The 128257-nt window shown below is 39.1% G+C and overlaps 4 protein-coding genes and 1 long non-coding RNA gene across 10 annotated transcripts; 4 read left to right on the top strand and 1 right to left on the bottom strand.

Annotated features, from left to right (window-relative positions):
- The first annotated feature begins 6840 nt into the window (after positions 1-6840).
- adcy4.L (adenylate cyclase 4 L homeolog) lies at positions 6841-51461 on the top strand. Of its 4 annotated transcripts, none has more exons than XM_018259882.2 (26): positions 6841-7036; positions 17417-17823; positions 21440-21637; positions 22937-23101; positions 23207-23356; positions 29146-29291; positions 29456-29567; positions 33594-33721; positions 38089-38247; positions 38328-38460; positions 40843-41019; positions 41136-41179; positions 41580-41651; positions 41734-41809; positions 44060-44157; positions 44480-44564; positions 44963-45100; positions 45322-45411; positions 46119-46297; positions 46494-46578; positions 47580-47738; positions 47878-48024; positions 48156-48263; positions 48353-48467; positions 48572-48696; positions 50707-51461. In XM_018259882.2, exons 2-26 carry the CDS (start codon positions 17647-17649, stop codon positions 50857-50859), a joined length of 3219 nt encoding a protein of 1072 aa, XP_018115371.1. In that variant the 5' UTR covers positions 6841-7036; positions 17417-17646; the 3' UTR covers positions 50860-51461. The 4 variants fall into 4 exon arrangements, with proteins under 4 accessions (XP_018115371.1, XP_018115378.1, XP_041421450.1 ...); XM_018259889.2 differs by lacking the exon at positions 6841-7036 and adding an exon at positions 9078-9262; XM_041565516.1 differs by lacking the exon at positions 6841-7036 and adding an exon at positions 9616-9639.
- Positions 51462-57807: 6346 nt separating this feature from the next.
- Positions 57808-68515, top strand: LOC108715050 (ubiquitin carboxyl-terminal hydrolase CYLD). The gene is made up of 16 exons (XM_018259904.2): positions 57808-57968; positions 59191-59272; positions 60446-60940; positions 61127-61412; positions 61735-61800; positions 61940-62217; positions 62650-62818; positions 62953-63094; positions 63259-63381; positions 63529-63620; positions 65487-65550; positions 65655-65787; positions 66858-66966; positions 67412-67530; positions 67625-67832; positions 68026-68515. The coding sequence occupies exons 3-16, from the start codon at positions 60491-60493 to the stop codon at positions 68208-68210; spliced, it is 2424 nt and encodes an 807-aa protein (XP_018115393.1). The 5' UTR covers positions 57808-57968; positions 59191-59272; positions 60446-60490; the 3' UTR covers positions 68211-68515.
- A 2145-nt stretch (positions 68516-70660) lies between these two features.
- LOC108715073 lies at positions 70661-74822 on the bottom strand. 2 transcript variants are annotated; one of them, XR_001935431.2, is made up of 3 exons: positions 73612-74822; positions 72115-72167; positions 70661-71703 (listed from the first exon to the last, which is right to left on the bottom strand). It is a non-coding gene; the product is annotated as an uncharacterized LOC108715073 (long non-coding RNA). The 2 variants fall into 2 exon arrangements; XR_005961722.1 differs by lacking the exon at positions 73612-74822 and having other exon boundaries at positions 72115-73307.
- A 97-nt stretch (positions 74823-74919) lies between these two features.
- Positions 74920-85296, top strand: khnyn.L (KH and NYN domain containing L homeolog). The gene is made up of 7 exons (XM_018259912.2): positions 74920-75692; positions 76539-78091; positions 81922-82052; positions 83497-83593; positions 84319-84426; positions 84528-84635; positions 84720-85296. Exons 1-7 carry the CDS (start codon positions 75450-75452, stop codon positions 85003-85005), a joined length of 2526 nt encoding a protein of 841 aa, XP_018115401.1. The 5' UTR covers positions 74920-75449; the 3' UTR covers positions 85006-85296.
- A 20994-nt stretch (positions 85297-106290) lies between these two features.
- pnp.L (purine nucleoside phosphorylase L homeolog) lies at positions 106291-122132 on the top strand. 2 transcript variants are annotated; one of them, NM_001086340.1, is given in 7 exon segments: positions 106390-106464; positions 116676-116845; positions 117754-117857; positions 118329-118504; positions 120029-120216; positions 121287-121369; positions 121372-122129. In NM_001086340.1, coding segments are annotated over 7 exon segments (750 nt in total). In that variant the 5' UTR covers positions 106390-106447; the 3' UTR covers positions 121384-122129.
- The last annotated feature ends 6125 nt before the right edge of the window (positions 122133-128257 follow it).

Raw genomic sequence — 128257 nt, forward strand, 5'->3', positions numbered from 1 at the left:
GAGTTATTTAGCTTTTTATTCAGCAGCTCTCCAATTTGCAATTTCAGCAATCTGGTTGGTAGAGTCCCAATTATCCTTGCAACCATGCATTGATATGAAAAATAGATTAAAATATGAATAGGAGAGGACCTGAATAATTTGAGTAATAAAATATAGCAATAACAATCATTTTGGAGCCTTACAGAGCAATTGTTTTCAGATGGGGTCAGTGACTGCAAACGGTCAGAAGAAGAAGGCACTTAATTCAAAAACTAAAAATTAAGTCCAGTTGAAAAGTTTCTTAGCATTAGCCATTCTATAACTAACTTAACTTACAGATGAGCCACCCCTTTAAGTGTTACATATAGTCATGGTTTGGGTCTGTAGAGAACTGGCATTGGAGTTTAGGTATGGCCTGGGGGAAGCTGGGAGTTTCCTATAGGGCAGGGATGTCAGGTGGGTTCCCTACTTCATAAAAAGGAGAAGATCTTAAGATTCAGCCTCTTTGAACTCTCCACTTACTAGAGGGGTGCATAGCATTGAAAAGCTGGAGGCAGTAGGCCTCAGTAGGAGAAGAAGACCTGTAAGGTAGGACTATCTAACATGAGGAATAGCTTCTCATATAGCTCACTGCAATAGCTAGATAAATAACAACTAATAAATAAATGAATAAAATAAGAAGAAGCATCACTTTGATGCAACCACTGTTTACAACTACTTCCTATGCCCCTGTCATCAGGCAAATTATTATGTAAAGTAAGTGTAAGATCTGTGAACGTCTGTTACGAAGTTTTTGAAAAGTTTTGAAATGAATGTACCGTATAACGGAAATCTCAACCATCTTGAGATGTGGCGGAGGGTGTGACGGAGTGTGGCATAGAGAAAAGGAGCTAGTATACCAGCCATGTCAACAACTGGTGGCACTATGCTCGCTCACAGTGCAGTTACAGTTTCAGTATGCTAATGTACAATTAACAAGAAAAATAATTGGAGAGAACTGGGAAGCAGGTCTATGAAAACATTGTTATATTAATGTGCAGAAACATATATTTAGGTCAGCCTTTTATCTCCAATCATTTTTCTTGTAAATAACAGCATGGGTTTGGATGTAACTAGCACAGCCCCCAGCATGACCAACAGCTTCCTGGATTTCATTTGACGGTGGAGGACGTCTGTGATGTAAGATACTGTATGTTGGAAAAACCTATTATAGTTCCAACAATAAATCAGCTTTGAAAAATGAGACCCTTGTTTCAAAGTCAAGGGCCTACTTGACTAGGGGTAAACAACCCATATTGCTTATTAGAGGTACATATATGGGGTGGGTTGTAGGTTGGCATATTTTGAAAAGGATCAGCTATAGACAAAATCCCTCTCTACCCTCTTTCCATGGGCGTTTCATAACCTCAGTTACCAGACATTGCTAAACTACAAATAGGGTTGCCAACCTTTTTGGAAAAAAATCCTTACAGTAAAACCTCAATTTTACATACCCTGATTTGAAGTTTTACTGGACTTTTACACCATTTTCTTCCAGTTCCCTGAAACACTTGTACTGTATTTTTATTTTTTCCTATTACAAACACTGGAATAAAGTACTATTGTTACCAATCAGGCTGGAAAAATACCGCCCAGGTGGCAAACCTGCCAGTTAAAGCATGGCACACATGAAAAAACCAGGGATGCCAAATAAGTGGCTATTTGATAGCCCCTATGTGGATTGGCAGAATACAGGAGGCTCCATTCGGCAGTACATCTAGTTTTTAGGCAACCAAAACTTGACTCCAAGCCTGGAATTCAAAAAATAAGCCCCTGCTTTGAGGCCACTGGAATCAAAAGCCATGAGGTTGGTGGGCAACATGTTACTCATGAGCCACTGGTTGGGGATCACTATCTTAGAGACTCCAGCTTTTAGACACAAACCAAAGTTCTGCAAAAATATTGTTTACAAACAATGCAGATATGTACCTATTTGTCGAGTAGAGTACAGCAATACTTGCTTTTCAACTTATTTATTAATGACCTGGAGGTGGGCATTGAAAGTACTGTTTCTATTTTTGCAAATTACACTAAATTGTGCAGAACTAAAGGTTCCATGCAGGATGCTGCCACTTTGCAGAGTGATTTGTCTAAGTTGAGAAACTGGGCAGCAAACTGTAAAATGAAGTTCAATGTCGATAAGTGCAAGGTTATAAGATAAATGGCAGTGTGTTGGGAGTTTCCTTAACTGAGAATGGTCTTGGGGTTTTTGTTGTCTAATTCTGGGCAGTGTCATTCTGTAGCTACTAAAGCAAATAAAGTTCTGTCTTGCATAAAAAGGGCATTAACTCAAGGGATTAAAACATAATTATGCCTCTTTATAGGTCCCTGGTGAAGCCTCATCTGGAGTATGCAGTGCAGTTTTGGACTCCAGGCCTTAAGAGGGATATAAATGAGCTGGAGAGAGTGCAGAGACGTGCAACTAAATTGGTTAGAGGGATGGAAGACTTAAATTATAACGGTAGACTGTCGAGGTTGGGGTTGTTTTCTCTGGAAGGACATGATTACACTTTACAAGTACATTAGAGGACATTATAGACAAATAGCAGGGGACCTTTTTACCCATAAAGTGGATCACCGTACCAGAGGCCACCCCTTTAGACTAGAGGAAAAGAACTTTCATTTGAAGCAACGTAGGGGGTTCTTCACAGTCAGGACAGTGAGGTTGTGGAATGCACTGCCGGGTGATGTTGTGATGGCTGATTCAGTTAATGCCTTTAAGAATGGCTTGGATGATTTCTTGGACAGACATAATATCAAAGGCGATTGTGATACTAAGCTCTATAGTTAGTATAGATATGGGTATATATAATTTATGTGAAGATATGGATGGGGTGTGTGTATGGATGCTGAGTTTTCATTTGGAGGGGTTGAACTTGGTGGACCCAATTTAACTATGTAACTATGGAGTATTTAGTATTTCCCAGTAATTGGGTGTTGCTTGGGCTTTTACAGAAATTTAATCATACTCAGGTTTTTATGCTTTATTTTTCTTTTTGTTCATAGAATGTTATTTGGTATAAATCTGCTTAATATGAACAGAACACAGAGCTATCTATCTATACATATGTGTGTGCGCAAACCAAGGCCTGCTCCTGTAGGCTGGTAAACTATCATCCTGTACATGGTGGTGGCCTACAGAGCATTGATCTCCCAACTAGCCACCCGCAGTGCATCACCATGTTCTTTCTAGGGGCCAGGATAGCCTTTATTAAAACATGCAGGGATGAAATCTACCCTAGGTGATATTTTTATGTATTTATTGTTATTACTGGCAAGTTCAACTACTGCAAAGATTATGCATTGCAGTACTAACTGCTGGCAAGACATAGGTCAGGGCTGTATTTAAAACATAGTGCCAAATCTGGGCATCAGTAAAGGGGAGCTGGGACCTCTTCTGCCAACTACAATCTAAATGCTTCTTGAGAATATCTAATTGGGCCATGTCTAATAGTCCAGGACTTCAGGTAGTTAAAGAGATCGTTTACCATCAAATTATAGCCTCACAGAGCAATACTTTATGGCTGTGGAAGTTAGTGACCCCTAACGACGATGAATTGCTAAGACCTCTTTAAAATGGCCACAAACCTGAATAAGTCACTGCTACTAGTCACCAGTCAGTGTTTAGTAGAGTCTGTTACTGAAATAAAAGAGCCAGCGCCAAAAGGCACGGGGGACAGACAAACAGGCAAATAGTGTAGTATAGTTTTGCAATGTTGCCACCTCTTGTGTAGGGAACAAGCCGTTTGTTTCACCATATAAGTGTGACCCTCCTTTATTATCAACCTTCACCAAAGGGTTAAAAAAGACTCTCCTTAGGAGTTTGTTTGGATGGGTACTCACAAACAGCCAATATCAGTAAGCACGTAAAATCCTGGAGCTCCTCTCCTCGTATAGACTGTAAATCAACATGCAGCAGCAAATAGTGTAAAATAACTTTTTAATATTTATAAAAACAAAGCTTAAAATGCACTCACATGGCAACGATTTAAAAAGAACATATCTATGCACCGTCCACCTGGAGGCTCCCTGTATGCACGAGTTCACACGGATAGTCCCAAGATGATCAGGCTTGGGAGAGCGAATAGAGAATTGTTTACGTTCGTTCCTCGTGTGCGATGGTTGTTTGCGTTCGTTCCTCGTGTGCAATGTTGGGCGCCTACCAGTGACGTCACCTGCCTTACGCGTTTCGTCTTGCGACTTCTTCAGAGGCTTACTTTCGGCTGCGCATGCGTTGAACTTTTATTCCGTCTCTCCTTGCGTCACTTGGCGTTTCCTCCTCCTTCGTCATTCGTTACTATGGAGACGCGTCTCCCAAATTCTTAGGCCTATTGTTGCCATAGGGACGCGTAATTAGAAACGTTTAGACTTCACTATTGAACTTTCTTTTGGAACGTTTAGACTTCACAATTGAACTTTCTTTTGGAACGGATTGAGAATATCAATATACAACTTTTTTTTTGGAGTGCATTTACAAGAAATCCACTAATACACAGTTTGTTTGCTATACTAACAAAAACCACTCCTATCAAAAAGAACTAAATAACCAAAAACCACAAAGTACTAAATTATTGATTATTATTGATAGGAGTGGTTTTTGTTAGTTCTTTTTTTGTTAGTTATTTCAGTAACAGATTTTGCGGACTTGGAGGGATACAAGTGGGAGCCAGCTGGGATTTGTGGACACAATTGAACCTTGGGCCTATTTTTCCGTTTAGGATATTTAGTGTTTAGTAGAGAACAACTTATGAAGCCTAAGCCCTAAACAGTTTTTAAAAATCACAACCACCATATGAGCGATTTGCAAATAATTTTAAAATTAAACTCATTCTGTTCCCTTTCACAAAATGACAGTGTCTCTTTGTCACATGCGGAACATCAGTCCTTGCATCTTAGAGATGAGCAAACTGGGAACAAATTGGCCATGGATTGTACCATTGTGCAAAACCGCACTTTGTAGGCGTCAGTTCATCAATCTTTCCGTGACTAGTAACTGCAGTCAGATAATACATTTTAGACTTAAAAAGCACCGGCAAGGTTTTAGGACACATGCAGAACATTACTTTGCTCCTGTAGATCAGCACATTCAGTTCATAAGCCCCCCCATTTCCTCAATTCCTCCCTTCCCTCTGGATTCAGTGGGTCTAAAATAAATTCACAGCTGAATCATAAACACAAGGTCTGTATCTCTCTTTCCTCTCTACGCTGTGCTGGCACTGGAAAAATGATGCCAATTATTCCACTATTGTTCAGCTGATCCCAAGCCTGGCACACTGATAATAGAATACACAAACACACAGTCTATACCCTCCCTGCTTCTCCCTTCTGATGTTTCTTTAAACAGGAAAGGAACCCCCCTCCACCCTGTAACATACTTTAATCCTAGGAACCCAGGGTCATAGATCAGCTACCACCTTGAGAGGGAGAGTGCAGGATGATGTGGGTGGGACAAAGCTCTCACTCGGGCTTGGCAGGGCTCCCAAAACAAGTGAAATTTCATGGGCTGTAGCTAGAGAACAGAAAAGGAACAGATCTGAATAGGGTAGTTCCCTGCTGCCGGCCCCTCCCTCCTATAATACAATGACAAGCTTAAGGTATTGCACAAAAGCTGCCAGTCACATAAACTGTGCATTCTGAGAGGTCTATGTAAAATTGAGGTTAAACAAGAGCTACTTTATAACAACCTCCGGTATTGAAGGGTTAACTGCCCGTTTGTATCCTCACAGAGAAGTCCTGTGTTTTTCATCCCATATGCACTGTTTCAGCGTTCATTAGCAGAACAAGAGATTCTGGACATTATTCCAGGCCACCGAGAGTGGAGGGCCTTTCATTAGTGGCAATTCCAGCAGTGTCATTAAATGAAAAAAAGGGCAGACACCCAGGGAGAAGGGAATAAAGTAGAAATGAGGGAGGAGGGCTTGTATTCAAGTTGGATCTGTGCAGAACTACACAATGTGGTATGCATTCACTATTTATTTTTCCATAGGCTTTACAATATCAGATTCTAGTGGTAGAGTGAGCAGCACGGCATTCTTTATAGGATCTGTCTCCATTTACCCTGCAAGCCAAAGGCCCCCACTTTCCTCTATGCCACTCAGCAGGAAATGTTTGTGGTTTGAGCTCAGGTTTATTTCTTGGAGCCACATGTTCTCTATACCATTAAAATGTATGTTTTTGTTTCTACACTTTGGCTTGCGCTAGTTTTGTATCGAGGTAGTCCATGAATTCATAAAAAAGATCAGATCCTTAGATTTGTCTGGGTCCTTAAAATGGCACATGTTCTCTAAACACAGGAAATGTATTGTTTTAAATAAAAACCCGACTTGGTCTATTCCAGTTATTCAAAACTATAGGGAAAAAAAAACAATACAAAGCAAAGAACAAAATGTTTGAGATTAATGGCCTGAAAACTTTGTGACGTTGCACACAAAAGGGATGGGTGTAGTGTAAAGTCCTGACTTGGCTTTTGTTGGCACTGGACCTGCAGGGCAACAAGTTTCACCTTACATTATGGCTCAATATTAATCAATTCAGTGCTGTTTGTGTCGGCTTTTGTTAGCACCCCCAAAAGCCTTTTTATACATGCTCCCAATGATTTAAAAACCGCATTAAGAATCTAGGCTTGATTAAGACACACTTTTTCTTTAACAGATGGCAATGGTAACCTTACACCCGCAGTTTCTTCTGGCTTCTCCACAGCTGCTGACCTTTTAAGAAGATTCCAACCAGCTTACAATGGGTTAAAAATAGACACCAGAAAGGCACAAGATTCTGGCTGCTTTTAAGCAGCGACTGGTTTTACCTCATTCCAGAGGCCACTGGCTGTCAGGCTTGGGGTGCATGTGTTAGCCAATTGATGAGTCTGACACCCTCACGTAAAGTCCCAACTCGAAGTTTCTTTTTCCCCTCCTCTCTATTCTTTCTTCCTTCCTGCTCAGGTGAGCTTGTGAGAAAGGTATTTAGAACTGAGAGTACACGGTGGAGCCTGGGTTCTTTCATGGGGCCAAGACATTAGCAGGTAATAACTCTGATCTCTTATAAGGAGGAAATGTAATTGAATATCATACCCGAAAGGGAAGCGCTGACAGCGAAAAAGGAGTAAGACATTTTATTAAAGGGGAGGATAAACATAGTAAGTGGTTTTAGGAATGCAATCAGGGGATGAATGTCTGCTTGTTTGGAAGGAGTTGAAAGAATGACCCCAAATGAAAGAAAGGGGCAACAGGCAAACTGTGGTATGAAGTGGGGGCACAGAGGAAACACTGAGCAAGAGAGATAAGTAGCGAGAGCTGATGTCATTTTCCTTTGGGCTTGTTTCCAAATGAATCTGGTAATTAAAAATCAGAACAGATAAATTGGCTGCCTGTCGTGGCATGCTGCCAGAACTGTATCAGCTTCACGTCTGTAGCCGTCCCTATCTCCTACCTTGCTTTGCTGCTTACTTATGGCATTGTTTTCTAGTTTTCATATGTGATTCTTCTGCAGTTTTAGAGCCTCTCGTCTAGCATCCCTCATGCTGCTTCTCTGCTGCACCTTGTACAGAGAGATATTCCAGAGTGTTGCGATATGTCACTGCATGTCTGTGCTTCTTTTTTAATTTTTTTTTTGCCAGGTGTCAAAATACAGAATGTTAAGTTCAGTGGGGCATTCCACATGAGATTTATTGCAATGTTGCCGTCCGGAGAGTGGCAATATAGTAAGGCATGTATGTTGTTATTATTATAATGAGCAGGAATAGCTGTGTTCCAGAAATCTATAAAACTATGGGAACTAATGTCCTTTTTTTACTCTTAGACACACAGACAGTTATCGGTGTAACAATGCCTTAAAGCTTAGCTCCTTGTTGCTTCCTCTCTTTTAACTGATTTTCTTCCCTTTTTTCTCTTTCTTTTGTCCTCATCCCTATATGGTAGACTGACTACATCAAATTTAAAAAAAAAATTTACTCAACATGCATGTATATTTCATAAGGGAATCCATTTAAAGAGACAATTGGGTCAGCCTACTTTATAGGCTGTGTCACATGACAGCTAGTTATTTTCACAGATTCAATGGTTTTTATTTCCTTTTATGAAGCACAGCTATTCCTATTGGATATAACTAGGACAGAATGTCCACAAATAGCTCCCCTGAACTCTGCTGCTAAAACAAACTGTGACATGTGTGACTTGCCCCATTGAAACTAGTGGTAACAATCTCCTACAGTTTGTAATTCAAAAACTGAAAATGACACGGGCGTGTGATCCATATGTTATCCCTTAGTGGCTACCATTGGATTTTCGTTTGCATGAATGCACCCGTTCGAGATACTGCCAGTGCCACCTTGATACAGAAATCTTTCTGCCCAAGCTCTATTCTAAGCTGTTTAATATCTGTTTCTGGTTTCCTGCTCTGAGATTTCCCTGCTGTTTTTCTTTCTCTTTCCGAGACAGCTAATTAAAATAAAATCATTTGCAACAGCGATGGGCTAATTCCTTCTGAGGCACCTGCAGATCATTGCCCCTGAACAACTCCAGTTTCAATGTTTATTGGTGAGATATCACCCTGCAGAGCATCTCTGATGCTGCCTTCAAAAATCTTGACAACTTGTCTTTGAATCATATAAAAACCTGCAAAGCTCTGGCCATGTTCTTGTTAACTCTTTCTAGCATATTGCAATGTAACTAATAATCCATTGCACTTTTTTTTTCCTGAACAGTATTGATTATCTGCTTTTATAACTCTTGCAGTTTGAGGTGACCAGGTAATTGGTGGGTTCTTTAGATCGGCATGATGAAGTTTTTATAAATGTTACCCGTTTAGAATAGGTCTGGTCATTATGGATGTTCCTTTAATAAGCAGACTTTCCGATGCATGTTTTTTGGGTGGCTGTTCTGAAATCAGCATAGATTTATAATCAGCTGTGCAGCATGGGAATTGTATTGGTTTTAAAGGGACAAGGTGGCAAATCCTGCTAAAAGGACACATCTTTTTGAGGCATTTTTGGTTACAAAGGAGTTAATGTACTTGAGGCGTTAGTATTATTCAGAGTCTATGAACCGCATCACTTGGCAAGAAATCCCCATGCCCATCCCAGCAACACATATGCTGACTAGTTGTTGGCGGACATAATATAATTACTGTTTATGGTAATCTCTCAAATACCCCCGATTCATGCCTTTAGAAAACACTACTGCATTGGCAGGTCACAAAGACTTTCCGCTTTGAGGGGCTGTGGTAATGGAGAACATTTTTTAATAGACGGGTAAGTATTAGTAGAATTTTGGGTGAATTGAGATGATGTCTGGTAAAAAGGAGGGTATGTATTACTGGAAGAGCAAGCAAAGCACAGAAGAAAAGTAAGAGAAAGCATGGAGCAGGGAAAAGGGTAATGCATGTTAGCACTGGACTAGTAATTGCTACAGAGTGCCTGGAATTCTGGTGTCAGCTAACAGGGAAATAGCTTGATTAGACTTCAGGGCAGGATGGAGGTGTGTGTTGTGAGCAGTATGTGAAGTAAACTACAGTAGTAAGTAATCAGGCACTGAGGTGCAGGAGGGGTTAAAGCATATACAGGAAGCCAAAGGGTGGGTCAGACATCAGACAAGAAAAAACAAAGATGGAAAATACTAATAACCTCCGGTAATGAAAACTAATTAGCTCTGGTAACAAAGAGGGGGGTAACGAAAGGGTGGGGGGACAAAAGCAGAGAGAATTCGAGATTTAAGGGGGGCTGCCTGTGCCTGAGACATCCAGAAAATACACAAGCATGATATACAGGAAAGGAAAAGCAGAGCACACCCAGTGTAGTGTGACAGAGAGGGGCTAGTGAGGCAGAAGGAGGGATGAGAGCTGGGAGGGACTGGAAGCTTTGAAATTTCAGTGAGAGACAACCTGGAGGAAAGCTTCGAGGAGAGAGGGTGCAGAAGAAAGGAGAGTGCGGCACTGCAAAGCTTATATAAAAGGTGGAGTGAATGGATCTGTAATCATTTTTATAGTGGGGATCAGAGGGCTCACAGTGAGATGTGATCTAGCAGATTTTGGGAAGTGTGAGTTACAGAAGCAAAACACAGATGTTTGAGTAGAAATAGGGTGTAAGCAAATATGTGTGTGCTCCATTTGTTTGCAGTCCTGGTTTTGGGCTTCGGGGGGGGTGATGGTTACACTTTATGTTGAGAGAAAGAATGCCTTCAAGTCAATATGGGAAAGTGGAGTTTTTAATAATTTGTCTGGTGAAGTGGTATTTGCTGTGACTTAAAACATATTTAAAGTGATCTAAGCTAAAGATAAGCCCTTCGAAGGTTTGATAAGACAAGGTCTGTCTGATGTCTGCTTGTGAAGGCGGCTGTGGATTGGTATTTGTGAATTCTGGGCTGTTGGCAGAATACATTAGATTGGGCTGATGCCCGGCTCCTGAATGAAACCACTTTAGGCTACTGGAATCTGAAATAAGAAATGGAATTTGCAGAATTATAGACTAAGGTGGTTTACACCGATTTTCAAAAACTGAAGCTATCGAGATTTTGAACTGATGCTGAGTTAGCAGAATCTGACTGTAGTCTAAGTTTATGTGAGGCTAGTTATCCGGGTCTAGACTGTTGCTGGTGTTGTGAGGTTTGAGTTGATGAATGGCTTATTTCTAGACTGATATTCAGTCATCAAGGTTTAGACTGATTTTATTCTAGTGGTGTAACTGATAGCTGACTGGATGGCACTAGGGTTGACTTTTGGCTACAGGTTACTTGTAGGAATCTGGACTAGTGAGGTTTGGAATGCTTTTAACTTGCAGGGTCTTTGCTAAGTTCTGTCTTGTGTAGTTAGTGGACCTTGAGCTGCTGTTGGGCAAGTTTGGCTTGCACAGCAGTTGGGGGTGAAGTCTAGCATGATACCTGACTAGCTGGTATTGGGGTGGTGGTAGGTGGGCCTGGCCTAATTTCAGGACAACTAAGTCTAGACTGGTGTCAGTACAGCTGAGTCTGAGCTGTTTCAGTGTGGGGAACTGAGTTTGCCCTTGGCTTGTTTCAAATTTGGTGGTCCAGGCCTATGTCAGGATGGCTGGGCCTGGGCTGATGTTAGGTTAGCTACTATCAGTGTTCCTGGCACATGGGTGGTGGGGTTGCTGGACCAAGGTTGTTTTTTGGCCTAGTCTAGTGAAAGGGTAGCTTAGTCTGTGCTGGTATCAGGTTAACATGGCTTAGCGATAGAACTTTGCCTGGTCTGTTGTCAGGTTAACCTGGCCTGCCCGGGTGTCAGGTTTAGCATGGCCTGCTAGCGGTCAGGTTAGCATGGCCTTCCCTGGTTTTAGGTTAGCATTGTCTGCCCTAGTTTCAGGTTAGCATGGCCTGCCCTGGTTTCAGATTAGCATGGTCTGCCCTGGTTTCAGGTTAGCATGGCCTGCCCTGGTTTTAGGTTAGCATTGCCTGCCCTAGTTTCAGGTTAGCATGGCCTGCCCTGGTTTTAGGTTAGCATTGCCTGCCCTAGTTTCAGGTTAGCATGGTCTGCCCTGGTTTCAGGTTAGCATGGCATGGCCTGGTGTCAGGTTAGCATGGCCTATGCTGACAACAGTCAAGGGCTCACTTCCCTTTTACCAGCTCATGCTAAGCAACTCTTACAACAGTTTCTGCCCAAAAACACCAGTCCAGACAGAGGAAATCTGATAGTAGCAAAACCTATCTATTCTGACATCAGCCCAGGGCCAGTCATCCTTACACAAGCTATGGCCCGGCAAATCTGAAACAAGCCTAGGTAACGTAACCTTGACACTTGACACAAAGTAACCTCACACCAGTCTACCACTACCAAAAATTGGGCCCCACACTGACAGCAGCCCAGGCCCAATTTTGTTAATATTCGGTGGCTATTTAGCATTGCCTGAGACAATGTCATGAGCAGAGTCTATCATTGTGCCTGGTTAGCTGGAAGTGGCCTACTGTTTGGGTAGTAGAATCTGGGATAATTTTAGAATATCTGCGCTCAGACTGACATAAAGGTAGCTCTGGACTGGTGTAAGGCTATAGTCAGGATATTTTGGCCTGAACCTGTGTCAAGGTTGGTAGGCCTGGGCTCATGTAATGGTATATAGACCTATGTAACTGGTTCTCAGCTGGTTTGAATCAGAATTACTTGGCCTGGCTGGCATCCGTGTAGAATATTTGGCATCCGTGTAGAATATTTTTTCTTTTTTTTAATTTAATTACAGAGCCTGGATTGGGATCAGGGTAGCTGGGCCTAAGCTGGGTAGGTGGCCTGGTGTTAGGGTACTAGTTGCTAGACTGGTTTCAGGGAAGCAGAACCTGGACTAGTGCTTTGGAACTTGTGCTAATTTTTCATTAGATAGGTTGAGTTGTTGGGCTGCTGTCAGGATATCAGAGACCTGCACAGGTCTGATTTACAGTCAGCTGTACCTGACCTAAAACTTTTCAACAGGAAATACTGTATATGTGACATAATCAGGGCAGGAATGAGGAGTTAGTTGGATTGCAATGAGTGTCGAAAAGGATGACAATTCTATTCTAGATCCACTCCAACCTACAGGAAAAACAATCTGCTACATACCTGAGCCCACTACCTGCCTGATACCTACACTGCTCAAGCTGTCCCATGTTAGGGTAGCATGGTCTGAACTAATAACAGGCTCATGGGGTTTGTGTGTAAGTGTGCTAGTTTATTAAGATTCAGAGTGTTTTTGGGTAGGAGCATGATAGCTGACATGGATACTGGGATAAAGAACGGTGGCATTGTAATAGGACTTCACTAATTTCAGACTTGTGTTATTGAGATAGACTCCGCTCAAAAAGTTCTGATACTTTTTTTGATACTCTTTGAATTGCATTTAATTTTTATCATTACTCATTACGCAGAGCTTAGAATGGCACACAATTGCTCAATTTATATCAGAAGCCAACTAAACTGCCTGTATGTGTTAGGAGTATGGGAGACATCCATGGTATTTGCAGGAAATCTGGCACAGTTAAAACGTAAAGGGGCTTATTTGCCAACACCAGACAAATTTGCACCAGGGCAGTAAAGGTGGCCATAGACGCACAGATAATATCGGACAAAACGAATTTTCATTCGGTACGTGTATGCTGGGAAAAGACTTGGATAACGGTCGGCTCGTCGGTCAGGCTGGGCGGAAAATTTTGATTGGGTGCCCAAACTCAAACATTGTCCATTGTTAGTGCTGAATTGTCAGATACAGGTACAGATACCTGTATATCTACCTGTATATCTGACAATTCAACTCTACACGTGCATTGAATGAACAATCTTTCTTGGAAAGATCTTTTCCAAGAAAGATCGTAATTGTTACATCTATAGCCACCTTAACCAATAGCAACCACTCAGTCAATACATTTTCTTCAGTTAGCTGAAGGTAGATCAATGAAACCAATATTTGAGTTGGTTGGCATGGGTTAATGGCTTGGGTTAATGCTCTGGAGCAAATTTGCTACACAAATTGTACTGGGAGAACATTGAGTATATAGTGACGTTCTGGGAGCCAGATCGTTTTGTCAAACCCTTCTTAAATGACCAGTTCTTTGGTAATATTTTGGAATGGAATGTCTTTGCAGCAATTTTTAAAAACTGGAACAACTGTTGATTTACGAACATAGGTGCTGAATTGCACAAGTACAGTTTAAAATAGCAACCAATAAATAGGTTTCAATATTTTTTATTGAAAATGTTTTTAAAAATAGAACATACAGTCATAAATATGACATATCTTATTAATAACAGTAAAATGTTTACATCACAAGATAAAAACAGATAAACAGACCAGGTCTGAACTTTAATGTATAAAGAATTGGGTAATAGCTGTAATTATACATTAAAACATTCTTATGAAATATTTGCTTAATCTTAAGGACCAATAACACTACAACTTTATTTTTGTTGTTTTCCTAAGAGGAGCAGAGCCTAATGGAAACTGGGGGACCAAGATCCTCCCTGCTAAGTTTCCAAGCAACCAATAAGTAATTAGCTTTGAACAGTATACTATCAACTATGAAAGCAAATACCTGATTGGTTACTACAGACAACTTCACTTTAGTGCCCATGTTAGTAAATAACCCTTTCTTTGTTTTTGAATCTTCCAAAGTTGGTTGGATTTAATGTAATTCTGTTGCACTAGACCGGGCTTGTTTTCATGCCTGGATTCTGCTCTAAAATGAACATGATTTGTTTGATGTTTTAGCACTGGGATGGTTTCCTAGCAATGTAGAGAGCTAAAATGAAATTATTATGTAGTGATGAAATTGTGGGATTTGTTCAGCAGGTGGTACTGTGCTGACGTATGTTAACACTGGTGAAGGGCTAGTAAAATGTGCACTATATTTGCTGTGTGTAATTGTGTGTGCCCATGTATGTATATGTATAATATTTCATGTATAATCTTCCAGCAGCAGAGAGATACTTTTCTACAAATGGGGGTTAATAATGCAGGAAATGAATAAACCTGGTTCCAATGTGCATTTCCATAAATGATAATATCCTAGGTGCCAGGACCCTTGGAATGCATAAGACTGAGAAACATAATTTGGTCACTTTTTAGCCATTGTTCTAGTAAACAAACTCTTTGGACCACAATAGTACAATAGCTGTTAATTTAGTGTCTGGCTTTCTATTCGTCTAGGATGGTAAAAATGTATGTTTCAGAGACGAGTTGTCTTTAAAATCATAGTCTGGTACTGAAGGAATGGCAGTCTATGAGCTGAACAAAGGCAGGAAACCTCGGAACATCCTGGGCACCATACAGTTATTCAAGGATCTTTCACCACTATTTTAACGAAAAAGCAATGGCTGAACTTAGTTCTCATAAGTAGCTTCCAGTATTAATAAGCTTCCCTTTCCAACTTGCCTTTGTTTTTTGCACTCTGTAACCACAATGGATAACCCATCAAGAGACCAGTTGCTTATTACTTAAATACTGGGGCTTTCCATTTCAGCTCTCTCCTTCTGTTACAGTACTTAGCTCTGTCATTACAGCTGTACATTATTTTCCTCTCTGACTATCAGTGTGAGTCTCAGATCAAAGTTCCCTTCCGTTCTTGTGTTTGCAGTCAACCTGCCTTGCCGTAAAACATAATTATGCTCCCCACCCCCATTCCCCATCTCCCTTATTCACTGCTTTTCCATGATAAAGCTACTAAGAATTTCTTTTGCTAGGAAAAGGAATACTATCTGGATCTATTTGCAATGGGTTTCAGGAGCCTCAGTGTTGAAGATGATTAACTTTTTTCATTAGCAGTGTATGGTAGTGACAAAGGAGGAATCTTTTTTTCTTTTTTTTCTTTTTACTTGTCTCTGTCTTATCATGGTGAGAGCTATCTTACCTGTTACTGAGCACTAGTGAGTTCAAGACAAAGGGCACTATAAGGGCATCTTTCCAAGAGAGAGGAGTGCATGTGTATTTGAAGGAGACTATTGTGAGATTGTCTGAAGAATTACATTGTAAGAGACTGGAAAGAAATTAATGACAAAAATGCTCAGAAAAATAGAGTTTTGTGTAGGTATAATGTAATTGGAAAGAAAATAATGAATGAAGAAGTCGTTGTCCCTGGACAGAGGTGAGTGTCTGCTGGAAGCTAAATGTAACAGACTTAAAATGGGGATGAGAGCAGTTCATATAATTAACAGGTGGAGTGCGTCACTATTGGAGTGGATGAAGCCACTAGAAAAGGCTAATGTAAGGCAGTCATTTTGGTGAGGAGACTACGTAAAAGCAGAGTTGTTTGTGTGTGTGTGTTTAAGAGTGAAGCACAGCACAAGAGCAGCTTGAGTGTGTAAGAGTGAGAGTGGAAATGAATGGATCATTCTGTTTGGAATTCTATTAAACGTAAGCAAAACCAGGAGACACAGTTAATTTATTAAGAATATAACATGAAACAGATAATCATAATTAAATGAATGGGCTCTGCTGATGACGGATATTGGGATGAAGAATTGGATCTTCTAGGTCTACTTTTTGTGATGTTGTCCCGTGATGATCTACAATCATAAAATCATTGTTAGCATTCTGTTTTATTGAAAATATTATTTAAATATATTGATTAATGAGCAAATGTACATTGCTATATTTAACAAACAACTATTTATTATGTAAACTTAATAAATAAATAAACTGTAACAAATAGCTTAATGAAAATAATTAAACAGGAGGGTAATTAAGTCGAGCTGTTTGTTGACAGTGTCTTGAGATCTACCGACCACCAGCTAATGGTCTTCTGGTAGATCCTGATCTACCTTTTGGGCACCCCTGTTCTAGAGTTTCTCAGTATGTGTAGGTTAATGGATATTATTGTAATGTAACAACACAGAGCCATATGCACACTCAAATCATAATGCAATAGTTATATCTATTGGCAAGTTTTTAACACAGTTTGCTTTGCGTTATAATTGGAGTATGTGTCTGCCTCTTAATTATTGTTCTATTTGGATTTGCAGTGTTTGGTACCTCCCTGTGGAAAGGGTGTTGCAGTAATTGTTATAGTTTTGCAGTTCATATACTTAAACAGTAGCAGCAGGTCGTTGTGTGTGTCGAATAGCAACACCAAGTACAGGTATGGGATCCATTATCCAGAAAGCTCCAAATTACAGGAAGGCCATCTCCCATAGACTCCATTTTAATCAAATACTTCTAATTTTTAAAAATTATGTCCTATATCTCTTTAATAATAAAACAGTACCTTGTACTTTATCCCAACTAAGATATAATTAATCCCTATTGGAGGCTGATTAATCCTATTGTGTTTAATTCATGTTTAAATTATTTTTTGTAGGGGGGTTATATAGTACAATCCAAATTTATCTCATAATATTAATAAAAAAGCTCAACCAACCTCCCAGCCCAATTTCAGCTTATTTATTAATAAAATAACTTGAATTAATTTGATCATGAAAAGACTCTATAAAGTGAAGCGAAAATTCAAATCATACATATTTTTCAGGCTCTTTTCCCAAATCACTCGATTTTTCTTGAGTTTTTGCCTGAAAAGCCCAATATGGTCAGATTTTCAGGCTGAACCTAGCGCAGACCACGATAACTTCAATTTGAGATAGGTGCCTCTGTCATTGACTTATTCAGAGCCTTGATAGGTTTGAGATGGCTGATTTTTAGATTCTGGCTTTTTGCAGCATTGGGGTAATAAATCTCGAAAAATTCAAGTATGTTTTTTTCCCAAAAAAATTGAGTCTTTGCCAAAAAAGCTTTATCAGGAATAATTGAGGTTTAGTAAATAACCCCCTAAGTGTATGAATCCAAATTACGGAAAGATCCATTATCTGGATCCTGAGCATTCTGGATAACGGGTCCCATACCTGTAATATGATTTGGTAAATACAATGGAAGTGTAAAATGTCAGCTTTGCATGCTCAGTACTGATATATCCTTTAACACAATTATTTTTCTTCTTTACAGATACTATTCTCACCTGATAATTTTCAATTCAGGAACAGGTATGATGCACGGCCTACCTGGGTCCCCTTCAACACGAGGACCTCTGTGATGGACCCAGCCTTACATTCCATGCTGTTGCCATTTCTTCCTTGTGGCAACAGCTCTTATACCAGCTTCTTACCCAACAACTTCTCACCGCACCTCCTACCGCACCTCCTACCAGACTCAGAAAGCATTGGCTGGAAGTCCAGATGCCAGAGAATAGAAAGACTCAACTAGGGCACTACCGGCAGAGGTGTGAAAAGGAGGGCCCCCTCAATGAGACATCCTATCGCTTGAGCCAGCAGTACCCAGTCATCTTGATCCTGCTGCTCATTGTGCTAGCAGTATGCTGTGCCCTCATCATCATCACATTTGCCACAGGTCGAGTGAGTACAGCTCTTTTGCCTGATTTATAAACATTTCTAACAAGTCCTTTTGTTTCTATATGCTACTTTACCAGCCAGAAGGTGGCCTGGGACTTTCCAGATTTCAATATTCAACCAAACTCTTTCTCTTTTAAGAAACATTTATTTATTGTTGTAAAGACCATAAGCTATTTCTCTTCAGTTGTGAACTGCTGCCTGGATGATAAAGTGGAACTCTAGTAGCAACCATATACGTAGCTGGTGATATTTCAGACTGCAGAGCTGCAGAACAAGATGTTCAATAACCACAAAAAATAGAAATAAAGAACCAACTGCAAATTGCCTTAGAATAAAACTGTCCACAAAAGTTTATTTAAAGGTGAAGCCTCACCTTTTAATAACAGGCACAGTAAGTGCTTTCACCACAGATCCGCCTCCTTGTATTTCCCTACAATTAATAAAAATAACATGCAGCAAGGCTCAATATGAAACCGAATTGTTAATGCTTACAGGGGTTGCTCGTCTTTGAGATAACTTTTAGTATGATGTAGAGCGTAATATTCTGAAACAATTTGGAATTGTTTCTTTTTGTGGATTTTTTTGTTATTATTTCAGGTTTTTGAGTTATTTAGCCTTTTATTTAGCAACTCTTCAATTTGCATTTTAAGCAATCTGGTTGCTAGGGTGCAAATTCCCATAGCAACCACTGCACTGATTTAAATAAGAGACTGGAATATGAATAGAAGAGGGGCTGAATAGAAATATGAGGGATGCCAAGTAACAATAACAATACATTTGTAGCCTTAAAGGGCATTTGCTTTTTAGAAGGGGTCAGCGACACCCATTTGAAAGCTGCAAAGAGTCAGAAGAAAAGGGCAAATAACTATAAGGGCTCTTACACACGAGCGTTCTGACCTGCGCTCCCCTGCGTTCCGTTTTTTGGCGTTCAGCCGCAGGGGAGCGCAGGAATAGACGCATGTCATTATTTCAAATGGGGCTGTACTCACTCAGGCGCGTGTAGGCGCCGAACGCAGGTTCAGACGCAACATGCTGCATTTTTCCTGCGTTCGGCGCCTACACGCGCCTGAGTGAGTACAGCCCCATTTGAAATAATGACTTGCGTCTATTCCTGCGCTCCCCTGCGGCTGAACGCCAAAAGACGGAACGCAGGGGAGCGCAGGTCAGAACGCTCATGTGTAAGAGCCCTAATACTATAAAAAATAAATAATGAAAACCAATTTAAAAGTTGCTTAGAATTGGCCATTCTATAACATACTAAAAGTGACCTTAAAGGTAAACCACCCCCTAGTTCATCACTAGTTAAGGGATGAATTCTGATGCTCACGTTAACTGTGACACGGTGTTAAAGTCAATAGGCTTCCGAATAATGTTGCCGCACAACGCTTTTGAGGCAATTGACTTTTCCGACACCCATCCAAAAATTTTGGACTCTGGTGAATTTTTGCTACAGTTTCACGAATTTATTAGACAACGGCAAAACTTGTAAATTCGCCGTGAATTTGCGCCTGGCAAATTTATTTCCCCATCACTAATTAAGAACTCCACCCATGCAAAGTTTATATGCTTTTTCTATACTTACCAGCAGTCTCCCTCAAGTCACCTTGTTATTTGGTTATATGTATCCAGATACCTGCCTGTCCAACATCTCATTCCAAAACGTAGGGCTTTAATATTAAGTTGGTCTGTCCAGTGCTGTTATAACTATATCTACTTTTTCCAGGATGTTTTAAACTAGATGTTGGAACATTGTTGCTGGTATTGCATTCAGCCCAAATAGAATTTGTGAAGCTGGACACTGGTGTTGTGTAGCCAGGTATAGCTTGCACTTGGCATTCTCATTGACCTCAAAAGACTTGCTCTATGTCCTGTATACTCCCAGTAAAATTCCCAGTTACCCTGCACACATTTCTAAAAGTGACCACATACATTTCTATCTTTTTTTTAATACTAATGTCTGAAATATGTTCTCTGAGTCATTTGTTCAAACTCCTTGTTGTCTGTCCTTCATACTCCCACTCACCCTACAACTGTTGGGTTGGGTTGAGGTCAGAGTTCTGTGCAGGCCAGTTACATTCTTCCATTCCTTTCTCAGCAAACTGACTCTGTACAACCATGGATTTGTGTATGGGGGCATTATCATGCTAACACAGGAAAGGGCTATCCCCAAAAGTAGGAAGCATGGAATTATCAAGAATTCGACTATATGCTGTAGAATTAAGGTTTGCTTTTACCAGAACCAATGAACCTAGAACCAAATAAATCATCCCCAGACCACTATTACATCTACACCAAACCTTACAGATCCAGGGAAATAGTGTTTTCCCATGACTGTATCCCTTTAAACTGCTCTTGTCTGTGTGGCACATAAACATTTCATTTTCTCAGTGTTAACATTGTTTGGGTGCAAATATAGAAATTCTATAGCAACCAAACTTTGCCTGCAGTCTTACAGTAGTCGATCACTATGGGTAATTGCTCATTACTTCAGTTTAGAAAAATGTTCTGGTTTCTTTTGGCAATGTTTATGGTTGCAACATAGTGCTGCATCACCTTCTCTTTAATACAAGAGATCACAGGAACAATCTTACTGCAGGTTAAGACTGCTTCCAGTGGAATCCTGTGCCATGTATTATCCATAAGTGTTCTAGAAAACAGTTGAAGTGAAAACATGAAATGTTACATGGCTAACAAGTAATCTTTGTATATAAATAATGCATTGCTGCCATGCAGCTGTTTCCTAGCCAAACCTGAAGTTTTTCTATTAGGCCTGGTTTTACAATTATGAATGTGTCTGTTTTCCTTTGGAGAAAAAGACTGTACAACACAGTAAGTTGATGTTGATACTCCTAGTGGTGGCATCTTATCACTCTAAATTAGAAGTTTGCCTTTAATTGTTAATATTTTAGTATGTCAACAGTGTTTCTGTAATTAATCTTCTTTTTTTGTAGCCCTTTGTTCTTCCCCTCTCTAGTTTGGAATTTCAGCAGCTATCTGGTTTTTAGGGCCCAATTTCCTCCTAGCAGTCAGGAAGCCGTTTGAATAAGAGACGTGAAAAAGAGCATTTTTTTTTTATGTGCTGCTGGAAGGCATTGATCCTCATTTAAGAACCGGAAAGAGGCAGAAGAGGAAAGGGGCAAATATTTTAAAAACTATTTTTAAAAAAATTATAAAAGTAAGACAAACTGAAAAGTTTCTAGGAGTAGAACATTCTCTAACATGCTAAAAGATAACTTAAAAGTTCGCTATCCCTTTATTAATGAACCCATATAAAATTTGCATAATGCAGAACTAATAGATATTCAGGCTCATGAATATCCATGGATATTTTAACCTGCAATTAGGTACTTCTGTGACCATAATATCATGAACTGATGTAGAATGTTTGACACACCATTGTTTCTATTCTGCAAGTGAAAACACAATTATTATTTAAGTCCTCAAATAATTGTATTTCTCTGCAGGAGGCACTTTGAGTACATGAAATCTAAATTATAATATAAACCTACGGTATATAATGTTATGTTGGCTGGAGATAAGGTTCAGTTTAGAAGACTGTGAGGACATATATAGCCCTGGGAAAAATGTCACACTAACAATTGCTCTTGTTTTTTTCTAGATGTTTTCAGACAATGTTGGTTTCCTGGTGACCATCTTCTGTGCCCTTGGAGTATTCAGTATTCTCTTCATCCCAGTATGCCTAAAAAAAGTGGTGCAGAAATGCATGCAGAGCATGGGTGTCGTCATCTGGGGATGCCTGGTCACCTTGGGTTATGTATTTATCTTCACAAGTGGCCTTGTCAGTGCATGGGACCAGGTGAGTGGAAGAAAGCAAGCAATGTAAAACGGGTGAATTTGAGCTTTTTGTCCCACCAGTGTTTGATCAGTGGGTGAAGGACAAAACAATTAATCACCCACATGCAATTGTGAGCACAGTGTACTTTTCAGTGTTTGGATTTGAATTTATTTCCACAAGCTTTAATTTAAGCCCTGCCATGTTTTACATTTTATGGTCTCGTAACTTGATTTTATAGGTTATATTATATGAGTGACAAAGTACACTTGTTTATTGGGTATTGGATTAAAGTTAGTATTATGTAGCTTGTACACAATCCACCCCACCACCCTCACATAACATTTATACTAGGGATGCACCGAATCCAGTATTCCGTTTTGGATTCAGCCTTTTTCAGCAGGATTCAGAATAGGCCGAATCCTTCTGCTCGTCCGAACCGAATCCTAATTTGCATATGCAAATGAGCGGCGGGAGGCAAAACCCTGACAAAACAAGTAAAAAATGTTTTCCTCTTCCCACCCCTAATTTGCATATGCAATTAGGATTCGGTTCAGTATTCAGCCAAATCTTTTGCAAAGGATTCAGGGGTTCGGCCAAATCCAAAATAGTGGATTCAGTGCATCCCTAATTTATACCGAAAGGAAGGCAGTAGCTGAGAAAAACTTTTGCGGGGGAAGTTGCATTTGGGTACACAAATAAAATCCTATTTGTCATATTTCTTATGCTCAAGTCCCTGTCTAAGTTTATCCTTTGTATTCATTAATTTTGCCTCAATTTATTCCACTCTAAAGATCCTGGCTAAACTATATAATATTATATCTACAGGGGTTGTGCCGTAACAGTTTGTCCATGTTCAGTCATCCATAGCAACCAGTTAGATTTTTCCCTATTCTACTTTCACTAAACCAGTTAAAAGCCTTGGATGCTATGGGTTATTGGGGGGGAAAAAGCAAACATTGCTAATGCTGAATCCCATATGTTAAATATTGATTACATTCAGCCCCTGTTGGGGGATGCTGGGGTTTGTAGTGTAGTAAAACCTGGAGTAACAGATGTTGCAGATTCCTGAACCTATTGAAAGAAGCATAGAAACCAATCATATTTATCTTTCCAATCGCACAGAAATGGAAACAGTTGGGTGATTTGCTGTTTGGCGGTTACAGTAAATATAATAACACCAGAATACCTCCTGGACTAATGTATTATGTCTTCTGGCTTAGAATTAGAAGTTAGTTTGAATAATACCCTCTTGAAAGACAGTTAGAAAGCTATTTATAGGCAGCTTTATGATTATGACATTTCATTTTTCCTTTTTTCCAGATCTACTGGACGCTGTTTGTGATTATCAGCGTGTACACCATGCTCCCTTTGTGCATGAAATTGGCTGTATTTGCCGGACTTAGCTGCTTCGTTGCACATATAATTGTGTTGAGCGTCTATTTGTCTACAGCACGTCAGCTTCCTAGAGGCGATATTGCTCTGCAGGTGAGATCATGAAAGACATCTTCTAATTATTCTTTGTCATCATTGTCCAAAAGTTCCTTCTAAGAGTCTCTAAAAGACATTTTCTTTTGCCATATTTACCAACAGATGATAGCAGATGCAGTTATCTTGCTGTGTGGAAATGTAATAGGGGGTTATCACAAGTGTGTGACAGAGAGTGCCTTAAAGGACACTTACCAGGAGGCTATCAACTTCATTAACTCTCGTCTTAAACTTGTCTCCCAAGAAAGGCAGCAGGTAAGTCTCATGAGTATTAAGTAACTGTCACATATATCTTTTCAATTATTAATTTACAGTTACTTGACCCCTTTCTAAAAAGCAATGTACAGGTATGGGACCTGTTATCCAGAATGCTTGGGACCTGGGGTTTTCTGGGTAAGGGATCTTTTTGTAATATGGATCTCCATACCTTAAATGAGAAGGAAAGGCATTGTACACTTGGGGGTGCCAAATGTTAGGCCCCCCAAGTGATTGTATTGAGTTACCTGAAACCCTGGACCGGTACTCCTATCAGCAGAAAACTGCACCGGCCCGGGGTTATACCAGTGAGCACCATGGAGCGGTCCTCTTCCGTCTTCCTTGGGCCAGTGCAGTTTTCTGCTGATAGAAGCACCGGCCCAGGTTTTCAGGTAAGTCAATACAATCACTTGGGGGTGCCTAACAAGTGCACTAAGCCTTTCCTTCTCCTTTAAGTCTACAAAAAAAATAGTTTAAACATTAAATAAACCCAGTAGGATTGTGTCACCTCAAATGAGGTTTAATTATATCTTCGTTGGGATCAAGTACAAGGTACTGTTTTATTATTACAGAGAAAAAGGAAATCATGTAAACATTAAATAAACCCAATAGGCTGGTTTTTGCTTCCAATAAGGATTAATTATATCTTAGTTTGGATCAAGGACAAGGTACTGTTTTAGTATTACAGAAAAAAAGGTAATCATTTTAAAAAAATCTGGATTATTTGGTTAAAATGGAGTCTATGGGAGGAGTCATCCAGTAATTCGGAGCTTTCTGGATAATGGGATAACAGATCCCATACCTGTACTTTTCATAATCTGATAACAGTAGAACAAGACTGATAGAAAAAGTTTTCATCTTCCACTTATGTTTTCATCCATTAATGATTTATGGAACAATAACAGATTTCGTTCACAAACCATTACTGCAAATGATTTATTATTTCTGAGAACTTGATGCTTAGGCATTCTTTATAGGCATTGGTAGGACATGGAGGATTCCTGTGTTGAGACAAATGAATAAAACCCTATACACGTATAACATCTATTATCCAGAATACTTGGTACCTGGGATGTTCTGGATAAGGGATTTTTTTTTACCATAATTTAAGGCTGCTAAAAATCAATTATCCATTGTTATTTTGGGGGCTTATAACCTAATGGGAATTCTTCTAAGAGATTCTTCTGGGCCATATTAATATATCAAGGACTATTTGGCAGTACACTGTACTTCGCGTCTGCCATAAGGCAATCCCCCACCGATCACCTATTGCTTCTCTTTTAAAGTGTTGATTTTAAGGCTATTGTCCCGCACTGCCGTTATTTGAGACCGGCAGTGAGTCTGTTGTTTTACTATGGTTTTTGGTGTGCTGTGTGGGCTTGGCCCAGTGTTTTTTAGCGTTATATTTATCTTAATCTTAAATTATTAAAGGTGAAGTTTTGTGTAGTTTCTTGATATTGAAGTATACTAGACCTCGCTGGTCAGCCCAAACTGGTTTGCAAGTGGATAAGGGGAGCGGGTGGTCGCTGTATGGTTTTCTTTAAAAAAAAAAAAAAAACACCATTCCCACTGTTTTCTCTCTTTTTTAGTATATCCATTAAATAAACCCAGTACAGGTAGAATTCGTTATCTAGAAACCCGTTATCCAGAAAGCTCCAAATCACAGGATCTCCCATAGAATACATCCAAATAATTCAACATTTTAAAAATGATTTGTACAATATGGATTCATTCATCTTAGTTGGGATCAAGTAGAAGGTACTGTTTTATTTTTACAGAGAAAAAACAAAATCATTTTTAAAAACTAAAATTATTTGCTTAAAGTGGACCTGTCACCCAGACATAAAAATCTGTATAAGTCCTTTTTAAATTAAATATGAAATCCAATTTTTTTTTTTTTATTAAAGCATTCATAGCTGTTGTAAACTCATTTAAAAATATCAGCTGTCAATCAAATATTGCCTACCCCTCCTCTATGCCTAGGCATAGAGACGGGGCAAACAATTACTTTCACTTTCCATTCAGCACTTCCTAGATGTCACCGTTCTCCCTACATACCCCCGGCTCTCTTAACGATTTAATTGTGTAACCAGTGCATGGGGATGGACATTGGGTCCCTGTCCCCTGGTGCACAAACAAGATTCTGAGATAATACAAGGCTTGCCTTAATAACAGTGTCCACAAAATGGTTCCTTCCTGGTTGCTATAATTATGAGTTCCCAGACTGATGGAAACAATATTCAAATAATTTATACAGTGTAATTAAAGTTCATTTTGCTTGACTAACATGATAAAATAGGATTTGGAATAATTTTGTTTGGGTGATGGGTCCCCTTTAAAATGGACCCTACTGTATGTGATATGACCTTCCTGTAATTTGGGGCTTTTTAGGTAAAGGGTTTCTGGATAAGGGATCCTATACTTGTATAGAAGACATTTCTATGCACATAACTTATTCTTTACTCTCTCTAATTTTAATGGGTACAAGTTCTACATTACCTGAATAATGACGTTTTGTAACCTGAAAGTGCATATTTTGTGGTTAATATTTTGTGTGCTGCTAATAAAAGGATTCAAACAAAAATGAGCAATTAAGGAGTGACCCTGCCATGCCAATATAAAGCTATTATACAGTAATTGCAGCCAGTTGAATGCGCTTACTTTAATGAGTCCTTTTAACTCCCTAAGTGGAAATACCACTTTAATGTTTTACTATGATGTAGGCTGTGGTATTCTTAGATACTTTGCAATTTTTTTTGTTTATAACTGGCCCTATGATTTTTTTTCTGGTGTGGCCTATAAACAAATTGCTTACTGGTTAGGGCTAAATAAGAAAGTAATCTGGGGGAACATATATGATGCTGGTTTGAATTAGGGATGCACTGAATCCACTATTTTGGATTCGGCCGAACCCCCGAATCCTTCCTGAAAGATTCGGCTGAATACCGAACTGAATATGAATCCTAATTTGCATATGGGAAGGGGAAACCATTTTTTACTGCCTTGTTTTGTGTAAAAAAAAAAAAAAAAAAAGTCACGCAATTTCCCTCCCCACCACTAATTTGCATAGGCAAATTAGGATTCGGTTCGGCCAGGCAGAAGGATTCAGCCGAATCCTGCTGAAAAAGGCAGAATCCCGAACCGAATCCTGGATTTGGTGTAGCCCTAGTTTGAATCTCATCCAGTTCTAGACTTACTATGCTTCTGTTACATAGACCTATTAATTTCTGTCATAGATGTTTAGATCAAGCAAATCTATAGTTACTAATAATACTAGTAGTTACTAAAACTAATACTAATAAGATACTATCAAATACCAAATCTAATGGTTACCGGAAAGAAATTATTGTGCACATAGTCTTCCCATTTCATAGCTACAAAGTTGACGATAAATTGAAACCTTAAAGGAGAACTAAACCCCAAACTAATGAAAACCTCTACCCCCCATAGTCCCCCCTCCCTGACCCCCCCGCACAGGTTTTAATACCTGTAAATGCCCCTAAGTCTTTAATTACCCCTCGATGCAGAGACAGCGCAGTGGAGCTCATGGGCGACGTCTTCACCGATTTGGTAATCTTCAGGTCCCTTAGGCAATTTCGGTAGCTGTCAGCGCATGCGCTGTTGTTCAGGACCAGCAAATTGCTACAACTGTGCATGCGCTGATATGCCACTTACTTACTGAAAACTCCCGAAACGCTGAAGATGTCACCCCTGAGCTCCGCTGTACTAACTCTGCATTGAGGGGTAATAAAAGACTATGGGGCATTTACAGGTATTAATACCTGTGCGGGGGGGACAGGGAGGGGGGGACTATGGAGAGTAGGTTCTCGTTTAAAGGAACAGTTCAGTGTGAAACTAAAAACTGTGTAAATAGATGGGCTGTGCAAAATAAAAAATGTTTCTAATATAGTTAGTTAGCCAAAAATGTAATGTATAAAGTCTGGAGTGAACAGATGTCTAATAAAACAGTCAGAATCCAACTTCCTGTTTTTCAGCTCTATAACTCTGAGTTAGTCAGCGACTTGAAGGGGGGCCACATGGTACATTTCTGTTCAGTGAGTTTGTAATTGATCCTCAGCATTCAGCTCATATTTAGAAGCAACAGATATGACCCATGTGGCCTCCCCTCAAGTCTCTGATTGGTTACTGCCGGGTAACCAGGGTAACCAGTCAGTGTAAGCCAAGAGAGCTGAAAAGCAGGAAGTAGTTTCTGACTGACTTTTTATACATCAAATCACTCCAGCCTTTATACATTACATTTTTGGCTAACTAACTATATTAGAAACATTTTTTATTTTGCACAGCCTGTCTATTTACCCAGTTTTTATTTTTACACTGAACAATTCCTTTAAGGCTTTCCCACATTTATAGCTCAGATATGTAAGATTGAAAAGAATGTGAATATTTACTAGGGAAAAGTGGACTAACTGGTTTGAAATATGAAAAATAACTCCACCTGGTAAAATAATAATCTTTGTTGACTGGTCCTGTATGAATTCCCTACCACTTCAATTGAACTGAAGAAGCCACTCTAATGAGTGGTGAAATGTTTTCAAGAAACTCTTAACTGTCCAGTTACCTTTGACTTAAGTCTACTAGATACTGTATATCATGACCTGGATAAATGAGAATCTTCGTAGACTCCTGTATGAAAATCTTGCAGTGTGCTATGATTATTCCATACATACATTAAGGGAGTTATTTATCAAGGTCCGAATTTATCTCAATATCGGCTGCTACAAACTCCGATCTAACCCGCTTGGGTTTTTAACTCTTATTTATTATTACATTTTCCTGAAAATTACCTTTGTGGGAAAAGCTCAGATTTTCAAGATTTTTTTCCTGAATTTCCCCCTAAAACTCCAAATTTTTCGGAGTTTTCATTTGAAAGCTCCGAAAACATTGTGAAAATTGCCCGAAACCCCCGACACAACCAAAAATCAATGGGACTGTTCCCATTGACTTTTATGCAACCTCGACAGGTTTGAGATGCCGTGTTTTTATATTCGGGCTTTTTAGCCCTCGGGGTTTAATAAATTCTGAAAAATTTGTGAATTTTTTTTAAGCCTATTATAACACAAAAAATCTCAAATTTTTCGGATTTTGGGGAGTTTCGGGTATTCGGAGCTTAGTAAATAATCCCCTAAGTGTAAAATGTTTTACAGTCAAAAAAAGGGTATATTTATTGTGCTGTATAAAGAAGTAGAACAGTTAGAATACATTATATATTGCCAATTTTACTCCTTGCTTTACTGTGTAGAATTATGTGTAATAAATATAAAGCTGGGGTAAAAAATTTTCACCAGAATTGTTCATCCAACAAACTTGACCATTGACTTGGAAATTTCTGGAGTTCATAAAATGATACATCTTATTTTGTTTTAAAGATGTAGGATCTAGTGATGGGCAAATAAATTTGCCAGGCATGGGATTCTCGGCAAATATTGGCGGTTAACCTCCAGCGAATAGATTTGCGAAACTGTGGTGAAATTATTTGATACCCATTGACTTTAATGTGTTTCACAAATTTTTCCCTGTTTTGCAAATTTTTCGGTAAATTCACAGATTTTTCAGCAAAGCGAAATGCCATAGATTCGTCCATTACAGATCAGCTAATTTGCTTTCCTGCTTTAGGGTCAGTGATAATAGCCACCAAAACATTAAAAAAACCTGAGAACACCATCCCTCTTAAATATAAATGTAAATGAGCAGAACTTTATTTTATGTATCATCTTGATGAAATGGGCCTACGTTTAGGTGAGTCTGATACTATGTATGTTGTATCATAGGAGCGCTTGCTACTCTCCATTCTTCCTGCATATATTGCAACTGAAATGAAGGCTGAGATCATAGAGAGACTGAAAGAGAAGCGGCCTCAGCCAGAAAATACCAACAATTTCCATAACCTGTATATCAAGAGACACAAGGATGTAAGGTGAGAGACATTCCCCAAATTACCAGCTAATGAATGAGCCATAGTTTTTAAGTGCATGGTAACATATTGTATGTACTTTATTTGTGATGCAACTATGATGTATAATGAATATATGGTTAGCTATTGTTTGCTTGTGTTTATAAATTCCTATTGTTGGTTTGCAGCATTCTGTATGCAGATATTGTGGGCTTTACGCTACTCTCCAGTGAGTGCTCTCCCAAGGAGTTGGTTCTCATGTTAAATGAGCTCTTCGGAAAGTTTGACCAAATCGCAAAAGTAAGAGATTGCAATAGGATTTGTTATGTAGGGCACACATATTGTATTGTGTAGAAAAGTGTATTCTTACCTTTTTCACATGGACTTAAAGCGGTTGTTCACCTTTAAATGAACCTTTAGTATGAATGTAGAGAGTGATATTCTGAGACAATTTGCAATTGGTTTTCATGTTTTATTATTTGTGGTTTTCAAGTTATTTAGCTTTTTATTCAAAAGCTCTCTCCAGTTTGCAATTTCAGGATCCAAGTTACCTGAATTTGAGTCTAGAATATAAATAGGAGAGGGCCTGAATAGTAATATAAGTAATAAAAAGTAACAATAACATTACTTTTGTAGCCTTACAGAAAATTTGTTTTTAGATGGGATCAGTGACACCCCCCCATTTGAAAGCTGGAAAGAATCAGAAGAGGGCAAATAATTCAAAAGCTTTGAAAAAAAAATAAAAAAATGAGGGCCACTTGAAAAGTTGCTGAGAGTTGGCCATGCTTTAACATGTTAAAGGTGAACCACCCCTTAGATTGACCCTGCCAATTTGTTTTCTTTGAATAAAGCATTGTACCTGTTTGTTTATCTCCCAAATGGAAAATAACTCGATAAGAGTGCAACTATCTATTGGTTGGCAAAGCTGTGTTGCCACGGCTTTTATATTTCCATTCTTCTGCTTATGCCACACCTATGTGGTACAGTGAGATAGCTGGCTAAAAATAATCATTATATCTTATAAGACCACAGGGCTGTCATCAGGAAATGACAATCTGATCTACTTTAGGGGCCTAGCAATCATTAGGCTGTTTTCTTTAACAAGCCTTCTGACTCACACGAAGGCAAAGCAATAGCTATCACATAAAGGGCCCCACTGACACTGACAATGGGGTCCTTCATCGGACATCGGCCTCATAATTAAATTAGACCAAGATCACCCATGCAACGGGGTGGTAAAGAAACTTGAGCCTTCTGATAAAGGGTCATTGATCCGAATCTGTGTCATGTGAGACAACCTCAGTTTATAATTAGAATCAAAGCTATGAAGCAAGACTGGACTCATTTTTTTTATCAAAGGAAATCGTAACAGTCATATGAGTACCAAGAAATACACATCCCTATGTAAACAAAAAACAAATGAAATAATTTTTTTGAGTAACATTAACAATGCGAGAAAAGCGTGGAGATTGGAGCTTCCACGTGTAAAGAGAAATTAAGTTGCCTGCAGGTTAGATTAAACTAAGAGTACTAAACACAAGAAAAATGAAGTGTGGAAAGACAGGGATATGACAGTGGGTCCCCCCTACCTTCCGCCTTCTTGCCAACCAGTTCAGACAGGCCCCTCCTGGGCCAACACAGTTAGACAGAAGAAGTCACGCAAAAACGCATAAAGAACGCCAAGGACAGGTTATTTAAAGCCTTCTGAGGCACACGGACAGTACCTATGCCCCTGAAGAAGCTGTTTTAGACATCGAAACGCGTAGGGCAGCATAGGTGGATGGTGGGGGTCTAGTTCCCATCTGTTCCCCACATAGAGAGGTAGAATTATATACAGGGGAGCGTGGGTGGCAAGAGGAATTGGGTACTTACCTGGTAACAGTATTAATTCTTTATCCTAGTGATACTTTATGGATCACTAGACATTCTAGTCTTTGAGTCTGTTAACCCCCCACCTACCACCTATGGCGTTATCGTTTTTAATTGGTGTTTTTTAAGGCCACAGTCCTGCACTGCATATACTCTTGAATTGCAGTGAGTTTGTTTGCACACTTTTTTAATTGTGGTTTGTTGTGTGGGCATGGCCCAGTGGGTATTCTTGTTTGCATTTTTAATTCGAAGTATTAAAGGTTAAGTTTTATGAGTGACTTCTTCAGTCTAACTGTGTTGGCCCAGGAGGGGCCCGCCTGAACTGGTTGGCAAGAAGGTGGAAGGTAGGGGGGACCCACTGTCACATCCCTGTCTTTCCACACTTAATTTTTCTTGTGTTTAGTAACATAAACAATGCCCCAACTAAATGGCACTACTGGCAGTATTTACATTAGATTGCACATTTTGGAAACAGTGTTCCTATTACTAGTGTTTGCAAAATAAATGTTTTTTCTGCCACAATAAATTTTTTATTGGTCTATAAATAGAACACATACACATTTCATCCACTCTGTTAAAGCTTTAAGATCACCCAAAATAGGAAAATCAGTGGCACTGCTTGAAAACAATAATTAAATACATGTTTGTACAGCTCGTTGGCTATATTTTACATGTGGAGTTTTATTAGGGCTCTTCAGTCTGATTCATTTCTATCTGTGTACAAAGGAGGGTTAAATCTGTAGCCAAGCCCAAATTGAGAAATTCTTTGTCAGTTAATAGAGCACACAGACAGCGGGAACAAACGAGCTTACATTTCAATTATCTTTTTATTCTATTGTTGGGCCACAAGGTTGCACAGTTCATATACGTTATGCTTCCTGCAAAGAAATATATACTCATCATGACAGTGTAATAATAACTTTTAATAGTAAGTCTGTGAGCAAAATAGAGCAGCCACAGGCAAACGAGTAAAGCAAGGAGTGACACATGTTTCGAAACCAATAATAATGCCTATATTTAGCAGCGTCTTACAACAGAGCCCGTAGTTTCCCACTAACCTACAACTGGACACCCACATCCAGGGCGCCATCAGAAATCACGGGACCCCGTCCCAAGTTTTTGGGCCACAGTAAAAAGGCCACTCCCCCACACACACTTTATAAAAAGCCATTGCTGTTCAGGACCCTATTATAAGTTTAGAAAAAAACATTGGCAAACTGGGTCCCACATAAAAGTTTTTAAAAGAACATCTTTCTTTTCGTGGCTTTGGGTCCTTCTTCAGCTTCAGGGCTTCAACTTTGGGTCTTTTCGTGGCTTCGGGTCTTTTCGTAGCTTCGGGTCTTTGGTGATTTAGGTCTTTTTGCGGATTTGGCTCTGTTCACGGCTTTGGGTCTTTGGGACTTTGGCTCTTTGGAACTTTGGATCTTCAGCTCTTCGGATCGCCGATGTCAAGTGGGGGCCGGCTAATTTGAAAAGGACACAGCCGGACCCCCCTTTAGGCCCCAGCCCGGTACAAATGTGCCCCCATGATGACGGCTCTGCTCACATCCCTAAATGGCTCACAATCTCCCGGGATCCTACCACAAAACATCGCTCCTTGTTGGGGCCACAGACATCTCTTGCTAACTAGCCTGCCCTTCACCTCTTAAGTGAGCTGGTACCAATCTCCTAACTCACCTAGTCCTTGCCATTTCTTTCCTTCTATTGTGTACACATGGGCTTTTGTATCAGACCTCCTGTTTTCAGCATAAACCTCCAGGGCTTGAGCATGCTCAGTTTGCTCCTCTCCCCCTTCCTCCTCCCCTTCCTGCTGCAATCTGAGCTCAGAGCTATGAGTGAGCAGGGAGAGACTCGGGTAGGAAGTGATGTCACAGCAAGCTAATATGGCAGCTGCTATCCTAAACAAACGGAGACAGTGTCTAGAGCAGAAGCACAAAAAGACAAGGAAATAGCACAAACAGTCTGTGAAAGATGGGACCGGACATAGCATAGGCGACAGAGCAGGTACCACCCACAGCTTTGCGCCCTAGGCAGGCGCCTACTCTGCCCACCCCTAGTTCCGGCCCTGATGGAAAAGCATTATAAAGAAAAAAAATGGTGTTCTAGATTGCACTGTTGTGGCTAATCTATTGGCAATAAACTGCCTTGGTAGCTTTCCTTCTACTTTAAAGGTTGGTGCCACCTGCTGGCTGAATTAAATATTGCCTAACCGGGTACTGTATTGGTTGCCTAAAACCTGTGTTACTTAGAGCCAGCACAAATGTTTCTCTATTTACTAAAGTATTAATAGTCTAATGATGCAGATGTTATTTTAACCATCCTGGTAACAGCCCTTGGTCCACCCTTGAATTATTTTTCCTTTGATTATAATTTAAAATAAATATTTCTATTTTATCACCATTTTTATCCCGATTGCAAACATCATACTTGTTCTCCTGCTTGTTTCCCTGTGTCTAGGATAATGACTGTATGCGCATTAAGATTCTAGGAGACTGTTACTACTGTGTGTCAGGCCTGCCTGAGTTCTTGCCAAACCATGCCAAAAACTGTGTTCAGATGGGATTAGACATGTGCCAAGCTATACGGTGAGAAGTTATATCATACTCATGTTATGCAGTACATAATAATGTAACTTACTGTATGTGCAGTACTTTTCCTGCAAGTACTCTTGATTTTTGAGACATGATAGAGTAATTTGTACAGTGATGCAATGAACCAAATCAGTAATTTGACTGGAGTGCCGTGTAGTATTCATGTTTGAAATATTATACCAGACCTGTCTCCAAGCAGCCCAGTCAATGTACTCAGGACTCAGAATGTTTATTTTATTTATTCAGTCCAAAACTGTGTTACTTTTGTTTGGATAGATTCAACTAATCCTCACAAATAAAATCAATGTGACAGTCTAACACAGCTAGCTGGCTGTCTTAAAGGAATTCTGTTATGATTTTTATGTTGTAGTTTTTATTTCTAAATTACATTGTTTACACTGCAAATAATTCACTCTACCATATAAGATATTATTCCTGAAGCAACAAGTATATATTTTAGCTGTAATATTGGTGTGTAGGCAGCCATCTCAACTGGGACAATATGTCTAGCCCCATGTCAGATTTCAAAATTAAAAAATCTGTTTGCTCTTTTGAAAAACAAATTTCAGTACAGAATTCTGCTGGAGCAACTCTATTTAACTGATGTACTTTGATTCTGTTTTCCCAAAACAGAATCCCTTTAATGCATAAATACAAATGCTGCCAGTCACTGAGTAGATAGAGCCTGTAATGTCTTCCAGTTACTCTTGCATATTGTTGGCATATGATCATAAAAAGGTTATTTAAATCACTACTGAGCTCCACTGAGATGTTGCATTTGTTATCCAAAAGGCTTTCCTTGCACATTTCCTTGGCAAAACTACTGAACTGTGAACTGTTTATTCATATTATCGAATTATTATCCACCTTGTCATGAAACTGCATACAACTAGATGAATTAATGTACAGTATATATCCTCAAGTGATCTACTCATATAAAGATTTGCAAATGTGCCTAACATGATTACCAGAATTGTATTTGCAATGTTTGTCTGTATCATAATGAATGCACTTATACTTAGCTGCACTGCTGTGACACTCTAGAAGCCAGTTCATAGGCATAGATTCAACATAAATGTAAATTGAAAAAAAAAGGGATGATCTGCACATCATCTTTATCTGCAAATAGTACAGACAACATATCGGATATTAAAACCAAGAATTTTTATTTTCTGAAAAACTGATGCTCATTTTTTTAATTTGATGCCAGCAACACGTTTCAAAAAGGTTGGGACAGGGGCATGTTTTCCCCCTTGCCTCACCTCACCTCTTCTTTTGACAACACTCTGTAACCATTGAGGAGACCAATTGCTGTAGTTTTGACAGTGAAATATTGTCCCAGTCTTGCCTGATATAGGATTTCAACTGCTCAACAGTCAGGGTCTCCTTTGTCATATTTTTTCTTTTATAATGCTCCAAATGTTTGGGTGACCAGTCTGGACTCAGGTCTGGATTTCTTGCTGTGGCGCTCCGAGGCCACTGGGTCCTAGTGCCGGCACCTGCGATCGCACCTCCCCCACCCACGCACGCGAGCATGCACATGCGCTGGAGCACTGAGGATGATGAGTACAGGAGTATGCATCCCCAGTGCTCCCTTGGATTGCGGCTGGGTGGCATGCCGCCCCTAAAATCGTGCCACGATAGGCCCGGGCCTTTCTGACCTCGCCACAAATCCGGGCCTGTCTGGACTGCAGGCCAGCCAATTTAGTACCTGGACTTTTTTTTTCTACATGCTGTTATAAGACATACAGAATTAGGTTTGGCATTGTATTGCTGAAATAAACATGTCCTTCTCTAAAAAAAGGATGCCACATGGATGGCAGCATATCTTGCTCCAAAACCTATATATATTGTTTGTCAGTAATGTTGCCTTCCTAGATCTGCAAGCTAACCATGCCATATGCATTAAAGCACCCTATATTAAATCCTGTGCTAATAACAAGCAAAGTGGTCCTTCTCCTCTTTAGCCCAGAGGATGTGGCATCCATAATTTCCAAAAACAATCTTCAAATATTGATAAGAGACCACAAGAGAGTTTTCCCTTCCCCCTCAGCCTATCTGAAGCTTGAGCTTTGGGCCCAGAGAAGGTGGAAGTCTTCCTGGATAATGTTTATATATATCTTCTATGCTATTGTGGATGTAGTGGCCAATTATGTTTACAGTCAATGTTTTTTGGAAGTATTCCTGAACTCATGCAGTGATTTCCACTATAGAATTATGTCCCTAGTGTACACAGTTCAGTGTAAAAATAAAAACTGGATAAAAAGATATGCCGTGCAAAAAAAAACACGTTTGTAATATAGTTAGCCAAAAATATAATCCATAATCCATGACTGGATGTGTAATATAGTAGTCAGAACACTACTTCCTGCTTTAAATCTCGCTAACTCTTAGTGATTGACTTTAAGGGTGGTCACATGAGACATAACTGCCGTGAGTTGTGAGTTTGCTATTGATCAGATTCAAAAGCAAACTATTATGATCCATTTGCCCCCCCCCCCCCCCGATTGGATGCTGGGTTTTCATTTGGAGGGGTTGAACTTGATGGACTTTGTCTTTTTTCAACCCAATTTAACTATGTAACTATGGATACAGTGCTACGCAATATGTTGGCGCTATATAAATACTTGTTAATAATAACTGCAAAGGAGGAAGCTTGGTTAGATATCTGTCACTACAGCCTTTATACATTACATTTTTGATTAACTAACTATATTGGGTAAAAGGAGCAGTCAGCACGACTTCTTACACCTTTTTTTTCCTTTTTAAGTTGTAGTGCAGGTTCCCCAGTGGCCACTTATCACCGGTCAATATTGAAGAAATTGTAATTGAACAGCACCACTCAATCTTTGTAAGATAAAAATGCCTTTATTGCAGACTTCTGGGCATCACAGTGACGTTTCAGGCCTCAATGGCCTTTTATCAAGCTAAACTGACAATCCAAACATAGCCTTTTAAACCCTTGTGAGACATCTAGTGGCCAATTAGTATCTAATAACAATCATGTGTTACATCTTATCATATATGTCAAACAGTGTAACCATTTACAAAAGCGAGTGTAACAGTTTCCACAAAGTATCCATCTGAAGTGAAGCCAATATTATAGGTGAATCAAATTCAAAATGATGCAGTTCTGTAAAAAGATTTAAAATAAAAACAATATAAAATCTTTTAAAAATGAATTTATCTAAAAATTGGTTTAAGGTCATATTCTTTATTTAGGCCAAATGGAAAGCCCATCTATTTATCCAGGTTTTTATTTACACTGAACAATTCCTTTAAAGTAAAATATTAAGATTAAATATAGAGTTTAAATGATCTGCAAATCATTCCATTCTCTTTTTATTTACATTTTACAGAGTCCCAAGGGGTTGTATTTCTAATATATGTATGAATTTGAACATGTCTATGAATAGTGACTGTGATGCAAGAAAAGAAGCTTGCAGCTTGATATGCAATACAGCTCAGTGCTGCCATCTGTAGTTATATTGCAAAAGTGTTACTTGCATGGGGTTTGCGTGCCGAATACTGACATACAATGAACTATTTATAGAGCTTTTGTCCAGGCAGTTGGCACTAAATGGGGCTAATGTAGCTCTTTGATCTTTGCAGTAACTTCTTTAGCATGACTCTGCAGAAGATTTTCTTGTCTTTGTATCTCACAAAAAAATGCTCTGTATGATTCAGTATTCCACATGATGCTTTTAGGTGCCATTAAAGGATAAGTAAACCTTTAAAATAAGTAAATGTAAAATTGATGAGGGTGCTATATACTAAGCACTTTTGTAATATACATTCATTATTTATTTATTTATTTTTTATTCCAAGATATTAAGGGATACATGTACTGTTAATATGAATGAATTTTGTTACAAGAGTGCCACCTGCTGGTCAGTTTGCTTGCTGGTCTGACCACCAAGTAGTCAAGAAAGTTGTCATGAGAAAGAAAGAGGCTGCTCTGATGTTCTTATGCGTAGTAAAGATGTGAGAAAGGTTTCTACTTTTTATCCTAAACAGAAGAACATCAGAGCAGCCTCTTTCTTTCTCCTGACAATTTCCTTGACCACTTGGTGGTCAGACTGGTGGGAAACTGACCAGCAGGTGGCACTGTTGTAACACAATTCATTCATATTGTACAGTACAGGTATCCCTTAATATCTTGGGATAAAAACCAAATAAATAATGATTGTAAAATACAAAAGTGCTTAGAATAGCACAATGATCAATTTTGCATTCACTTATTTTTAAGGTTTACTTATCCTTTAACTGTAGACAATGAAGGATACAAAAACATTTTTTTTAAAAAACTTTTGTATGTAGGCCCCAATCTGTGTTGACATTACTGTTTTTTCTCTGTCCAGCAAGCTGCGAAAAGCCACCGGTGTCGATATCAACATGCGCGTTGGTGTCCACTCTGGAAATGTGCTTTGTGGGGTGATTGGTCTGCAGAAGTGGCAGTATGATGTGTGGTCACACGATGTAACACTAGCTAATCACATGGAGGCTGGAGGAGTACCAGGGTAAGAAAGCAAAAGATCTGAACCTCTCTTTGATCTCTGTATAAGAGGCATGTTCATTAATCTCCCCCTTCATCTTGTAGGAGAGTGCACATCACAGGAGCCACTTTGTCCCATTTAGAAAATGAATATGAGGTGGAAGAAGCAACGCTGGCACAGCGGGACCCTTATCTGAAAGAGAATAACGTAAAGACCTATCTAGTTATTGACCCCAGGGTAAGTGATGTGACAAGAGCAACTACAAATACAGCAAACAGAGAACATATTAATGCACCAATATTCAAACTGGACTTCTAGTTCATAATGATCAAGATGTGAATAGTCAGTTCAGGTTGGTTACTTTGAACCTACCACTGAATATGGGCAGCATGGTGAAGTGTTTAGTATTGCTGCCTTACAGGGCTGGGGGCATGGGTTTGATTCCAATCAGGGATCTATTAGCATGGGGTTTATGTGCTGTCTATAATATTTGCATTTCCCCCCGGGTACTTTGGTTTAGTCTCACACTTCCAAACCATACAGGTAGGTTAACTGGCTCTTGATAAATACAGTATGTGATAGAGATTTAAACAGTTTTCATTTTATACCTATATTTGGATAAAAAAATGATGTATAAAGAGAATAGGTGACCTAATTTAGATGGGATATTCGCTATAATGAACTGTATCATCCTTTTGCAAAAAGAGAAATTGCTTTGCTTGTACATACAAATGTATCCAGGGGTATTTCCCATGCTTGTCACCATTTTGTGCATGCATATGATCAGACTTTTCCAAGGGATTGCACATGATGGTATTGTTGTCATCTTGGCTACACGAGACACTGATGTGCTCTGATTAAGCAGTTCAGGTAGGTAAGATCAGCACCATTATTATGAGTGACTTTGCTGTAGTCTCTAGCCAAAAGTAGCACATGTGAAGAAGAAGTCCTGGGTCATAAAGTGAATTAACGGAGATGCTGCACAGTTGGACTTGACCTGTGTGCATAAATGTGGATGTGGGTAATGCACTAAAGCATTATGCAAAGTATATTCACAATCACACATGATCATTATCTGCCTGCCTCTGTCTCTCTTTATTGTATGTATGTGTAAATATAGTGATTAATAATACAAATTCTAAATCAAGCCCTTCTGGCTAAATATTTCACAGTAAGTAACTAATACGATTTGCAGAATTTTTCATGTCTTATATAGGGACAATGACACTTGCCCTCCATCAAGCAATGCAAGGACAAGGACCCTGTATTACTGTTTAAACATCTACATGGCCTAATGCCCCCCTAGGAGGCTTGCGCAGAAAATAGGTTAATAACTCAGGCCCTTGGGGCAATCGGCCCCTGCTAAGTAGAACCGGGCTGCAATTTTCTTTTTAATAAGTACCTGTCACCCAGAAATAAAAAGCTGTAAAATAAAAGTTATTTTCAAATAAGGCATGAAACCCATATTCAAAAATCCATACCCATCATAAACCCATTTAAAAAGCTCAATTGTCAATCATATATTGCCGCCCCTCCTTTATGCCAGAGGCACTTCTTTAATGTTACTGCATGCCTCACATTCCCCTTCTCATCTCAACGTCTAATTGGTTAACCAGGTGCCACCATTCTGGTACATAAACAAGATTTTGGCATGATGAAAAGCTTGCCTTAATAAAAATGTCCACAAAATGGCACCCGCCTGCTTCATGTGATTTTGAATTCCAAGACTAAAAGAAACAATATTTAAATAACTTATAAAGTGCAACTGAAGTTTATTTAGCTTGACTAACATGATAAAATATCTAGAAATAGAAAAATGTATTTCTTTGGGTGACAGGTCCCCAAAAAATCATCTTAATAGATCACTTCCCTGACCTTTGCATGATACAGCTATATAGACATATAAGTTACCCCTACATTTTTACATGTAAGTAAGCTGCAGATAGATAGGTTGACAATGCTTTCAATATAATACACCTAAACAATGAACAACCAGTATAATATAAATATAAATTTGTAACAAATTTATGGTCCTGTATTTTAAGGCAATTTAAAAGAGGACTGAACAAAAAGCTATTAAAAACACGAGGGCTCTTTTGTAAACCCGTACTCAGCATGGACCTCAAACAAAAATATGCCTAGTGTCCCCCTAGTTAGCTGAAGACATAAAATTGTAAAATTACATTTACCCTCAACCGTTTTTATTTCTTTTTTTCCTTTTTATATAGTTTGAACAACTGCTTGTTCATTTATTCAGTGCAGCCAGTAGGTGGCACCTTCACAAGTCTGTCTAGATGTTTTCATACACTCGTTTTTATACACTCATTAAATTATCACAAAAATATACAGAGAAAGATATTCATATTTTGTGTTTAGGAATGAATGACAGCACTGTAAAATGTGTACAAGTAAGAATCTGGATAACTTAGTCACCCCTTTCTATTCTGACTTTCAAGCCTGGGTGTTGTATAACAATTAATTGAATTATTTAAAAAAAAATGGAAGCTATAATAATCCTGTATACATAATAAAAATAATTGTAAGGTGAAGTACTCCTTTATGTTGTTTGAAGTGGCTCATGGTGGAATGCCTTCTTGTAGTAACTCTGTTCATTCACAGGCAGGTGATGGTGAGGCAGAGGATATACTGCCATCAAAATCTGCTGAAATTCCTAAGATGAGGGCATCAGTTCGTATGACTCGGTATCTGGAATCATGGGGGGCTGAAAAGCCCTTTGCTCACCTCAGTCACCGCGACAGCCTTGTGCCTGAACCACACAGCATCTCGCGAAGTATGGTGAGAGAGATAATGGTGCTTCATGCTGATGTTATGATTAGGCTGTAAAACCTATACAATTATACTACAACATTTGCAAATATATATATTTATATATGTTTTCTTTTATTCTACAGGATCTTCCAATGTCCCCAATATCACAAACCTGGAGCCAAGAAAAGTAGGGACGGGAATCCTACTCCTTATTCCTACTGACCTGTGCTTCATTCTTGTACCTGTGATACTACTGTTTTCTCTTAAAAGGATCTGATGTTTTTTCCTGCTTCGTCCTCTGTCCTTTGACTCCCTTTTATCTGTGATGTCTCCAAAAAAAATCGCTTGAGAGCAAACCATGAGTACAGTCGCCCTTTCGACATGTGTCTTTTTATTTTGTGTATGACTGACTGTGTTGTCATTTGTTGTCACAACACCATGCATGTTCCTATCTACTGTAAATGCGCACAAGTCCAATGCTCTTGCATCTCCTGTCTTCATCCACTTTCATTTAATCTAACTGCACATTCCCATTCTTTTTAGCCCATTTTCTCTCTCTCTCACACAGTAACTCTTTGTACCATTAGGTCTCGCTCTACAAGAGACACTAACGAAACATTGAATGACAACATTTTTCACATCATGGAAGAGCCAAAGAGGTATAAAGAGGTGCCCTATTTTTATTTCACAGTGTAGAATGAAATATTTTATCATTTCATTCATCATTTTCTCATGTATCAGTGACAGGCAGTGGAAGAGATCAGAGGATTTTAACCGTATAACTCTGTACTTCAATGAAAAAGCAGCAGAGAAAGAGGTTTGTTCCCTTTTCATAGACTATTAAAGGATATACATTGCTATTTTTGTATTTCAGCCATTGTGTAATTTGAGAAAATATACATACTGTGTCATAGAAACAGGGATGTTTTTGGTTGGGAAAAACACCTTTGTTCTGCTTGTTGGGTCAGGGAAAAGCAATACGCAGCAGATTTACATTTATAATGGAAAAAGTCTTGCAAGTGGTCAAAGCAGCACACATTTGCTAAACATCTAGTTAGCTTCTCATGTTTGTCACATGAACATTCATTTCCGCTAGACTCTCAAAGACTTGTCTAGCTGACCAGATGGCACGCTTACAATTTATGTAAAGTGTGCCCTTACTACATAAAGGAGGGTTTGGGCTGTAGGTGGTAGATGGAAGAATCTAGCAACAATTTGAGTATTTGTATTACTCAGAAAGGAGTATGACAATATAGAAGTGATTTTTAAAAATGGCACCTGTACAGGTTCTGTAACTAGTGAAAACACACAAGTCCAATTCCCTTGTAATTGATCGCCCTCATCCAATTTAATTTAATATAGCTGCTCCTCACTGTTAGTGAAAGGGCTGTCCATGATACGTAGGGGCACATTTACTTAGCTTGAGTGAAGGAATAGAATTAAAAAACTTCGAATTTCGAAGTATTTTTTTGGCTACTTCGACCATCGAATTGGCTACTTTGACCTTCGACTACGACTTCGAAATGAACAATTCGAACTAAAAATCGTTCGACTATTCAACCATTCGATAGTCGAAGTACTGTCTCTTTAAAAAAAACTTCGACCCCCTACTTCGCCAAAACCTACCGAGGTGCAATGTTAGCCTATGGGGAAGGTCCCCATAGGCTTTCTTAGCTTTTTTTGGTCGTAGAAAAATCGTTCGATCGATGGATTGAAATCCTTCAAATCGTTCGATTCGAAGGATTTAATCGTTCCATCGAACTAATTGCGGTAAATCCTTCGACTTTGATATTCCAAGTCGAAGGATTTACCTTCGGCAGTCGAATATCGAGGGTTAATTATTCCTCGATATTCGACCCTATGTAAATCTGATCCTAACTATGGGTATATAACTCCATTGCTTATTTCATTATACAGAAAGTGTGCCATGCTGACACTGAGGTTTCATACACACTAGTCTTTGTAATAAGGAGCCAACATATGCCATCATTATAGTGTGGTTAATACATGTGGCATAGTACCAATGCTCCCTGTTAAATGGACTAGCCAATAGCAGCTGAAGGAAGCAGTTTTAAAAAGAGATCATTCCTGTGAGTACTTATATGCCTCTTGTTGGTCAGCTATACTGAAGAGCAAACATTGTGATGGTTTATATACTTGTCTATCATACAAAAACAAAATTAAAGGGTATTCACAGAAAAACATCGCTCCATGTCACTTGGATGAAATGTATACATGTTGTATGTATATCATTTGTATTTTTAACCTTACAGGCTGTAGCAATGTGTTACTGCTTACATAAATATTTGAAATAAATGTTTAAAAAATAGCTAACTAAGAATATGGCTATAAAATCTGTATGTTATATAAATATATACTGTACTTCCTGTACCAGGCCGGAGGTTCTGTAGTCCTATAACAGTAATGATTCATACCTTCAAAATTATCTGCAGAGACTCATATCGTCTGATCTAAGGAGACTGGTATGAGAGGCATGGAGATGAGCAGAGATTATTCTTATGGTTTAAAACCCTGAGTTATAAGTGCAGAGTTAAAAAAAGAATAGTTCTTTAAGTGGAGTGGGAAAGTAGCAAGATTTGCAGGGTTATGACATACCTTCCAATGCTTTAATTTTCCATGGGACAGCCTAAATCATGGACCACAAAATGGGAGTAGCATTCTGAGAAATGCTCTGCCCTGGCTCCTCCTGAAAGCTATGGGCCCAGACAACCTCCTGGGTTGGCTTTATTGCCATTAGCAATTTCATTTGAATTGGGGTGTGTTGTAATTATCCTGTTTTTAATGCAATTTGCATATAAATTAAGTGTCTGAAAAGTTTTAATTTTGCAACTATTAATACAGTAAATCAGCTCCTCAGAACTATCACATTTATTTACAGGAATTTATCTTCAGTCTAGAACACTGGCATATCATAGTATAATAGCAGGTTTTCAAATTAGAAAAAGCTACAGGTCTAATCCATTAAGAAAGAATTACAGGTATTTTGTATATACTAGAAAGAACAACTGAGAATCACTGAAGAATATTCTCTGATTTTCCTCCACAGTATCGCCTCTCAGATCTACCTTCGTTTAAGTATTACACTGCTTGCTGTTTCTTCGTCTTCACCTGTAACTTCATTGTTCAGATTCTGGTGTCTCACAAGTAAGTGAATTTTAAGCGTGTCCTAAGAAACAAAGTACACATTTAAAGGGCACCTGTTGGGTAAAAATAGTATCCCCAACCAAAGGTGCGGGCTAATAGAGCCAGAATCCCGGTTGGGGATAACAGTAGTTTTTTTTAAATAAAAATTTAGAACTGTTCAACAGGAATATTCAAGTCTGCCTAAAAAATAGAACTACAGTATGGTCTTTATTTGTTTATCCACTGATAAAAGTGATTGTGAGTGGCATAAGTAGAGACAAACAGTTATTCTTATTAATAATATCATATTGGAAACATAACCATGTTAAATTTTGTCCTGCAGAAATGCAGCCTTTGGAATCTCGTACGGCATTTCGTACTTCTTCTTCTTGTTACTTCTCTTTACATGTTTTGCCGGACATCTGGCCGTGAGTATCAACATGTTTCTTCAGTAGACATTCATTAATTTCATGCTGATTAATGGAAGAGATTAAGTAGTTACATATGAATATGAATGCCAAACTGGAGAACTTGCCCATTAAATCACTCGTTTGGTTTTCCATATTGGGAAAGATTGTGTTCATCTCGCTTACTGAAAACTAAATTACAGGGGGACACTAAGTTGAGAGATCAGCCGAATTCTGCAAACTATGTCACTACTGTTATTGACCAATAGCCATACTGAAGTATTACTGATCTAATCATAGTCTTTTCAAATGTATTTAGATCATGAAACACATTATATCACTGATCACAATGTAGTGATTTGGTAAATTTTCACTTTTTGTTCACTGCTTATCTATTTTCACATCTGCTACTTTTACAGAGATGTATCCTTAAGGGTCCCCAGCTTCTACATTGGCTGCCATCACTTTCCATTGCTATGTCAAGTAGGCCTTGGATCAGGGTACCACTAGGGATCTTCACTATACTCACTGTGCTGGTTATGGCAGTCTTCAATTTGGTAAGTTTCAATTTTGCACCCTCTATAACTTGCTTCTCAATACTTCGCAATATGTTTCCTGTATTTCTACATTACTGTATTTGCTATGAAATGGTGATTGTAAATAAGATATTATATGTGTGTTGTTAATTGCCTTCCTTTTCTTCTCTATACATTTTCTTATGGTTTTTCTTGGTAACTTTGATAGGAATGCTATAACCTAATTTTATTTGTTTATTCAGTTTTTCCTACCAGATAATAACTGTCCACAGAACTCTTGGAATTCTTCCCTGTCACCAGTTCCAGAACCTCAGATGCTCTATAGCCTCCCAGTGAGTTGATAATTTAAAGGAGAACTAAATCCTAAAAATGAATATGGCTAAAAATGCTATATTTTATATACTGAGATTCTCAAGTTTCAGCTTCTCAATAGCAGCAATGATCCAGGACTTCAAACTTGTCACAGGGGGTCATCATCTTGGAAAGTGTCTGCGACACTCAAATACACATTGTGGGCTCTGAGCAGCTGTTGAGAAGCTAAGCTTAGGGGTCGTCACAAATTATCAAGCAGAAAATGAGGTTTGTCTGTAAAATAAGCTGATGCTACAGGGCTGATTATAAAATTCTGATGCTAATTGCACTGTTTTCTGTGCTGCCATGTAGTAACTATCTGTATTAATTACTAAGCCTTAAAATGTGACATTTATAGTCTATGTGTACTGTATATTGTGAGTGTGTTCCTAAGCGCAGTAAGTGACAGCAGCACAGAGCATCTTTGGAGACACAGATCTTTACTGCTAAAGGGCTGTGTTTGCCTTGGGTGGTACAGAAGCCAAAACATAATGTACAACATTTCTAGCCTACTTCTTTAGTTAAGCTTTAGTTATCCTTTAAGAAATGCATTTTAACTTATGATAAGCGAATACAAAATGATATTGCACATTACATTTAGTAGAACATAACCACCAGAGCATTTTCTTTTTGCAATTACCTCCATTGTTTTCAATGTGAACATATATTTTTTTGTCCTGTTTTTCAGTATTATATGTATTGCTGCATTCTGGGACTACTCGCCTGCTCTGCCTTTCTGCTTATGAACTTTGAAGCCAAGTTGATTCTGCTAAGCATTGCTTTGGTGATATACAATGTCATATTCTTGCAAACACACAGCTGGCTGTCTGACTGTTACGTTAATTGGCTGTACTTGAACCACAGCAGGTACAGAAAGACTATTATTTCATGTATTAGGTCTCAAGGAGCTTCTGCCCTTTCAGATCCTTTGAAGGACCATCTAACCTGCCCATAACATCTGCATTAGTGATACAAAGAATTTTCCAATTCTGTCCCAATAACCTAGTAATAAATATAATATATATAACTGACTGTTTACTATTTGTTTTCATTTTCTTGCTAGGCCTGGAATCTTGAAGGAGCCAAAGCTCATGGGAAGCATATCCTTGTTCATATTCTTCTTCGCCCTTTTAGCATTATCTAGACAGGTACTTTGCGTTTACATTTACCTGTAGTTTTAATTTTGTCTTGATACTTAAAAGTATTTTATTCTGCCCATAACCACTTTAAAAAGATTTTGTAGACCAGTTTTGAAATAACCTAGATCACAACTGAAAGTTGTTTGTATCTTCTCCCTGTGCTTTTATGAATCTCCTCAGAGGGAATTCTGATTCTCTACTACACTCCAAATAAGTACAAGAAACTACATTAAAAAATTGACCAGTGTGTAGGGCAGGGACTAAAGTGAACAATTTATAATCTTTGTAAAGTTCTGCAGAATATGCTGACACTATGACATCATGGCGGGGTGGGTGCAGGTATATGAATAGGAGCGCATGGCGGGTTAGGGTCAGGTGCAGGTTCTCTGGGGCTGGATTAGGGTCCGGTGTGAGAATTTTTCTCGACCTGCACATCACTAGTGTGTGCCCATGCCTAGACTGACAGTCTGTGGGTTCTGGCAAATGCAAGAAGGGCTGCTATAAGATGACATAGACAGTCACTATTTATTGGGTCTCCAATATACTTTAATTAAAAAATGTATACTGTTTTTACAAGGAACCTGACTGTATGCAGTGAAATTCTCCCTTCATTTACTGCTGTGGATAGGAATTGTCAGATGGTCCCTAACTGCTGAGCAGGGAAACAATCATACTTATGAACAGCAGGGCAAGCCCCCGCCTTCCCAGCCATGCAGAACTCAAGCAGCTTAGTTTATGACGATCCCTAAGCAGCCCAGACCACACTGAGCATGTGCACAGTCTTAGTCTTGCAAAGATGTTTAACTAAGTTTCAAGATGGTGACCCCCCTGTAGCCAACTTTGAAAGCATAAATTATTTGTTTGATTAGGCTTGTGGTGCAGTAAGTTCATGTTTATATTTAGTCTACAAAATACAGCATTTCTAGCCTTATCCTATTTTAGACTTTACATGCCCTGTAAATCCAATGCATAACCTAATGGATTATTCTTACAAACTTTTTTTTTTGTAGAATGAATATTATTGCCGTCTAGACTTCCTGTGGAAAAGGAAATTTAAGTTGGAGCGTGAGCAGATCGAAACCATGGAGAACCTGAACAGAGTTTTACTTGAGAATGTTTTGCCAGCAGATGTAGCCCAGCAGTTTATTGGACAGAACCGTAGAAATGAGGTAAACAAACCTGGAAATGCTGTGCCTCCTCTAACACCACTTGATTCCAGATAAATGGTTAGCGGCAGGCTATTTTTATTATTGTTTATTAATCTCATTAGTCAAGTAAAAGCAGCTGACAAGCCTGGTTTCTATACAGGACCTGTATTACCAGTCATATGACTGTGTCTGCGTCTTGTTTGCCTCCATCCCTGACTTTAAGGAATTTTACACAGAGTGTGATGAGAATCACGAAGGCTTGGAATGTCTAAGGCTGCTCAATGAGATAATAGCGGACTTTGATGAGGTGAGCAAAGAGATTGTACTATTTGTGCATAATGGTTTCAGTTTTGCCTATAGTAAAATGGAAGACAACTTTTTATGACTTAAATTAAACCTAGAGAATTTCAAAATATGATGTCTCTGTTTTTTTACTAGCTGCTCTCAAAGCCAAAATTTAGTAGTGTGGAAAAAATTAAGACCATTGGTAGTGCGTATATGGCAGCAACTGGACTTAACGCTACATCAGGGCAAGAGAACCCACAGGTAATATATAATATTAAGGATCTTTACAATTATTTGAGGGCACCAGATTATTTGTAAACCCTATTTCTCCACTTGTGTCCAATTCTAAGGATGGAGACAGGAATTACAACCACATTGGTATCATGGTGGAGTTTGCCATTGCTTTAATTGGAAAGCTGGATCTAATCAATAAGCACTCTTTTAATAACTTCAAACTAAGAGTTGGTAAGTTAGCCTAAACCTCCTTTTCCCTAGCCAAAGATTTCCCTTGTATGTGCAAACCATGTTTCAAACTTCATTCCCATGTTTTTTCTTTCTTTTCCCCTAAGGCATTAACCACGGTCCTGTAGTGGCTGGAGTTATAGGAGCCCAAAAGCCACAGTATGATATATGGGGTAACACAGTAAATGTAGCCAGTCGTATGGACAGCACTGGTGTGTTGGGTAAAATACAGGTAACAACTCCTAACAAATCTTATAAATTTTTCTGTATGATAACAATATACAGGTATGGGCCTGTTATCCAGAATGCTTGTGACCTGGTGTTTTCATGAAAAGTGATCTTTCAGTAATTTGGACCTCCATAACTGCTAAAAATCATTTAAACATTTAAAGGGGACTGTCACCCTAAAAATAAACTTCACTTACACTATGTATACATTATTTCAGCTTGTTTCTTTTAATCTTGGAATACACAATCACATCAAGCAGGCATTGGGCATTGCTATTAAGGAAAGCTTTGCATTGTCCCAAAATCTTGTTTATGCACCACAATGGGGCCCCTGATGCCCATGCACTGGCTAAACAATTAGATGGAGAGGAGGAACGGGGAATGTGGGAGTGTAATGCACAATGGAAAGTGAATGTAGGTATGGATGTTTTAATAAAAACTGAATTTGGGCTTCATACTTAGTTTTAAAAGGACTTTTACTATACAGCTTTTCTAAGTTTGGGTGACAGTTTTCCTTTAATAAAACCAATGGAATTGTTGTGCTACCAATACTGATTTATGCAGCCTTATTAGGTTACATACAAGGATCTTTAAGTATATTACAGAGAAAAATCATTTTAAAAATGATTTGCTTAAATATATTCTATGGAAGATGGCCTTCCTGTAGATTGGAGCTTTCTGGATAATGGGTTTCCAGATAAGGGATCCCTAACTACTTATATAGTAGACCCCACAGTCAATGGAGCCTGGGTGATAGGGGGGCCTAGACCACTGTGGCTGCTGCTTTGTAGTCCTCTCTCCACAGCGCCTCTCATACCTTTAAAATAGAGGCAAGTGGTGAGGGCCCAGGAGGTGCAGAACCAGGCCACAAAGGCCTGGGCCTAAGGTGGCAAATTGCTGAGGGCAGCATGCCACCCTCTAGCTGCATCTGACCACCTGGCCCCCAGTTCGCCAGGTGAGCGGTGGGACTGTGCTAGGCATGTGTGAGCAGGTTGGGGGCAGGAAGGTGTACAAACAGGTAGGGGATGGGGTGTGTGCATGCAGGTTGGGAACAGGCAGGTTGTGGCAGAGAGGTGTGCAAACTGATAGGAGACAGGTATGTGAGCATGGGGTCGGGAACAGGGGGGACAAGCAGGTTTTGAAAAGTCGGGGCAGGTAGATGTGCAAACTGGTAGGGTTGCCACCTGGCTGGTATTTTACCGGCCTGGGTCTCAAAAATGTTGCTTGATGCCAATGTTATTTATAGGGAAAAACCATAAAAATATAGGAAGGCCTGTATTTTTTTTCCAGAAAAGGTGGCAACCCTACTGATAGGGAACGGGGATTTGTGCGAGTGGATCAGGAACATGTGGGGTAACAGGCAGGTTGTGGCAGGAAGGTGTGCAAACTGGTAGGGGACAGGGTGGGGGGGGGAGAGCGGCCTAGGGGCACACTTTTTTAAATCTGGCCTTGTGTGGTGCATGCAGGCCAGGAGGGAGGGTCTTTTCGCAGAGGGCCTCCTCGGTAGATTATTTTGCAGGGGGGCCCAGCGCAGCCAGGTTACGCCACTAAATACACACCATTCTGTATAGTTAGATGTATAATGACAGCAGAGCCAAATGATTATTTACAGAAGTGTGCTCTACAAGCATAGACCACATACTAACACACAGATGAATATATTTCCTTTTCAACATTTTGTAATACAGGATTTTCCAGTTTAGCAAAATGCAAACCTATCGGCACCTGCACAGCAGCTCTAGTTGGCACACCTCACCCCCAAAATAACACTTTTCTCTCTACTAGATTCCACCACAGATAAAGCCCACATAAACAAATATAGCACAGAGGGGAATGTGTCCGTTACCATAAGATTTTTTTTTTTTTAACTAGACAGCACTTGTTATTTCAGTCAGCTAACAAAATGAAAGTGGGGCATTATTTTTTTTATGAACCTCCACCAAATAAAGAAAGCAAATAAAAATCAATCATTTCTTGTTTGTTCATGTCTAATACCCATTTACTTCTTGTTCAGGTAACAGAAGAGACCACCAATGTCCTAGAAAAGCTGGGATATAAATGTGAACGACGAGGAGTTATCAAGGTTAAGGGGAAAGGACAGCTCTGCACCTATTTTGTATCTACTGATATGGCACGTTCAAGTTCCCAGGGAAATGTTTTAAACTAGGTCTCTGAAAATCAGTTTCGTTATACCCTTTTTATAGAAGCAATGTGCCAAAATTTCCACACCGGCTATATGAACCATAACCCTTGGTGGATCCATTTCAGTAGCTGCATTGCCAGAATATTCAAGAGCCTTGTAGGTTCCAACATGCCAAGGCTTTTAGAGGAAGAAACCCAATGGAACTGATTTGTGCCAGGTTTGTCATAGGACAAAGAAAAAAGCTGGAGTGTACTAACTGCATACACACTAAGCCTTTTATAAAGGTTTCACTTCCAGTAGGCAGAGGTATCACAGAGTTAGAAAGTACAGTATTGAAAAAACAAAAGCAATAAATCGTTGACCTGTCTGTACTGTGGCTGTGGAAGCATTGATGAATTGAGAGACATGGAAACTGTAATTGAATGGATAAAAATATCTCACTGCAACAGAAAGAGGAACTGAATGAGCCGGGACTCTCCCATGTGTCATTTACAGGAAATGGATGTGGTGCATATAACATAGAGCCCATTTGTGAACAGTGCTACAATATTGTAATATATATTTATGTATACATGCCAATTTCACACCCTTGTATTTATTCATCACAATAAATTCTTGTTACTAAAGTTTTGGTTTTACAGTTTCTGAAATATTCAGGTAGCCATACACAACAAGTTTTAATTTTTGCATTTTAATTTTAACAAAATAAAAAGAGAAAGAAAGAAGCAAACAAAAGGAGAATAGGTTGCCAGTGGAGCCAGTAAAATGAGTGTCCAACAACATCATACTTTAGAATCAGAGAGGGTATCTTCCATTTCCAGCCACGGGCCCCATGTTGCCTCATATTTTTTAGGACAACCTCAGACTATAGAAGTCCATTTTTGGCAGGGGAGAGTATTGTTCACCAGAAAAGTTGAGGGGAGCTGAGGACGTGGAGAAGTATGCCCTTTTTAGCATAATATAGAAGCTGAAGGTAGCAGAGTTTTTGTGGGCCAATCCTAGAAGTCATACCAATGGGGACTCTGCATGGGACATTCAAAGTAATCCAAGATATAGTGCAGAACTTTGCCCCAAAACCGTTGAATGAGTGGGCAGTTCCAAAATACATGTAGATAAGAGCCAACCTCCTGATACACTTTACAAATTGGTCTGAATTCATTGGCAAAAACAAAAAAGGGGGGTTGTGGGTGCACACCTGAGGCCAATTTCAAACTATCTAAAGCCCTGTCTAAGTAATTCAAGTAAATATGCAAGTGTATGTAATTTTTAAAACAGGGTTTTTTGTTACAAAATTCTGATCATAAAATTGATAAGCCCCCTCCTTTTTTGTATCTTTTTGGGTATAACTTTGCGAGTCTGTATGGAGTAAGGTAAGCTCTATTCAAAAACTTTACTTGTATGTAGCTGTCTGGCAGATTTGGCTATATTTATGTATAAAATTAACTACTAACCCCAGCGCAAACCATCATGCATTTTCTACAATCCAACTCCAATAATCTCCTTGTTACAAATAATTGTGAAACATCATTAGAAGGAAGAATATGATTGAAACGAAACCACATGCAGGCAACTTCATTTTTGTAAAATTAAGGGGTGGAATTCATAAGCTATTAAAGGGATGCTCAATATGAACTAGTTGTAAAGGTGACAAAACAGAGCTCAGTCAGGGTCATAGAAGATAAATTCATAATTGAATGATTACACTTGGTACTTTGTAAAGGAGCAGATCCATTTAATTCAGATACCTTAGGGTCAAATTGTAGGGTCAAATTGTGATGCCCTGGGTTCTGGGCCCCCCCTACCCAGCCGCTCCCTTTCCCACCCCACCCCCCGTCTCAACCTCACCCTACGATTTCCAAGGATTCCAAGGATACCTTTTTAATCCTAATAAAGCTCTCCCCCCAACATACAGTGCACAGGCCTCCATTGACCATCTCACTGCAGCTCTTGTAAGTTCCTTCTAACCTAAACCTGTACCCTCCAATTTCCCTACCTGGTGCACACTTGTCTAGTTCTCTACCCCAAAATACACTTCTCTTCAGTGTGCTTTCCCATAATGACGAAGACAGTGAATTAATGGACCATATTATTGCCTAAAGACTTTAATAGTGTTGTGCTTTGTGGGTTCTGAAAGTTAATTATAAATATCCCTTTATGAAGATAGAGAGTTACTTGCAAAGCTGATTAGTACAATGCAAATCAGTTCATCATACAGTGGATGTATATGATATGTACATGAATCTTTAAACAATTCTGACAATATCAAGTGAGTGTGTCAGAAAATATAACACTTGTTTACTTTTGACAGAAATTAGACCAATAAGATGATTTACCCATGATTTACAGGCATCAATAAGATAGAAATGTACTCCTCCATGATGGGCTGGAATTGTGTTACTTTGGATATAAAATTAGCAATATGAAGAAAAGTGTCTTAGATCTTGCAAAGTTGTGCAGCAAAACCCAGACCCATAACAGGAAAGAGCAAGAGACATGCTATTGATTCGTGTCTGTTCGTGACTGCAGCATATAGATACATACTGCATTTAGCTGTTAGAGAGCCATAATAAAGGTTCAAACTATATATGCAATAGAAGAGTATAGATAATGGGGAACTATCAAGATAAAGAAGATTTAATGTTAGCTTGCCTCAATAAGCACCTTCCATTGATACTGCTATCAGATTCTGTTTACACTGTTGCATTAGACTTTATTAAAACGTGTTTGAGGAAATGCAGTATAAAGGCACCCTAGCTATTGTAGTGGCTTCTTTACATTAGGTCTCCCAGCTGAAGGCTGTCTACATAGAGGCAGTAGGACCTGGTGAGTGACCCCAGCCTGTACAATAGCTTCAAAGATATATTTAAATAATCTAGCTCAAGAATATAATAGTTGACCAACACATAGACAAAGTACTAGGCCACTGTTCTAGCAGATTTACCATGCAAATTGTAATTTTAGAAAATTATAGAAAACCTTTCCTACTCTTGACTGTATTCATTTAAAATGCTGTAGGTCATGTATCTTAATTAAAACGATTGTAAACAAAAATGCATGATGAATTTGCTTATAATAACAGATAGAGATTAGGGAGTATCTGTGAAAGGTTCCAGAAGATGGTGTGCAGGGTCAAGTAAATAAATCACATAATCAAGAAGAGAAAAAGAGAACTGACCCATATGTCTGCACCCTCCCATCCATTACATCAATTAACTCAAAGGAGGATTCATTATTAAAACGTAACTTTTAATAAATTGTTAACATTTAAAACCACCTGTCCAGTACATATCAATCCTATTAAAACGAAGGTAAAGGCAGGAGAACGGACCAACAGAAGGCAGTGGGTTGGTCTAGTGCATATACAGTATAGTTAATGTACAATCAAAATAAAAATTAAACAAGTGTGCTATATAGCAAATAGTAACTTAATACAATAATGAGTTACCAGTCCGGTGTAGTCACTCATACAGCCACATTGTAGGCATCAACCCTTTCACCCCCATAGAGTACCCTCCCATTCGGTGGCCTTTCATAAAGCCTGCGAGCGGTGGGTGAAACATGAGTCAGGTGCAACTTTTAGCTTTGCTAGCACTTAGTGCATCCCATAGAAAAAGTTTCACATTCACTAATTGTGACTGTGGCTGGAATTGAGCGCTGTCTGCATTAGACATCTCTTGATTCAAGAAAGGCCTGCTGGTGGAGGCATGAAGGTTCTTGCACTTGTGCCCTGGAGTTTTCTAAATTACCCCTAACGATTTATGAAATTTATCCTAATTCTTCACAATATACTTAGAAGCTGGGAATATATCCAGTCATAATTTTAAGCCCATGGGGTGGGTTGTGGGATTGTTGTACGCTGTGTTTTTTGACACAGTGTCATATTACACCAAATTACTAAGAGCTTCTTCTTGTTTTATTGTCAAAAAACACAGCGCCATATTACACCAAATTACTAAGAGCTTCTTCTTGTTTTATTGAATGGAAAATTCCTCTAAGTGCCAGGAGATAAACAGTAGTACAGGTAGCTATGAAACAGAAGATTACTAGGCGGACAAAAAGTAGGCAGCACATGTTCAATCAGGCAGAGGCTAAAAACATGGAATGCATAAATAAATATACAAGCCGGTAAGATTCACAATATTACTAAATACCATTAAGCATATTTACTTAAAGGTTAATGTTAAAATTTGGAGTATCATTTGCTACAAGGAGAGGGAAACAAATGTTGGGGAATCACTGGTTAAAATTCTTTTTGCATTGGCAAATATTTACATCTTTTCACCATGTGAAATTTCACCTGTCAATATTCACCAATTTATCAAGAGCACAAGAATGAATTTTCGGCAAGAGAAATTTTGTCAAATTCAGGCTGGCAAACTGCCATTATAATGACAAAGCAGACACTTTTGCATCTTATTATATATGTAATCTCCCTATGCAAATAAAACCCGATAATTAAATGGAAGCACTATGATCCACAAATGATCTGTTAACACACTTCAACCATGCGACTCTTAAGGTCCCCATACACAAGAAAATATAAGCTTCTGACAAATTAAGTTGTTAGTTTATTGGCCAGTGTTTGGGGTCCTCAGACAGGCTTCCCGGATCGATATCTGGCACCCGTATTCTCCTCGTTGTGATCTGATCGTTAGGCCCACGATCCGATCAGCCCAATATTGCCCACCTCAAGGTGGGCATATTGGGGAGACCTCACCAACAAGCTGGTTTCTATATATATATATATTATATATATATATATATATATATATATATATATATATATATATATATATATATATATATATATATATATATATATGGCCAGCTTTAATCTCTGTGATGGGCCCTAGCAGACTTAGTGGAGGAAGGGTGTTGCAGAACTTCAAACCCCAGGGTGTTTAAATCAATTGGGCACAAGTGGTTCTTAAAATAAACAGTAACAACACACAGTACAACCTCCAGGAGGATACTACACAGAGGCAATATTTAGTGTTCATTCACATACACAGCCATCAGGGGTCACTTACTAACAGTGGATTTAGTCAACTTGGAAGTGTCAAATTCCCGATATCATGCACATGACGTGAAACCTAGGTGAGCAACAATAGTCCCTAAATCTGTACACTTGAATCTCAACCCTATGCGCAGTACACCCTGGACCTGAACCTACCCACCTGGAGTGAGCTATTACAGAATTATCCTCACTAGCTTCTCCTACTGGGCCTATCTCTGCCAAGGCCCTAAAATGCACCTACCTTCTCTTATATAGAACAGAAAAGTGGCATCTCCGGGACACTTTAACCCAGAATAAGGAAACAGCTCCCCCCCAACAGTGATTTAGCTGGCCAAATCTTTAGGGTACTACACTAATATCCTACGTATATTATTTCTTTATGGCGTTCATTCTCCACATTTTCCAACAATTTTTAGTAATTATGAGATGTTGATGTTAAAATACGCCGGGCGAGTTGAGGTAAACTTTGGCAGAGTCAGGGGAGGAGAAAATTATGGGCATGAATAACTTACTGAAAGTAAAGTTACATTCTACTTCCCATTCTTATGAGCAAAATCAAAACATATCGGAAAAGCCTCTGTATAATCAGCTGCTCAATTTCAGATTTCACTGTGTACAGTGCAAGAAAATCAATAAATAATCAATGAAATAAACATATGTCAAGAGTAGCAATTGTGAATTACAAGAAAAATTCCTCTTTGTTTTTGCCAAGTGTATAGGCTTTAAAGGGCAGCATGTGACTCCTTTTTGTGGTACAGTAAATTTCCCTGTGATGCCACTTTAGGACTTATGAGTCATAATTTGTGACTAGTCTTTAGAGCTTCTGCTTTTGACGTGTGAAGAGGAGTTTGCTGTACCTTCGGAAAACGGAAGTGGCTGTTCACATTACTGAGTATAAATAGTGATTTGCGAAACTGCAGCAAAAATTCGCCAGTGTCAAAAAATTTTGAGAGAGCATCGAAAAAGGTGCTCGCATCAAATCCGTTGCGTATCAACATTGTTCGGACGCCCGTTGACTTTAATTCTGGCTTCAAAATTGACGTAAGCATCAGAATTGGCGCAGTCGTCAAAATTCGAGTTTCGCAAATTTTTCTGTTTTGCGAATTTCCCTTAAAATTTGAAAAAACGGGACAAATTCTAATCCCTCACCACCAGTTTTTATATAATAGGTACCCTTTAGCAAATAACCAGCTTTAATCAGGAGGTGTGCAGAAGTGATGGGTGAATTTATTTGTGAGGCGCAAATTCGCGGCGAATTCCCGCGATTTGCCACCGGCAAATACATTTGCGAAAATTCACCAGTGAAAATTCACCTGGCGTCAAAAAACAATCCAATCCATTTTTTTGGATGCCGGCGCAATTTTGACAAAAACGGACGCCGGCGTCCAAAAAAAACTGACGCCAGCGCCGTTTCGCGAATTTTTCGCAGTTTTGAAATTCACAAATTTTTCGGAAAAGCAAAACGCCCCAAATTCGCCCAAAACTAGTGTGCAGCATTGTTTCAGCAGTCAGAGCAGGGAGTGCAACGAATGTAAACACAAAACAGATTCTGCTTTTAATAGCAATTGTATTTTCAAATAACTCTAAAACCAATGTAAATGTTTAATTAACGTATATTGGAAAGCTGCTTAAAGTCAGTTTTATAAGGCAAAAACTGTTTTTGGGTGTAGATCCCCTTTAAATAAAATAAGCGAATAGTCCATGGATATCCAAACTGCAACAGTGAAGGTGAATCTGAAGTTTGACAGGTCAAGCTGAACAACAGCTTAGGAATTCTGCATGGGAAAGCCCTATTAGTGGTGCATGTGCACTGTGTCCATTCCACTGGGACATTTATCTAAATTGCTTTCTGCTCCCCTCTGGGCTTTTCCCTAACCCAGCTCACGCTCAGCCATTGGTTCATTCAGCCCCCAGCCTGCCTCTCATTGGCTGTTTTATCAACCTTCTCCTGCCACAATAACTTCCTGGTTGTACTTTCCCAGCCATGAGTCAAGGGAGAGAGAGAAAATGCTGGTTTGTTCTGTAGCTTTAGTTCCATTGGCACAACACTCAGGGAGAGGAAGCCACTGTGGTATCTTTTGGTAGAAACACATAGAACACAGCTCAGTCAGAGAAGGTGAGTTGTTTTGGCTTTGTCAGTCCTTGCATGTGATTAAAGAAGGCACAGACGTTCATAAACTAGGGTGTTTTGTAGTCACACGGTACTCCAGAGAGTGTTGTACTACAGCTCTTACCTGTCGTCGTCGTCGTCAACCTGGGGCTTCTGAGAGCTTTAGTTCAACATTAACTGTATCGCACTGGTGTTATAATCTATAGCTTTTATATACACATGTATCCAGAAGCAGGAAGCACGTTAGGTCAGAAGGAGGGGCTGGGGGCCAGAGCTACATGCAGAACTAGAACTTATACAGACAATACAGTCTTTCTCTTGCATTATTCTACTCCGCCATTGCTGCTGAAAATTCTAATTTCAGCCCTGTCCCTACTCAAGTATGCAACTAATCAGTAACCCCTTCTCTGCTGTGTGCTCCACGCAGGGAAGGAAGCGATACTGCATAGAAAGTTACTATTCTGGCAGCTAAATGTTTCCTTATAGAATGCCCACTGCCCATTTTAATCTATGCTATGTCAGCAGTAACCCCTACCCTGCCTGAGGGCTGCAACGCCTGAACTTTGTTTTTAAGTCTTAGCTGTCAGCTTTCTCCAGGTGCACTGCAATTTTTTTAATGTCAATTCATCGCAAATAATTTGATCCAGAAATTGACCCAGGAATTTGATCCAGGAAATTACAACCCGTGGCTATGTCCTAATAAACAGGAACTATAATGCTTCTTGTAGTATAGCCTGGTAAAAACCTTCACTTTAAAGACTATGACAGTCAGGTGTATCTGATTTTAACCTGCACCAATGCTTATCTGACATAACCAATTTAATTAAAACAATCCAATGTACTTGTTTACACCATGTGATCCAAGACAGTTTTGAGTCTCCGATGGGTTAGATTATAGAATAGGACCCAGGACTTTTTATGTGAGTGTGGATGTTTTATTGCAGGAATATAACCTGCAGTATCCCATGGCATACAATCAGGATGCTTCTGATGGGAAAGACCATCTACAAAAATGATTAATCCAATGTTCTATTGTATAGAAATATCTATGCTGCCCTGCTGTGTGTAAATAAAGGCAATTTTTACTCAATCCTGGAGTGCTGCCCATCTCTTCTCTGGTTCTATTGTATAGAAATATCTTCTTTTTTTTAAAATCTAAATAAATATATTAAAAGTTGGAACAGCCACATTTACCATACCTGACTTCAACCTTTTGTGTCGTTTTCAGGAGAAAATACAACCATGATCCCAGAGCCAATGGTACAAGTATTTTCCTGATGCAACTTGAACAAGTGTCTGTCCTACACTTGGTTAGTATTTTCATACATTTATTTATTGATTTCTGAAACAGTTACTGTTACAAAAATTAAATGTATAAATATTATAGTTGGGCTTGGATTTAATATGGGTAGATGTTATGATACAGGTATGGGACTTGTTATCCAGAGTTCTTGGGACCAGCGGTTTCCCAGATAAGGGATCTTTCTGTAATTTGGATCTCCATACCTTAAGGCTACTAAAAAAATAATTTAACCATTAATTTAACCCAAAAGGATGATTTGGCCTCAATATGGATAAATTATCTTAGGGCTCTTACAGACGAACGTTTTTAGCTGCGCTCCCCTGCATTCCAGTTTCATGTATTCAGCCGCAGGGGATCGCAGGAGTAGACACACTGAATTATTTTCAATGTGGCTGTACTCACACAGACGCATGTAAGTGTCGAACGCAGGTTGGGACGCATCATGTTGCATTTTTCCTGCGTTCAGCGATAACATGCGTCTGTGTGAGTACAGCCACATTGAAGGTTCGTCCACTCCTGCAGCTGAACGCATGAAACCGGAAACGCTTTTCTGTAAGAGCCCTTATCAACTACAAATTACTGTTATATTAACATGTTTTTTTTAAATATGTGATTAAAATGGGGTCTATGGGAGATGGCCTTCCATAATTCAGAGCTTTCTGGATAACGGGTTTCAAGATAATGGACCCTATACTTGTACATCTTTGCTAAGTGCATTCCTTTATTTGCACTGGATTCACAAAGTATCTTAATTCTTTAAGTATACTGCAAACCGTTACTGAACTGGATTAACCCCCTCCAAGCTACATTTTGTGGGCTTGATTATGTTAGAACATGATTCAAGCTTCATCTTTTTTGGCCTATTGATTTTTATTGTGCATGCAGTAGTGTAGTAATATTGGATATACATCCACTAAAGAGATTTTTTAGAAAGCAAACTATTCTCAAGTGATACTTGGGTGGACATGCTGAAATATTTACAGTGTACACTCATAAGAATTTGCAATTCATTTGCTTTTTTATAATTATTGAAATAATTCTTTTTAGAATTGGGTAGACTGTGCAGATTATCTGGAAAAAAAATATTTCCAATAAAGAATAGATGTAGGTTAATGTTTCAATGGAAGACTTTTAATTATGCTTACGTTATGATAGTAACACCTCTCTTTCTTTTCATCAGGTTCTTTTTCTATTTACTTGGATTTAGAGGCCCACTGGCAGCAATATGTCATCTCCTGCTTACTTTATAGCTATCGATGATTTTCCGGTACTCCCAAAATTACCTGACAGGGTGTATGAGAAAATAGAAAAGGGAACCATACTTATCAAAGCTGACACCCCACCATCTACGCTTGTAAGAGCAGATCCATCTCTTTCCCCACCTCCACTTTGGGTAAAAGTGCAGGAAACCCAGAGGATAGTGAGTGTTGACAGACAGTTTGTGGCAGATCTGCGAAGCAAAGTTGCAATGTTGCTACTGGCTGTGACTGACACAGAAGAGCGTTTTGCATTTTACAAGGATAGGCGTAGATTGCAGGAGGTAACAGAACTGAAGGAGGGAGACCATGTTAGGGTGCAGGTTACCTCATCCAGTGGGCGCAGAGAGAGAGGCGTGCTTCGTTACAAAGGACCTGTTTGTCAGAAGCAAGGACTTCTATTTGGGGTTCAGCTTGTGGTAAGTAATGTGATATTATAATTAGTTTTTTTTTTATTTATTGTCTGATAAAGACTTGGATTTTGCATAAACATCTAAAGAAACCTGTCATTCACTTCTAATATATTTTTTATAAGAAAAAGCTTTGGATTCCAAGTACAAATCATGTGATAGAAAAAGATTACTATCCCTTGTATCTCTCTCTAGGGCTCTGCTGTGGGAAAAGGATTTACAGATGGCTCGTTTCATGGCCAAACATTTTTCCACTGTGAGGAAAATTGTGGTGTCTTTGTACCGGGAAGCCGTCTGGATTGGGATTACAATGAAACCCAGACACGCAGAGGCGGTAGACTTGAGGAGACGTCATCAGGGAGACGGGAAGAACCCATGAAAGGGCCAAGAAACATCCTAGAGCAGCGCCAAAAGACGGTTAACTTCCTTTCTCGAGGCATCAGGCAGCAAAGTCCACAGCGAGCTGCAGAGAAAGGAACGGGTAACACACTTTTACTATTTTAATGGGCTTAAATGTAAATTCAAGGATTTGTATAGGGGTATTCGGTGTTCCGAGTTTGTTGTGCCCAGGAAGTAATTATAGATTACACCTATGCTGCTATCCTGCAGTACTAATCCACATAAAGGCTTAACATGACCCTGCACTACTTCTCCTCTGATCTATAAAAACCAATGGTATCTTCTATATAATTAGTCATTTTTATGTTTTATGAAATATTACTTCATGTTTAACAATATATTTTCTGATAGGATTCTAGAATGCTGACAATGTTGTATATGATCTTTTAATTTAATTTCATTAGACCATCTGCCAACAACAGAAGAGAGGAATATCAAAACACGGGTACCAGAAGAACATTCACTACCAGGTAGAGGAATTAAACACATGTAATAAGGCAAGGGTTGAAGCCAACCATGAAGTAACCATCACTCAAGTGTGGCTTGTTCAATCATAATTTACTAAAACTACTGGGTGATCATATATTTAATTTAAATGTTTTAACACAGCAAATGAAGAGGCACCGCAGCCCCTGACTACTTCCTTGGAGGGACTGCAAATTAATGCCAATTTCCATTCTGCAACTGAAGATAGTCTTCAGCTCCCTAGTCTGTACTGTCCCCCAAAAAATGGAATCCCATCAAGCCTCCTGCCTGAGACGGAGCGTAAAAAAGTGGAGTTAGAGCTCAATTCAATGGTTGAAGTCAAAGACCCCCCTATCTATGGGGTGATCCGCTGGATTGGGCAGATTCCAGATTCCTCTGAACCTATAGCTGGTCTTGAAATGGTAATGTCAGCTTTAAAGCTTTAAATTACTTTAAAATACCCCTTACAGTTTCCAACAAAAGTCTATCAACAACAATTACTGTCTGCTAATAAGCAATAGGCAATCTTTCAATTACAACATCTTACCAAATATATAATTATATAAAGCAGAATTAGTTGTCTCTATAAAGTATTTTCCTTTTGTACAGAGAGCATCAAGTACAAAATTATGATGTAGTAAAAGGCAAGTTCCAATAACTAGAGAACCTTGGTCAGTTTAAAGCCTACAACAATACAATGGCAAGCAGTAACTACAAACAGAAACATTAAGCATGCATAATTAGGTAAATAATAGATTTGAGTTACATTCCAGTATAAGTGTGTGGCTTTCCTCTCTGTATAAAAATGCTGGTATTGCTTTAACTTAAAGGTTCGCTGTTTTTTGTGTTCCCAGGAGGTAGAAATGCCATCTGCTGGAACAGATGGATTATACAGGGGAAATCGGTATTTTCATTGTGGCCCTAATAAAGCACTATTTGTCAAACTGAAAAACTGTCGTCCAGATTCCCGATTCTATTCCATCTACGGACCAACTAATCAGATTCAGAGATGTAATTCCATTGGTAAGCATCTATATTGCTAAAGACACAGTTTATGGCCAATCCTGAAAGCAAACATAAAGCGGAAACCCGTTAATAAACTAATGTGATGAAAATAGGTAGAAGAACAGTGTTTCACCGCATCTTCCTTTATTTAGCGTTCAAGGATTATACCAGCAAATGCATTGAGGAGAACACACCTCCTGCGATGGGTAGTGAAGCCACTGAACGTTTGATTGGATGGAAAAAAGGAATTCAGGGTCACTGCAACTCTTGCTACTTAGATGCAACACTTTTTTGGTAATAAAAATAAAAAATCACATGGAGTCAAAGAATTTATTATATCCATGCCAAAGGCTTGCCATTTTATCATAGCCTTAAATTCTTGGCTTCAAATAATAAAACTTGTGTTCCACCAGTTCCAAAAAATGTGATTGTCTCACAACCTGAATGTTAATTCTTAGCATGTTCGCCTGCTCATCTGTGTTGGATACAATGCTCTTGCGTCCGCCAGACAAGAATGACAGTGATTCCTACACTGAGACTCGGGATTTGCTACGCACTGAAATAGTGAATCCTCTGCGAAAGTAAGTGCACCTGCATGGGAAATGTTTTAAGCAATGACTGTTTGCTCTGCTAGATTCCATCTGACATTGAAGTCAGCTATATTGGAACTTCTGTTTGCTTTTCCTTTTTTTAAGCTTTAGAATCTTTTCTTCATTTGTTCCTTATAGAAATGGCTATGTATGTGCCACAAAGGTAATGGCCTTGAGAAAGATTCTAGAAGCAGCAGGAAAGAGTACAGGATTTACCAGTGAAGAGAAAGGTATGAGAATAATGTAATATAACTTTTCTATATATTGTGATTGCTATTGTGCTTGATATTCCCTAACCCTTTACATTTTAAGCTTTTGTGAGCATGGCCCTCTCAAACTGTTTTTATTCTATAACCCTTGTTGTTAGATTATTGAAAAGGACTGCGTAACTTGTTAGCACTATATAAATGAATGATGATGGCACCATTTACTAACAAATATATAACATATAAAAATAGTTTTGCATTTCCATTTCATGAACCAACAGCAACAATAAAAACTTTGCACACTATGGCGGAAATTCACTAAAGGGCGAATTTTCACCTGGGAAGGCTCCACCACACTTCGCTCCACTTCGTCAGACGTTAATTTGCAGCGAATATGCTAATTCATCAAAATGCAAAGTAATGTCTCGGCAGACTAACGATGGTGAAGTTTCACCAGCGAAAATTCGTCAGCGAGAGCATTTCATAGCAAACTTTCGCTAATGTTCATTTCTGCCTAGTGAAACTTCGTTAACACACTGACGCTTAGGTCAATTTGAGTAGGGCAGGTACATAAAGGTCATGTATACTGTATATCTTTATTAGTGATGTTGGGGAAATTGCTTGAAGTGGCCACTTATTAAAAATGTGCAAGGAAGTTAAATAAAGGCAGAGATCCTCTATTGTCCTACACACAAGCCTATCATAAAACAAATGTGGTATGACCCTCAAATGGTTAAAAAAAAAATATTAAAAAATATATTTAACATTTAAGTGAATTTGTGTAGTAATGATCGTTTTGCCTGAGTTAGAATTTGCCTGTCGAAAGGGAGCGAAACTTCGTTAGCGTTTGGCTACTTTGCTAGCGAATTGTCCTCTACGCCTGTTTGAAAATGTCCCTGCAGATTCTATTTCTTGTATTGTGTTTTCACCCTTTATTGAATTTGCCCCTTAGAAAGAGCTGGGGTTGGTGGTAGTGGGGATCTGCAGTGGGGAAAGAAAAGAGATTACACTGTGTCAGCCCCACTATTTAGAAAGCTTTGTTTTAAACACAAGTTGGTACTTTAAAAGTCAGTATATCCCCTTGTTTCACATCAATAAATAGGGCTTGTGCTGACATACTTTTTGCCTATTGTTTTATTGATGACAAAAACTATGGGTTTGGTTATTTACTGAGCTAAACAGGGCAAACAGGGAGACTGAAGCTACTCCATGTTTGGTCCTTGCAGGGTAGATAATTAGATTATCAAAATACAACCACCTCACTTCCCTTTCACTATGAGTATTTTATAAGGAGTCCATTATGCACAAGGATAATCAGTGCACTGCTACTGTCTACGACCAAGAAAAAAAACTTTTTGTGATTAAAACAATATTTATTCAACTTACGTTGAACAAGAAGTATACTGCTCCTTTATGAAGGCCACAAAACATTCTGAAACATCTGCATTCAGTGCTTTCAATGCTTCCTATTGATTAAATGGGGAGTGATACACCAACAGTAGCATTGTTTAACTAATCTAAAATCACAATGTCATAGTAGTCAGCAATGATGTGAGGCTTCTCATATGACCTGCACGTCATTGCTAAATTGAAAGACTGGCAGAGTAATGCACATCCTTAACAATAAAGGCCCTAAACAAGCTTTTGTGTCCGCAAAGCAACAGAAATAGGTTAGTGGGTATTTTTAGCATTTTTTTTTATGAAAAACATACAGATTGTGCATGGCCATAAACTATATGTACATTTCCTTTTTTTTTTTTTTTAATCATATTTTGTTGTTATTAAACAGCCATATGAAACAACTGTAGTTCTGTACACAGAAACTAACTTGTTGGTATTGTCCTACTGACCTTAGATCTCATTGTCATATTGGGTCGTTTTGTTTTCTAGATCCAGAGGAATTTTTAAACCAGTTGTTCCAGGTTCTTAGAGTAGAGCCTCTTTTTTACATCAGGTAAAATTTTGTGCCTCTCTTTGCCTTTGCCTACCACACTTATCTCAACTATATGATTCTTTATTATGAATAAATATGCTTTCTTTCATATCATCCTAATCTAGGAAATGCGAGAAGAAGCCACAGGGATGTATTTTCTACCAAATCTTCATGGAGAAAAGGCAGTCAGTGGATATTCCCAGTGTTCAGCAGCTCTTGGAGGGGTCCATGGTCACTGGTGACCTTAAGTTCACAGAAGTAAGGCACAATGGAGAAGGTTTTTTTTTTTTTTACAAAAAAGAAAGTTGGACATTTTTGACACATATAATTAACAGGAAATCTTTAACATTTTTAAAGCAAAGTATGCTATAACTGGTAAAAGAGCAATTAAGCCCTTGCATTAATGGCCACTGAATGAGATGTTTCTCTTGAAATGTCTTGATGGCTAATTTGTACTGGACCATGGGTCAAACTGCTATATTGGGAGGGAATTATCCTTTTTCTTCTGCTCAGGGGTGCAAAAGGTTGGGGATCGCTGGTATAGATGATAGAGGTGTACTGGATTTAAATTAAGCAGCCTGTTGGGGATATACCAAACTGGGTTAATGGCAATGGCACCCGTAGTGATTCCAGTACTTTTCGAGTGCCAAAATTCCTCTGCGATTCTGTGAATGATATTAATTTTAAGGTCAATGAGGGAGAACCTCCTTTTAGACAGGGAGGTAACAGGAAGTGGAAACTTAAACAAAGAGAAGTGGCTGTATAAACAACACTTTATTCCATTTTTGTCTTGATATTGATTTGTCTAATCTTTCAGCTGTCCTAGTGTCTGCATAATGTACAGTATAAATGGTGTGTGTCTCTCTTTTCTGTATCTGCATTCCAATGAAGATTTGGAAGGGAACTTTACTTGCAAGGTGATTCATTTATATATTGTTCCAGGTATATGCTTTTATGCCTGCCCATTAATTCAAGCAGTACTATCACTTTGTGTAACTATTACTATAAATATGAGGTAGTTTCTAGAGACTGGTGTGTCCCATGGTGAGCTGTGGATTTTGTGCCCGTTAATGTCTATTTTAATGTGCCAAGTTGATGTGTTTTTGCTTTGATATTTGAATTGTGGGCAATGCTGGAAAAAGGCTTATTTATGGACATGAAACTCCACATGTCATGGTTCATATATGTAACATGTCACATTTGTCAATACAGGTATGCATATTACAAGTTGTTACTTGTTTGTGGTGATGGTGTATGTTTTGAAGTAGCTGTAATTGACCTAAAGGCTCTTTAAGTGTGGCCTACACTCATTTATTTTTTTCTTTTAGGCTCCTTCCTGCCTCATACTCCAAATGCCCAGGAATGGAAAGAATTTTAAAATGTTCCCCACCATTATACCTACCCTGGAATTGGACATAACAGACCTTCTGGAGGACAGTAAGTGCTTAGGGTACCCCATAGATTTAGTTAAAAATAACCAGGTATTGATAATTTATATAACAATGGGAATATACAGTAATAACATTTTGCCTACGAAGTGCAATAGAAAATGCAGATTCAGTTAACACTGTGTTCATGATACTTGCCTGGTAATTCCATTGTACAAATTAACCTTTTATTTCTCCCATTGAATTTGAGATTTCAAGTACAACATTTTGATGTCATTTAAAGAGAACAAGACTGGTTTCTGATAGAAAATTAAATAGGTTAAAAGTAAAATCTATGATTGTTACAGAATCAGTGTTTTACCATATGAACTGTTGCAGGGTACCAATCTTATTGTAATGTTCTGCATATTTATGATGTTATGTGCAGAGTTGAACAGCAAACTGTGTTCTAGTCTACATTCCACCTAGTATTTCAATAGTGTGTCTCTTTGCAGCTCCACGGCAATGCTCTATCTGTCAGTCATTGGCAGTGGTAGAATGTCAGAAGTGTTATGAAGATGCTGGAATTAGCCCTGGACATATCAAACAGTTCTGTGAAATCTGCAACAAACAGGTAAATTAATTTGATTTGCCCAGAAAAAAAATAGTTTTTGTCACTACACAACTGGAAATGGTCCTGATCACATATGATACTTTCTTCTGGCTAGGTTCACCTTCACCGACAACGCAGTGGCCACCGCCCACGAGGGTTAAGTGTGCCTAGAGATCTAAATGAGCAGGCTGTACTTCAACGACAGTGTATGCAGCTGTATGCTGTTCTTTGTATAGAAACTAGCCACTATGTGGCTTTTATTAGGCATAGTTTCCATCACTCTACTCAGTGGGCATTCTTTGACAGCATGGCTGACCGCGAGGGTGAGAAAACCCCCCCCCCCCATATGTTTAATGTCACTGATCTGTCTCCAAACCTGTGTCTATTTTTACACTAACTTTTTTTCCATTTTTTTAGTTTTCAATTAATTTTTCTTCTCTTTCATATACTTCTCCTGCTCTTCATTGCTGCCTGTCCCATGTTTCTATTCTAACTATTCTTTATTTGGATCATTAGGGGGAGAGAATGGATTTAACATACCGCGGGTTACACCCTGTCCAGAGCTTGCTGAGTACCTAAAAATGACTCCCGAAGAGCTTCAGCAGGAAGACCCAAAGACTATGCCAACATATGCCCGTCGGCTGTTATGTGATGCTTACATGTGTCTGTACTACAGCCCAGATCTGAGCCTTTACAAATAGAACACAGTGGGCCAAACAAATAATTTCAGTGCCTTTTCAGTTCTCTGTAGTGTTTATCATTTGGACACTGTAATGGCTTCTCTTTTAATGCCTTCATTTTTATTGGTTATTCGAGTAACACTAGAGAGATCTAGATGATTAGTTGCTATTGTTTTCTTGATTAAAAACTATTGTAACATACTTTGCAAACTGTAAAATGCCAATTTTCTCTGTTTGTCTACAGCTATGTATAATCGTTAGTAAATTGTTCACTCAGGACAAAACACTGTACAGTATATGTAATAAATATTTGTATTTTTTGGGAAGAAACTATGCATCTTGTGTCTGTGGTTTCCACATATTTAGAAATGTTGTATATTCTCAGCTTGTGCAGCTCAAGAGTATTATTCCCTAGTACAGGTATGGGGTTGGTTATCCAGAAAGCTTAGAATTACAGGAAGGCCATCTCCCATGGACTCCATTTTAAGCAAATCAGATTTTTAAAATTGATTTCCCTTTTCTCTGCAGTAATAGAACAGTATATTGTATTTGGAGGCAAATTTGGAGGTCATTGGCTTATAACTGGTGCTGTTTGGCCAGTATGGCAGGGCTGAGCAATAGGTGGCTTTCAAGGTTATGTTGGAATGCAACTACCAGCGAAGTACCCTCCAATTTCCTTACCGTAATGTGCACAAAAATCCTCATTGCTTTTCATTACAAAATTTCCTATGCACACGCACACTGACTCCAACATATTCAGCTGTTTTTATCTGAGAAATATGAATATCCCATCAGATTATTGCAAATTATTTGTACAGATTCTCAGGGGTTTTTCTCAGCCAAACAAATGTTCGAGTGCAGTGACATGCAGTTAGATATTCCATTTGCTAATTTAAGCAATGACTTTGCAACACCACAGAAATCACTGACTGCTTCCACAATTTTCCCTTCTCGTGCAATAAACTGACACATGATATCTGCATCTTAGTTATTATCAAATACAAATTACTGGTTTATTATTAAAGAGAAAAAGGAAATAGTTAAAATAAATTAGAATAAAGCTATGTGAGATGGCCCTCCCAAGATTTTTGGATGTTGAGATTCCAGATAAGAGATGATATTTCCCCTTTAAAAGCACCAAATGTTTCATAAGATGCTCTGTTTCTATGAATCCCTGTTATTTTATGCACAACATGCCATAATGCAGTGCTGTCCAACTTCTGTGCTACCGAGGGCCAAAAATGTACTGGCCTATGTGCTCCTTATGCCTCATCCTCCCCTGTGGATAATACAACAACCCCCCAACACATGATTAAACACTTAGGGGCCCTTAACAACAATTTCCAAATGCTAACAGACCCCAAGAACAAACCCCTAACAAACCCCTAACAGGCTTACATTCCCCAGGTAGCATAGGGCAAGCAGAGAATGACACACACAAGCAGCACTGGGCAAGTGGAGAATGGCACACACAAGCAGCACTGGGCAAGCAGAGAATGGCACACCACAGCAGCACTGGGCAAGCAGAGAATGGCACACACAAGCAGCACTGGGCAAGTAGAGAATGGCACACCCAAGCAGCACTGGGCAAGCAGAGAATGGCACACCCAAGCAGCACTGGGCAAGCAGAGAATGGCACACCCAAGCAGCACTGGGCAAGCAGAGAATGGCACACCCAAGCAGCACTGGGCAAGCAGAGAATGGCACACCCAAGCAGCACTGGGCAAGCAGAGAATGGCACACACAAGCAGCACTGGGCAAGTGGAGAATGGCACACACAAGCAGCACTGGGCAAGCAGAGAATGGCACACCACAGCAGCACTGGGCAAGCAGAGAATGGCACACACAAGCAGCACTGGGCAAGTAGAGAATGGCACACCCAAGCAGCACTGGGCAAGCAGAGAATGGCACACCCAAGCAGCACTGGGCAAGCAGAGAATGGCACACCCAAGCAGCACTGGGCAAGCAGAGAATGGCACACCCAAGCAGCACTGGGCAAGCAGAGAATGGCACACACAAGCAGAACTGGGCAAGCAGAGATTGGCACACACAGGGAGGGAAGACAGAACAGAGCAGGAGACAGGAATCAGGACCAGTCTAAGATGTACTACATACAGTGACACAGTGCTGGTGCCTCATTACCATTTTGAATAAAGTGTGAACAGGTGAATAATGTGGGCAGTTTTAGTCTGGGTCTCAGAAGTGAACAGTACAGGGCTTTAGGATATAAACAATAGAGTTGTTCCAAGTGTGAACAATACAGGGGATTAGTCTGAATTTGAGGTTTAAACAATGCAGGGGCCAGTTAATCTCTGTAGTGATACCATTTATATACCACAAAATTACATATGGTAAGAAGACACAGCATGTGGGGGGCCACAGAAGAGGGTTGCGGGCCGCCAGTTGGACAGCACTGCCATAATGTATAATGTATTGTTGTATAACTGGATTTGGACAAACACCAGGATAGCTAGTAGTAGTATATGCATTTAGAATAAGTAAAGCATTGTAAATACAAGAACATACATTTCAATTCTTTTTATGCAATTTAGTCATTTTCATCAGTCCAGCATCAGAAATTAGCTTTGATTGGACCAGTACAATTAAAACACGAAATTCAAAATCACTGCAAAGGAACAGCTCAAGTCTATAAGTCAGAAACCAGAGTACGGGATCCATAGTCCACAAAGCTCCAAATTATGGAAAGGCCATCTCCCATAGACTCCATTTTAAACAAATAATGACATTTTTTGAAAATGATTTCCTTTTTCATTACCTTGTACCAGACCCCAAAGAAGGTATAATCAATCGTTACTCGAGGCAAAATAATCTTATTGGGTTTTTTAATGTTTTTTAGCAGACTTAAAGAATGAAGATCCAAACGGCAAAAAGATTCCCCAGGTCTGGAGCATTCTGCATAACAGGTCCCATACTTGTATAAACAAATTCTGACCAACAAATGTAGTAAAAGCAAGTTGCTTTACAACAAAGCAATGGAAGCAGATAAAATAGAGGAAAAGAAAGGGGAAGAAAATGTGTCTTATAGTGAAGTTACAATATTTCTAAGATGGTCCATCACAGCAGATTAAACATACCTGGCAAGTATTCTCTATGCGGACCCAAAAAAAGATGCAATAGTACTGCAGCATTTACATTTCTGTGGCTAACGGGGAATGAACACTTCAGCAAATTGGAGTCTTGGTTCACATTGGTACACATGACCAATGAGAGGGAGAACTAAATTAGGATTTCAGAATATTAGGAATGAAATTACTAATTTACAACTCATAGTGCTAGGAATCTATGTCTCTATAGACTGAGAGCTCAGAAAAAGAATGACTACACGCAGTGTTGGGTGGAGTGTCTGTAGAGACCTGGGCTTTTCTGTTTTTTACAAGCTTAATAATAGTGATTGTTGATACATTTAAATGTGGAGGCGAATTCAAACAGCTAGAGCTGCAGAGAACCAATTCATTAATTGTGGGGCTGACAAGAGATGTTGGATAGGTCACACCTATAAAAACAAAAAAATAGACAACTATAAACATTTCAGAACTGTGCAACCAAATTTAATTAAGTCAATGGATAATTTAAAGGGCCACTCAATTATTCTAGTGAAATTCTGCTTTCTACATGGGAATAACTGCTAGTATGTTGCTAGTATAAGGCCTCCTTTTTACTTGCAATTAGATCCTGCCACTGTACTGAATCTGTCCCCATGCTCACATGTACCTTTAAAAAATGGTTTTTTTTGTCAATATATCCTACAATGATCAAAACCTGCATTTTAATGGTAAGAAATGGTAAATAATTAAACCCCAAAACATTCAATACTATTCTTATATTTGTTCATATTCTGCAGAGAGCTTCAGAGATCCCCTCCCTGAAACCATGAGAATCAATGCGGTATATTAGGAACACATACCTTATATTCTGCTTATTACTCCATCAGTGTTGGACTGGGTTAGCTGGGGCCCACTGAAAAACCAAAGGAAAGAGCCACCAGATTTACTAAGAACAGCAATACTTTACCAGAGGTTCACTAAATAGCATTCTGGGCTGCTGATCATAATAAGATCTTGATGAATAACTTGTGCCCTGATTCATTTCAGCCAATTATTATCCTCCTGCAGATAAAATACATGTCACTACTCACTGTTATAGCCCCCTCCCTCTGCTCCCATTAGTAGGATTCTTCCAAACCTTTATAGATTGACCCCACTCCCAGTGGTGTCTACAAGCATCTAGGAACTACCAGAAAAGGAATGGGAATCTACTGACATGAAATTCATGATACAATCTTCCCTTTTTTCCTGATGAACTCCATGTCAGTATTAACTCGGAGGTAGCAAGCTACTCTTTCCATAATGGTAGGGCAATAGTTTCTTATGCATAAAAAGCAGCAGATGTGTGGGGCTGCAAGGATCCTTTTGATGGGAGCAGAGGGGAGGAGCTATCCCGGTGACTAATGACACTGAGTTTGTCCAGGAAAGGAAAATTGTTGTATCAATATACAGTATATAACCCTTGTATTGCATGGTGTTACTATCCCTAAAAGTGATAGAGCATCGTTTCCTAGTGCTGAAAAATGTCACTTTGATATTTGTGCCTTGCACTTAAATTAGAAGGAAAGTAAAGATTTGGCATCCCAAGTTCCATTTAGAGATGACCACATAGCGCTATCCTACTGCAGAAGGAGAAAGATATCGCTAAACTGCACCCTGTCGGCAACTGACAGTTCAAGTAGCTGTTAATTGTATAAATATGCTGCTTGATTTCAGTAGTTCAGTCCAATGTTCCAGTACCAGATGCTAAGGATTGTTTGATGTTACTGGTATAACTATCCACCCAACAACCTCTTCCCCTGCCTAGCCTCAAATTATTTGATATACATAAAGATCGTAATATACCCCCCCCCCGAGTATATCAGGTGCAGCATTCTTTGAGGACAACTTTTGGAGTGGCCAAAACACCATAATAAGTTCTAGTCTTTGGCAGAGGTGTAAAACTACAGAGGAACAGACCTTGCAGGGGGGCCTATAGTGTAGAGCAGGGATCCCCAACCTTTTGAACCCGTGAGTAACATTCAGGAGTAAAAGGAGTTGTGGAGCAACACAAGCTTAAAAAATGTTCTGCCATATAAGTGCTGTGATTGGACATTTGGTAGCCTATATGTGGATTGTCAATTTACATTGAGGCTCTTTGGCAGTGCACCTGATTTTTATGCAACCAAAACTTGCCTCCAAGCCTGGAATTAAAAAGTAAGCACCTGCTTTGAGGCCCCTATGGAGCAACATCCAAGGGGTTGGAGAGCAACTTGTTGCTCACGAGCTACTGGTTGGGGATCACTGGTGTAGAGGGTACAGTATGGTCCTAATTAATTAACAATTTCAAAATATCTTGGTCGAATAGGTGAACTTACCAGTGTTTTGGGCCCTTAGTTGGATTTGTTGTTGGGTTACAGTAACATCTAGTTATGTCACTGGTCTTTGGCTCAGGGCTTTCCATGATTTAAGGCCCAAAATAACACAAAATTAAAGAAAATTGGGAATGGGTACGATTTTGCACCCCACCCTGCATAATAGCTGTTGGTCTTTGTGCTCAAAAACAAACAAAATAAACGAGAGAAGCCGAGGCACAGCACAGTGCTAGTGGCACAAAAGTGCTAATACTTGGCATTATTTCAGCCTGCATCTCCACCTTTCTTTGATAGCCGATGCACCCCTATTCCATACAGCATTGGCCTGTATGCAAACACACATGGCAGACAGGCCAACACCATGCCTGTCTGTGCAGGTACAAGGAGTGATAGGAGCGCATTTGCTTTTCCAGGGTCTGACTAGGCCGGCTGGAAACAGGGGAAAAACCTGGTGGTCCCTGCTGACCCAGACCTGCTCCCTGACCAGAAACCCTGGGTGTTCCCCAACCCAACTACCTACATGGCCTTGATCACGGGCTCAAAAGGAATTAGGTCTGTGAGGAGGAGGCTGCAGCTTTGGCAGGGGGGGTAGGTCGGAGGGGATTGCGGCTTTGGCAGGGGGTGGGTGGTAGGTCAGAGGGGATTGTGGCTAGGGAGGAAGTTGTGGCTAAGGAGGGAGGCCCCGGGCTTTGATGCTGGGCTTTTCGCAGAAGAATCCTATCATCAGCCCTAATGAAATAGTGACACCCTTGATTATAGACAATTATATCTCAGCTATTATTGCTCAGTTATTTCTGTTACTATAGCAGATTACTATTAGCCTAAGCCATTGCCCTTATCCCCACAGTTTTCCTACTGAGAAATAACGCTGGGTTCTGCAGCAGCTGCAAAAGTTCTCTGTTCACATTAAAATCCATCTGAAATGTGACTTTTAGGTGAGCCCATTGCTGAGAATGTGATCAGCAGTCCCAATCTCTTTGCTTTGCCTCGGCAATAACACTGCAGTCACATTCCTGTTGTTTCCCACATGAATACATTATAAGCCAACCCCTATTTCATAAAGCAGAGAAGGATTTGCATGGCTTCGGAGTTTCCTGATATTGATGAGCCCGAAGTAAAATATTTGAGAAATCCGGTTCCGCTTGCAGATCCATTAAGCTTCATCAGACTTTCGCCTGAAAAAAGACCGTTCCACGATGAAAGGGAGGTAAGAAAAGTTCAGCTTCACTTCCCCCTCTCTGAGCTCACCGAGTGGAATTCCCCACTGTCTGACACACAGGAACTTCCAATCAGTCATGAGAACGGAGGGGAGGGTTCTTGTGATTCTGCACACAGAAGGGAGAACTGGGTGATCTGGGTCGGAGACAAACTGTGTTTGTACATTGCATTCGGATTGCATTTGTGGCTGCTGTGTTCTGAGTGCCCACCTTGTTTATAAATGTCACTGCCAGTACCAGCAGGGCTACACAGGGCGCCAGGGTAGGGTGACGAGCTAGAAACGAAAGCAAGAGGCAGCTATAGAGAGAAGCAGGGGGAGAGAGGCACGCACGCAGTGGGGTGGAAATAGGAAAGATTAGGGACGGTATATGCCCAGGTAAAAGGTAGGTTGGAAGAATAGGGGTGTGGTCAAGAGGAGTGACAGAATGAGGAAGCTGCCCATAGAATGTCAAGGAACTGAGAAATAGAAACAAATTGCACAGCCGGAAAGGAAAAGCAGGGTTGCACCAAGAGAGACTGGGGAAGAAAGCTGTCCTTGTGGAGCAATTGTATATTCTTATGAAGAGACTTATGTGTCATCATTCAAAAATTATTGAACTAAGGGATTTTGTGTACAAATTAAAATGTTCATGGAAAGGGGAGATCACGATGCAGGGCAGGATGACTTCAAAGTGGATGAGTTTACTGTTCCCCAAGAATCCGAAAAAGAATTACGGGATCAACAGCCTCACGTGAAGAGGATATTTGGAGTCACGCTTAAAATCATAGGGGTTCTAGATCAACCGCAATTGGGTCATTGCCCTATGGGACATCTGCAGATGTGGCTCGAGATGAGAGGGGATAGACGGCGTATTGGAAAGGCCAAGGTAAGGCTAAAGTCAAGGTCCAGACTGGCAATTTGCAGATCCTAATAAATGCCAGAGGGGCTGCTGTAAGATGCCATTGTCACTTTTTATTGGCAATGTCAGGGGCTGTTTGGGCCTCTGTGTAGTTGAAATGCCAGAGTCAATTTTGCTTTCTAGATCTGGTCAAGGGGCTTTGTTCAAATATGGCAAAACTGAGATAATGCATGCAGAGGGTTTATTAATGGGGCACAACTGTGTTTTCTATACAGTTGTATGGACTGAATATACCCTCGTCTGGTAGTAAATCACTATAGATCAACTAGTATTTAGGCAGATAAAAAAACAAAAACTAAAAGGTTGAACTTGATGGACGTGTGTCTTTTTTCAACCTTACGTACTATGTTACTATACCCTACTCATTATACATAATAAAGATAAACATTTAATCTACACTTCTTTTTGACTTTATTTCTTGGGAAGCTGTATGTAACTTCCTGGAGCCATTAGTTGATGTGTGACATTCACTGGGTAACTAGTCCACAATACTTATTGGCACTAATCTTAAGGTTGCCCTGATCCACATGCCCCCTTTTTTGTACCCATGCACCTAGCTCTTGCAGCATATAAAACTGTATACTTTGCATAAATCAAGGCTTATATACCTTTTCCTGCTCCATGTTGGTGCAACAATTGACTACAGTGTAACAGGTAGTCCAAATGTTTCTTACCAGTTTATATGCAGAAACAGAAAGTATAACAACCATTAACTAGCTCTGACATAAGATGTTGACTGAAGTAGCCTAAACCGAGAGAAATAAAACTAAGCATGGGACTTACAAAAACATGTTTGTTTTCTGTTTTGCTTAGGACTATATTAAAGGACTATGCACACCGGAGATAAAAGAGGACTTTGACTACCCACGAGAGATGCATTGCATTTTTGTTGGAGCCAAAGGCCTCTTCCTTGATTGCCTGATCAGAGCTACATCAGCATTTGTAAAACCTTTAGCACCTGGCAGAATCAGGATATCTGGCCTAGCAGAAGGAGCAGTGATGGCCCAAAGCTGGCTTTGTGCTTCTGTAGAGAAATGTAAATCAAACACTAAGTCTAATGTACATGAGGTCCAAATCAAAAGACATTTTAAGGACCTGGTAGAGGATCCTACAGATAAACATGCACTGGACCTTCTTATTCTTCCAACATCTGTCAAAGAGGAGTTACTATCCTTAGTAGGCAAGCATGTCGATTCAACAGCAAAAATGGAATCACAAGACCAGCAAAGAATGAATGAAAATACCAATGATATAACAACATTCAATCATCAGTTCTGGCCTACAGAAGTCCAAAACACTCAAAAATATGAAAAAATTACGAGTTCTAAAGTAGATGTTAGGAATAAATCAAAGGCAGGTAATGTAATTTTACACCACAGAGCTTCTGAGCCACGTCATCTTGCTACTTACAATAAATGGGACTGCGATAGCCAAGAACCACCATTCCCCAGATTGGATACATACGAGAGGACCATAATACAATCAACTGGGATTGATGTGCCCCAGTACCAACACATGGGTGAAAGAGAGTTGCTATTCCACGATGATGACGAAGAGTTTCAGCAGATATCTGGACTGCTAGACACTATTATGGGTAGGGAAAATGGAGACCAAAAACACTTTTCTCTGGGTACTCAAAAAGAATTTAATATGCTCTTGGATTTTTTTAAGACCATGGGTTACCAGGAGGCTGTAGTTCTTAAGGTATTATCTGAAAATGGAATTCAAGAACCTTCTCAGATACTGGACAAGGTTAAGCTGGAACAGTCTAACACCAGTCAACGAACAGAACAACAAAATGAAAATGTTCCTCACAAAGGACTCTCGCATACTGCATCCAGCCAGAATGATGAAGATGATGATGATTATGTTTTGGAAGTTGTTAAATCAGCTGCCAGAAACTGTGGCTATTGTCCTACTGAAATTGTAGATATCGGGAATGGATCTATGGCAGGACTGCTTAGAAAACTTAATGAGAAGAACATTTTGGAAGATGATATGGTCTTTTCTAATTGCCAAAGTCAGGATGATACTGAAGGTGGTCAATTGTTTCCTGATGAACTCAGAGTAGAACAAGTGGCTGAGCTCAATGCAGCTGAAGTTAATCCGCCACAAATGTTAAAACATAACAAGCACTGCAACCGCCCTGTTGAGGATCTCAATCCTGGGGTGGCCCAACTAGAGGTTGGATTGTTGGAGAAAGGCCAGGGTCCAGTTGATGAGAAAGACCCTCGTGTCCCTGTGGTGACAGGAGTACAAAGGTTTAATGAAGCGATGCAAACTCCATTTCAACTTAACCTCAGAAATGAAAAAGGAAGGGAAGAGCTGAGATATATCATAATAGATGGCAGTAATGTAGCTATGATGTGAGTAATGAAGATGCTTAAACCTTGCATACGGTTATATGCTGCACAATCTCATGATACCTAGAGGAAGGTCTTCATACATTTTTATATGCAATACTGTAGGGCTATGTCTGTTGCATATATGTTAAGGCGACCTTAACTTACCTTATGGGCTCCACTCACACAGTCTTTCTCAAGTTCTGGAAGTGGTGAATGTGCAGTAGGTTGCTTTAGTGAGCTTCAACTAATGCGCCCTTTAAGGGAATGGTTTTACATCAGATGAGGTATTAGGTTGTGCTCAGAAAAGGCAGATATTCCCATAAAGTGATTAGTTATTGTGACAAAGCAATCAACTGGGTGACAACTGTTGTGCAGATCAGAGATTTTAAAGGAAAACTATACCCCCCAAACAATATAGGTCTCTATAAAAAGATATTGCATAAAACAACTCATATGTAAAACCCAGCTTCATGTAAATAAACCATTTTCATAATAATATACTTTTCTAGTAGTATGTGCCATTGGGTAATCATAAATAGAAAATTGCCATTTTAAAAAATAAGGGCCGCCCCCTGGGATCGTAGGATTCACTGTACTCACAAACATACCAACAAAGCATACATGTTAGGTCACATGAGCCAATTAACAGACAGAGTTGTGTATTTTGCTTCCACACTTCTTCCTGTTACAGTTAGAGTTGTAGTATTTCTGGCCAGGTGATCTCTGAGGCAGCACACAGACCATCACGAAATGGTGGCCCAAGGCAAGAGATGTAAAAGGGCAATATTTACTTAAATATATATATACCAGTTTGGTAAGATTCTTTAATATGCCACTTAATATGATATGAACTATCTGTTGCTTAAGTATTAATTTTGGGGGTATAGTTTTCCTTTAAGGTAGATGTGTTATAATCTCCTACCAACTATTCAGGAGGGGTGTGGTCTGATGTCAGTAGGGCATGGCCAGCTAGACAAGAAATACATAGGATACATTATAGCAGGGTCAAGTCCCTATGTAGTAGAACCATACTAACTGCAGGAAAAATTATGGGTGTACTTGCCTGTTCTGAGCACCTACTTTTATAGTCTAAATTACTTTAACAGTATTAACAGATTTATTTAAAATACCTCTAAATATTTTGTCTGCATTTAAAGGGGTGGTTCACCTTTAAGTTAACTTTTAGTATGTTATAGAATGACCAGCTCTAAGTTTCAGTTAATATTCATTATTTCTTTTTTTTTTCTAGTTTTTGAATTATTTGCCATCTTTTTCTGACGCTTTCCAGCTTTCAAATGGGGGTCACTGACCCCCCATATAAAAAAAACAAATACTCTGTAAGGCTATAAATGTATTGGTAATTCTACATTTTATTACTCCTCTTTCTATTCAAGCCCTCTCCTGATCATATTCAGTCTCTTATTCAAACTGGAGAGCTGCTGAATAAAAAGCTAAATAACTAAAAAAAACACAAATAATAAAAAATGAAAACCAATTGCAAATTGTCTGAGTATATAACTCTCTACATCATAGAAATAGTTAACTCAAAGGTGAACAACCCCTTTAAATACAAGGTACAGATAGTTAAGCAACCAAAATGCTCCTTTGATGAACTCATTTTAGAGATGAGGAACTTCCAGGGAGTAAAACTGTAAATTAACAAAGGCATGTAGTGAGATATGATCAGAGTATGTGTCGCAGAGTGAAACTCATCGGAAATGTTTTTTTTGTTTCACTACATTTATTCTTCTCTCGCTATAATATCCTACTTTATCACCAGAAACCGACACCTTCAGTGACTCACATTGTATATTCTAGCCCAAAGACAGATATACGTATACAGTACATGAGTGAATGGCTACTACCTATAATTAGCAACCAGCCAGGCCTAAATAAAAATAGGCAGGGCTAGGGTAGTCCTGTACTTTACATGCTATGCTATGTGAAATTGGGTGTTACTATGAAAGCACCTGACTTACTTGCACTATAGTTTCAATTGCGTGACTCAATGCAGTTATATACAGTACTCATTATCATAATACTTAAAACTGCAGTAGATTGTGTCCACTTAGCATGTTGTCTGTCTAAGCTTATGCAACTATGTTTAATGTCCATGAAATCGTCAGTTCAGGGACTGGTTAAAGGACATGGAAACGGTGACCTGGAGTCACTGGGAGGTGCCAATTACACCTTACCCCAAGCAGGATCTAATTTAAAAGGTGAAGCTCCCCAAAGGAGTTTTCTGCATGTCATCCCCTGTGCCTATTCAGACTTGGCACATATGTAGTACAGAATGATTTGGAAAAGTTCTGTACTGTGATGCATCAAGTCTGAAAGTCTGACTAACCTGTGGTGGATTTCTGGGAAACTGGCAGTTGTCAGCCTTTCAGAAAACTACCCCAGAGTGCCAGCCTGGAGTAAGAAGTAAGCATTTACATTCACCAGCCTAGCAATTTGCCACCTCCAAGTGACTCAGACTTGCCTTATTTTTGACCACACTTTTTTGCTTATGCCTGACTACTGCTATTTTTTTTATTTTGTGTGCTTGGCATCCTGTTTCAGCAGCAACAGGACTGCAAATTAGGTGAATATGCATTTCATCTGTGTAGACTGTTTCTCCGTTGTGGATCCACTCAGAGCAGGTGACTTGTTATTAGAGAACTAGGGGTTATGTGGAAACCCCCCTTTTATAGAAGATTCTCTTGTTGGACTTTCCTTATTTTATATCCTGTTTCCTTAAAGAAAAAACATTACCACACCTGATCTCTGTGGTCGAAATATTGTTTTGAAATTATTGATCAGTGTTGGCCCAAATAAATTAGGCTGCTTTGCCTATACATTTACAGATGCATAAACAACCTCGGGATTCTTTTACGCAGCAGACACTGAACAAATTGTAAACCACTTTGGTGCAACAAACCTAATCATAATCCAACCTGTTAAAAGGTTATCTAAACCCCAAAAAATGTATTGATGTAAATTTACGGTGGTTTCTGAGATATTAGGAGCTTTAGATAGTTTTAAAGGGGAAGGAAAGTTTATATCACTGGAGGGGTACCAAACGTTAGGCACTCCTCCCCCGGTGATTATACTCACTTACCTGATACTCTCTTAGCAGAAAACTGCACCACCTGGGGTACTTCTGAATGAGCACCACGGAGTAATGGCCCTGGGTTGATGCTTGCGCAGTAAAATGAAAGAGCCATCCTTTTTATTCCATTTAAACATTCACCCTACTGCGCATACGCACCTGCGTGAAGAAGGAAGAAGAAGGGTACGACTGCTTTGTATTGCTTGCTGAAAAGTACCCCAAGTCACTGCAGTATACTACTAACAATCACTGCGCTAGGGGTGCAATTTGGATAACCTACTAGGAAATCATGTAAACGTTTAATAAACCCAACAGACTGGTTTTGCTTCCAATGTGGATTAATTATATCTTAGTTTGGATCCAGTACAAGGTACTGTTTTATTATTACTGAGAAAAAAGAAATCATTTTTAAAAATGTGTATTATTTGAATAAAATGGAGCCTTTCTGGATAACGGGTTTCCGGATATCCAGTACCATACTAATAATAAATTGGCCGCAAAAGATTTTTCATACAGGTTTGAGCACATGTGAGCTGATTAATTCCATTTTATTTAGCCTGTTAGTACCCATGAGTATTTTGTTCTATTCCATTGCATTTCTTTGTGTGTTCTGCGCTTATTCAAAATACAGTAAAATAGAGAAATTCATATTGACCTAACTATGCATTTCATTAGACCCATATCCAGAAGCCCACATATAAGGGCCATACCAGCGGGCTATAAAGGATTAACTATCAAACCCTCTTTTATTTCCACTCAGACATGGACTTCACCGTTTTTTCTCTTGTCGCGGGATTGCACTCGCTGTGCAGTATTTCTGGGACCGAGGACATCGGGGCATCACAGTCTTTGTTCCTCAGTGGCGAATGAAAAAAGACAGTAAAGTCAAAGGTAATATTTAGTGCCTCTATAACTTGTTTTGTAAATGAGAGAAATGTGTTATATTAAAGACGTAGCCCAAAATGTAGCATTTGTAAGATTGTTTATTCACATTAGCCTAAATGGTTATTCACCACAACAGTACAGATAAGGGATCTATTATCCAGAAATGTATATAAATGTAGTTACCATTTAAATCAATAATTTATTTTTTACTAATTTGTGTAGTAGCCTCAACTGCATATGAAAGTGATCCCACACTTTTTTTTTTTAAGAACCAAAGGATCAATCTTTCGTGGGTGGGGGTGGAATTAAACCTACCATCAGGGTAACCAAGTGAATTAGCAAAGTTTTTAACCAGAGAAAAGACACAGACACATCCTAGCAGTGACATCTAGGAAGTGCTGAATGGAAAGTGAAAGTAATTGATTGCCCCGCCTCTATGCCTAGGCATAGAGGAGGGGCAGGCAATATTTGATTGACAGCTGAGATTTTTAAATGAGTTACAACAGCTATGAATGCTTCAACAACAAAAAAGAATTTGGATTTCATGTTTATTTTGAAAAGGACTTTTATTACACAGCTTTTTATGTCTGGGTGACAGGTCCACTTTAATACCTCCAAAATGAGGCCTAAAATGTACAGTATATACAGTCATATGAAAAACTTTGGGAACCCCTCTTAATTCTTTGTAGTTTTTTTTATTATATATATATATATATATATATATATATATATATATATATATATATATATATATATATATATATATATATATAAAGTTGTAAAGACAAAGCCATTCTTAATGTAAACCGGAACTGAAAACTCTGTTTTAAAAATGGCGGGAAACCAGTGAAAAAAACAAAGAAGTGACGTTTATACCGAAAGGAATACTTCCATGTGATACATACATACAAAGTGAAACATACATACAGTGTAAAAAAAAACGAATTGTGCTGAACACTAGAGTAAGTGACCAAGCACTATTGAAAAATCACATCAAACATCAAATACTAGTCGTAGAAGGAAATACAAGAAGTGGAAAAAAAGAGAGAGAAAAAAAGAAGGGGGGAAAAAGGGGGGAAAACCACAGCTTTGCTATATATATATAGATATATATATAAAATAGGAATGGGCCGAGCACTCCCAAGCAGAGAATAAATACTAGCCCAGGTGCTATCTTGTGCCAATTATACAGAAATTCATGCAAAATGTACATGCACACCGGGACTTAACCGGGACTTAAAAAATCTTTTTAAAAAACTTCATTTTTATTAGGACATATTTAAAAAAAGAACAGGGCCTTTATCAAGATTGTTTAAGTCTCAGTGTGCATCTACATTTTGCATGAATATATATATATATATATACACACACACACACACACTACAATTGTATCTTTTTTAGGATTTTATCTATATTTATATTTTTTAACTTAAGATTTATCTTTAAACAGAACAGCATTTCCTAACAGAGTTAAACGATCTTGGACTTCTCTCTTTCACTCCATCAAGAACAATAGAAGGCAAAAGAGTAACATCCTATGATGACAGGTAAAGCCCAAAGCATTCTTGCAGGTTTCTATAAAAGCTTTGGTGTATAAGTTGCGCCTTTTAGAAGGGTGTGTCATATCTACTAAACTGAATATTATATACTTACTGCGTGCCATTATTTTTAGGTGTCATCCTTACATAGTATGCTACCATATCAAAGAACGTAATGGGAAACTATAGCCTTGAATATTGAAGGGGTGTATAAAACAAAACAGCCCATATTTAAAACATAAATAGAGCTTTTTAATGAAAAAAATAATAATTTTCTAATATGTGGAATATCCTCCTTTTTAGGTATTGAAGTCCACTGACGTATATGAGTCACTGGGGTAGATCTATCAAAAAGTGAAGTTAGAGATCGCCACAGTCCTCTAGAATGAAATTCCTCCACTCTCCATTCATTACTATGGGATTTTGAAAGGCGTATTTATCAAAGGATGAACTTTCACCCATTAATAAATACTCTTTTAAAAATCCCCATCTCTAACTTCACTTTTACATATACCCCAATGTGTTTGTGACATGTATCCAAGCTAGGTTACATCAGCCTGTGAATGTTAGGAGGCATATTTTTACAATTACAACCTGTATTTCTTTAATGATATGTATATGGGCATTTGAAAGGGCCACTTAAGTCATACATCACTTGGTGGTGAATCAATCACATCTACCAATAATGTTTAAGATGTAAACTCATGCTGTGAAAAAATATTTTATCAATACAGGTTTATGCTGCAGTTAGCAGAGAAGAAAGATGGTGTCATTGTCACAAATGATAATCTACGAGATATAGCTGCTGAATCTCAGGCCTGGAAAGCTATTATAAAGGATAGGTAAATATATATATATATATAATTTTGTAAAACTTTTTTTCTCACAGTTATTTTCTTAATTTATATTTTTTTATGATCCGATCTTTTTTCATTCATTACAGACTTCTACAATTCACCTTTGTTGGAGATATTTTTATGGTACCAGATGATCCCCTAGGACGTAATGGACCACCACTGAACCAGTTCCTCAGTAAAAACTCACGTCCCAGGTAAGAACATAACTCCAAATCTGTACAGAAAAAAAAGGTTTTGAGCCTTAAGATTTCTTCTGACGAAAATTCCATGTTATGTAGGACCAAGTCAAAAGGACATTCGTTTGCTGGTCGAAGAGGAACCCACACAGCACCTAAGAAATCATCTCAGACAGAGGTTTTAAACTTTCGAGATCTTAAGGCAGGTGCAGTGCGAGAAAAGCAAAAGGCGGACGTCCGCTCATTAAATGAGACACAAAAACTCAGACGTGAACTACTAAATATTTTCCCAGCCCAGGATTCAATGGTGGATTATATTCTTCATAGAGAACCATATCTGTCTGACCTTAACAAACTTTCTGAACTCATAATTACACTTGAGTGTTGAAAATTACTTGAGTCATCATAAACAGGAGCCAGCATTTATGAAAAATGCTTTGGAACAAACATTTTAAAAATATAAGCGTTTTTATTCACTACACCTGCTCTACTACCCAAATAGTTCAGATCTTTTGTGTACAAAATATGGAAAGTCCCACCAGTGTACAGAACATATTAGTTTATTTAATGTTTGATATAAAATATGTATATATTTATGTAGTTTTATTTTTTTTAATAAAAAAAAAATGTGTTGCAAAAAAAAGTGATATCACAGTAAAACATGACATAGTCCATGTAACCCACTAGCTTGATTCTGTCTTTAAAGGCTAAGTAATATCAAAGAACTGCAAGTAAGACAAGGTCAGTAATCATTAAGCAGTCTTGGACTAAAAGAGGCAGGTCGCTAAGTATACAGAGGCACACAACTAATATATCATCATGTCACAAGCCAGTAGGGTCCTCAGACGTTTTTGACAATCAGAATAATACATTTTAGTTACATGCAAAGACCAACTGGCAGCCAATTTTGTGTTGAGTAATTTAAAGGGCATGTAAAGGCAAAAAAATAAAATCCCATTTTTACTTTCTTTAATGAAAAAGAAAACTATCTCCAATATACTTTAATTAAAAAATGTGTACAGTTTGACCATGCAGTGAAATTCACCCTTTGTTTTACTTGCTCTGACAGCTGCAGTTAGGAAACCCTGCTGTGCAGGGAAACGATCATACTTTCAAACAGCAGGTGGGAGCACCCCCACCTTACTTCCCAGAACTCAAGCAGCTTTGTTTCCCTGTACAACTGCGTAGATTTGTATCCACAGACCCAGTGCAGTCTGTATATTTTGATTATTAATCAGTCTTGCTGTATCGGCTTCTGGCAGATATTATTTGACCTGTGCTGTTTTGATTATTTATGACGATCCCTAAGCTTAACCTCCCAACTGAAGCCCAGACCACACTGAGCATGGGTGTAGTCTTGGGATTGCAAAGATGTTTAACAAAGTTACAAGATGACAGCCCCCTGCGCCAACTTTAAAAGCATAAATCATTTGTTTAATTGGGCTTTTGGTGCATTAAGTTCATGTTTATACTTAGTATACAAAATACAGCATTTCTAACATTATTCTATTTTAGACTTTAGTTGCCCTTTAACTAGCAAAAAAATCTCCCAATCCATAGGGTTATGAGGAAATTATTTCAGTTGCTGAGTTACATCAGGGTTGTCAAATCAGTATTTAACGCAGGACAATAAGGTCACCAAACACACAGGGAATATTCTCCTACCAGTATTCTTCAGCAGGGGTGGAAACCCCTGATCATGGCTATTCAGCCTGTCATTTACACCACATGGGCCATGATACCAACCGTTAGGGTAAGATAGATGTAATAGAAGCTCTGGGGTATGTTTGCCACCAGAATGTGTGCTGCTCTTTAGTATGCTCTTTGCTTACTTGTGAAGTGACGTATCAAAAAACCTGACGAGAGATTGCAATACAATTACTGCTATAGTTCGATACCAGTGCTCACATCTGTACAGCGGGCCACTGACCCTGGCTTAGGTAAGCACCTCTCGTGTGAAACCTCAGATGCCTAGTTGGATAAAAGTTGCAGTATATAACTGCTCCAGCCAACTGCAACTTAGATATGTTGTGTGAATAGGCTCCAGGTAACCTAAAAATAGTTTTACTTTTTAATGGGATTCAAACCTATAAATATAAAACAATATACAATATGCTGAATATTTACAGGTTGACCATATCTAGGATCTGATGATGATGTCAGTAGAGTCAGTAGAAAAAGGGAATGGATTTTGATTTACACTGGGAATTTCAATGTCCATCAGCTGTGCACCTTTAACACCTAGATCCTAATGGGGATCTGGGTACAATAGGCAAAAGACAGAGGGAGAAATACAAAGCAAAGGTTCGGACAAACATGGAAAATAAAATTTACATTTTATCCTTACTGATACAATCCATTAAAAAGCAGCACACACACATGGACACATTTATTCTATTGTTAGGTTCATAGGAAGTGCATAGTACTTTATCTCAAAAGGTCAGCAAGGGCAGAGTTGAGGTCTGGATATAAAAAGGTGAATCCACTCTGCAGTTTTTTTTTTTGTGGGGCAACTCTCTGTCCTTCAAGTAACATTTGGGGCTCTATCCTCTCCAAGCAAAGCCTTAACAGCTAAGGCTGGTACAGGTAGGAATGCTGGATGCCTCAACAGCCTGCTAAGAGCCTTTGTAAAGTCACTATTGGTGACTTTGGTAGAGGAGGGTGACACTGCATTTAGGATATCCTCATTAAATCTCCCTTGCTCAATGCATTGACACAGTAGTCGGCATAAGTATTCAATGTGAATCCAAGGAAATGGCTGATTTCCAGATCCAATTGGGCCCCCCAGACACAAGTGAAATGGCCAAAGCATGGAAGACAGGGCACCCCCATCTCTTCCTAATACAACGCCTAGAAGAAGAATCAGAAACATTATGTTCCAGCTCTACTATGGGGTAATGTGTACTGTTTCAGTTTTTCAACCATAAAAATGGCCAGCCTTAAATATAAGTGTAGTTTTTACCTGTGATTACCACTACAATGTTAGAAAATTAAGGGCTCTAGTGTTGAGCATGTAATCAACATTATTGGCAGTGAAAACACCAGCTACTTGCAGTGGAGTGCCAGTGCAGGGCGACCCACTGCACTTCCCATTTACTCATCAATGGTAAATGATGCAGTTTAGAAGCTATTTCATGGGACCAAACCACTCCAGAGACCATTGTTCTAAAAGGGATGTCTGCCCAAAAGTCTTAGATGAAATAAAGGGACCATATTAAGTATTTTACCAGTACAATTATCTGACAAAAGAGTATCTGTAAAATAATATATAATATAATTATAAGTATATCTGATGCATCTAGGGTTGCCACCTTTTCTGGAAAAAAATTCCGGCCTTCCTATATATTTATCTTTTTTCCCTATTAATAACATTGAGATAAACCATAATTTTTACCAGCCAGGCCAGTAAAAATGATGGTTTATCTCAATGTTATTAATAGGGAAAAAAGATAAATATATAGGAAGGCCGGTATTTTTAACAGAAAAGGTGGCAACCCTAGATGCATCCCTCACCCCATCCAATTCCAGACAGATGTAAGTAAGACCTCTTCAGCTAAGATCCCCAAAAATGTAGCACTTAGCTACTATATATTAAGTATCTGTAGATTCCTAGCTGAAGGTCATTAACCCATTAAAAATGCTATTGTCTTCAATATTTGCACACAAAAAGCAAACGGTAATACATGAAAACACTGCTTTCTTTTTGGTATGAAAAAAACTCACCTGAACCGCACCAGCTGTGTACTGGGTTTGCTATTTGAGGGGAACAGTTCAGCTACTTGCTCCCAATCTCTCACTAGGCAGCAGAGGAAATCTGCATTCCCCCCAGGACTCTCTTCACAGTACTGATGTGTTTGACTTGGTGGGTAATAACCTACAGCAAAAGGATGAAAACATAAAAAAGAGCAGTGTAAAGCTGAACCTCCAATATACAGGAGGAATACTGTAACAGAAATGAAAATAACTAAAAGAACATATCAGTATATTGCCCTCGACTTACCCACTCCAGTAACTAAAATCCAGGATTGTAGGGGGTTTGGAGATTTGCTGATGGGGTTGTGTGGGTTGTCTCAATTCTACTGGATATAACCTCCTGCTTAAAATTTCTCTGTCCACCTGAGAACAGCAATGGCCATATAAAGGCACATTTATTCTTACAAGCCTCATTTGTATGTAACATATTTTAAAGGAGGAAACTATAATGCTTAAGAAATAGGAAGCATCCATGGGCAACAGTGCTTCTATGAATCGGAAGCACACCTGTCAAAGCATAATTCAAGCAATGTGTTTTTAGTTAGACTGGGTTGCACAACCACCAATCTCATACAAAAGTCTTGTGACAGGCAGGTTTTTCCTTTAACTCATGCCTTTAGTCGCTGTTTCAATGACATAAACCTTCACAAAAGGTTAAACTTTGCTCATGCTTTCCTGAGCATATTTGCGAAATACTGAGTTTTCCTAAAATAAATAACTATTTAAATAGTGTTGTTTTTTTCTAAATGTGAGTACAAGAGCAGCAATACACAGTCCAGAGTTTAATTTACTGTGCAAGAGGCGTTTGTCATTATAGGAAGGCTAAGATGAACTCATGCAGCTGCATAGTTAAGTTAGGTTAAAAAAAGTCCAAGTTCAACCCCTCCAAATAAACCTAGTGGACCTCCATACACTCACATACTATATATAACAAAATCTATACTAACTGTAGATTTTAGTATCACAATAGCCTATGATATTATGCTTGTCCAAAGAAAATATGTAAGCCCCTCTTAAAGGCATTAATAGAATCTGCCATTACAACCTCTCTGTCCTCACTGCGAAGAATCACCTGCTTCAAATGAAGTTCTGTTTCTATAGACTAAAGGGGTGGCCTCTGGTGCGTTGATGGTGTGTCCCCAGCGATCTGTCTATAATGCCCTCTAATAAACTTATAAAGAATAATCATGTCCCCTAGAAGCGTCTTTTTTCCCCAGAGAAAACAACCCCAACCTTGAAAGTCTACCCTCTTAATTTAAATCTTCCATCCCTCTTACCAATTTAGTTGCATGTCTCTGCACTCTCTTCAGCTCATTTATATCCCTCTCAAAACCGCACTGCATACTCCAGATGAGGCCTTACCAGGGACCTATAAGGGTCAGGGTCAAACACTTAGATTAGGGAGATTAGTTGCCCAGGGACAAATCTCCTCTTCTTCGGGGAAACTAATCTCCCACTGGCTAGAATGTAAATCGCAAATGGGATGGCACTCGGAGCGCTTTGTTTTCCAAAATCGCCCTGAAGTTTCTTTGTGAGGAGTGCCATCCCCGCCGGGAATTCTAGTAGACGGGAGGCATTTCTGGGAGATTAGTCGCCCTGAAGAAGAGGAGATTTGTCACCGAGCGACTAATCTTTCCGAATCTGAGCATGTGCCCTGACCCTTAAAGAGACATAATTATGCTTTCATCCCTTGAGTTAATGCCCTTTTAATTCATGGGAAAAGTCAACATAGATTAAACAGACTGGGTGAAATGAAGACAAAGGCAAATGATAAAGGGAGAAATTTACATTGACACAAGCAACTGGTGAGAGATTAAAGTGGACCCGTCACCCTGACATAAAAATCTATATAATAAAAGTCCGTCTTAAATTAAATATGAAATCCAATTTCTTTTTTTTATTAAAGCATTCATAGCTGTTGTAAACTCATTTAAAAATATCAGCTGTCAATCAAGTATTGCCTGCCCGGCCTCTATGCCTAGGCATAGAGGCGGGGCAAGCAATTACTTTCACTTTCCATTCAGCACTTCCTAGATGTCACCGCTCTCCCTACATTCCCCCAGCTCTCTTAACGATTTAATTGTGTAACCAGGGCATGGGGATAGACATTGGGTCCCTGTCCCCTGGTGCACAAACAAGATTCTGAGATGATACAAGGCTTGCCTTAATAACAGTGTCCACAAAATGGCTCCTGACTGCTTGCTATAATTATGAGTTCCCAGACTGATGGAAACAATATTCAAATAATTTATACAGTGTAATTAAAGTTCATTTTGCTTGACTAACATGATGAAATAGGATTTGGATAATTTTTTTTGGGTGACGGGTCCCCTTTAAGATGGTCAGATTTTATTAGAAGTGCAGTGAATTTAATGCAGACAGCTGAAGAGGGGAGCTAGCTCTTATACTGTGCACCTGAATAACACAGGGTCCCGCCACTAACTAATGGCAGATGCATAGCCCATAGGCTTGTATCTGTATGGTGCAGCTTTTAACTACACCAAGAAATTACTCAAAGAAAATATTATCCTAAGCAAGTTGCCAATAAAAAAAATGTCAGTGGTAATTCAGTGTAATTACTGTTGAAACCAGTCTCTTTCCTTTGAGGTTTCTGACTATTGAAACAATGTCACAGAGGCCAGCTGATTATTAAATCAAAGAAACATGCGAGGCATTGTGAAATCAGTGAGTCAGGCTTCTGCTACATTGTTTCAACAGTCGGAACTAGCAGTGAGAAAGAAATTTAATTGCACAGCAACCAGTTACAGATCATTAATTCTTTGTAACTCTTTCATGATAACTTCTGGCCACAATAAAAGGCACAATATACGCGATACTGCTAAGTGAGCCTTATTTAACGACATGTGTTCTTATTTCAAAGGGAGGCAAATCCATTCCAGCAACTCTCTGGGGAGGAAACATGACTAACATTATAATTAGTCGTCACTTTTTATACACGTTTAGTATGACCCATTTTTGATTTCTCATACGTGATCCAAAAGTTTCCCATCCCCGAGCAGATAACGTTTTGTATATACGGTGAATAGAATGACCACTAGCTCGGGCCCCTTTACAAGACCCTGTACATAACACCCTCCCACGTGATCTCACCGATAAGGACCTTTATAAGGCACAAACAGCCACAACACCATAGAGTATGGAGCACCGGCTAGACCAAACCGGAAACGGCAGTCCGAAGTCAGCGATAGAGAAAATAGTATGGAGACTGAGCGTCTAGCGGGTGACCAAAGAGATTTTTCATTCAGCCGCAGCTGATATGGAAATTGCTTTGTACTGGGTTAGAGCGACGCCTACAGGCAACGAGCGTAGCTACGCGCGCTTTAATCTTTATTGCTGTGGCCTGAAATTCTAAAATGTTTTATGAAAGCTTGAAGGTGAATTTTCCTTTTTAAATCACCTTGTAGAAGTAGTTATTTCAGTCTAGATTGCAAAATTTGCTAACTGACACAACCACTAGAATTTAGCCAAATAAACCCTCTACTTCATAAGATGCAAAAAGGAGCACAGCCATGATGCAAAAGGGGAGCCCTCAATTATTAGTTCATCACTCACTACAAACAAATGGAATAGGGCCCCAGCCGCCCCAATAATAAAAAACAGCAGGCAAGCCTCTGATTTGCCATAGTCATGTCCCATTATGTCAGAATACGCCCAAATTTCCGCAGCATATGTACTGTAAATGCTGCCCGATTTCCTACAAGCCCTATCCCCATCAAGCCATGAGGCTCCTGGCTGGAGTACCCCATTACCCGTCTGATGGTTGCCCTCTCTACTGTATACGGTAAATGGAACTTCTCTGTAATTTTTAATAAGCTTATATTTTACTGTAGGGACTACACTATTCCATGTATTCTTTTAAATTCTGTGTTTAATTTTCCAACCCCTGCCTGGTTGCTAGTCACTGAGGCTACATACCAAAATTAGCATCTATAAAAACTCTAAAACCAGCTAGAAACTCATAGCACCACCATTCAAATCAAGTGCAAAACATTTTATCCATGCAAAACTGAGTGTGTATTAACACTATTCTTAAATGTAGTTATATATATTTCACTAGGAGCATATACAGTATATATATATATATATATATATATATATATATATATATATATATATATATATATATATATATATATATTCAGCTGTACCAGAGGGGCTGCTATAAGGTCCCATGGAAAGTCGTATTTAGTGGGCTGGTGGGGGCTGTTTGGGCCTCTATGTACCTGAAATGCCAGGGCCTATTTTAATTCTCAGTCCGGACCTGGGCTGTACTATTGCGAGACAGCGCAATTACGCTCTCCGCACTAGTGTTCTTGACTCCCCTCCCGACAGGTAAGCCGGTGAGGGGGGGCAGCATTGCAAGAGCCTCAGGTGGCTCCTTCTACAGAATTGGTGCTGTATATATATATATATATATATATATATATATATATATATATATATATATATATATATATATATATATATATATATATATATATATATATATAAAATATTTAGCCAATAACTGCACTCACAGGACTTTCTCATAGTGAAAAGAAAAAAGTTTATTTCAATGTTTTGGCCCCTACTCGCAAAATACACTTTTTTGCTTTTCACTATGAAAAAGTCCTGTGAGTGCGGTCATTGGCTAACCATTATGTATGTATTTTGAACCAGCACCCAGGCATATTGATCGTCATGCACCAGATTAGGGACTTGCATGTTTTATATATATATATATATATCTATATATATATATATCTATATATATATATATATTTATTTATTTATTCTGTCCCCCTTGCTGGCTGTTTTTTCATGGTATTCATGGCTCTTGTGTATTTGAAATATAATAAATCAAAAGTGAAGCAGACAACCTCTTGATTTTCTCTGAGGTGGAAGGAAATACGAGAAGGGATCTAGTTTGATTTAAAAAGCTCATCCTCCAATCGTTTGTTGCCTATTTGAACATTGGGCAGTCGCAAAGAATAAACTACCCTTAGATTGTTTGCCAAATGTAAGCACCAATGGCCTCTGTTTTGGTGGATGCCGAAAAATATTTTCTGTTAAATGTTGGCAACAGTGTCAAGGTAAATGGTAACATGCTTGCTCGCCTGGCTGAGCAGTGGGCAACTATGGGTAAAGCAGACTCAGATTGTTGGGGCCCATGAATGTAAAGGGCTAGTGATGCCCTCTAGTCAATAAGCATTACTCATAAAAATATCTGCAAAAAGGTTTTTCTTTCAACAGAGATTTTTTTATATTTAATTTTGAAACTTAACATAAGAGAAGCCATTTTCTTATTTCCCCAGGTGCCTTCAGCCTTGTGACTGCTTTTATCAGATTGGTCTTTATTTAATGCAGGAGTGATGGCAATACCCGCCCCCCTTTCCATCCTAGGAGATGTTATTTTAAAAACAGAGGCATATCTGGACAGCCTACCAACTGAACACTGGGCATGTAACAAAATAACATCTTACAAAATTAAGATGGCCATATATGCCCAGATTTGATCAAGTGGTTTGCCCAGTTTCAACCATACTTCCTGTCCATCTAGGTATATCTGTCAGGTACGGGATTGGTTTCAGAAGACCATCCTGCAATCCTCCCGCCCAGTTTGAAAATGTAATCTGCCAATGCACTATGCTTGCTAGGGCATGGAACCAGCAGGAGAAAGAGTAGAGCAGAACTGCAATACCTTATCAGTCCCTGCCGTTCCAATCATGTGGGCTGTCAACCATGCACATTTATGGCTAATCATGTGGTAATCATCTGATCAGTGTATGGCTAACTTTACTTGGTTATTTGTGCTTGTTATTTGGAAATCGTGTCATTCCTTCAGTTCATTTATTAGTACTGCTGAGTTATAATACCCCCATGGATCATCACAATATCCCAACTGATTGTAACTGTATCTGTTGTTAAAGAATTCTATAAATTTGTAACAAAAATGAAGTTGTGAGATTTTCTTCAAGAGAATTGACCAAAAATGTAATTAAAAGTTTAAACCTTATTAGGACATACAGGTGAAGGCCTGATGTGTTGGGGCACTTACTCATTACATATTTGGTCATTTCTCTTGAAGAAAAACTCACAACCTCTGATTTTTGTTACATGTTTATGAACTGTGAGTATATTTCTTCCTTTTTCACTTAATTGCCCCAAATATTGGACGTTCACTTACAGTGGTGCATTTATGGGCAATTAGCATAAGTTTTGTTATCTTTCTAAATTCTATAAATTTACGTAGAATGATCCCAATGTAATCATGTAGCTCCCACTCTTCCCAACTATAGTCAGGTGATCCCACTGGTGTCTAATAAAAGGGCAGCCAAGTTTGGGAGTTTTACTTTGAAAGCAGCTAGTAAGTTGCAGGTAAAACTAGTCCCTTTGTAAAATGTATAATGAAGCAATAGAATTCTTAATGAATCAGATAAAATTGAGCATAGGACTGGCCAGATATGGGATGACTTTGACGTAGTTGGCCAGCTTAAATATATTGCAATATATGGACAAACAATCCCTGTGTTGTTTAAAGGGTAAGGCATTTTTTAGTAGCAGCATGCACAAAATGTCTCCGTCTTAAATATATTGATAATGGGTTGAGTGCAGAGGACTCTTGTATTTGACTATATGTATTTTGTGGTCACAGCCTCATTGCACCCCCGCCTAATGGTTTTAAAAATTAGTGGTGAGCACAACTTTCCCTTGTTGTTTTCATCATAAAATTTAGACCAAACTAGAATCCACGACTGGACCTTATTCATTATTAAAAAAAAAATCACAATTCAATCGGATCGGGGACAAATACCAAAAAATGTTTCTTCTGTCAAATTTTTGGGGTTTAACATTTCTGGCAAGGAATTAGAAATTTGTCCCGGGAAGGTTAAGGCCATATTGGATTGGGCTAAGCCTCTTTCTTTACGTGCGACACAAAGGTTTTTAGGTTTTGCAAATTATCGTCAATTTATTAAAAACTTTTCTTTGGTGGTGTCTCCAATTACGGATCTAACCAAGAAGGGTGCTGATACAAGTATGTGGCCTCCCGAAGCTATCCAAGCCTTTGAATTTCTGAAAAAAGAATCTGCCGCCATTCTTCGTCACCCTGACAACTTTACCTTTTATTGTAGAGGTTGATGCTTCAGAAGTTGGGGCAGGGGCAGTCCTTTCTCAAAGGCATCCAATAACCAACAAAGTGCATCCATGTGCTTTCTTCTCTAAAAAATTCTCATCTGCTGAAGCCAATTATGACTTTGGTAATAGAGAATTGTTGGCCATTAAATGGGCCTTTGAGGAATGGCGACACCTGTTGGAGGGGGCTAGGCATACCATAACAGTCTATACTGAGCACAAAAACTTGCTTTATATTGAGTCTGCTAAACAGTTGAACCCTAGGCAGGCTAGATGGGCTTTATTTTTTACCCAGTTTGATTTTTCCCTTAAATTCAGGCCTGGTTCCAAAAATGCTGATGCACTCTCTAGGAGTTTTGAGTCAAACATGTCTGAACCTATTGAGTGTGTTCCCATCATTCCCGGAGAGATGATTGTGGCAGTTTTGGGTTCAGATTAGGGATGCACCGAATCCACTATTTTGGATTCTGCCGAACCCCCGAATCCTTCGCAAAAGATTTGGCCGAATACCGAACCGAATCCTAATTTGCATATGCAAATTAGGGGTGGGAAGGGGAAAGCCTTTTTTACTTCCTTGTTTTGTGACAAAAAGCCCTACAATTCCCCTCCCTGTCCCTAATTTGCATATGTAAATTAGGATTTGGATTCGGTTCGGCCAGGCAGAAGGATTTGGCCAAATTCTGCAAAATCCTGGATTCCATGCATCCCTAGTTCAGATCCACACTTTTATCTCCAGCACATACTTCTGTCCCTGTAGATACTCCTCCTGGAAAGTTATTTAGTAACTTTAAGTGAAAAGGTTCTTGGTGAGGCTCACAACTCTAAAATGGCAGGACATCCAGGTATATCTAAGACTTTTTCTTTATTGTCTTGTAATGTGTGGTGGCCTTCCCTTAAACAGGATGTCAAAAGATTTGTTAACTCTTGCCCAATCTGTCAACGGTCAAAGTCCTCCAGAAACCTGTCTCAGTGATTACTAAAACCATTGCCTATTCCTGATAGACCCTGATCCCATCCATCTATGGATTTGAACATAATAATAAAATAATAATAATAATATAATATTGCATCTCATTCTTCCACTGGCCAATCTCCGTTTTTTATTGTTAATGCGTTACATCCGAAGGCTTTTTCTTTTTCTGGTTCCTTATCCTCTGTACCATCTGTCAATTCTTCTGTTAAACAGTTTGCCAAAATCTGGTCTGGGGTTCATGATTCTCTTTCTGCAGCTACGGCTGCTCAAAAGAAAGCAGCGGATAGGTCTCACAGGGAAGCACCTAAGTATCAGGTAGGAGACTCAGTATGGTTGTCCACAAAGAATATTAAGCTTAAGGTTCCTTCACTCAAATTGGGTCACATATTTATTGGACCATATCCTGTTGTGGAAATTATCAATCCTTCCTCTGTTCATCTCAAAATACCTGATAACTAAATTTCTAATTATTTTCATGTTTCCCTGTTAAAACCAGCTACTCAGGTGCGCCAACAGTCCTTTCCTCCCCCAGTGTTGGTAGAAGGTCAGCCTGAATTTGTAGTCCAAGAGCTCCTTGACTCAAACCAAAGTGCCTCAGTTTACACGCAATAAAGGTAGGGATGCACTGAATCCACTATTTTCAATTTGGCCGAACCCTGGAATTCTTTGCGAAAGATTCGGGTGAATACCGAACTGAATCCTAATTTGAATTTGCATATTGCATATGGGAAGGGGAAAACCTTTTTTACTTCCTTGTTTTGTGACAAAAAGCCACGCAATTTCCCTCCCCATCCCTAATTTGCATATGCAAATTAGGATTCGGTTCGGCCGGGCAGAAGGATTTGTACTACCTTTACTATTCTGTAAATATTAGTAAAGTATTTTTGCAGCTGCATTTAGCTCAGCTTGTAGAAAAGTTTATGCTGCCCAGACTTCCTACTTATTCTTCTTCAAATAGCTATTTCCAGTAATTAAAAGGGATGTCTACATACATTTTGCCATATATGGTACCGTAGCATTTTTTGTTTTTTAAGATCAATGCTTCAGAAGAAGCTAATTATGTGGAAGCCATACTTCATAGAACATCTATCATCTCCCCATGCAAAACTCTTAGCTCCATATTTGTAATGCAAAACAATAATAACAAGATAAGTATGATTTACTGTACTGTGCAGGCAAAATTCTATATCTGCACCCCTCACTCATGTTATCTGTAATGCAGGTGAGCATGTGCATTAGAAAGGCGTTGTCAAGGAAAAAATTATCATTAAGGGTAAATGTTTAAAGCTAGAATCACTTTCTGGCTACTTTTCAACATTGCAATAAAATAGTGTAAAATTGTATTAAGGAATATTTCTCAATTCCATCTGCACCTTAAATGTATCCCTTCCCACTCTCCTTGTCAGAGTTCCTGTAACTGTATACAGGAAGAAGACCAAAGGGCAACAAACTGCTTCTTGAAGATGTGCAAGACATAAAGACTAAATGTATTACTAGAGAGAAACACAATGTTTCTGGGCTTTTGCCCTTCAAAAATACTCCTGAGCTCTGATACTTTGGGACTGATTAACTAAAACTCAAGTTAATCATTTTTTTTCCTGAAAACAAATCTGACCAAACTTCTTTCCACAATTTTAACACATTCATTAATAATTTTTCTCTAAAAAAAAACATCATGACAAAATCGAGCATTCATTCGTATCGTACAATTGATGCTCTGAAAACTCATTTTAATTGAGTTTTCACTGTTTTTCAGATTAACGACATAAACCCCAAACTTTTCAGATTATTCCGCGCAGATCATGATGTCAAGAAACAACTTCAGGGACTTCTGCCATTGGCTTCTACATGTCCTTAAAAAGGTTTGAAATGGTGTATTTTCAGATTTTTACCAGAAAAATCTGAAAATGCACCAGAAAAAATCTAGGTTTAATAAATGGGCCCCTATGTGTGTTTGTTGCCCTTGGTTTTCTTTTAATCATTAAATAAACAGCTTAATCTATTAATAATTTTTGGGAAGATAATCTCCACACCAGGAAACAGTTTTTAGCAAGAGTCTATTAAAACAGGTAAGCAGCAATAAAAAAAACTGAATATCATTAGAGTGGGAAAAAATAAGTGTGTAAAACTACTAACTGTAATACTACCCACATTTTATTTGATTAACAAGTCAAATAAGTGAGGAGCTTTGCCAATGGAAAATATCATCAATATGTTGATTGAAAGTATCTATATATCCTTAGGCCTGCAGGTTGCATGCCACTGATCTAGGCCATGACAGAAAAATTGCATTAGACAAATAGGGCACATGGGGCATAACTACAGAGGAAGCAGACCCTGTGGCTGCAGGGGACCCAGGAGGTAAAGGGGCTCCATGAGGCCCTATAATTCATATACAATTTCAATAAATATTGGTAAAACGGGTCAACTTCTCGACATTTTGGGGGCCTGAAAAATAATTTGCTGTGGGGCCCAGTAATATCTAGTTAAGCCACTGTAGGGCACCCATGTGTGAATGGTAATTTTGTGATCACAGAACACAATCTGCTTGCAAGTAAAGTAAAGGAGCTGCATTGTTGAAATGTGCTCCAGGCTATTTGCTCTGCAAAGCAATTTCCTGCATTAATTGCCTCCTACTTGACAACTCAGCAAGACTCTGCTCTATTGTTATGTGAAAAAGAATACAGCACCACCTCAACTAATTAAATACAGGCATCTTACCTTACACTAAGAAAGGAAATCCTATTCCTACTCCAACACCCCCTTTGTTTACACTACTGCCTTTGTGGTGGAGTGTGCTAAAGAATTCAGGAGAAAGCACCTGTTGTTTTTTTGTAGTGTATCTAGATTCTTCCAATGCCCAAATGTAGAGTATACTTGCTACCAACATAATAGAGACTGAGACCATATGGTTCTAATGTTATTTAAATGAAGCTTACAAAACTGAAGTAAGCTAGCTCGTATGGTATTTCCTTAACATAGAAGAGTTTGGGAATGCCCTCTACATGTATCATTATATTCTATCTTAATACACGTTTTCTCTGCCCCATGGAATTATAATGTCACTTAACAATAATGAAATATACGGTATCTGTACTCGGTGGACAGTGAATAAAGCCCCCATTCTCCCCACAAGGATATGGTGTGGATGGATTATGCATATTTTATTATTGACATGGTATTTACACTGATGACCCCTGTGATACATTTTATACAAACTCAGACTTTTATATATAAGTAGTTATTACTTTGCTGCCAGCTATTGCAAAAGTATCTAAATCAAGGTATTGACAGTTTATGATATGTCATTTTTCTATGTATTTTATATGGCTGTGGGCTATGGCATGTGACTAGAATATATTGTAAATTTAAAAAAGGTACAAAGGATATTTTATGTATTTATGATCAGAGTGTTCCTTGACAGTGGGTCTTTTTTTTAAATGCTAGTTTTATGGTGGCACACTGAACACCGTCACCTGAGTGCAAACGTGCACACAGATAATTGTTACATTGGCATCGATAAACAGATTCTCCTCCTCTGTGTTACTGTATGTTACATCATGCTCACAGCTGTCAGTTTTATTGTCTTTCACATTACACTCACAGAACTGTGTTACGGCTCTCTAAAATAATAAATTCCTTGTAATTTATTAAAAGATCCAGGGTTGTAAAAAAAAAACAGCGGGCCCCAGCCCTTTTGGGCCCTGCCTGCCCAGGCCTGCTCACCAGGGCCAACACACAGGCTGCTTTCCTAGGCTGCTTCCTGACCTCCCCAGGGGGTGTGTGGGCCCTTGATGTTGCAGGCCCGATACCCGCTGGAGCCGTGGGTTTACCTCGCACCCCCATTTGCACTACCGGCTTCCGACTTCCTTTTTATAGGAGTGCGCCTGCACACCCCGTCCCTTTTGTGACATAATTGGCGGAACGGGTCAGGCGCGGATCTATATAAGGAACCCAGAAGTCAGCGCTGGCGGTCGCGGGCTGAGGGATATCGGGTTAGGATCAGGTGCGGGTCGGATTTTACCTGACCCGCACATCGCTAATTTCAGTAACAAACATTGGACTACGGGTTGAGCTGTCAAAATCATGACTGTCCCACAGAAAATGGGACAGTTGGGCGGTATGCAGCATAAATAAAAACAAGCTGCTAATAGAGTTGCTGATTATGATTGCATCACACTGATTGTCCCAGTCACACTGCAGTTGCAGTGGATTTCAATCAACTGAAGAGATTTTATGAAATATGTTTCCTGTTGTAATCTCTGTAATTGCAACTATTACATGTGTCAACATACTTTACTGTAAAAGGGTGAATAGTAGCTAAATTCCAGGTACTGTGGGGCAAAAATGCATACAGTATACCAGCAACTGACACCATGAAACTAAAATGAATGACTAACAATTAATCCCTAAAATAGTTCCATGGTGCAAGTTAAGATCAGTTACAGGCAGTTACAGGATAAAGTCAGTAGGTAGATACATATTATGGAGCACCTCTGCTCCTCCAGGTCATAACAGTGTCACACAGCAAAAGGGCTGACATATTTCCTAATGTCCTTTACTGTCATACGGCTTACAAAATGAATGCCTGCCTCTTTTCTATAATCTCATTTATTGAAATGGTGGCATTTTAGAGACAGTGTTCCATTCATAAGACTCATTAGTAATTTGTGATGCTGTTTAGATTAAAATCTTGAGACACATCATATGACTACCAGGCTTGACTTTAACAAGTTCATCAGAGCTTTAACAGGCTTCATCAGAGTGTGTGTATATTTATATATATATGGTATAGAGAGGATCAGCACTCACATTGTTGTAGATGAAGAAAATAGTATTTATTCAAGTGATGTAAAATCACTTGAATAAATACTGTTTTCTTCATCTACAACAATGTGAGTGCTGATCCTCTCTATACTATTAATGCAACTTTGATTGTGCACCACCTGCTATATATTGATCTGAGTGCTGGTGCTGTGGGATAACATATATATATATATATATATATATATATATATATATATATATATATATATATATATATATATATACAGTCAAATGCTCAGTCCCACACACACCGCAAACTCATTCACCTACTTGTGAATTACAGCTTCCATTCTTACCCTGGCAGATTGTATTTTAAACAAAGTGAAGAGTTGCCAAAAATGATCATAAATTACAGTAATGGTTAACTCTGCTCAAGGCAAGTGTAAAGTACAGGGCTCCCCTATGCTAAAAAAGGCTCAATCAGCATATCGTGCATGGCACAACTGTGGACAAACGCAATAAGTCATTTACTGAAGTGGTTAGGGACATTCTGTTCTGATATTTCTATCCAGAAATACATCTTATCATAAATAAGTCATACATTATCATAAATCAGTCTTCACCACTGCTAAAGTAAACTCTAGTGTCTGTTGATGAGTTACTGCAAATTAGGGAGAACTATTTGTATTACTATTAGAAAGCAACCAATGTGGGACTCCTTTCTGCCTTGTCACATTTCTGCCTGAGCCATCATGGCAATTACCTAAACCATGGGCATGTTGTATTGGTCCCTTTATGCACAGTACAGGTATGGGATCCATTATCCTAAAACCCGTTATCCAGAAAGCTCCGAATTACGGAAAGGCTGTCTCCCATAGACTCCATTTTATCCAAATAATCCACTTTTGCAAAAATTATTTCCTTTTTCTCTGTAATAATAAAACAGCATCTTGTCCTTGATCCAAACTAAGATATAATTAATCCTTATTGGAAGCGAAACCAGCGTATTGGGTTTATTTAATGTTTACATGAGTTTATAGTAAGCTTAAGATTTGAAGAAAGATTACAGAAAGATCCGTTATCAAGGGAACACCAGGTCCCGAGCATTGTGCATAACAGGTCCCATACCTGTAAACTATTTTTTTCTATATTTTCTACTGTTATTACTTTTCTTCAAACATTAACGAAGTTGCATAACTAGCCTTGCACTAAATGGGCAGTAATGAAGAAGAAACTATATGTAAAGCCTACAACAGGCATAGGAAGCCTTTGGAACACTTATGGAAATAAAATCCCAACAAGCTAGCTTTGGGGTTGTGAGTTCTGCTGTAGTCACCATTCCTGTCCCTGCCCTACAATTCAGTGTAGGGCCATGAAAAAAAACTTAAAAGAACTACCGTTAGTGTTGTCTAGTTGGGAATGTTCCATTATAAACTAAAGAGGTTGTGCATGATTATATATCAGAGACTATACTCCCCAATCAATATTCAGTATTGGTTTATACTTCAAAACACTTCTATTGCTATGAAAGCTATTTTACATACTTTTCTGGAAAAATGCCAGCCATCCAATATATTTTTTCTTTTATCCCCTATTAATACCATTGGGATTAAGTATCATTTTACTGGCCAGGCAAGTAAAATAACAGCCAAGTGGCAACCCTAATTGCCCAGTGACCTAAAAATGAAGAGTCACAAAATGTCATTTGGTGACACCCCCGCCCCCACACACACACAAACACACACAAAAAGCATGGATTTGTGACATAAATTTGGTGCATAGGATGGGACATTCATTGTGCAGATATAGACAAGGTAGAGGAAAATAGCCCTAGAACTCTGATTGTTAGGTTGAAGACATAGCAGCTACACAAAAAACAGTTTGACCTGTTGCTTTTATTGGTGTCTGGAAATTTGCCCTCTGAGACATTGACTAATTACGTCAAATCAACGCGACGTGTCTGTACATGAACAAAACAATGTGTCTAAAGTAATATTTTTAGATAGTACAGGTATGGGACCTGTTATCCAGAATACTCGGGACCTGGGGGTTTCCGGATAACAGATCTTTCTGTAATTTGGATCTTCATACCTTAAATCTGCTAGAAAATCATTTAAACATTAAATAAATCCAATAGACTGGTTCTGCTTCCAGTAAGGATTAATTACAGTATATCGTAGTATGGATCAAGTGCAAGCTACTGTTAATCAAGTGCAAGCTACTGTTTTATTATTACAGAGAAAAAGGAAATCATTTTTAAAAATTTGGCTTACTTTATTATAATTGAGTCTATAGGAGACCACCTTTCCGTAATTTGGATCATTCTGGATTATGGGTTTCCTGATAACTGATCCCATACCTGTACACTGCTTATTAAGAAATAATTAACTCTTTCCCATTTTTATAAAAAGTTTAAAATATGAAACATGTAAAAATGAGTTTTCCTGAAGTGACCTGGCTGCCTTTGACATGCCTCCTGACACACCTCCCCGCATACTTTCTGGCTGTTTACTCTACATTATTATGAAGAATGCACTGTATGTTGGACAAGGTTCAAGGACACTGCTACAGTATGAGAGCCTTAATGACTCTTGGCACAGTACTGTTCAAAACGAGACCGTTTATGACTCCTGGCACAGTACTGTTCAAATTGAGACCATTCCCATAGTAACTAGGTAGATGGGTTTTTTTTAGCTTTTGTTCTTTTGTTTTCTGTGTTAAGCCCATTTCAGAATGAATTGTTCTCAGTGTTGCATAGCATGTCTACCTCCTGGCACTCAACAGAAACAATTCTAGTGACTGTCGGAAAAGACCACAGGCTTGGCATTCCTGTGTGCAGTAATAGGCTAAGACAAGGCAATCTTGCTATTGCAAGGTTATAAATGTAGAGGAAGACTGACCCTAAAATGAAGTATAACATGTTGTTTTGGATCTGAACTGCAGGCCAGTTCTCCCTCTCACAAAATAGTATTTATTTGAATGACAGAAATGAGTGCACATAAAGTGATACTGACCATACTTTTTAAAATATTAATGTACATTAAAAGTTATCTATATAATGATGATGTACATCATAATCTGTTATGTCTACTTGTTTATTCCGAAAATAAATAAAAATTTAAGTTACAAAAAAAAAAAGTTATCTATAGGTCATGCTGATTGTTTTTTGCTGAGAGGTTTGTTTTTGTAAGTTATTTGTAGTTTAAATTTCTAAACCTGACTGTTTTGCCAAACTGACTGTCCCTTCTCAGCCTGTCAGTTAAATTCTCTTATGCTAACAGACTCCTGCTGTACAAATATGGCAGCCCCCTCATACAGGAACATGGGACATCAGACAGGTAATGTAAAATCATTGGGCAAATACTTTATGGCAAAGTTATAAGTAGCTTTCAAAGGCAATATTAAGATAGATGTAAAAAACTGTATAATTTCTGGTGTCCGTATCTCTTTAACAGGATATTGCTGGAAATGTTACTGTTAAAAATGACTGTGAAGTTGTATTAGGCGTGTGTTTCATGGGCAACTTTCCTGTGCCAGTGTTTTTCCAGCAACTCCATGAATCACATTCGGCGAATGTCCAACATGACTATATGATTCATTATATACAGTGTCAGAACTGGCCCACCAGGACATTGGGAATAAACCCGGTGAGCCCTTGACGATGGTGGACCCCCATGGGCCCTGGTAAATGGACAAGAGGAGCAGTGCAGCAGTGTAGGGCAAGGGGGGCCAGATATTGTTGTCAGATATGAGGTTTCATATGATAAACTTTCTGTGTGTGTTAAGCAAATGATCTGAACAGATAATTCCATTTCTCAGATATTAGTCATTTCTGATGTGCTGCGAGATTGTTCTCAGTCTGAAGACTTATTTTTAAAACACCAACATTATGAGTTTATGCCAGCATGAGTTTATGCGCAATAGATCTTGCCAGATACATTTAATTGTCTTCAATGAGGAGGTGAGGAGTTGAATGTGACCTATGTAGACTTTGCTAAAGGTTGCTATACACAGGGAGATCCAAACGAGTGGATCTCTCTCCAATATGCCCACATTGAGCTGGACGATATCGGGCTGATCCCTAGGGCCCAACGATCGGATCAGAATGGAGGCGATTCAGTCGGGCAAATCGAAGGACCGCATCAATGAACAGATGCTGCTGCAATCTGACAGAATTTTTTACCCTGCCCAATCGGCATCTGGCGACTTTCGCCTGATATCGATAGCGGACGCCCGTTGGATGCCCCCACACACAGGCCAATAAGGCCACATTTATGGGGGCCTTTAGGCATTTGATACAGTACCACACAGAAAGTTACTAATGAAATCAAGAAATATTGGCCTGGAACATAATACGTGTATTCAGATAGAGAACTGTCTGAAGGATAGATTACAAAGAGTGGTGGAACATTTTCTGATTACACCAGTGTTGTTCATGGAGGACCACAGGCATGTGTCCTTGGCCCTTTAATAATGACCTTGAGGAGAGCATTGGAAATGCTGTCTCTATTTTTGCTGATGATACTAAAATGTGCAAAACGATTTCAGAAAATTAGAGAACTGGAAAGCAAACTTGAAAATGAAATTCTGTGTTGATAAATGTAAAGTTTGGTAGCAAGGTAGGTAGGTAAAGTGAGTTATTCGTCGTGTTATATATATTTAGGGGTTTCCTAAACTGAGAAGGATTTGGGGATATGTGGGTTGTGTATAATAAACTGTGCAACTCTGGACAGTTTCAGTCAGCGGCTACTACAGTAAATAAAAGTAAATAAACTACTGTCCTGCATAAAAACGGCCATAAAAACATGATTAAGACCGATAGTACTACACGAACAAAGGAGAGCAATAGGCATGTTGTGGGTTTGCAGCAGCCAGTGCTCTTTATCAGTTACTGTAGCTGACACTGATTTGGAGTAAGGTGTTCTCCTGCCACGTCTCTTGTCATTACACGATAAGCTGCTCCTTCTCCCCAGCCGACGCTCAATACTCCAGCTCCACAGAGGCATCCCTTGGTCTCGCCCCCAACATCATCTCTACCATGTCGTAGTGACACAGCCAGCCTTTCAGCCAACGGGATACAGGGGCGTGTCGCCATCTGCCAGCGGCCGCATCGATAGTGTAAAGGAGGAAGCATCAAAACGCAGTGCATTTGTCACAGACGAGCTTTTCATTCGTACACTCTGGTCGCTGCCGTTTAACAGCCATGTCTGAGAAGGAAAGGTGAGTGTTTCCCTAGGCCCTAGCCATGTCTCTCTACGTGCCAGCCGACACCCAGCACAAATGGAGCTCAACTCCCTCACTCAGCCTTATTTCCTTCTCTCGCTCTATATTTATTTATTTAATGTGACACCTCATTTTGTACATTTTCTTCTTAGTCACTTGCTTCCTGTGTAGCAGAACCTTTAGTCAGGGAAATACTAGTGAAAATAGTTCACTATGAACAACTCCCTTTTACACACACACACCCATGCATCCACGGCTAAGATTAGCCTGTCAAAATATACAGGCCAGCAGTGCTGACTGTTACACTGGCTATTAGCTACACCTTTCACTGAGTAGTTGGACACTGACTGGATATCTTATAATCAAATAAGGGATGATGCGCCATTTCCATTTGTTGTGTGTGTGTGTGTGTGTAACACATCATTATTTTGTTATTGTATACTAACATCCCCTTAGGCTAGCAGGGTGTAGTGGGAATTGAACTTCAGATAGATGTCTAGAGCAAGCAGGGCAGTTCTATTTCTCCTGTCTGCACCTGCTGCCCAATAATTATGCAATGCCTTTCCAGAGGCTGTTTTCTCATCGACTGTTGCCACACCAGGGAATGGGATTATCCCACAATCCTCCTATGTACATCTGGTAATCTATATCAGTGATCCCCAACCAGCAGCTTGTGAGCAACATGTTGCTCTCCAACCCCTTGGATGTTGCTCTCAGTGTCCTCAAAGCAGGTGCTTATTTTTCAATTCCAGGCTTGGAGGAAAGCTTTAATTACAAAAAAACTAAGTATAGTGCCAAGTAGAGCCTCCTGTAGGCTGCCAGTCCATACATAACCAATTACAGCCCTTATTTGGCACCCCTAGGCATTTTTTCATATGTGTGTTGCTCCCCAACTCTTTCTACATTTGAATGTGGCTCACTAGTAAAAAAACGTTGGGAACCCCTGATCCATATGGTGCTAGTGCTATTATTGACCCAAGAGCAGTCACCCCTTCCAGCCTTGTTGTAATTTGGACATTTAAACCATATGCTGTACTGGATCATACTTTTGTTACACACACACATATCCAGAATGCTTGGGACCTGGGCTTTTCCAGAAAAGGGATCTTTCAGTAATTTAGATCACCATACCTTTAAAGGAGAATTCAACTCGTAACTAAAAAAAAACCCTACCCCCCTGCCCTACCTAGACCCCTCCTCCCCCCAGCCTAGCTGCCCCCTGCTAAAAATAAGTGTAAACCCAATAGGATTGTTTTGTCTCCAGTATGGAGTCATGCATCTTAGTTATCTTCAAGTACAAGGTGCTGTTTTATTATTACAGTGAAAAGGGAATTCATTTAGATTTTTTAAAAAAAAATGAATTATTTGCTTAAAATGGACTCTAAGGGAGATAGGCTCCTTGTAATTCAGAATGGGTTTTCAGATAAGGGATCCCATACCTGAATATCATTTATTTTATGAACCCTGCTCCTAGCTCCAGACAGGAAGAGCTTAGTGGCAGTGATTTATGTGTCAGTCAATTGCTGGTGGGAGGGGTCTGTTAACAGCTACAGTCGAAATTTCAGCTGGAGGTCCCCAGGTTGAATGCAGCTCTCTAGTGCTTTTAAAGTAAATCTCCAACCTAAAAACTATTTTGCATATTGAAAAAATAAGAAAATATAATTCTTAACAACTAACCAATGTACATAGACTTGGTATCTGTATATACATGGTATATCAGCTAGTGAGCTGGTTGGGCAGTACTGTTCTAGAGCTAAGGTAACAATAAACTTGACTAACAGCAGAGGGGCTGCTCTATACAACATAATGGGCTAGATTCAAATCCATGAAAACAGTTTAGCTGACAAAACTAGATTAACAGCTGGGGGGCTGCTTTATACTACATTAGCCCATGAAAACAGCTTATCTCCTAATTCAGTTTTAAAATTTCCTGTAGAGTCCAGTGGAATTTCCACATGAAATTCCAATAACTCCTTTGTAGTTTTAGCTTTGTTCCTCCCCTAAAGGATCTGGCACTGTGGGAAACGTGATTTGGCATAGTGTATGAACAATAACACGCATAATCCAATATCAAATATACCATGCACTATTTTAGTTGTTCTAAAATAGTGAATAGTTGCTGTTTGCTTGTTTTGAAAGTGAACTCATGGACAGAATGAAGCATTCTGTGGCATATCAGTTATGCCGTGGCAAAGGTCCCAAGTGTTATCTACAGTATGCAATAAAATATTTTAGCGTTTTGATAAAATTAAAGATCTACTTTTTCTTCATTGACTGGGGACTGGGAGACAAAAATAAATAGGGTTTAACTGTAATTCAAATATTTTTGCTTGGCAGCACGTACATTAATGGGTGTGGCAGTGGTGACTGGTGCAGACTGTACTGTACATTACATTAGTAATATTAACACTGCGGAGTGTGGGCACATGTCAACCATAGTACCATTATCAAGCAGAAAAAGTTACTACTCCATATACATTGGCATATCTGCCGAACTGACATTGCTAATGAAGGATATTCCCCTACCACAGCCACCCTACTGATAAACTGAAGAAAGCCATGACTTGGGGCAAAACTGACAATATGTCTAGCCCCATGTCAGATTTCAAAATTAAATATAAAAAAATCTGTTTGCTCTTTTGAGAAACGGATTTCAGTGCAGAATTCTGCTGGAGCAGCACTATTAACTGATTCTTTTTTAAAATATTTTTTTTTCCCCATGACAGTATCCCTTTAAGGTCTTCTATGGACAAGAGTTGAATAGATTTTTCCAAGTTTAATGTCACAAAGCTGATTGCTCAGGTACCATGTGACTCACTAAATATTTGGAAAGTCTAGATTTTTGGGGCATAGGGCTGTTTGTTGTTAGCTGGAGCTAAACTGGAGATCACTGTGCTTTATATAATCTGAGTCCAGGACCTCTCTTGTTTCCATAAGAACATTTTTATTTTGACTAGGGTAAAAACTATCTTTATTATTGTTTCACTCTTCCAAAATATGCAAGGCACAGACATAACAGTTCAGGTTTGGGACCTGTTATCCAGAATGCTTGGAACCTGGGATTTTCCAGATAAGGGGGGTCTTTCTGTAATTTTGATTTCCATAACTTAAATCTACTAAAAAATCATTTAAACACTAAGGGGCACATTTACTTAGGGTCGAATATCGAGGGTTAATTAAACCTCGATATTCGACTGTCGAAGTTAAATCCTTCGAATATCGAAGTCGAAGGATTTAGCGCTATTCGTTCAATCGAACGATCAAAGGAATAATCAATTTTAATCCATCGATCGAACGATTTTCCTTCAATCACAAATTTGTTAGAAAGCCTATGGGGACCTTCCCCATAGGCTAACGTTGAGGTTCGGTAGGTTTTAGGTGGTGAAGTAGGGGGTTGAAGTTTTTTATAAAAGAGACAGTACTTTGACTATAGAATGGTCGAATAGTCGAACGAATGGTCGATCGTTCGATTCGAAGTTGAAGTCGTAGTCGAAGGTGGAAGTATTTTTTATTCTATTCCTTCACTCAAGCTAAGTAAATGTGCCCCTAAATAAACCTGTTTTGCTTCCAATTATATCTTATTTGGGACCAAATACAAGGTATTGTTTTGTTATAACAGAGAAAGTGGAAATATGCTTTAAAATGTTGAATTATTTCATTAAATGGTGTTTATGGAAGATGGCCTTTCAGTAATTCAGAGCTTTCTAGATAACAGGTTTCCAGATAACAGATCATATACCTGTAATAACACAGTTTTAATATTACTTAGCAAATGCCTGTAATATCTACCTAAAGATTATGTCCTCTTGCTTTATCCATGTCCCACTTAAAGGCACTGTGCAGAGTGAACATGTTCCATAGCAATCCTACTCAAAACAGATATCTGTATCCAAGTAAACTTCTCATTTAAAGGACAAGGAAAGGTTGAAATTAAGTGTTGTTCATTCTAACTGCATCTATATACAGTTTTCAGAACATTATCTGTTTCTCCTATTGGTGCTTCCCTTCGCTCCGTATGCTGCTCTGATGAAAACCTGCCGGCTGCACTAGGTTGACGTCACCAAATTCTTTACATTCCATCCTCCCGCTGCCCGAGGCAGCATTTTCAGTTCTAACATTACAGCGCAGCCGAATTCCACTTATAGGCGATGCTTTGCTTCCTTGATTGATAACGCACTTTGGAGTCACACGCACAACAGGTTCCCAGTACTCCAGCCCCATGATGAATGGAACTAGGATTAGGACTAGGAAGGCAGATATTAACTATACAAATGCCTATAACAAAGATTACCTTACCGATTCAGCACACTATAAAGTGAACTTTTATTCCTGCAAAGAATATGGAGTAAGCTTTCCTTCTCCTTTAATAATATTCCTGCTTCTTTCTGGTCAAAAGGCGCTGTCACTTTACTAAACTGCCATGTGGATGATAGCCAGGTGCTCTGCACTTTTTTCCCTGCATCTTAGACTGTACTTTTATATAGTCTATAATAATTACTATATTTTTATGGAGAGTATGCAGCCAGCAGTGCCCCCACTCGTAAGGACAGGAAGTTGGTTCTTGCTAGGGCAAAGCTATAAAAAAGTGGAAGTTTTTTTTAATGTTGCCAATTTAGCTTTGTTCTTGCAGAGCAAAGTCTTTTAGGGTAAGTTTAGAAGCACAGGCCAACCACTCTGAAGCATACTGACGGGAAATGCCCATTCACTGAAGTGGTTTTACCACTTCGTTTACTGTAACAGATATAGTGAATAAAGTACCCCCTCTTGTAAAATATAAGGATATTATTAGTTACCGAGGAGTTTCATGACCATATAAAAACACGAGGCCGAAGGCCGAGTGTTTTTATACAGGTCATGGAACTCCGAGGTAACTTCTAATATCCTCATATTTTACAACTGGGGGTACTTTATTTTTTATAATACACAAATTTTAGTGAGTCATGTGACAGAAATTACATCACTACTCACCGTTTATAACTGATGACATCACTACTCACCGTTTATAATGATATAATTTACAGGATATTAATGGCTTTTGTGTATTATATTACAATATTACTGAAATTATTCAGTCTGCTCTGCTTTCACATAAAGCCCACTTTAACCATTCCCTTTGCATTTTGTGCTCACTTTATTCATACTTGTTCCTTCTTTTGCTTACAGGACCTTTTTATGTCCACAGTTTTAGGATTTGGCTGAATATTGAATCTGCCAAACAATTGTTGTCTTCAGTTGTTTAGTGATCAAAAGTAACATGATATTAACGGAGGCAACTGTATAGGGATACAATGGCTCTTAAAGGAGAAGGAAACCTAGTTTGCGGAAAAACCCTCCCCCCCTCCCATGTGTTGCCCACCCTCCCTCCTCCCCCCTGGCCTACCCGTCCCGCTGGGCAAATGCCTCTAACTTGTTACTTACCCTTCTGCGCAGGTCCAGTCCAGGGAGTTCACAGACGACATCTTCTTCCACACGATCTTCTTCCTGTTTTGAACGGCGTATGCCCAGTAGGAGCATTTCGCCGGTACGATCTACTGCGCATGCGCCAAAAGTACTTAATGACTTTTGGCGCATGCGCAGTAGATCTGTACCGGCGAAATGCTTCTACTGCGCATGCGCCAAAACGCTGTACAAAGCAGGAAGAAGATTGCGTGGAAGAAGATGTCGTCTGTGAACTCAATGGACTGGACTTGCGCAGAAAGGTAAGTAACAAGTTAGGGGCATTTGCCCAGCGGGACGGGTAGGCCAGGGGGGAGGAGGGAGGGTGGGCAACACACGGGAGGGGGGGGAGGGTTTTTGCGACACCTAGGTTTCCTTCCCCTTTAAACAGACACGCCATGTACAATTGGCACTCATTGACCAGTGCACTTGGAGTCAGTGAAGAAAGTTAGCCATTTCTGCTCTTTCTAGCACATATTTTCTTTATGGTTTATTTTCCAGTCTTGGTGACTAGCTAACTATTAAGCTAGACGCACAGACTTATCCTAAAGTTGTTATAGTTTGGTGTGTGTGTGTGAAGTACACAAAAGTGATTTTATTGACTATATTCTGTGAGCAGCTCTACCTACAGTACCTGTGAGTAGGGTTGCCACCCAGCCGGTATTTTACCGGCCTAGCCGGTAAAATACCTGCCAGGGCCGGGGCCGGTATTACAAATTTACCGGCAATGTAGCTGCCGGTAAATTTGTAATACGATCAAAAGGAGCCCTCGGCCTGCCCCCAATCCCCTGCAACTTACCTTTGTTTTTTTGCCTCTTCTAGTGTCCGCGGGTCTCCGTCGCGTGGCCCTGCCCCTTTTGACATCATACCCGCCCCTTTTGATGTCACGCCCCGCCCATTTGAGGGCCCACCCCCCAGCAGCCGGTAAAATTTTTTATAAAAGGTGGCAACCCTACCTGTGAGTAATCCATACACTATCAGGATACAACAAATAGGCTGTAGGTGCAAAACTTGCAGGAACACTTTTACTGGAATAACTGAGAGCTACGGCTCTTTGTCAAGTGTAAGTCAATTGCCTTGGGGCTGATCAGACCACAATGGAAGTTTGGACCAATCCCGTTGATCCAAGATTTCCTCTTGTATGCGGTATTAGCAAAGCAGCTTTTGAGTTAGCTGCCACCCAGAGTGCAAGTGTTCCTAATGCCCAACAACACGTGTTACAATGTAACCTTTTCAAGCCAATTAGTAACAGTGAAGTGGAGAATAATAATATATCACAAATTACAAGGGTTGCTTCTTCTTGTAGTATAAGGTTAGATACATTTAGGCCTGTAACCATGTCCCAATGTCCTGCAGTGCATTCCATAGGGAACAAAGTTTGTCAGGGGTTTGCAAACTGTGGACTGGTCTAAGTGGGGGTGGGTGGATACTTAAAGCACTGGCAGAGGGCTTAGCCTAAATGTCAGTGAGGACAGGATTTTGTGAGAATGCCTCTTTGCTCTTCTAGATACAGCTAAAAGCTGAAAGCCATTGCAATTACAGTGAGTTTTTAAAGGGGACCTGTCACCCTAAGAAATAATTCACATTTTTTTATTATCATGTTAGCTGAGTAACATAAACTTTACTTACACTATATGTATTATTTAAATTTTGTTTCCATCAGTCTTATAATTACACTATCACAGCAAGCAGGCATGAGCCAAAAAATTTTTTAAGATACATTTTGTATCACCCCAAAATCATAATGCGAATGCACAGTGCCCTACATAATTATAGAGTCTGACGAGGGAAGGCGCAATGTGAGAAGTGCAGTGACATGTAGGAAGTGCAGAATTGAAAGTGAAAGTAATTGCCTGCCCCACCGCTATGCCTCAGGCTTAGAGGCGGGGCATATAATATTTGATCGACAGCTCAAATATTTAAATACCTTTATAAAAGGTATGGATGTTTTAATGAAATGAATGAATTTGCATTTCATGTTTAATTTTCAAAGGACTTTCATTATGCAGCTTTTTATGTGTAGGTGACATGTCCACTTTAATGGTGAAAATGTATGCGATGCCCTAGATATTAAGGATACTCCGACTGAATCTCCTTGCTACATGGCGGTGGGGGTAACTAACATTTACTAAAAAGCTCTTTTCCAAGGAAAGATCCCATTTCAGTTTTTGAAGGTATACTCAGAAAACAAACTATAGCATTTGCACTGTAATGTGCTCTCTTTTGGTTACTGGTATTTAGCACACCCTTCTCTATCCGCATTTATCAATGACAAGTATTTAAACTTCTGCATTAACCGCCCGCTGTCTGCAAACTGAAGTATGATGAGATACAAATGAGCCCTACCCAACAGGACTACTCGGGAATGTGCTCTTATAATCAGGTGGGGGAAAGATTAGGGCTGGCAGTGTTAAGGTAGCCTTTATTGTAATCACATATATACTATATCTGATATATAACTGTATACCACTTTAAGCTAAGTCTCTTTCTTAAATCATATTCTATAATACTCTAGGTCAGCATGACATGAGTAGAAAGTTCCTATCATGCTTATCATCATTAGTAAACATCCCCTAGTTAATGATATCCCAAATCAAGGATAAAAACCGTTAGACAGAACTAGGTGAACCGCCATTCAATACTTGTTATTTCTAAAACGAAATACTCTTCTCTAATTGGTTATGGTGGGAAACCACCCTAACCCACCTTAAAGATAATCATTAACTAATTCTGTATTTACTCGACCTATAAATAAATGGTCTGTCCACCAATATTGCTCAGTCCCAAAACCTGAGTATTGGAAGTGAGGAATACAGCCAGAGGCAGTTGTTGCTTTAAAATATATTATGTGTACTTCAGTTCTACCATTGCTTTGTGAGGTGGTTGAACTCAGATCTGTTTAGGACCGTGGCAAAATATGCTGAGTGTTAAAACCTTACTCTACACGCACGAACACCTTCCTGGCATGTGAGAGATTATGCTGACACTGCAGAAAAGTCTCTTCTACACCTCTTCCGTATACCATGTATCTGCCATTAAAGGGCACTTCACCTTAAAATTAACTTTGCTGGTCACTTGTTTAAAAGCAATTATTATTATTGGTTGCTTTTGGTTACTGTACCTGGGCAAGCCCTGTACATTTTAATACATATGGGGGTTAGTATTCTAGAGCAAGTGATGCTCTATGGCAGCATGCAATTATCCTTTTTGGTTTCTTTTTGCTCCATTCTGGAATTTAAACTATTATCTGGTGACCTGAAATGTTGTTCACTAAAACTAATTTTTTTCTCATAGTTTACTAGAAACTAACTCCCATGCATGAATTTGGCTAATTTACTAAGAATTAAACTTGAGATTTCAAGCAGAAGCTAGTGTCAAACAACCCAAAATACCCGAAAATCGTGAAGGCAAAAAACATCTTCAATTGGTTAAAGGGACCTCTGCCATTGACTTTTACATGAATTCGACAGGTTTTAACTGGAGTATTTTCAGATTCTGATTTTGGGTCATAAGTCCTTTTTTTCTCTAAAAAAATTTGAGGTTTTTTTTGTGAAAAAAATGGAACCTGTAGAGAAAATAAAACTCGACCGTTAATAAATAGACCCCTTAGTAATAAAAATTATTTAAAAAATCTATTGGTGGGCATCACTAACCCTCAAGAAAGTATATCATAAAAAAAATAAAATGTGTTTAATTGTCAGCGGTGATATAGAAATACTTGCATCTTTTCCATTTTAGTTTAAAATTTGTAAAGCTGGAGAGCATTTCATGTTAGGTCTCTGTCCACTAGAAGCCAAATGTTCAGGCCCAGAAAGTGTATCCCATAGACAGCCATGAAACAGACAACACTTCAATGCAAGAAATCATTGTGTGGCTAAAGAGATTAGGGATGCTCTGAAACTGATGTTGTCACATGCTTGTCACATGTTCCATATAGATGTATTTAGCTGATTACTGGCATAACTGTGACTGTAAGACTAGTTCTGTGCATGTTACTGCTACAAACCTTCATATTAGGCAGTGGCGTAACTATAGAAGCAGGGGGGCCCAGGGAAGCAGAGCATCGGCAGAGAGTGGGCAGGGTCCGGACGGAGAGTGGGCGGGGTCCAGGTGGGAGCTGGACAGAGGCGGGAAGTGGGTGGGGTGGGAGTATGGGGATCAGAGTGCGCTGGGCCCCTCTGAAGATTTTCTGGCAGGTGGACCTGGCACACTCTAGTTACCCCACGGATATAAGGGCAGCAGCACATGGGAAATTCAGTGTATTTTTGCCCACTGTGATTTTAGCAGCCCCAATATGTAGGGCCGAAACCTAGATTTGCCCACATTGCATTCTATGACAGTTGCATGAAAGTACAGCGTTATGTGGGAGTACTGCTTTGACTGTAGCGCTACAGGCAAAATGTCTGAAATTGTGCCACTGGGTGCTGTTGCCTTGGTTACATGAGTGGTGGAACTATTGTGTTTCAGGAGCTAGCCGGGAGACCTACAGTGCTGCACAAGTAGCTTTCATGTAATGCCACCGACAGTGGGCACACCATTTCATGACACTGGGCTCATTTATAAACGCTGGGCAAATTTGCACCTGGGCAGTAACCCATAGCAACCAGCAGTCTATTTTGCCCAACTTAATTCTAGAATGTAAAATTTGTCTGGTTTAAATGTATAAAGGAGGTCCGATTCTGAGCTGTTGCCAATACTCCATTATAAAAACAGTTGTTTTATGTGCTTATTTATGTCATGTTCTGAACCTGGAATGCCTTTATGTCTTGCAGTTGCACATATGAGGAGTATAAACAGACATCAGACTGGCTTCTATCCAAAACAAAACATCGTCCCATTGTGGCCATTGTGTGCGGCTCTGGGCTTGGTGGACTAGGGGAACTTCTTAAAGATCAACAGGCTTTCAATTACTGCGACATACCCAACTTCCCCAAGAGCACAGGTATGAAACTGATATGTAGATGGCTGATGTATAGAATGTACTGTGCCCAGTGAGTTTCTAGTACTATCTGACAAAATGGTATTTCTAACACCTGCCAAAATAGACTTGTAAGCTATGGAGCTGTTGTACATTCTGAGGTCTTACCGGTGGAGTGTTACAACTATCCATGCATAGTGCAGTGCATACCTTTGTGTGCAGGCAGTAGGCAGAATATTCAGGATACCACTGCTCTGTGGTGGGATTTTAACAATATGGTGCTACTAAAAGGTAATAAACGGGATTCTGGTTTCAATATTGTGGAAACAATGTAAAAAGATATCCTAGATTAATGTTTGCAGGCACCTGTAACCCTAATTGTAATTACAGTACAGGTATGGGATCCGTTATCTGGAAACCCGTAATCCAGAAAGCTCAGAATTACAGAAAGGCCATCTCCCATAGATTTAATCCAAATAACCCACATTTTTAAAAATGATTTCTTTTTTCTCTGCAATAATAAAACAGTATCTTGTACTTGATCCAAACTAAGATATAATTAATCCTTATTGGAAGCAATACCAGCTTATTGGGTTTATTTCATGTTTACATGAGTTTCTAGTAGACTTAGGTATAAAGATCCAAATTACGCAAATATCTGTTATCCGGAAAACCTGAGCATTCTGAATAACATATTTAAGGTTTTGTAATGTAATATGAGGAAGTGTTGTTTTCAAAACTTCCTCTCTGTCATTGCTCTACTGCTGTATTCCTTAGAATAAAGTAATAAGAGCTTTACCTGGCATAATGAGGTTAGAACATTAAACATCTGATAAGCTGTTGTGTGTTACAGACTCTGTAAGTTTTATTACTCAAGTTGTCAAAGCAACAATTTTATAAGAATATATTTTTTCATTCTCTCTGATTTTCAGTTCCTGGCCATGCGGGGCGTCTGATATTTGGAAACCTTAGTGGGAAGCCATGTGTATGCATGCAAGGCCGCTTTCATTTCTATGAAGGCTACCCACTGTGGAAGGTAAGGCCCATCATATATTATTAACATTATTATTATTATTATTATTATTATTATTAACATGTATTTATATAGCTCCATATAGCGCTGTACATATAAGTACAAGGTGCTGTTTCATTATTGCAAAGAAAAAGGGGATTTTTAAAAACTCCAATTATTTCATTAGAGTATATGAGAGATGGCCTGCCTGTAATTCAAAGCATTCTGGTTAACGGATTTATGGATAATGGCGTCCATTTCTGTATTAACAGGCTGTTAGGACATTGGGCCCTCATTTGGAGGTACCACTAAATAATCTTATTCCATTCCAGTATATCACGCTGTACTGACATCAGTGTAATGTATAAAGGAGGTCACGAACCAAAAGAAAGTGGCAGATTCTGCAGTCATGTTTTAGAGGTTAATGTAGAGGTGAAACCTCTCACACTACGTATAATTGTAAGAACTTATATTTCACCCTTCTTTTCCCACAAGGTGACATTTCCAGTTCGAGTGTTCCACCTAATGGGAGTTGAGGCCATCATTTTAACTAATGCTGCCGGAGGTCTGAACCAAGAGTTCAGTGTAGGAGACATCATGGTGATAAAGGATCACATCAACATGGTAGGATTTGCAGGACAAAATCCATTGTTTGGCCATAATGAAGACAGGTAAGTGGGGGTTAAAGGTCTGGTTGTGCCATTATGAGTGATACTGTCATGGAAAAAATGTTTTTTCCAAAACACATCAGTTAATAGTGTTGCTCCAGCAGAATTCTGCACAGAATTCTCAAAAGAGCAAACAGATTTTTTTCTATTTAATTTTGACCTGTGGCTAGACATATTGTCAGTTTCCCAGCTGCCCTCAGTCATGTGACTTGTGCTCTGATAAACTTCAGTCACTCTTTACTGCAGTACTGCAAGTTGGAGTGATATCACCCCCTCACTTTCCCCCCCAGCAGCCTAACAACAGAACAATGAGAAGGTAACCAGATAACAGCTCCCTAACACAAGATAACAACTCCATGGTAGATCTAAGACCAGCACTAAATAATAAAAAGTCAAGTCCCACTGAGACACATTCAGTTACATTGAGTTGGAAAAACAACAGCCTGCCAGAAAGCAGTTGCATCTTTCTGAAATCACATGACCAGGCAAAATGACCTGAGATGGCTGCCTACACACCAATATTATAAAAAAATACACTTGCTGGTCCAGGAATTCAATTTTATATTGTAGAGTGAATTATTTGCAGTGTAAACAGTGTAATTTAGAAATAAAAACTATACCATAAAAATCATGACAGAATCCCTTTAATATTGCATATGTGTTTTTTCCTTTGTTTCCTTTTGTAATTGTATTTGTTTGACATAAGTAGCAAGGCAGAAAGTAGCAGTTGCTATGGCAAGTAGCAGTTATATTTACTGTATAGGAGCTTTGTGCATATACACTTAGCTATGTACTGCAGCTAGCATCATTATTTTTGTATAGTAACTTAAAAATAAGCAAACATGTCTAAACCCAATGTGCCAATCATATGGTAGTTAAATATATAAACCATCATTAACCAACAGTGGAGTAGGCTGCTGAGTGCAAAAAAATTGTGTTTTTTTGCACTCAGCAGCCTACTCCTGTTTTGTGCCAACTGTTGCACGATGAAGCAGGGCCATGGCATGCATTAAGTACAATACTTTGCATCTTGTGCCAGATTCAACTTGTAGTGCAAAGTGAGGGCTGCACAAATCCATAAAGCACAATTGCTCAGTTGATGAATTCAAAGGGGCACAATGTTATGCACTTTAGAGGTCTTTCACTTGCTCCTGTGGGATTAATACATTTAAAATTAAAAATTACAGAAATCTTGCTTCTGGAAGATGCTTAACTCATTGCATTTTAAACACAGTTTTATCCAATCAGTGATATTGTGCTTTTGTTACCTGTGCAAAACGTTTGCCAAAACAGATGGAGGTAGGAACTGCAATTGGTAGACTATTAAAACATTTAAAGTGCAATAACTTGTAATAAAACATGTCCCAGAAACTGAGAATCATCTTTATATTTTTCTATGGTTTAAAAAAAGAAGTTTTTAAATTTGTAATTCAAAAATAAGAATTCTAGTGTAATAGAGAAATATGTGTACATAACATTACAGAGATCAAGTTATTGTACATGTTACTATCTCAATTTTTTCAATAGGTTTGGTCCTCGTTTCCCCCCTATGTCAGATGCATATAACAAGAACATGAGGAGTCTGTTGCTAGCTGCTGGCAAGGAGCTGGGTTATAATAATATGAGAGAAGGGGTGTATTGTGGTCTTGGGGGACCTAACTTTGAAACAATTGCTGAATGCCGATTTCTCAACAAGTTAGGTGCAGATGCTGTAGGTAAGTGCAAAGTAACATTTGGTAAGACCATCCCTTTGTTATAAACTGATTCATTTTTTATAAGGTTGAAGACATTAAGATGCATGTTTTATAGCAGGGTTGTTAAATCAACAGCATTTACATTAGCAGAATAATTACAGCTCAGAGCATCAGGCATTCATGGTGTGTTGTGTGAGCTGCCATTATGTAACCACCATAGGTTATCTGTGCATTTAACTGATCTTGGAAGATGCAGGCATCTTGGATTCTTAATATGAAAAGCAAAGTTGACTTGCTCACTTTACCTAGATTTCACCCACATCGAAATAGATATGTCTTTAAAAAAGCTGTCATATTGTTTTTTACACGCAATTTTCTTTCTCCTAATAAGGGGAGGGAGCCACTATGCAATCTTTGACATCTCGTGATAATTGGGTAGAATGGTAGGCAAGCCTGGGTCCTTGGTCTAGGGATCAATAATTTGTTGCCCACAGACTGTGTCAATTTGGATAGGGACTGGGAAGGTCAATGTGCTGTCAACTATCGTTTCCTTAGTGTTGCTCTCTTCCAGTGCAAGGGTTGGGAGCAGAGAGGTGGGGATGGGAGAGGTGATGAAAAATCCTGGCCCAGTAGTGCAACGAAAGAGATCTGCCCCTATTGCTGAATATGGTTTTGCCATAAATAGTTCAGCAAATACAAAAACTGATGATTGCCCACCAATACCTTCCCTTCATCTCCCATTGTTAAGACAATCAGTTTGAAGAGTAGAGGAGGTTAAGAGCAGAAATAGTGCAAGGGCAAAGGCTAGATATTGGTAAGTTCAGCAAGCAGCTCTGATGGAATTAATAAAAATAGACATTCATTCTCTTATCTCAAGATTTTATGCCCTGTCAAGTTGCGCAATTGTCCAACACTTCAATAAAACTGACAAATGTATTGCAGTAAATATGTAGTATAATCAGTGATATTAAAATGAGGAACAGACTCATTGGAAAAAAAACGTAGATGTTTTTAAAAGTTTGTGGTAGATGGTATCTGCCTAGTTCTGCAGTTCTAATTTCTCCTCTCTTTTGCACTTTTTTTTTTTTTAGGTATGAGCACAGTACATGAGGTGGTTGTTGCCAGACACTGCGGCCTGCGCATCCTGGGAATATCACTAATTACCAACAAAGCTGTTATGGACTATGACAGTAATTTCACTGCCAACCACGAGGAAGTGCTTCAAGCTGGCAAAGATAGTGCCAAATATATGGAGAAGCTTGTAAGCACTTTCCTGCAGCGCTTGGACCTAAATAAAGTGTGATAGCACAGGGAACAAGTTTAGGGCAAAAAGATAAATCTACTGTTATTTTAATTATTCTATTCTTCTTATATGTCAAACCTGCCAGCCTTTAGCTGTTTTTATACTGTATTTTTTTTTTGGGTTATGCTCAGAAATGTGTTTGTAGAACAGCTGCGGGTTGGCAGGATCTAACAATAACAGGCCAATGCTTCTCTACTGTAGCAACATTTCTATCTATACCTCTTTTTTAATACAGCTACCTATCAGAATGGTGCAAAGGACCAGTATCATGATCCTCTTACTGGATATGGAGCATCCATGTGTCATTCCTCACTAACAAAATATCACATTCCTCTATCTCACATTCAGTTAACATAGTTTGTTGAGAAGAAACAATTACCATGCCAGATATTTAAAGCCTTTATTCATATGTCTATTCATACTGTAAATCAGCCAATCTCTGACATAGTAATATCATTTATTTTTTAATAATCAATTACTTAAAATGCACTGTTACATCTCCTAGTGGGAAAATTTGCTGAAATGTAATAGAACAATAGAACCCAGCAGCATGGGTGAAAAGCTAATGAAAAGAATGGGCTGAAGGAACATTGACTCTTATTTTATTTTACTTTATTAAACATTTATTACTTGACATGACACAGTTTAAGTATTTATGTTATCATTATAATTACTGGTTAAGGAAACCTATTAAACATATGCTGATAATAGGGCTCATTAACAACGATGGGACAAGGCTCTAATTGCAGAGGCTCATGGGCACAATTGGCAAGTACATGCTACTTGCTTGGCACTTATAACTAACTTTTAATGTAGATTAATATTTTGAAAATACATTTTTTAGTGTCAGTATCAATGTATGAGTCTTAATGTTGGATTATGTGCACTGCAACTCACGGTATACTTCTTGGAAGATTCTGGGAGATGTAGTCTGGCAACAAGTCGGGACCTAGGGCTGGCAACAAATCATAGGCTAGTACAGACAATGGAATGCCTTGAATGTAAAATGTAACAGAGCTGAACACAATAAAAAGACAGCAACCAAATATATACACATATGAAACATACATCATTCTGAAACAGGATTCATACATCCAGTCAGGCTATGCTTTACATTTCCCAAAATAAATGTCTACAATAATTGAATGATAAAAAATGTACTTCTAACTTACTGGACAAATAGAACAATTAAAGGTCATTTGGCTTTTAGTCAACACAAAGCTTTACCGTTGAGCCTGTACAGGCGCACATTAAATTATTTCAAACTGTTAGACTGTGGAACCTATTGTAATAATAACTTTACAGTTCCTTATTGTATATTAAGGTGCCTTTGTGCCCATGTGACACCAGCTTGGAAAGAAGCTGGTGGGAGAACAATGGCGTAGCCACAGTACTGGAACCCACACAGGCCCGGACTGCCAATCTGTGGGTTCTGGCAAATGCCAGAGGGGCTGCCATAAGATGCCATAGGAAGTCACTATTTAGTGGGCTGGTGAGGAGCTGATTGGGCCTCTCTGTATTGGAATGCCAGGGCCTATTTTGACTCCTAGTGCAGACCTGAACCCACACAAGTGAAACAGTTAACAATGCCTGCTACTAATGCAATAGGATCAGGATGAAGATGTGTGTTACACATGGTTCTACATCAAAACAAATGTTCAGTATGAAAATGACAGAGAGTTGGTTTCACATTATTTTAACTGCTTGCACACCTGTATTTATTGTAAGCTGCTAACTATAGAGAGATATTGCAATGCTTTATTACGTCATTAAGGGAATGGGAAATCCCAACTTGTGCTGGAATATCCAGGAAAGCTGAGCCTTCTATTGTGCTGTACAATTCCTTGTGCAATTCTACTAGATTCTCTTGATATTGGCATTTTTTAATCTTCAATTAAAGAACCTCTTTAAAGGGGTTGTTCACCTTCCAAACACTTTTTTCAGTTCAATTGTTTTCAGATCGTTCACCAGAAATAAAGACTTTTTTCAATAACTTTCCATCTTTTATTTTTTACCGTTTTTCCAAAATCTAAGTTTAAAGTTACTGTCAGACTCTAAACTGTAACAATTTTGCAACATTTAGTTTCTCAGCAGCGTCTCTGGAGTATTAGCAACTATTGTATCAATTCTAACAGCTGCCTGTAATGAAACTCAGGGTTTCTGCTCAGCAGGGACAAGGATAAGAAATGTATCAACTAAATGTATCAACTTTGAACAGTTTTTAGAGAGTTTAAATCCCCCATCCCAGAGCAGTTTTAGAAGGTGAAAAATTAAACTTTACACTTCAATATAGGAAAAACATGGAAAATGGAAAGTAATTGGAAAAAAGTCTTTATTATTTCTAGTGAACTATCTGAAACCAACTGAACTGAAAAAAAGTGTTGGGAGGTGAACGACCCTTTAAGAAGTACCCAAGGCAAGGCACACACATCAGTACATCTGAGTCTCCACTCACTTGAGCGCCTCAGAGACAGAACAGTTGTCAGAGGCAGGAGCTCAAAGATTACTGTAAAGTATTTGACTGCTCCTGCAACAGGCGTCAGAGGCAGGAGAGCAGGACTTCAGGAGTTAGGAACTAAGGGCAGTCAGGGAGAAGAGGTATGTGCTCGGAGCCCCCTCACCTTTGTGCCCTAGGCACATGCCTCTTCTGCCTACCCCTAGTTCCGGCCATGTAGGCAGGTAAGCATAGGATCAGGAGCATAAAGACATGGACACTGTCTTTAGGCAAAAACACAGGTATATTTAATGAAACCTTTCCCAACATAAACACATAGTAATACAGTTCATTAGTGTTTCAGCATCACTCATTCAAACTCTTCCCCCTCTCTGGGGAGAAGCTTCCACATTCTGCCCTTCTGACTTCACTCTTCCAGGATCACAGTTCACCCGATTCTGTCCTGGCTCACTTTCTGGCAATACCACACCTTCCTCCAACACACAGTGATCTCCACACCTCTTTTTTTTTGTTGCTCACGTGCAGCTTAATCAGACAGCTACCTGTAGCTGGGGCAGCTGAAAACACTAAATGGGCCCATCCTGCTCTCCTCCATTTACCCCAGGGACCCATCTATCTGGCTTTTCCTGAGCCTGCAAAATAACAGGCTTACTTGCTGTAACAACATACATTTTTCCTGGAGTAAGAGTTAACTGTGCACCTAGGATTTCCACCTGTCCAGTTTTGACTGGACAGCCTGGTTTTGTGAAGGACTGTCTGGGTCAAAACTGCCTGCCCGGTTTTCCATATTAAGATATGTTGTGGTGATCGCCCAATTGCCACGTCATAACCCCGCCCTGACATCACATTGCGCCCCCATCACATCCCACCCCATTACATCACGGCCCTGCCTCCCGCTACGTCACATCCCACCCCATTACGTCACGGCCCCGTCTTCCACCTCCCTGTGCGGAGTTAGTAAGGGGAAAGTTGGCAGCCCTATGTATACAAGGTTTAATACTGGTGAATAATACACATAATCATGGTCATTTAAAGCACATCACCCACATAAATGGGTGTATACATTAAACATAGAGATAGGGTTGCCACCTGGCCGGTATTTTAAAAATGATGGCTGATCCCAATGTTATTAATAGGGAAAAAAGATAAATCTATAGGAAGGCCGGTATTTTTTTCCACAAAAGGTGGCAACCCTACATACAGATTATATACAAAAGTACAACCAATTACTGTCCAAAAGAGGTTACAATCCACAGGTAATTTTCTAGTATAGTTTTTTTGTTTAGACTGATATTAAAAACGAAGTACGTAACTTGCTAGGCCTCTTTTGAGCACAGCTCTTTTGAGGAAGTTGTAGGGTTGTCATGTGTCATGTGATGTGACATTGGGGTGTGGCTATGTCACCTCCATTTTGCCCAGTTTGTTTTAACTTAAAAAACCTGGCAGGATGTTTTAAACAAGAAAGCCACCTAAAAAAAAAACAGTCTGTCCAGTTCAAAATCAGACAGATGACAACCCTAGGTAGTAATCTGAGTACATTGCTTATGAACTCGGTGCACTATAAGTAAAAGGGCCCTCAAGGGTCAAAACTGGACTATTTCCTTAACTAGATCAATGCTCAGACATTGAAAACTTCACAAAGTTTACTTAAATATACTTATTAGTGTAATCGCTTTATTTTATTGGGAATGTCATTTTGTTCCACAAACAATGGAGCAGCCCTTGCATTTTTCCTGTCCCACATGTATTAGCATATTTCAAAAAAACTTGGTGAAATCTAATGCAATATGTAAGCACTGATTTAGTTGGTGGTCAGCTCCAGCCATGAGACAAGTTGATAAAATGTTACACCTCACAGGTTACCGGGAGACAAGAAGTTGAAAGCTGATGCGATGCTGTTAAGCACCAAGGGGTGAGGTAAGGTTGGCCCTTTATTAGCGTTTCGCTGCTCCTCATGCTAAGTAATAGGAAGCACTCTGCTGATTCTTGTTAACCATAACGTGAGAGGACTCCCCAAAATGTGCTGCTCACAGATGTGTGGACTTCTAGGATTACCACCTCACCCAGTGGCGTACTGACATGGCACCACCCCCAACAAAAATATCTTGGAAGGGGCCCTGCAACGCTAAAACCTTTGGCAAATGCACATGTGCTTCCGTGCATGTAAACGTTTACAATGCACACGCACGGGCATGTCCTCCTGCTCACGTGTGCAACACCCACACAGGGACTAGGCACAACCCAGCACACTTAATGCTTAATATCATTGCTATAGAGGAGACTCTTGAATTTGTATCCTGCATGGCTTATTAGCAATTCTTTTAGATACATGCTGCATGGCTGCACACAAATCAGTTCAGTCTGCAGCATACATTTAATTAAATGCTTATAAGCTAAGTGGTGAGCATGTCACCCCTAGCAATGTCAGGCTGCCAGGGCTTTATTGTTTTCTACTAGATAACAGCAGTACCCTGGGTATTGGTCTATCGCTATGGTTACACTGTGGTGACTATTGTGACAAAATTCATCAGTTGATGTGCTACTGACACATATATCAGTCTGCCAAGGCAGTGAGCCATAAAACTGGGCTGTTTCATGGTGATAAGGACAAATATTTCCAAGTATTGCAAGAATGAAGGCTCGGCTGATTTAGATTCAGCACAATAAACATGCATGAAATATGCAGACTCTTAAACACACAATTATTTTTATACCGGTAATTAGTACTTTGCAAAATGCTTGCCACCTATACACAAATTTACACATAAATATACACATTTACACATTAAAGTGGAACTGCCATTGCTATGTACAGGGCCCAGGCCTAAAGGGGGGCCCAGATGTGCTGCACTTTCAGAAATAGCCGAGCCCCCCTTGACAGCGCCAAAGTCGTGCAGAACCGCTGAAGTCCAGAAGAGCTGAAGTCCTGATGAACCTGAATAGCTGAAGACGGAGCCGATGCCGCTAAAAGACCCGTTAAAAGACCCAAAGTTGAAGTGCTAAAGCCGCAAAAAGACCCGAAGCCACAAAAGAAGCCGAAGTTGAAGTTCTAAAGCCGCAAAAAGACCCAAAGCCACAAACGGAGCCAAATTGAAGTCCCAAAGCCACAAAAGGAGCCAGAAGTTATGTCACTCTGGGAGGGATCAACCAGCTAAAGACCCGAAGCCACACGTTCAGTTCTACTAAACACCAATGTGTTTTTTTTTAATTTAAATAAAACCCTGGCAACCAATGTATTATTTTAATACTCTATAGGTCCCTGCCACCAATGTTTTTTTTTTTTTTAAAAATCCTCTGGGGCCCCACTGTTTCTTTTTAACTTGTAAGGGGGGGTATTGCCTGCAATGTTTTTTTAAAAAAAATGTATGGGGGGCCCTGTCATCAATGTTTTTTTTTAACTTATAGGGGGGCCCTGGGTACCAATTATTTTTTTTTAACTTGTAGGAGGGCCCTGACCACAAATGTTTTTTAAAAAAACTTTTATAGGGGGCCTTGGAGCCAATTTGTTTGTTTAACAATGTGTTTGTTTAAGGGGCTCTAACCATCAATGGATTTTTGTAACTTGTGTGTGGGGGGGTTTACAGTTTTTAGCACTGATGTCTGTGTGGCCTTTTAACTGTGGTATAGGCGGGATCTGGGGTGAGGCTTGGGGGCAGGAGCGTTTGGGCCCAGGGGCCTAGAAAATTCTCTTATGGTGGCCCGAGTAAACCAGTCTCACAAATTTTATTTTATTACCTCGTGTTGTGTTTGAGGTACAGTTGGTTTTTTGGTGCCAGCCCATCCTAACATTTTCCTTCTGCAAATATCTCTGGCAATTAAAAGCAGCTTCTGCTGAACAGCCAAACTGTTTTCAGGCAAAAACAAACCCTTTTCCTGCTAATTACATAGATTTTAAGATGACGCAACAGGATAAACAGACTGTTGGCAATGTACTCTCTGCATTTCCAGGGTACATTGAAATCAGTGGGCACAAGGGCATTGCTTGGCAGATCCCAGAACCAGACCGAGGCATTGCGGTAAAGATATTTATTTCAGGCTCATCCCTCACTGCATTTCCAGCTTATTATCCCACATAATTAGCAGAGCATCTGTAGTGATACTTTGTTCATTGTGCAGCTATTGTGTGGGACTGTGGGAAACGCTTCATTGGTTCCATATTTGCATTCTTTGACGTATTTGTTGCTTCAGTGTATTAGGAATGTTGGCTAATCCCTAAGCATGCCACAATGGGGTGTTTTTTTTCATGCACATGTGGCATTGATTATTTTATTTTGCCTATAACATTCCAGTCTTTCAACCCAAAA

Source organism: Xenopus laevis, chromosome 1L, assembly GCF_017654675.1.
Source record: "Xenopus laevis strain J_2021 chromosome 1L, Xenopus_laevis_v10.1, whole genome shotgun sequence".
NCBI lineage: Eukaryota > Metazoa > Chordata > Amphibia > Anura > Pipidae > Xenopus > Xenopus laevis.

Excerpts from the sequence above, each read along its gene's own strand:
- khnyn.L (XM_018259912.2), top strand. The coding sequence starts at position 75,450 with ATGTTCATGGAAAGGGGAGATCACGATGCAGGGCAGGATGACTTCAAA. Across the intron at positions 82,053-83,496 it reads AAAAGACAGTAAAGTCAAAG|AACAGCATTTCCTAACAGAG; the intron begins GTAATATTTAGT and ends ATCTTTAAACAG. Across the intron at positions 84,427-84,527 it reads AAAGCTATTATAAAGGATAG|ACTTCTACAATTCACCTTTG; the intron begins GTAAATATATAT and ends CATTCATTACAG.
- LOC108715050 (XM_018259904.2), top strand. The coding sequence starts at position 60,491 with ATGTCATCTCCTGCTTACTTTATAGCTATCGATGATTTTCCGGTACTC. Across the intron at positions 61,413-61,734 it reads AGCTGCAGAGAAAGGAACGG|ACCATCTGCCAACAACAGAA; the intron begins GTAACACACTTT and ends TAATTTCATTAG. Across the intron at positions 67,531-67,624 it reads GTGAAATCTGCAACAAACAG|GTTCACCTTCACCGACAACG; the intron begins GTAAATTAATTT and ends TCTTCTGGCTAG.
- adcy4.L (XM_018259882.2), top strand. The coding sequence starts at position 17,647 with ATGCCAGAGAATAGAAAGACTCAACTAGGGCACTACCGGCAGAGGTGT. Across the intron at positions 38,248-38,327 it reads GAGGCTGGAGGAGTACCAGG|GAGAGTGCACATCACAGGAG; the intron begins GTAAGAAAGCAA and ends TTCATCTTGTAG. Across the intron at positions 48,697-50,706 it reads GTGTGTTGGGTAAAATACAG|GTAACAGAAGAGACCACCAA; the intron begins GTAACAACTCCT and ends CTTCTTGTTCAG.
- pnp.L (XM_018262739.2), top strand. Across the intron at positions 116,846-117,753 it reads CAACTTCCCCAAGAGCACAG|TTCCTGGCCATGCGGGGCGT; the intron begins GTATGAAACTGA and ends TCTGATTTTCAG. Across the intron at positions 117,858-118,328 it reads AAGGCTACCCACTGTGGAAG|GTGACATTTCCAGTTCGAGT; the intron begins GTAAGGCCCATC and ends TTTTCCCACAAG.